Source organism: Aquarana catesbeiana, linkage group LG06 (assembly GCF_042186555.1).
Source record: "Aquarana catesbeiana isolate 2022-GZ linkage group LG06, ASM4218655v1, whole genome shotgun sequence".
NCBI classification, from domain to species: domain Eukaryota; kingdom Metazoa; phylum Chordata; class Amphibia; order Anura; family Ranidae; genus Aquarana; species Aquarana catesbeiana.
Window position 1 is genome coordinate 56,850,734 of NC_133329.1, and position 144,179 is coordinate 56,994,912.

General features: G+C 43.0%; 6 protein-coding genes and 3 long non-coding RNA genes across 12 annotated transcripts in view; 7 read left to right on the forward strand and 2 right to left on the reverse strand.

Moving 5' to 3' along the window:
- Nucleotides 1-258: 258 nt before the first annotated feature.
- On the reverse strand, nucleotides 259-4,030 carry LOC141147597 (zymogen granule membrane protein 16-like). Its single transcript, XM_073634826.1, has 3 exons — nucleotides 3,921-4,030; nucleotides 1,487-1,619; nucleotides 259-729 (listed from the first exon to the last, which is right to left on the reverse strand). Exons 1-3 carry the CDS (start codon nucleotides 3,973-3,975, stop codon nucleotides 402-404), a joined length of 516 nt encoding a protein of 171 aa, XP_073490927.1. The 5' UTR covers nucleotides 3,976-4,030; the 3' UTR covers nucleotides 259-401.
- Nucleotides 4,031-9,391: 5,361 nt separating this feature from the next.
- On the forward strand, nucleotides 9,392-16,461 carry LOC141147962 (zymogen granule membrane protein 16-like). The gene is made up of 3 exons (XM_073635121.1): nucleotides 9,392-9,446; nucleotides 14,102-14,234; nucleotides 16,131-16,461. The coding sequence occupies exons 1-3, from the start codon at nucleotides 9,392-9,394 to the stop codon at nucleotides 16,459-16,461; spliced, it is 519 nt and encodes a 172-aa protein (XP_073491222.1).
- Nucleotides 16,462-19,719: 3,258 nt separating this feature from the next.
- On the forward strand, nucleotides 19,720-27,962 carry LOC141148454 (uncharacterized). 2 transcript variants are annotated; one of them, XR_012245220.1, is made up of 4 exons: nucleotides 19,844-20,568; nucleotides 23,542-23,722; nucleotides 27,434-27,570; nucleotides 27,660-27,962. It is a non-coding gene; the product is annotated as an uncharacterized lncRNA (long non-coding RNA). The 2 variants fall into 2 exon arrangements; XR_012245219.1 differs by lacking the exons at nucleotides 27,434-27,570; nucleotides 27,660-27,962 and having other exon boundaries at nucleotides 19,720-20,568; nucleotides 23,542-26,889.
- Nucleotides 27,963-35,873: 7,911 nt separating this feature from the next.
- Nucleotides 35,874-44,409, forward strand: LOC141148455 (uncharacterized). The gene is made up of 2 exons (XR_012245221.1): nucleotides 35,874-37,642; nucleotides 42,073-44,409. It is a non-coding gene; the product is annotated as an uncharacterized lncRNA (long non-coding RNA).
- A 9,432-nt stretch (nucleotides 44,410-53,841) lies between these two features.
- On the forward strand, nucleotides 53,842-68,249 carry LOC141147598 (zymogen granule membrane protein 16-like). 2 transcript variants are annotated; one of them, XM_073634827.1, is made up of 4 exons: nucleotides 53,842-54,026; nucleotides 57,494-57,616; nucleotides 63,078-63,192; nucleotides 67,838-68,249. In XM_073634827.1, exons 2-4 carry the CDS (start codon nucleotides 57,544-57,546, stop codon nucleotides 68,139-68,141), a joined length of 492 nt encoding a protein of 163 aa, XP_073490928.1. In that variant the 5' UTR covers nucleotides 53,842-54,026; nucleotides 57,494-57,543; the 3' UTR covers nucleotides 68,142-68,249. The 2 variants fall into 2 exon arrangements, with proteins under 2 accessions (XP_073490928.1, XP_073490929.1); XM_073634828.1 differs by having other exon boundaries at nucleotides 57,497-57,616.
- A 17,279-nt stretch (nucleotides 68,250-85,528) lies between these two features.
- LOC141147599 (zymogen granule membrane protein 16-like) lies at nucleotides 85,529-89,300 on the reverse strand. Its single transcript, XM_073634829.1, has 3 exons — nucleotides 89,191-89,300; nucleotides 86,757-86,889; nucleotides 85,529-85,999 (listed from the first exon to the last, which is right to left on the reverse strand). Exons 1-3 carry the CDS (start codon nucleotides 89,243-89,245, stop codon nucleotides 85,672-85,674), a joined length of 516 nt encoding a protein of 171 aa, XP_073490930.1. The 5' UTR covers nucleotides 89,246-89,300; the 3' UTR covers nucleotides 85,529-85,671.
- A 5,355-nt stretch (nucleotides 89,301-94,655) lies between these two features.
- Nucleotides 94,656-101,861, forward strand: LOC141148456 (zymogen granule membrane protein 16-like). Its single transcript, XM_073635947.1, has 3 exons — nucleotides 94,656-94,710; nucleotides 99,398-99,530; nucleotides 101,428-101,861. Exons 1-3 carry the CDS (start codon nucleotides 94,656-94,658, stop codon nucleotides 101,756-101,758), a joined length of 519 nt encoding a protein of 172 aa, XP_073492048.1. The 3' UTR covers nucleotides 101,759-101,861.
- A 3,353-nt stretch (nucleotides 101,862-105,214) lies between these two features.
- On the forward strand, nucleotides 105,215-113,270 carry LOC141148457 (uncharacterized). Its single transcript, XR_012245222.1, has 4 exons — nucleotides 105,215-105,880; nucleotides 108,854-112,148; nucleotides 112,745-112,882; nucleotides 112,972-113,270. It is a non-coding gene; the product is annotated as an uncharacterized lncRNA (long non-coding RNA).
- Nucleotides 113,271-140,741: 27,471 nt separating this feature from the next.
- LOC141147600 (zymogen granule membrane protein 16-like) overlaps nucleotides 140,742-144,179 on the forward strand; it is a 15,745-nt gene continuing 12,307 nt past the window's right edge. The window contains exon 1 of one of the 2 annotated variants that reach the window (XM_073634831.1): nucleotides 140,742-140,919. The gene's annotated coding sequence lies outside the window, so the exon portion shown is untranslated. The remainder of the gene's footprint in view (nucleotides 140,920-144,179) is intronic. The other variant, XM_073634830.1, reaches the window with a different exon arrangement.

Sequence of the window (144,179 nt, forward strand, 5' to 3'; positions counted from 1 at the left end):
TCCCAATAACCACCAGAGCAATACGGTATTCTTTCTACTGACCACCAGTGTAAGGGGGATATCTCTCACTGACCACCAATCTGCTAACATTCCATGACAGGTGTTCCCAAGACCTGAACATTATTTTAGTGTAAGTGTGAGTGCAAATATATAAAAATATCATTTTAATATACTGTATCTATAACTGAGTTTTTGGACATTTCTCATTTGGTAATAGCTACTTAAAGAGCTTCTACAAACATAACAGAAAACAAAAAATGATTTCAAAGCTTTATTATTTCAGAGAATGCTGGAAAGGAAGAAAGTAAAAAAGTCAAAAGGCATTATGAAACGAAAAAAAAAAAGCCAAAAGGCCAATGAAGTAATCTGGCCTTCCGATTGGCTCTCCTCAGTTCTTGAGGTCACTTAGAAGCCTTACAGTTGTAGCAGCTGGGTTGGGTGCCCCAGTGGAAGCCAATGCTGGTCAGGAGGTTGGGGGTGTATCGCCCACTAATGTAGCGCAGTACAGTACCCTCAAACAAAGGAACGTCATTGAAGCTTGTTCCCGATGGTTGCCCGAATTTGAATATTCTTCCACGGCTTGTCACAAAGATCAGCTCATTCACATAAGAGCCGGTTTTCCCCGACACCTGAGTGATGTTTTCACCGCGGAACAGCAAGACCTCGAAAAGAGTACCGATGGAATATCCGTAAAAAGGCCCCCAGACATCACCATACTGGAGCTGGATCCTGGAGAGAACAATATGAAGATATTAGAAAAAAGAACCAGCAGTATTGTAATGCTTCCAAGAGCTGTGATGTAATGCGGAAATCAGAGCCTACCATTTCATGCTCAGTAATGTGTCTGTGTAACCCCTCCAGGTATTTATTACCTCTCACAGAGATCACAGAGGATCCTGCCTAAATTGGCCCTACTATGTGTATGTATGAATGTGAGTTAGGGACCTTAGATTGTAAGCTACTTGAGGGCAGGGACTGATGTGAATGTATATTGTGTAAGTAAAGTTCTGCGTAAATTGACAGCGCTATACAAGTACCTGAAATAAATATATAAAATCACAGTACTCCCCCTGACAATGCCTTCATCTGCTTTTTTCTCCAGACGGTTGGCACCATCTTTGTTCAGAGATTATCCAGGGCTACTATCTATTTTCTGGAGATGCTGGCTCAGAGATGACACAGTTATGTAAATCCTGGTGTCTATGCAGGTCTTAGAGGTGTTCACAAACGTCTGACACAGTTGAGCCCCTGCTGCAGCTTCTCACCTTATCACTTGCTGCAAAGTTACAATGTTGCAGTCTGATCACTAGGGGAGAGGAGACTGAGGAAATGCTTCCCCTAGCCTGCAGCAGATTGACGACCTCAGCTCAGCCTAGACAAAATCACCTGACAGGAACTTACATTACAGATTTGAATTATATGTGTATACCTGAAATGTGCTGAAGATGTTGGTGTGGTAGACGAGTGATATTCTGAAGGAACTTACCCAACTATATTGGCGGTAGTCTCCCTGATGCGAAAGCCTGTTATTTGCCCGTTCCGTTGATCCGAAGAGAAAGAGAAAGCTGTACCTCCACCAATGCCAAACTCGTTAGAGAAGGAAGAGCGCCGCGACTGAACTGAAAGGTGCAAGAGAGAAGAGCGGTCAGACGGGGAGGAGTCTCCTACAGGAAATGTGTATATTGTATGTGCATAGAGTTCAGCCACCTATGTAAGATTGCTGTGAAAGCAATTTAAATAGGCACAGCTTACCAAAACGAGATCCCTGCACTCAATGTCTTGGTCTGTACACCAGCTGTGCCCATTATGAGAGGTTCCTACCATCCCTGTGCTGAGTTCCCAGGTCTGTATACCTGATGTGCCCATTATGAGGGGTTCCCACCATCCCTGTGCCGAGTTCCCAGGTCTGTATACCTGATGTGCCCATTATGAGAGGTTCCCACCATCCCTGTGCCAAGTTCCTGGGTCTGTACCCCTGCAGTGCCCATTATGAGGGGTTCCCACTATCCTGCACTGAGTTTCCAGGTCTGTACACCTGCTGTGCCCATTAAGAGGGGCTCTTGATGACAAGAATTCCAAACACATATAATGGTTTTATGTATGTAGCAATAACTCTCGGTGGAGCTGCTGGTTTATTATTGGGCCTGTCCTCTATTCTTTTCACCCCTCGTAAGTTGTTCAATCCCCTTGACACAGCTGTAGTGCAGTGTTGTAATGATATGAGTACCAACTTTAACCCACAATATACACTTATATTTATATTTACCTCTACCTGGGTGCTTGTAGCTCCACCTGCAGGAGAAATAACAACACTGCACACAAACTTCTGTAATAACCAAAATAACTTCTTTTTTGGGTAAATGATATATTTTATATAAAGAGTTATTACAGTGACTACACTATCACACCAATGTAGTGTAACAGTATAGTAAATAGTTATGACAGTCTTGGTGACATACACAAATATATCTAAATATATATTTATACCAGGGAGCTCCCCCTGCTCTAAACCGTAAAGTCACTACCCTTTGTAACTAGATGCAGGGCCCTGCAATAAAAGAGATATGCCCCGTACACACGGTCGGACATTGATCGGACATTCTAGGATTTTTTCCGACGGATGTTGGCTCAAACTTGTCTTGCATACACACGGTCACACAAAGTTGTCGGAAAATCCGATCGTTCTGAACGCGCTGATGTAAAACACGTACATCGGGACTATAAACGGGGCAGTGGCCAATAGCTTTCATCTCTTATAAAATTTCATAGCCTGCTCTCAAACTTTGTGTGTTGGAAAATCCGATGGAAAATGTGTGATGGAGCCTACACACGGTCGGAATTTCCGACAACAAGGTCCTATCACACATTTTCCATCGGAAAATCTGTGTACGGGGCAATAGTCTTGACGTCTTCAATCTTCACTAGCTATGAAATGGTAATTGTAATCCACAGAGAGTTCTTCTGAGGTGTTGCGCAGTGTAAGGTAATACAAAAAAGGCAATTGTGTAAGGTAATACAAAAAAGGCAATTGTAATCAAGCAAACTGATTAAGTGTTCTTATACGAAGAAGACAGACATCTAGTGTCAGCTCTTGAATATTGCAGTCTAAGCAAATGTAATATTTTCCAACTCAACTTGTTCCGTGGGACTATCGGTCCCAGCAACAATCTGTAAAAGTTCTAAGTGTGTGTGTAGTATTAAACAAACTTCCAGGTGTTAACCCTCTCACTACACGGGATCCGGCAGATAGATGTCTCCGTTTCAGCAGTTCTCCGTCCGTATGGAGCCACCACCACGCCGTCACACTGTTCCGTTTACTAAAGACCAGGAGTCCTCGGTTACCTCCCCCACTGGTCTCCGGAACAATCACTTCTGCTGCTTCAGCACACTGTAATACGATGGCAGGAACCTTGCTGCTGCTCCGCTCCTTCACAAGGTAGGCCGCAACCCTGTGGGACACACACACCCACAGAGTCCTGCTGGCAGGCCACACGTCCTAGGAACAAGAGGCCTAAGATGGCCGCTCCCAAACCTTTTACACCCTCCCATAATGCAGTTCAGTTCTTCTCTTGTCCAGGAGCATTGTGGGTAGGTCGCAGTTAACGTTCAGAAGTAAACAATCAATCACTTCCATGTCACTTCTCTTAATCATGAAACATAAAAGTGTTGTACCTTTTTAATTGTCCACTAGATGGCACTAGATCAACTTATACCTTTATAACACACTTATGACTAAAAACAAAAGTTGTCAGCGCTACATGTACCTCATGAAGTAATGCATAAAATGTCAGCACTAGATAAATAGCGGGAAAAAAATCACTATCAGTCATCATCATTAAACATCCTCATTAACCAATCATCAATAATCACAATCCACTAGTACAATAGATGTATAGAGTGCTGTAATAACCCATACTCACCACTCAAAGCTGCTGTGGAGCCCAGCAAGAAGCACACACACAGGAGGGTCAGCATCCTGGTATTTTTAAGTTATCACCCTAGAAGATATGGATTATATTAATACAATTTACTGTAAACCAAAACCATAATTCATACAACAATTCAGACCTTTACTGGGAGTACCACTTGTTATCTTAGACCAGTCATTCTCAACCAGGGTCCCTTCAGAGGTTGCTAGGGATTCTTTAGTGTGGCTGACTGACCTCCCATCTAACAGAACCCCTAAAACATTGGGGCAAATGCCACTTGTCAAAGCCAGCAGCATGACTACAATTATTTTTTTTTAGCTGTGTGTAAGGGTGGCAATCTGGGCACAAACATAAGGGGTGTATTCTTCCCACTGACCACCAATGTAAGGAGCATTCTTCCCACTGACCACCAATGTAAGAAGCATTCTTCCCTTTGGTCACCAATATAAAGAGGATTCTACCCACTGATCACCAATATAAGGAGGATTCTTCCCACTGACCACCAGTGTAAGGAGCATTCTTCCCACTGACCATCAATGTAAGGAGCACTCTGCTTTATGATCACCAATGTAAGGAACATTCTGCTTTCTGACCACCAATGTAAGGAGCATTCTTTCCAAAGACCGCCAATGTAAGGAGCAATCTTCCCTTCCCATTCTTCACAAGTGACACTGGAGCAAAAAGTGGTCTATAGACTCCACTTTACCAACACACTCCGCTCTAGGACAATCCCAACCATCCACAGGGGGTTGCTTCAGGTTCCCTCTCACATAGAGCCTTCTATGGAAAGCGAACCAGGCTTTATCCCTAAATTTCAAAGGGATTCTTTCCAAATTGATTAGATGCAACGCCTCTATCATTACGGAGCCTGTGCAATCCATTAAGGCCAGTTACACACTGAAAGCAGAGCCTAAAATCCTCTTCTCCAGAAGCTTCCTTGGGAGGGGCTTGATATCCTCCATTGTCACCTGCCACTGCCGAAGTATTTTCAGATATGGATAAGTCGGGAGCTTGCCATGTCAGACACTCAGACTTTTCACTGGCCCGCCATCTTCACAATCATTACAGGAGACTTCCATGGATGCCTCCACTCCACATGGTGCACTGTGCTGATCCCCTCCCCCACCAGCATCAATTAGCTCTGGAACCCACAGAGGGTCAGGTGAAGCAGACTCTTTGGAGGTGACAGCCATCTTGCCTGTAGAGGAACTACTGGTGACACCTGTCAGCGGTTTTCTCTCCATGTCTGCACAGGGTTTCTCCACAGCAGAAAGTTCCACAGGCAACATCCATCACAGCCGGTGGGTCAGATATGTTTGAAGGCAGCATGGTGTACTGAGATTTCTCCACTTGCACTGGCTTAGCTGGTTTGTATCTCCTCTGCTCATCCTCTTTAGGAACTTCTGAGGGATCATCAGAAAAGACAAAACTGTCTGCCCTCAGGGGTGACTCCATCTGCTGGATGAACTTTAGGGTGCCGTGCTCACTCTCAACCCCATGGCTGCTTTCCGCTAGCGATTCCCAGCCCTGACATGGGGAGAAAGGTGCAGAGGCAGATGGAGCCGGGTTGTCTGTTACCTGAGGCTGCTGATCCACGGAAATTGCTGATGTCTGGCTGGACATCTCCTCTCATTATCAAACTTTTTGGTAAAAGAACCACTTCTGGATGTTAACTTTCCAGTAATAAAGATTGTTTCTTAATCTTTTCATCCATTTGTTGTAACTCTGGCTTCATGGCTAAACAATTCTTACTCCAGGCCTGGCAGTATTTGGCCTTGAATGATTTGTGTTCAGCTTTCAATCCTTTAAGTTTCCCCTTGGCTCTTCCAATCGCCCAAAAACTATCAATAATCTTCAGTCTAAAGACATCCACATTCTAACCAGGGCCTGGACCCACACAGTCAGGACCCCCACCTTCTTCTCAGCTCCTTCAGTGTGTCCTCCTCCTTCTCCCACTAACCACCAATGTAAGGAGCATTCTTCTCACTGACTACCAATGTAAGCGTCATTTTTCCCACTCACCCCTAATGACTTAGTTGAGGTAAGGGTTCCCCAAAGCCTGAAAACTATTTTTGGGGTTCCAGTGGGGGGTTAACAATGCCATATATGAAAAAAATTATATAGCTTGACCCTGAGTTATAATCATGGATAATGTGGGATGAAAGGATGATCAGCACTGACCGACTCACATAAACTTTGTTCATGCTCTCAGTGATGTGTGCGTCCACTGAGGCTTCTTCTACCATGAACAGCAATGAAAAGAGTCCTTCCTTATGGGTGGAACTCAGCGAGAGCCAACAGTCATGGCACCAGCAGTTGATGTAGCTCATAGGATATATATATATAGATACAGTGTATATATATATCTATCTATAGATATATAGATAGATATATATATATATATATAATTATACCATATACAGGGTTGCTTCTCTTATGCTGAGTAAACACGATCGGACATTACGACAACAAAACCATGGATTTTTTTCCGACGGATGTTGGCTCAAACTTGTCTTGTATACATGATCGCACAAATGTTGGAAATTCCAAATGTCAAGAACGCGGTGACGTACAAGACGTATGACGAGCCGAGAAATATGAAGTTCAATAGCCAGTGGGGCTCTTCTGCTTGATTCCGAGCATGCGTGGAATTTTGTGCCTCGGAATTGGATACATACGCTTGGAACTTCCAACAACAAATTCTGTTGTTGGAAAACTTGAGATCCAGCTCTCAAACATTTGTTGTCGGAAATTCTGACAGCAAATGTCCAATGTAGCCTACGCATGGTTCTATTATAAAGATACAGATCTTGAAGTTTCCACAATGGCCAATGGAGAACATATAGGAGGTTATAGTCTAAGGAGGGAACAAGAGCAAGGAGGGAGCAAGAGAGGGTGGCTATGTTCCTAAATACAGTGGGACCATGAAGAACCAACGTAGTCACCAATGTAGTCACCTTCTAACAGGAAGTCAGATCACAGCAGCAAAAGAGAAGGAAATTGAGGAGGCTGAGAGCAACATATGAGACTTTTCATAGTTAAGAATACATACATAGAGTGTATTGTCCCTTTAAATGAACAATCTTCTCTTATTAATACAATTTAAAAGCAATTAATAAAAACAAATCCACAATAATTATCAAAAGCAATGATCACCCTTTCAAAATAGACATCTTGTAAAGAACTTTGTTGCAGAAAGAGACGTGAGACTTCAAGCCAAACCGGAAACGAGTCATGGATTGTCCTGATAAAATCCTGATGCCAGGGCTGGGACAAGGGGTGGGCAGGAGGGGAAGCTGCCCTGGGCACTGTGGTATCATGTGAGGTACTGCAAGGAGACTGGGGAATGGGATTTGTGTTGCAAGGAGGAATTTGGGGGGAGGAGCAGGGGGTAAGAATTGTTCTAGGAGTGGTAATTTTGGGGGTTTGTGCCAGAAAACATGATATAGTAGAGGGGGGAGGGGATTTGTGCTAGAAGGGGAATTTTATTTTTTGGGGGGGGGATTTGTGCTATCAGGGATTATTTGTGCTAGGAGGGGAACTTTGGGAGGGAGGGACTTGTGCTAGGATAGATAGGGAAAGGAATTTGTGCTGGAGGGGATTTGGAATGGGAGGGGGGAGAGGATTTGTGCTCAGGGAGGACATTTGAGGGGTAGAGGATTTGTGCTAGGAGGGGGAAAAAATGTTCTTTTTGGGGAGGGATTTATGCTGGGGGCATATGGGGAGAGAGAGGATTTGAGCTGGGGGGGCAAAGATTTGTGCTGGGAAAGAGGGAATTTCAGTAGGGAGGTGGAATTGGGAGGGGGGGATATATGCTTAGGGGGTAAACATGCAGATTAATACTCGATTGTTTTGGAGTGAGGGACGTGTGCTGACACATATGTTTACATTTGCCAGTTACATTTACACTGTAATCAGTGCATTTTTATGGCACTGATCGCTGTATAACTGTCGATGGTCCCAAAAATGTGTCAAAAGTGTCCGATCTGTCCGCCGCAATGTCGCAGTCTTGCTAAAAATCGCAGATCACCACCATTACTAGTAAAAAATATATTGTAGGAATATGTGTGGGAAATGTTGCGCCAACTCTCATTGAGAGGGGGGAAGAAATGAAGCCGCCAACACAACAATCTGACTATTGTGAATATATAAGGAACAACAAAGTGTGGCGCTAGTAAGGTATTAGTGAAAAAGCAACAAAACACAGTATGTAGTGATAATATAAAAGAGGGGGTCGTTACCCTAATGTTGAACCCCTGATATTCTCAAAAAGTATAAATACAGAGGTATCTCCTCAGAAACAATGAAAAGTAAATAACTAGTGAAAAATAAATATAAGGAGTATTGAAGAATAAACTACATATAACTCATAATAATCAATCGTGATACAGTGAATCTATTGTGACTGAAGTGACCCAAATAATTAAATGACCTAAAAACTGGATCAAAATGAATATATTATGAATAACACACATAGATGTAGTATAGGTAAATTCAACAGTATGTGTCTATCAGACTCATTATGTAGTCCCAAATCCCTGAGTGTATCAGACAAATAAATATATGAAATATTAGTGTCCGTCACTGCAGAATGAGTTGGTCACGGTGTCTGTGTGGCACTGTAGGTGCTCCCGGTCCTCATATGTGTTAAACAGGGACTGTTAGGAACATCTCTGCATGTGGGGTAAGATCTTCTCTCAACATGACAATATAATCTCAGGCAGGTAAACATAAAATGTCCTTACCAGACAGGGTGGACTCACAGGCCGTTGGCGGTGAGTCAGAAAGGCTTGTACCGTGAAATGGTGTAGTAGATCAAACAGTAGAGTTGTTCGGATTTGGATCCTGCCGGTAGACTTGGCTAGAAGGAGCAGAAAATATCACCAGATATATCACCAGTCTCTGAGTGGGTTGGACCGGACCCAGGTGTCCTTTCGAACCAGCTTCAATCATCAGCCAGATACCACCTCATCAACGACCATCCACATGAAGGGGCAAGGAACAAAAGAAAAACTTCCACATGGTGTAAATCCGTTTGAAGCGTTAAGGAGTTTATTGGTATAAAGATTACAAAAAATTTTATCCAACAAATGATAAAAACTGGGCAGTAAAAATTAGGCTCAAAATGGGCTGGATAGCGCAGTAGGTAATGGTTAGGGTAAAACAAACAGATCCGACGCGTTTCGTCCTCTAAGACTTCTGCTGGGGTATGAATTATGAAATTTATCATTTGTTGGATAAAATTTTTTGTAATCTTTATACCAATAAACTCCTTCACCATGGACTCAGCCCTGGGGTGAAGGGCTAGCCCGCCCCTGGCTCTGGAGGTGCTATCCTGCCTTTGGGGTGTCAGAGGTGGTAGTCCCAATGAAGGTCTGTATTGTATGAATTATGGTTTTGGTTTACAGTAAATTGTATTACTATAACACATAACTTCTAGGTGATAACTGAAAAAAGACAAGATGCTGACCATCCTGTGTGTGTGCTTCTCGCTGGGCTCCACAGCAGCATCAAAAAGTGAGTATGAGTTATTACAGCACCCTATAAATCTATTGTACTAGTGGATGATGATTGATGTTCATGATTGATTAATGATGATTGACGATGATAATTTATTTCAACTATTTATCTAGTGCTGACATATTATTAGCCATCGCTTCACAAGGTACATAGAACCATTCACCCTGTTTGGAATCAGTGTGGTCAGGTGCCAATTATTCTACTAGGGGGTGTTTGGATTGTGGGAGGAAGCAGAAATATTTGTAAGGAGCTAATTACAAATAAACAATGTACAAACTCCATGCAGATGGTGTACCCAGAAGAACCACATCAAACAAGTTCCCCTTCCACCTCAAACAGAACCCAGGGATAGAGGAATATAATAATAATTCATAAATTATTTAATTTAAATCAATCGAAAATAAATTAAAGGGTCACCCCAAGCAACAAATTAAATCAGAAGACTGGTAATGTTAACCAGGAGATAGAGCCACCATCCACTTTATTTGTTTAAAAATGTAGCTGGACCCTTGGTAAGGTAGCCCTCTCCCCTTCTTAGTCTCATACTCACCTGTCCCTATTTGAATGAAATAGCCGCTCTCCACATTATAGAAATTAACCAAAAATCCAGCAGGGATGGTGAGAATCCCCATAATAAGCACAGCAGGTGTACAGACCCGGGACCTCATCACAGGGATGGTGGAACCCCTCATAATGGGCACAGCAGGTGTACAAAGCCAGGACCTCAACACAGGGATGGTGGGAACCCCTCATAATGGGCACGGCAGGTGTACAGACCTGGGAACTCAGCACAGGGATGGTGGGAACCCCTCATAATGGGCACAGCAGGTGTACAGACCTAGGAACTCAGCACAGGGATGGTGGGAACCCCTTATAATAGGCACAGCAGGTGTACAGACCCAGGGACTCAGCACAGGGATGGTGGGAACCCCTCATAATGGGCACAGCAGGTGTACAGACCCAGGAACTCAGCACAGGGATGGTGGGAACCCCTCATAATGGACACAGCAGGTGTACAGACCCAGGAACTCAGCACAGGGATGGTGGGAACCCCTCATAATGAACACAGCAGGTGTACAGACCCAGGAACTCAGCACAGGGTTGGTGGGAACCCCTCATAATGGACACAGCAGGTGTACAGACCCAGGAACTCAGCACAGGGATGGTGGGAACCCCTCATAATAGGCACAGCAGGTGTGCAGACCCGGGAACTCAGCACAGGGTTGGTGGAAACCCCTCATAATAGGCACAGCAGGTGTGCAGACCCGGGAACTCAGCACAGGGATGGTGGGAACCCCTCATAATGGGCACGGCAGGTGTGCAGACCCAGGGACTCAGCACATGGATGGTGGGAACCCCTCACAATGGGCACAGCAGGTGTACAGACCCAGGGACTCAGCACATGGATGGTAGGAACCCCTTATAATAGGCACAGCAGGTGTGTAAGCATGGGGACTTATTGCAGGGATGGTGGGAACCCCTCATAATGAGCATGGTAAGGGTACAGAGCCAGGAAGTCACCAGCTAAGTCCCCCGAGGAAACTATCAAGTGTTTTACTCTCCAGCAACCACCAAACACTAGAATTGGTGGACCGATTCTAGCAGGTCACCTTTCCTTATGCATCTTTTCATGATGTGCTTAGTTTTAATTGTTTACTAGGGATGAGCTTCGAGTTCGAGTCGAACTCATGTTCGACTCGAACATTGGCTGTTCGCAAGTTCGCCGAACAGCGAACAATTTGGGGTGTTCGCGGCAAATTCGAATGCCACGGAACACCCTTTAAAAGTCTATGGGAGAAATCAAAAGTGCTAATTTTAAAGGCTAATATGCAAGTTATTGTCATAAAAAGTGTTTGGGGACCCAGGTCCTGCCCCAGGGGACATGGATCAATGCAAAAAAAAGTTTTAAAAACGGCCGTTTTTTCAGGAGCAGTGATTTTAATAATGCTTAAAGTCAAACAATAAAAGTGTAACATCCCTTTAAATTTCGTACCTGGGGGGTGTCTATAGTATGCCTGTAAAGGGGCGCATGTTTCCTGTGTTTAGAACAGTCTGACAGCAAAATGACATTTTGAAGGAAAAAACTCATTTAAAACTACCCGCGGCTATTAATGCATTGCCGACAATACACATAGAAGTTCATTGATAAAAACGGCATGGGAATTCCCCAAAGGGGAACCCCGAACCAAAATTTAAAAAAAAAATGACGTGGGGGTCCCCCTAAATTCCATACCAGGCCCTTCAGGTCTGGTATGGATATTAAGGGGAACCCCGGCCAAAATTAAAAAAAAAAAAAGATGTGGGGTTCCCCCTAAATTCCATAGGTCTGGTATGGATTTTAAGGGGAACCCCGCACCAAAAAAACCCAAAAAAACGGCGTGGGGTCCCCCCAAAAATCCATACCAGACCCTTATCCGAGGCCCGTACCAGGCCACATGCCCTCAACATTGGGAGGGTGCTTTGGGGTAGCCCCCCAAAACACCTTGTCCCCATGTTGATGAGGACAAGGGCCTCATCCCCACAACCCTGGCCGGTGGTTGTGGGGGTCTGCGGGCGGGGGGCTTATCGGAATCTGGAAGCCCCCTTTAACAAGGGGACCCCCAGATCCCGGCCCCCCCCCTGTGTGAAATGGTAAGGGGGTACAAAAGTACCCCTACCATTTCACTAAAAAACTGTCAAAAATGTTAAAAATGACAAGAGACAGTTTTTGACAATTCCTTTATTTAAATACTTCTTCTTTCTTCTATCTTCCTTCATCTTCTGGTTCTTCTGGTTTTTCTGGCTCTTCTGGTTCTTCCTCCGGCGTTCTCGTCCAGCATCTCCTCCACGGCGTCTTCTATCTTCTTCTCCTCGGGCCGCTCCGCACCCATGGCATGGGGGGAGGCTCCCGCTCTTCTCTTCTTCATTTCTTCTCTTCTTCTCTTCTTCTCTTCTTCATTTTCTTCTCCGGGCCGCTCCGCAATCCATGCTGGCATGGAGGGAGGCTCCCGCTGTGTGACGGCGCTCCTCGTCTGACAGTTCTTAAATAACGGGGGGCGGGGCCACCCGGTGACCCCGCCCCCCTCTGACGCACGGTGACTTGACGGGACTTCCCTGTGACGTCACGGGGAATGCCACAGGGAAGTCCCGTCATGTCCCGTGCGTCAGAGGGGGGCGGGGTCACCGGGTGGCCCCGCCCCCCCGTTATTTAAGAACTGTCAGACGAGGAGCGCCGTCACACAGCGGGAGCCTCCCTCCATGCCAGCATGGATTGCGGAGCGGCCCGGAGAAGAAAATGAAGAAGAGAAGAAGAGAAGAAAAGAAGAAAAGAAGAAGAGAAGAAGATGAAGAAGATGAAGAGAAGAGCGGGAGCCTCCCCCCATGCCATGGGTGCGGAGCGGCCCGAGGAGAAGAAGATAGAAGACGCGGCGGAGGAGATGCTGGACGAGAACGCCGGAGGAAGAACCAGAAGAGCCGGAAGATAGAAGAAAGAAGAAGTATTTAAATAAAGGAATTGTCAAAAACTGTCTCTTGTCATTTTTAACATTTTTGACAGTTTTTTAGTGAAATGGTAGGGGTACAAGTACCCCCTTACCATTTCACACAGGGGGGGGTCGGAATCTGGGGGTCGCCCGCAGACCCCCACAACCACCGGCCAGGGTTGTGGGGATGAGGCCCTTGTCCTCATCAACACGGGGACAAGGTGTTTTGGGGGGCTACCCCAAAGCACCCTCCCAATGTTGAGGGCATGTGGCCTGGTACAGTTCAGGAGGGGGGGGGCCACACTCTCGTCCCCCCCTCTTTTCCTGCGGCCTGCCAGGTTGCGTGCTCGGATAAGGGTCTGGTATGGATTTTTGGGGGGACCCCACGCCGTTTTTTTTTTTTTTTTTGGCGCGGGGTTCCCCTTAAATCCATACCAGACCTGAAGGGCCTGGTATGGAATTTAGGGGGACTCCCACGTCATTTTTTTTTTTTTAATTTTGGTTCGGGGTTCCCCTTTGGGGAATTCCCATGCCGTTTTTATCAATGAACTTCTATGTGTATTGTCGGCAATGCAATAGCTGCGGGTAGTTTTAAATGAGTTTTTTCCTTCAAAATGTCATTTTGCTGTCAGACTGTTCTAAACACAGGAAACATGCGCCCCTTTACAGGCATACTATAGACACCCCCCAGGTACGAAATTTAAAGGGATATTACACTTTTATTGTTTGACTTTAAGCATTATTAAAATCACTGCTCCTGAAAAAACGGCCGTTTTTAAAACTTTTTTTTGCATTGATTCATGTCCCCTGGGGCAGGACCCGGGTCCTCAAACACTTTTTATGACAATAACTTGCATATTAGCCTTTAAAATTAGCACTTTTGATTATTCATGTTCGTGTCCCATAGACTTTAACGGTGTTCGCGTGTTCGAACAAACTTTTTTCCTGTTCGCATGTTCTGGTGCGAACCGAACAGGGGGGTGTTCGGCTCATCCCTATTGTTTACATATCCCCTAAATCTCCAACCTCAAATATCAACATATTTGATTAAAACCACACTCATTTTGTTAAGACGTGCCTATTTTAAGTTGCTTTCACAGCAATCTCTCTGTATACTCACATGCAATATACACATTTCCAGTAGGAGACACCTTCCTGTTTGATTGCTCTCCATTTTTTTCACCCTTGTAGTTCAGTCGCGGCTCTCTTCCTACACTGGGGAGTTTGGAGCTGGTGGAGGTACTATCTTCTCCTACTCTTCGGATCAACTGAACGGGCAAATAACAGGCATTCGCGTCAGGGAGAACCCCAGCCATGTACTTGGGTAAGGACTTCACACTATCTCTTTTCTATCACATCAACATCTTCAGCACATTTCATGTACAAATCTGTAACGTAAATTGCCTAGGCTCAGCTGAGGTCATTAGTGTATTGCAGGCAGGAGGTAGCATTTCCTCAGTCTCCTCTCTCCCAGTGATCATACTGCAACATTGTAACTTTGTAGCAAGCGACAAGGTGAGAAATTACAGCAGGGGGTGATGTGTATGAGACATTTGTGAACACAGCCAAGAACTGCACATTCACCAGGATTAACATGATTGTGTCCTCTCTGAGCCAGCATCAGTGGTGGCTGGTGCTCAATATTTTGGGTGGAGGCGGCAAACAAACCTGCCCCCCCCACACGCGGGAGACGGACGTCAGCGATCAGTGGCCTTACCTTAGGAGGCCGATGCTGCTCCGCGCTCCAGCTTACCGAGGGAAGAGCCTGGGCCATTGCAGAGCAGTAAGTGGGTCCTGAGACCCAATTGACTGGAAGTCCTAAGACTCACGGTCAATCGGGTCTCAGGACCTGCTTCCTGATTTGCCGGAAGGAGAAGCAGTAAAACGTTAGCGAATATTAATTTGCTAATGTCGCACAACTTTTTTGAAGCCAATTAGAGCCTCAAGCTCTAATCATGTGCTTAAAAAAAAACCCTTTGAAATCCATGTATCCAGTGCCCTGCATGTAGATTAGGGGCTGAGCGCATGGATTATGGGGCGGCGCCCCTGCGGCCCTAATGGAGCGGCCATCACTGGCCATCATCTCCAGGAAGTAGATAGTGACCCTGGATAATGCTTGTACAAAAATAGCGCCAACCTCCTGGAGAGAAAAGCAGATGAAGGCATTGTCAGGGGGAGTACTGTGATCTCTGTGAGTGACATACTTGTAAGATACATTACTGAGCATGCATGGACTTAAAGCGGAGGTCCACCCTAGAATAAAAAATTACATTAACATTCTCCAAAAAAATCTATAAAAAAAATTTGAAAAAAAAACAATTTTTTTACTTACCAGAAACGCCTGTTGCTAGGCAGTCTTCCTAATCTGCCTATTCCGCGGAGCTGTTCGGTTACTTCCTCTTCTTCGGCGAGCTGCCCCGTTGTCTTCTTGGACATGTGTGTGTCCCAGAAGACGACAGGGCCATTCACAAAGCGCCCCGCGACTCGCGCATGCGCATTAGGAAACGGGCAGTGAAGCCGCAAGGCTCCACTGCCTGTTTCCCTTATTTTGGATGGCGGCGCCGGCACCCGATCCGATGGACAGATTGGCCTCAGGGGGCTGACATCACGGGCTCGCTTGACAGGTAAGTGCCCTTAAAAGTCAGCAGCTATAATGTTTTTGTAGTTGCTGAAAAAAAAAAAAAGGCTGGAACACCGCTTTAACACAGAGGGCTCTGATTTCAGCCTTACATCACAACCCTTATGCGGCGTACACACGAGCGGACTTTACGGCAGACTTGATCCGGTGGACCAGACTCCGTTGGATACTTCGATCGTGTGTGGGCTCCAGCGGACTTTTTTTCCCCAAAAGTTCGATGGACCTAGAAATGAAACATGTTTCAAATCTTTCCGACGGACTCGAGTCCGGTCAAAAAGTCCGCTCGTCTGTATGCTAGTCCGACGGACAAAAACCCAACACTAGGGCAGCTATTGGCTACTGGCTGTGAACTTCCTTATTTTAGTCCGGCTGTACATCATCACGTACGAATCCGTCGGACTTTGGTTGATCGTGTGTAGGCAAGTCCGTTCATTCGAAAGTCCGTCGTAAAGTCCGTCGTAAAGTCCGTCAAAGTCCACCGGACCTAGTCCATCGAAAAGTCCGCCCGTGTGTACGCGGCATTGGAAAAATTATAATACTGCTTAGTCTTTCTTCTCATCTCTTTATATCGTTTTTCTCCAGGATCCAGCTCCAATATGGTGGCATCTGGGCACCTTATTATGGAAGCTCCTCTGGTACTCTTTTTGAGGTCCTGCTGTACCGTGGTGAAAACATCACTCAGGTATCAGGGAAAGTTGCATCCTATGTAAAAGAGCTGGTCTTCGTGACAAGCCGTGGAAGAATATTTAAATTTGGGCAACCATCAGGCACAAGCTTCAACGATTTTCCACTGTTCGAGGGGACTGTACTACGCTACATTAGCGGGCGATATACCACCTCAGTCCTGACCAGCATCGGCTTCCACTGGGGCAGCCAACCCGGCTGCTACTACTGTAAAGATGGCTCCAAGTGACCTCAAGAACTGAGGAGAGCCAACCAAACCAACCAGCCAGCCAGACTCTTGGCTTTTTTTTTACTTTCTACCTTTCCAGCATTCCCTTATAATGAAATATTAAAGCTTTTAAATATTCCGCTGTGTCTAAAGAAGCTTGTTAAGTAGCTATTACTAAATGGGAATGTGATGTAATGTTGGTGCTGCGCTGTTATGCCCCGTACACACGGTCGGATTTTCCGATGGACAATGTCCGATCGGAGCGTGTTGTCGGAAATTCGACCGTGTGTGGGCGCCATCAGACATTTTCCATCGGATTTTCCGACACACAAAGTTGGACAGCAGGAGATAAAATTTTCCGACAACAAAATCCGATCGCGTCAATTCCGACCGTGTGTGGCCTGTTCCGACGCACAAAGTGCAACGCATGCTCAGAAGAAATTCCGAGACGGGACAGCTCATTCTGGTAAACTTAGCGTTCGCAATGGATACAGCACTTTCGTCACGCTGCAATGTTCAAAATGGTTTAATACAGCGCACTCTCTTCTTCTTTATAATGTGACAAGAATTAAGTAGTTTTGCTGCTCATATTCACACACACTTCTCACAAACTTTTATTTGTGTTTTTTTAGTGGGATTCCCTGAATATATTGTTATTAGTTGTCACATCTGACATTTTTTTTTTTTTTTTTTGTATTTTCAGCCTTTTTTTTTCTTTAATGTTTGGATTTTTTTCAAGGCTGATCTTTGTTCAATGTTATTTTTATTTTTACTCCAGAATATTTTTGTGTGTGTTTTGTGTGTCAAGTTACCCCAACACCATTGATATCTTTTATTATTTAATCTCCAGGAGATTGTTTGGTGTTGGTGTCCCTTGTTCATTTCACATTGTATATTTGAAATGTACCTGAATCCTCACAAACCAACTGTCTTTTTTGAAGTAAAACACATAGGAGAGTAGAATTCAAAACAAAAATCATTTATTAAGGGCTCAGAACCAAACAAAGAGGAAGGCAACACTGGATCAACAGGAGAAATTAGTGAAGCCTGTGACCCCCACGGCAGACATCAATTCTTCAACATCAAAATTGGTGGCCTGAGGAGTCCATATCTAAGGGAGGGCAGTCTGGTCCGGGATTCGCAGAGATCTGGAAAGCAGCAGATGACATCTATTTTACCAGGCTGTGGTACCACAAGAGGCTGCATTTTTTGGCCGACCAGACTGAACCCAGGGCAATCACTGTCTGGTCTTCCTTCCACGCTTCCTTCCGGGCTGTGGCTGTGCAGTTGGAGATGTGGCAGGAGGAGGAGTAGGACCTGGAGGAGGTGGAGGACTGGGGGGACCTGGAGGAGGACTGGGGGGACCTGGAGGAGAGGGAGGAGGAGGAGGAGGACCTGCAGGAGGAGGAGGAGGACCATCCCAAAGGTGTGTCTGAGGTGTAATTTGGCCCCTCATACCTTTCTCCAGAGCCTCCGATATGAGGGCCTCACACATGGCTTTTTGGCCCTCCTCCATCCTCTGCATTTTATATGCAATGAAGGCAGCAATGTTCTCCTCCATGGTGTGGGGTGCTCCCAGGACCTCTGTAGCCCTCCAAAAGAATCCTATAGCAGCCTCCTCTAGGGCACTCCTCCTACTGCCACTTTCTCTTTTCAGGGGGGGTGGAGGGACCTGCAGATCAGCCAGCCGGCTCGGCCCGGCCACCTCCTGGCTGAGACTTCCCTGTGTATGAAAAAGGGACATGGTTTTAGTTTTTGCTTCATCAATCACAATCATAAATTACTACTCCCAACTAACATCTAGTTAACATCATTGATTGGACAAGCAGAAATATTTAGAGGAATGCTATACCTGGCTCAATCTGGGCTCCTCCACATGTGGCCTGGAGGGCCCAGGTTGGGCGTCAGAAGCCTCAGCCGGGGGGAAGGAAGCGTGGAAGGAAGACTTGAGAGGGATGGCCTGGGTTCAGTCTGGCCTACCAGAAAGTGCAGCCTGTCGTAGTACAACATCCTGGGGACATAGATGTCATCTGCTGCTCCGGATCTCTGTGAATCCTGGACCTTCTTGCGCTCCCTTAGATATGTGCTCCTCAGGCAACCAATTAATATCTTTAAATAGGTGATGTCTGCCGTGGGGATCACCTGCTTCACAATTTCACACAATTGCTCCAGTGCTGCCTTCCTCTTTGCTTGGTTCTTGAAATGGGGGTGTTTAATCTCCCACAGACAGGGCAGCTCCCTTAGCATATCTATGAATACTGACATGAAGTCATTGTCTTTCAGTAAGATATCCATGTTCACTGCAAGACACAACACAAGACAAAGCCTAATGTCAGACAAAACTCTCCTAATCTTGTTACAATATAGGCCTCAATCTAGAAGCAGTATAGGCACAAGTTTGTCTCTTACCTTCGTTCTTATGATCGGCGCGTCCAATGCTCCTTCCTCCGCTCACAGATCGTACGTAATACGCACGCGTGTTACGCTTTATACACACTGGGCATGCATGTAACTCCGCCCGCCCCTGACGTTCTTTCTAGTCTATTCCCCGCCCCTTTTTGTTCGGCGCAGTGGGTGAAGAGCATGATGGCGGATTTAGAGCAGGTGTGTGCTAATTATAGCAATGAGGAGGAGGAGGAGGAAAGCCCGGATCCGGACACGTCCCGATCCAGAAGGAGACGTTTTAAGGCCACAAATATGTCCTTTGGGGAGATGTTGGAGATGGTCGACATCATGAGGAAGTCCGACTATGACGGAAAATATGGGCCTTACCCCAACCCCAACATCCGAAAGGCCAAAATCATTGCTAAAGTGATCAAAAGCCTTCACAGGAATTTGGGGTACGAAGATCTAAAGATCAGCTCAGGAAGCGGTGGTCGGACCTGAAGTTGAGAGAGCCAGAGCAGTACCGAAAGATCTGGAGAGTGCTGCAAAAAAGTAAGTAGTTGTGCTGTGTTCCTATTCTTTCTGTCTTTATTCCGTTCGTTCTGCTCCATATGCTTTTATTAATTGTAACGTTTAAAAGGGCAACTTTAATGTTCATGGGCCCATTATTCGTTCGTATCTGTTATATTCTTAATATCTAAATTTTAATTGGCTTTATTAAAAAGAATATGCATTTTCCATATTTGTGTGAATGATAGGACTTTGAGCTAGTGATATCCAGATGACGACTCATTGACTGAAAATGCAGGTCAAGACCCTGTCAGAATTTGATGGATTTTGTAAATATTATATGTATGGGTTGAAAATCTTCCTATGTAACCAATACTCTGTTTGATTTATGCGTTTATGTTTTAAGTGGTCTTATAGGCTCTCTCACATATATCCTGTTTCATGTTTAGAGGGTTGATTAAAGTGAAACAGATGTTAAAGAGGCTTGTATATCTACTCTAGCCCCCACTCTTAGGAAGGAGGAGAAAGGGGAGTGTATGGGAGGGATTTGTGTTTGGGCGCGAATTTGAAAGACTGAGTTCATATAGACACAAGGAATTCAGTCTTCTGCCTCTGCACACACATCTTCTGCTTCCAAGCCACATATACCTATTCAAGACACAGCTCTCCTATGCACACAGAATTCCTTCCAGGACACAAGAAGTTAATCGGCCATCTTGAAGAGCTTATTCAAAGGGAAGCACATGGTCTAATGACTTTAAGAACTTTTTTCAGATCTTTGAAACAAATGAACTATATTTGAACATTTTTTGCCTATATGAAACAATACTAATTCTGAATATGAATGTACTATTTTTGTAAGTATTTTTCAAGTTTATGTGTGTACAATAAAACACACAGTTTGATTTAAGCTGACTCAAGCAGAAATAATTCCAAAATTCGTCTCACGAGAAATCATCATTATTGAAGGCTTTTTATACAATATTAAGCCATTTATTTCATTGGCGGACGCCAGCCAGTTTCAATCGTCAGAAGTTTTTGCCAATTATTCCGTTGAACAGAGGGGAAAAAAGTGAGGAACAGGAAAAAACTTTGCAATTATTGAAAGAACCTAGAAGAATCGTTTGATTGACGTTTTTGATGATTGTGTGAAGACCAGAGGATTTTGGATACAGAAGTCTTGACAGACGGTTTAATTAGGGTCCAGCGGAAAACGGAAAAATTTTATATTCGGTGAGTACCAAAATATGGAATTTATAAATGTGTTAGCTGAAGAAAGTAATTTAGAATTTGAAGGTTTAGCCAGTCATTTTTCTGATGCTAAGTTGTGGAAATCTATGTTTCAGCAATGCCTACAGGCAAATAATGAAATTGATAAAACTAGATTTTCATTAGCTAAATCTAAGAGAAAATTAAGCAATGTGATGAAATTAATTACAGTCTTCAATGCAATGGTTTTTGATATGCCAGGAAAACAAAGGCAAAGTGTAACAGAAATTGCACAAACACAGGAGAATTTACATATTGAAAAATTAATGATTGAAAAAGATGCATTAGAACATAAAATGAATGCATTATTGGAATCGGTTAAAGAAAAAGAAAGTTGTATTGCTTTTTTAACTCAGAAAGAAATTGAACAAGAGAATGTTATAAGTTTGCTTAAAACGCAATTATTGCAAGCTCAGTCTTCTGCACATGCTCAGTGTTTAGCTTATGAACACGTGACAAAGTCAGAGGCGAGGGATAATGATGCTGATTCTGGAGTTGACTCAGTGGAGTCATTTTAGGAGGTTAATATTTCCTCAGACAATGAAAGCGTGAAGTCTGTTGATTTGAATAATAGTAATATTCAACAGAAATGTAAATTTTCATCGCCATATTCTCAAAGAAAGGTATATGCAAAAAAAACAACTCTTAAATGTTTAGTTTGCAAAAGAGAGGGTCACATAGCTAGGTTTTGTGTGATGGCTAATAATAATGATATACAAAAGAGGTTGTATTATCCGAAAACGATGCCAAGACGCTATGAAGTGTATTCTGTGCGCTGGTGTAGTAATTTGAGGTATAGAGGCCATAATAATCAAACTAATTTCCCTTTTAAGACCCAAATGCAAAGATTGCAAACTACAAATAGTCCATTAAGACAGGAAAGGTATCACTATGTATCATATAACACTGTGAAAAACAATGTTAGCAGTCCTTAAATGATCTGCATGGATGGTAAGGATTTTCTGGTTATTGTTTCTTTGCTATGGATAATAAGGTTATGATTTGAGGTTCAGAGATTTGGTTTTTATTTGATCTATTTTTAATACTTTCAAGGATAATCCTTTGGATTATTAATTTTTTATTAATTTTTCCCAGTTATGATTATTATGATTTTAATTTTTTATTTTTTGTTCAGATGGAACATTGAGAGGTTTAGTTCACCTGATAAGGGGGTAATTAACAGCTTTGTACTTAATTAGCAAAGGATGCAGATTTGTTTGGAGAATTAGTGATTTTAACCTGAATATGGTCAAAATTATGTTGTGGAAAAAACAAATATAAGATTTTCCTTCGTTTTCAGAGAATTAAAAGGTGGATCTATCTTTTGAGTTCTCATCGGGTGATATAATATCTATATTTTGTTTATGATAACTGGATCTAATATCATGACTTAGATGGATTTTCTATATTTTAATGTACCACAACACCTACAGGTGGAATTCACTAAATTTAACTATGACAGTTTAGATCACATTGGTAAGCAAAAATTGCTTGAATTTCTTAAAGAGAAATTCTATTTGGACAAATTGGAAGAGACAGTAGATAGAGTAATTAAATCTTGTCTATTCTGTGTACAAAGATATTTTAATTATTGCTAGGATGTTGATTAATCATGTTTTTCTAGTTTGAGGTATACTAGCAAATCCCAGTAGTGGCAGAGGATTCCATTTTATAGGTAAAATCATGCAGGTAATGTGTAACATCTTGGGAATAGGACAGAGATTTCATGTATCATATCATTCACAGTTTGCAGGTACAGTTTTTTCAGTTACAAAGTATTCTTCATTTGAATTATTGACAGGAAGAATTTACTTTGTCACTTGTTTCACAATGAACTATTGTTGGCAGTATACAGCAAGGATAGTTAGTGTCCCTCTGAAGTGTATTATACTGCAATGCTTGTGATTTGAGAAGGGATATTAGGATGTTATTTAAAGGTATTGAATGTCATTCAGGAAAGATATTTCTTTTTGGTATTTTGTGCTCCTTTTGCATAAGAGTGTATTGGTTATAGATGATACAGGACAATTTGAACAGAACTGTGTTACATGCAGTTACTTGTATGAAAAAAATGGTCCTTCCACACATTTTTAAGTTTGAGTTAAAAGATCATAATTTCTTATTTTACAATATTCCTTGTTTAGGAGATTACTAAGAGACAATTTGTATATATACTGATATGTAGTATTTGTTTTAGAAGTTTAAAGAAACTTGTATTGTATAAGTTAAATGGTTACTCACAGAGCTCATAGCCCCACCCTTAGGAATTTGAGAGTGATGTGACACCCACTTTTTTAAAAAGGAGGGGGGAATACTCATTGAGAGTCTGCATCTGTGGGACTACAAGACAAAAAAGAACCTTTCTGAATAAGAAAAGGAGGGGGTTTGTTTTTTTGGGAGTAGAATGCCTGTAACAGAGTTTTTTGTCAGACATGCATTCCAGCAGATGTTGCAACAGACATTCACTCCAGTATACACAAGACATATACACAGTATGAGAATTGCTGTTATATCCACACACACATATCTTATTCTTGTAACATTTTGTTATTTTATTATTAAAACCAAAATTATCTTTTATTCAAGATAAACGGTTTATCAAGATTGATAATTAAGAATGGAAAGATTTATTTAAATCAAAAATTAGATGCTGTTAGCATAAGTTTATACAGAAAGAAAATGGTGATCAAAGAGTTGCCATGTGTAAGGTCACACCCAGAGATGGTGAGATACACGTCACAGGCAGAATTAAAGGTTCAGGAGAAGTGGACCATGGCAAAGTAATTGGGAAAGTCCATTTGACATCTTGGATGTTCAAGGGACAATGGTACTAGTTCAAGGATTTCTCAATTTAGTGAAAAAGCATGTATAAATAAAAATGTGGGTATAACAAATGTAATATTCTGAGATAAATGATGCTGCTTTTATTTTTCCTAGGAATGAATTATATTTCACTAACCTGGAGGAATCATGGATTCTAAAAAAGAAGAAAGATGACAGTTCAACAAAAGAAAGTGTTAAAGAGAGAAGATTTATCATCATCACAGGATTCATCTTTTTCCTAGTGACAATTTTATCTGTGGTAAAATATATCACAAACTGTTCCAGCTATGCAGAGGTTAACAGGATTGAAGAATTACACAACAAAATCATTACATTATTCAGAGACAAAAGAGATCTAGACACTGATATCAATATAGATGATAAAAGTGATAAAGACATTGATATTAATACAGAGGACAAGAGTTTGATCTTAATACAAATGACAGAATATAATTCTAGATATGTTGATATTAATACAGCTGAAGAATTTTATGGATATGTATTTGTAGGACAGGGATATGATTGCTGTATAGAATTATATTTCATTCATAGTAATAATGTTGAGGTAAACGTTAAAATAGAATCCAAAACAAATTTTGTTAAAATGCTGGGATCTTATAGGTTAAACAACAGAACCCGGAACTTTTAAATGTAATATTTTGGGAAGGAGTTTTTGGTCAGTATTTGTAAAAGGTAACAATCTTTGAACATTTTTGAAGATAATGATAGTTTGCATTTGATATGTAAAACAAAAATATATGTACCTCAAGATTCATTGGTAACTTGGAAAAGGAACGATGAATTTTTGGGAAGTTTTCTTCACAGTTCTACTATGATAATTCATAAAGGAATTTATGGTAGTGTGAATTGGATCAATAATACATTTGTTTATCAACAAATGAGAGTATCTTTGAATGATACTGGTATATATGAATGTTGCATATCAATAGTAAATTATCCAATGAAATGTGCGAAGGCAAGTGTTGTTGTAAGGTCTCCTAGGAAAACTCCATGTGTTGGTAAGAAAAGTGTCTCAGCAAATCCATTTCAGATTAACCATTTCCAATCCAGAACTCTTTTGAGAGAGGGAAAGTTTGTCATTATATTGTGGAACTTTAATGTTTCAGAATGGAAAATTTCTACAAGGTTTCCACAATGTCAAGGACATTTGGTTAATATGGAATTGGGTATTGAAAGATGGTTTGGAATTAATAATAGAAATCATAACAGAAATAAGCGTGGTATTGTTGAAGGTATTTTAGGAGGGATTGGCACAATTGGGAGTATTACTAATAGTATGGACATTAATACTTTAAAGTCTGATCTTGAGACAGCTGGTTTAGTGGGTAGTAACGGGATTAAAATACAGAGAAATTTAAATGAAATTTTAGAAAATATGGTTATTAAAACAGCTAATATAATGGGTCAATCTATTTTACATCTTCAAAATATTACTCTTGATTTAATGTTAAGTGAACAACATTCTCATATTGCCAGAGCATGTTTAGAGATCCAGACTGAATATTCCACTAATTTTAAAATAATTGCACAAGCATTTCAGAGTGGAATAACCCCTCTTGGCATTTTACAGAATTTACCCAGAGAATATGTATATGCTATAAATCATACAGATTTATGGGTAAATAAATGGATAGGATGTAAACAGGATGTTTGTTATAGTTCTTCTATGATTCCAATAGCAGGACAAGAACAAATTTTGGTTCCAATCACTGTCTTGGGATTACTCGTCAGCAATACACAATTATTGTATTATAAATTACAGTATACAGATTTTGCATTTAACAATGAAAATTCTGAATTAGAACAATTAGATTTGTCATCATGTTTACAATTTCAGTCTAAAGTTATATGTTTACCTAATCAAGATAAAAGTATTTTTCATTCTTGTTATCATAATCATACATTATGTTCAGCAAGAATAGAAAAAGTTGAAACAATTTCTGAATTAATTACTCGTGTAGATAAAAAGAAAGTTTGTTTCCAGATCATGTCAGATACAGAAAGGGTTAAAACTTTTTTCTCTTCTTGTACAAATACAGAAAACCTAAATCAAGGCTTGTATTGTATAGAAGGAGACATTGTAGCAATAAGTATTAATGGGTTTAGAACAAATTTAACAAATATGCTTATGAAAAATATAAGTGCTCTTCCCACACAATATAATATATCTCAGATAGATGAATTTCCTTGGGAAGAATGGGCAAATGTAATTCATAAGGATAAAGGTTTATTGATAGCTTTGGCTAAGGAACTTCAGAATGCAGAAATATTGTTTAAACATGAACAAGGTAATTTGCAAGAGATATCTCATCAATGGTCAGAATTTTCAGGAAGTAATTGGTGGAAAAAATTCATTAATAGTGTATCAATTTGGGGAAAAACTTCAATAACCTCAGCAGCAGGAAATATTTTATCACATCCTATAGTTATTCTTTTTATTATTATTATGTTATTCATTATATTCATTCATTATATTTCAGTTATGTTTGATGTTTAGAATGAAAAAATTATATTATCGAATTAGAAATGAAATCAAGAAAGGAGATGATTTATTGCAAAATAAACTTAAGAGAAAGATGGGTTTTGGTATTGCAGACTCGGTTGGTGATGGAAATACATTTGGAGTTATTGGATCAGTCAGTATGAATGGGACATGTATGTTATGAATGGATAAAATATGATTGTTATTCATATTTCAGAGGGGAATGTTATATTCTCAATATCTAAATTTTAATTGGCTTTATTAAAAAGAATATGCATTTTCCATATTTGTGTGAGTGATAGGACTTTGAGCTAGTGATATCCAGATGACGACTCACTGACTGAAAATGCAGGTCCCTGTCAGAATTTGATGGATTTTGTAAATAATATATGTATGGGTTGAAAATCTTCCTATGTAACCAATACTCTGTTTGATTTATGCGTTTATGTTTTAAGTGGTCTTATAGGCTCTCTCACATATATCCTGTTTCATGTTTAGAGGGTTGGTTAAAGTGAAACAGATGTTAAAGAGGCTTGTATATCCACTCTAGCCCCCACTCTTAGGAAGGAGGAGAAAAGGGAGTGTATGGGAGGGATTTGTGTTTGGGCGCGAATTTGAAAGACTGAGTTCATATAGACACAAGGAATCCAGTCTTCTGCCTCTGCACACACATCTTCTGCTTCCAAGCCACATATACCTATTCAAGACACAGCTCTCCTATGCACACAGAATTCCTTCCAGGACACAAGAAGTTAATCGGCCATCTTGAAGAGCTTATTCAAAGGGAAGCACATGGTCTAATGACTTTAAGAACTTTTTTCAGATCTTTGAAACAAATGAACTATATTTGAACATTTTTTGCCTATATGAAACAATACTAATTCTGAATATGAATGTACTATTTTTGTAAGTATTTTCCAAGTTTATGTGTGTACAATAAAACACACAGTTTGATTTAAGCTGACTCAAGCAGAAATAATTCCAAAATTCGTCTCACGAGAAATCATCATTATTGAAGGCTTTTTATACAATATTAAGCCATTTATTTCAGTATCAAACATTTTTCTTTCGGCCTCTAGAACACCATTGTTTAGGCTATATGCATTTTCACACATTTTTTTGGGCCTACTTGGATGCCAAATATTTGTTTTTGTAGATGGGTTTGTTACTAGAATGAAATGCCAACTAGATTGTGTGTAAGGAAGGGACACTGAGCAGCTGTTTTCACATCTGGACACTGGAGCACTAGTGTGGGAACCCAGAACACCATTTTTATTAGGGGGGCCACACAGGTGCTCCAGTGTATACTATAGGGGGGGCTACATCTGTGAAGCTTGTACCAAACAGGTAAAGTATTGCAGCTTGACAAAGGCCAATAAAAAATATACATCTTGGAACTTGGCTAAAATAGACAATTGTACCCCACTTCCAAGCAATGTTTCCTATTTCTAGTTCTGCCATCAAATATCTGTGTGCTAATTATACCATTTTTGTTTTACATAGGGGAGAAAAGACTCGGAGGACACCCCTCATCCCAGGAGAACACAGACCCCCCCCTATGGAAGAAGGTGAAATACCCCAAACCCAAGAAGAAGAGCAGGAGGAAGAAGAAGATGTGGTGGAGATTGGCACCACAACAGGTGAGTGTCTGCGACCACAGGCTCAGGTAAAAGAGATGGATGGTGGCAGATTTTTGAGACCTTTTTTTTTTTTCTTTATCTCTTTTTAGGTGATCGTGATGTGAGGGATAGAGAACGCTTTACTTCTGAAAGTGCCCAGATCCTGATCGGGGAGATCATGGGGTGTAATTCCGAACTGCAAAACATCCAGCAAAAAATCAATGATGTGATTAAAAAAATAATAACATCATTGATGTTTTGGGGCGAATTTAAACCCCACAAAATCACTTGTTTTATTGTGGTCCAATCTTTTAAAATGTTTTGCAATGTTTTGAAAAGCCAAATTTGGAGGATGCATACAGTGTGCCAACATGTGCTATCTGCCATCACGGGAGATCAATGGACGCGTTTTGGGGGTGCAACCCCTTCCTCAATTGTAAAGTAGCATTGAAGAAGGGCTTGCTCCCCCAAAGCACGTCCCTTGATCCCCCCTGATGGCAGATAGCACATGTTGACATTCGTAAATTGGTGTGCATCTTCCAAATTTGGCTTTTCCAGGGGTGATTTCCCTCCATCTGAACGCTATATCAAACCCAGTTCCTAAATACTGATGTCTGATATAGCCTTCAGGTTTTACCTAATGTGAACTTTGTAAGTTCAAGTTTTTTTGCTTTCTTGTTGGTTTTACACAGGCCTGTTTTATCCGAAATGGATATTTCGATTTTTGACTACTGCAAAAATTGTTATACAACAAACATGTTGGTTTGTTTTAAAAACCTTTGGTAAATGCACATGTGATTGTGCAGGTATAAAAAAAGTGGCTTACCCAAGAATGTGTGGATTATTGTCTCAACACTACAACACTTTTGGGGTGATGTAGTTGCTGTTTTATGCAAAAATGGGGGTTATTTCCTAAGGACAAATCCACTTTACACTACAAGTGCAGGTTCAGTGCAGTTGCAAGTGCACTTGGAGTGAAATGTGTTTTTGCATGTAGGAAATACCAGCCAACAGTGCTTTGTATAATAAGGTTACACAATCACGACATTTTCTGGACTCCACACATTTCTGTCAGGGTCAGCTAAAACAAACACAAGCAGTAAATGTCCACAAAGAATTTCTTTTTTTTTTTTTATTTGAAAAAGGCTTCACATATTGTCTGGCATATTGATAGCCCCTGCAAAGAACTCCAGGTAGCGTAACCGGACATCACGGGCACTCAGGGAGGGCAAGCCAGGACGGCCACTTTCAAGCGCCGTCGGTGTTGTTGGATGTAGGATTCCGGCCTCAGGCCCAACTGAGCCAGCATAGTTGGCAGAATGTTTTCTTAAAAAATTATGGAGAACACAGCACGCCAGTATTATATGGTTCAGTTTATACTCCGCCATATGGATGGGTGTCAGAAATAGTCGGAACCGGCTGGCCAGGATTCCAAATGTGTTCTCCACCACTCTTCGGGCTCTGGCCAGCCGGTAATTAAAAACCCTCTGTTCCGGGGTGAGGGTCCTCATCGGGAATGGAATCCCCCAGCGCAAACGCTTCATCAGCAACGAACACAAATGGGAGACCTTCCACATTGTCCTCTGGAGTTGGCAAGTCCAAGCTGCCATTCTGGAGACGCCTGTAGAACTCCGTCTGGGCGATCACTCCACCATCGGACATCCGGCCATTCTTCCCCACGTCCACATACAAGAAGTCGTAATTAGCCGACACCACCGCCAACATCACTATACTATTAAACCCCTTGTAATTATAATAGTACGACCCCGAGTTGGGTGGTGGGACGATGTGGACATGTTTCCCATCAATTGCCCCTCCGCAGTTAGGAAAGTCCCACCGCTGGGCAAAGTGGGAGGTCACAGTCTGCCATTCCTGTGGCGTGGAAGGAAACTGTTGAGGAAAAAACAATAAACATTACTATTTTTTCACAGAAACATGGCAAGCAGATTATACACAAACATTATGGGGCAACCTCCAGATAGCATTTATTAAGGGGAATTTAACAACGCCAAAGTATAAGGTACACCTATCATATTCCCCCTCCCCCCCTCTCATGGGCCATTTCTAACATTGTAGGGGGGGAACTCTTGGACAGGTAACCCTCTTCACTTCATTGAGAGATGAATGCCTAAATAATGGGTATTACTTGGAACAGCCCCTCCTTAGTTACACTATTGGCAGTCCACTGGACAGGTAAGAAGTGTCATAATACAAAGATATAAATACACACTGTACACATTTGAGGACATTTGGACATTCTGCTATTACAAAAACTTTAAACAGTACCATTGAAAAGTATACAGGCAGGCCCTTGCACTACATGCTTTGGGGAATTCATTCATAAATCTGAGCACTAAAGAGGTGGGTATAGTGTGTATGGGTTTGGCAAAGTCAGCAGATAGATGATTGAGGATAGATAGAGAATTGGAATCAGCTGACTTAGCAGTTGGGGGAGGGAGGGTTACTAAAAATTATTTGGGGACACCACAAAAAAAAGCCTCTGCCACTCTGCCTGAATTTAAATCAAAAATAACATTACCAAACATTTTAGGGGGTGTTTGGGGTAAAGCACTACTATGGAGCTGATAAAATACATTGTTAAGTGACTACATGAGGTGAATATAGGGCAGGAGACACCATGCTGGGGAGGTTAGTGAAGGGCAAATATGTATGAAGGACCGAAAATAATAATTACATAAAATTCCAGCATGCATGAGGACAAAGGGGACATTCACAGCATATTACAATCATGGTAATTAGGGAATGAGGAGAGAAATAAAATATATTATCAAACATTCAATACAATAAAATGTGATATAAAAGGATAAAAATCTTACCTTCATATATTCCTTCTGCAGGACCTGTATGATGGCAGAACAGGTCTCTGGGATAATGATCCCCAGAGCCTGGGGGGAGATGCCTGTCGAGAACTTTAAGTCCTGCAGACTTCTCCCTGTGGCCAAATACCGCAAGGTAGCGACCAACCTCTGCTCCGGAGTGATGGCTTGCCTCATGCAGGTATCCTGCCTGCTGATATAGGGGGTCAGCGAAGCCAACAAACGGTGAAACACGGGGTCCGTCATCCTGAGAAAGTTCCTGAAATCATCAGGATTATTCTCACGGATCTCACGGAGCAAAGGCATATGAGAGAACTGGTCACGCTGAAGCAACCAATTCTTGGTCCATGAACTCCTCCCCACCCTGTTCATGGACTGGACTTGTGTCAAGGTCAGGACCCCAACACCAAGCCCCCGCACAGCACGAACTCTACGAGGAGTACGCATACGAAACATGGCTAGAAAACAGTCGGCTACTCAGAACGAAGTAACAGAACGCACTGAAGAACAGCAAGGCCTGTGAAGAGCGACCTGAAAAACAGCAACAAGCAGGCAAGATCACACAGGAAACTCTGATACGAACTGACTGCACGCACTGAAGAGCAGATACAAACCCACAAGCACAAACTGAACGGCAGAAAACGATCTGAAAGCCACGAGTCTGAAAAAGTGCGAATCGTCTCTCACCAAACTTTTACTAACACGAGATTAGCAAAAGGAGCCCAAAGGGTGCCGCGCTTGGTTCTGAACCGGCCTTTTCTAGTCTCGTCGTACGTGGTGTACGTGACCGCGTGGTGTGCGACCGTGTGTAGGCAAAACAAGTTTGAGCCAACATCCGTCGGAAAAAATCCTAGGATTTTGTTGTCGGAATGTCCGAACAAAGTCCGACCGTGTGTACGCCCTATTAGAGTGATGGAAGTATACTTAATCAATAAATAAAGGATATTTCACAAATTATAAAAAACAAATGATGCATGTGCCAAAGTGAAATGTTATTCACTAAAATGAATCTCCCAGAGTGAAGTATATCCAAAACGTGCAAATGATCAAATAAATGTTTTAATACAAAGATATTTCATAGATATTTATTCACATTGCACATAGGTTGGACGTGTCTTTTTTCGACCTCACCTACTATGTAACAATGTAACATTATAATAGTGGCTAGTATGTGCATAAGTGCCTGTAACTAATCAAGATACAAAATTGTGCAACTTAAATTCATACGTTGATACAATTAGGAATTGAGGCTGGGTATAAGGTTGGTTGATTAAGGAAGTATGTGTGCCTTATTATTAATTACCTGAGTGCCTTTCCCAGCCTTACCTAGTTACACATTTACACATACTCACTTTATATATGCTACTTATCATTATATTTTTTTTTGTTGTCACTCATTGTTTGATTATTTCAGTTATGATTTGATACACTTATCACATGCCCACCTTGTTACCACACCCACTAGTGGGACACATATATATATATACAATTAGTAAGGTTGAATAAAGACACCAGTCCAACCTGAGTGAGTACACACTCACATCAGTCCCTACCCTCAAGGAGCCCACAATCCAAGGTCCCCAACTCATATTCATATACTAGGGCCAATTTTTGGACAGAAGCCAATTAACCTACCAGCATGTCTTTGGAGTGTGGGAGGAAACCGGAGGATACCCACGCAGGCACAGGGAGAACATGCAAACTCCAGGCAGGTAGTGTCGTGGTTGGGATTTGAACCAGCAATGCTTTTTACTGCTAGGTGAGACTGCTACCCACTACACCACTGTGCCGCCCAGTTGGTTCATAAGCTTAGCACCTGCATATTTTTCATAACCTTTTGGTATTTACTCAGTGGCTATAGGGTAGCGACAATCACCTAATTTTTTATACTTTGGATATCCATGCCTTTATGAGTCGGTGTCGCTGACATCCGGGTCCACCGGTTCCAGTAAAAGTGTTTCATCTCATATACTTAGCGGGGACTCACCATCCTGGATGTTTCGTATTTCAGCCATCTCATTCTACTTGTTTGAAGATTATCACTTCATAGTTGTGGACTCCCATCCCATTTTCCTTTTTAGGACTGGATTCATTTTATGAAACTTATTTTCACATCATTTATCCCACAATGATGGACTTCATCACTATATTAGATGTATACTAGAGTTTTTTTCACTTCACTGTGTTATCTTTTCTTAGCGCTACATTTCACTTACTTTACTACAGCACATTCTGACACTTGCCTGAGTCACTTGCTTGCAGATCCAGGCCGGGGTCCCAAGAGCACGATCACAGCCCAGCACAAGCTTTTTATTTCCTCTCCCAGCATTCCCCTCTCCTACTCCAGGCGGCTAGTATTTGTAGTCTATTACAGTCCAGCCTGAGTGTGAAACCTGAGTCCTGGGACTACAGCTCCCAAGATGCTTTACTTTTCTCCCTGGTGATCACTATGCTGGCAAGATGTGTTAACATAGAGTTTTAGCTGAGCACTAGTGGGAAGCAGTCTTACTGTAGCAATGCTGCAGAGTGTCTCCTGACAAGCAGGCAATATCAGCCAGCTCCTGGCTACACGTTTCTAACTGTAGCCCTGGGGCACACTCCAGTAGTGTAACTGATTCCTTTTTCCTCTGCAGACTCAGGGTCAATCACCCTTTCAGTCACTTTTGGTACTGGACACTCTTCAGTTAGGGCATCCCCTTGTCCCATTCCTGTTCAGACTCTCCTGAGGGATCCCAATCCTCCTCCTCTAGCAATTCAAATCCATCCCCAAACTTGGGTGACCCCAGGTCTGTCCCCTTCTCATTCTCTTTCTCCTGAGACTCACCTGGTCCCATCGCAGCATCTGGCTTCCCAGGTGCTCTATCTCTATATGGGCTTCTCCCATATAGTGCTAGACGTTGTGTCTCCTTCCCTAGAGCAAATCTATGCCCCTGACCAGAGGTATAGCTGGCTGTCTTCTGTCCTGGCCCTAAAGACAACTCGGCCTTACCCGCGCTAAGCGCTGATAGATTTGCTGACAGCCTCTTGCCCTGCTGCAGCTTGTCCAGACAGTTCTGCCATTTCAGTGCAGAAACTGCTGTCCCAATTAACTCTTAGTACATTTGGTGGTAGATCTAGCAGTGCTTCTCCACAGTGATCACAGCAATTCCATGCCTCTATTTTAGCGGTTACCTACCTGCACTGCCCGCAGGCTATTGCAATGTGCTCAGACCCCTTTGTGGTACATAGGGCCAAGCACTCTTTGTGTGCCAAGTGCACTCCTGTATCAGTGAGCCACTGCTCCTGCAGCACTGCCAGCCAGTCTGGATACCTCCGAGCAGTATCACTCTGGGTAGTTGTCACGATCTGGTAACCAAAAAATCAGATGTGTGCCGCCATCTTGGTGCTTTCACGTGTTGCCCACATGCTGAACGCTCCTTCTCCCGCGTCTGCACTCTACCTGTGCAGCTCTGAACTCCACCTCCAGTCTCTTTGACGCCAGAGCCTCTCTCGCTCCACCCACCCAAACTCTTTACAGTCCACTAGAAAATGCACCCGCCTGGCAGCGGTTCTATCTAACAGAATAACCTTGCCCCTATAACACACTATTGCATCAATCCTCTTCTGTATCCACATACACTAGACCGTCCACAGAACATGCCAAACTCCAATCCTCTCATTGGTTGCTGATAGCAACGGCTGCATACACTAAAGAGAAATCCCAGACGGGCCCACACATGTAGTGCTCACCTCCAAAAGGGCCTGCTGATTAGCCCCAGGTTCTTTTCCCAGGTTAGTGAAACAGCAGCCAGGTACACAGCAACAATCACTTTTTCTGGCTCACTGAACAGTCTAGGGGTTTGTCTTTTTGAGATTTGTTGTTGAAAAAAATTGAATGGGGCAAAGGGAGCTGTGGGATACTCCAGTAACACTGTTCAGCAATAAGAGGACACTCTCAACTTTGTCAAAGCTTCTTAGCCCAGTTCCCAGTTGCAGCTAAGGCAATGAGCAACTCTGAGATACTATAAGGATTGCCCTAGTTAAGCAAGAATTAGCACCGATGCACAAGGGATAGTAACAGCAAACAGTCACCAGGATCCTAGACTCGAGTCTGTACTCTCAATGTCCTTGGATACTTGGATGCCTCCTTCCAATATCAGCCAGACATACACCCACAAGCCCTCCAGACCAGACTCCAGGTCAAATCCCTTGATTAGTTCCAGAGATTCTTGATAAAATAGGTCCCCCAGCTCTGGCATAGCTGGGACCCCGATAAGGACAGGTAGAAAATCAGCTGTGATGCCTAGAAGGACAGCAGCCCTTCAGGCTGGGAACTTCTCCTCCTGGAAAAGAACAGGGCTGCTCCAGACCCCAGACTATTTATGTACTCCCCAACCATCTAGTAGGCACCCTCCCAGAGGAATTGGTTGAGATAACGTAAATATTCAGGCTGCCAATTTGCCTTTTCCTGCCCACTACATTCTAGAATCCACCAGAAGAAACGGGGAACTAATCAAAACTGCATCCAGTGAAGTCCAGAACAACCCAAAGCAATCACAAACTGCTCCACTGATTGCAGAGGAGCCAAAAACAAAATGTAAACACACAAATGTAACAACCTACCTATCTAAGAGGGTGTTACACTCATTAGGTTTGGGGGGGGCTGCAGAGGATGTATTACTTTTCTTACCCCTGCTTTGCTCAGCTCTGGGGCTCTTCTTCCTCTTGTACTCAGGGCTGGGGGAGGTCCCTCAGAGTCATCACGTACAATAAAGGGCTATTAACCTTGTATTGTACATGAAGGAGGCAGAAGTCCGACCATGGCCAAGAAAGCATTAGAGAGGAGGCTTAGCAGGATTAGTGGGACCTCAGGAGGGACCCTGATGAAGCAAGCAATGGGGTAAGCATTCCATCTTACTCATTCACCCCTACACTACAAGCGTAGATTTTGTCTAGATCCTGGAGTTGAACATTAAATGGGTACCACTTGAGAGCTGAATCAATCCCCTGCATATATCTCATCTATATAACACAACCTCTATTTTACCCCTGCCATTCTCTTGGCAAGTACAAATTACTGTTATTAATATTCCGAGTTTATATTATCTTTAAACGATATCATAGTTATTCAACCATCATCGTAATCTAATAAGAAATAGCCCAGTTTCTACTTTTGTTGTATTTTCCTTAACCAAGAAGCGCCCTGGTTATCATCAAAAATCATTTGGCTGGCCAAAGACCAGAGCACTTTTTGCGATTCGGCACTGCGTCGCTTTAACTGACAATTGCACGGTCGTCGTGCGACGTGGCTCCCAAACAAAATTGGCGTCCTTTCTTTCCCACAAATAGAGCTTTCTTGTGGTGGTATTTGATCACCTCTGCGTTTTTTATTTTTTGCGCGATAAACAAAAAAAGAGCGACAATTTTGAAAAAAAGCATTATTTTTTACTTTTTGCTAAAATAAATATCCCCAAAAAATCTATAAAAAATTTTTTTTTCCTCAGTTTAGGCCGATACGTATTCTTCTACATATTTTTGGTAAAAAAAAAAAAATCGCAATAAGCGTATATTGATTGGTTTGCGCAAAAGTTATAGAGTCTACAAAATAGGGGATAGTTTTATGGCATTTTTATTAATAATTTTTTTTTTTACTGGTAATGGCGGCGATCAGTGATTTTTATCGTGACTGCGACATTGTGGCGGACACGTCGGACAATTTTGACACATTTTTGGGACCATGGGCATTAATACAGCGATTAAAAATGCACTGATTACTGTAAATTGTCACTGGCAGTGAAGGGGTTGTTGTGAATTCATGAAGAAACATATTTTATATTTCCTGGCAGAAACATGAGAGATGCTTAGGCCTCAAACAGCAGATGAACTGTTGCCTTTTTGACCTTTAGGACAAAATGGACGTTCTCATGTTTGAACAAGCCCTTCTCTACTTCTTCAAATATTGAAGACTTTTACAAGCATGTATTCTAAAGGAAACTGTTGGAACAAAGGCTGCCCTCGTCACAAAACAAGGAGATATTTACATAGTATGGGGAATAAACAAAAGCTGCCACAGGACACAAGGTTATATAGACTTTTCTCGCAAGAGATAAGCTAACTTATTGTGTTCGAGTGAAGAACTGTTTAAATAGCTAACACCTTGGCTAACAAAACTCATTGTATGAACTTTTAGGATGGTTTAGACAAACAAGTCATTTCTAAACACCCAGTGAGAACGTTCACGGTCCATCTCAACACGTTAGAGAAAGTTGAATATTGTGCCAGTCAAAAATATTTTAAAGTATCGATAAGGTTATTATAAGTCATTTTAAACTATCTATGACATTGTAGGTCACAGAGACATTATAATGTTGGCGTCTGCGGACCCAACAACTTTGCTATGAAGAAAATGGATATAAAAATGTGATTTTATAAGTAGAAGTATTTTAAGTAATGAATTAGTATTAGGAAAAACATATAATCATGATTATAATCATATAAGATTGTAGCCTACACTTAAGATAAACAAATGTTCAGTGGAGGTACCAGAAGTTATACAGGTATCCATATAGATAATCATTTTTATGTGGTATTGATGAAATATATAACAATGTGTGTATTTCCTAGATAGACCAGTTTTTACAGATTTACATTTATAGAGATACAGTTATATAACCAAGTTATGTAATGATGATTAATCAAACTTATACTGAGTGTATTTTACATTAGACCGAGTACCAGAATATTTAAAGGTATATACTTATCCTTACCATTATACACCTTATGAAAATAGAATGTATTAATTTAAAAGGATGGACTCAAAACACGTGTGAGACACCTGGTGGTTGAAGGTGGTATTATTTGAACTCACTAAATTTCCAGAGGAAGTTAATCATTACGTCTCCTAACCCAATGGGAAGTGAGCCACCTCCTTTTGGGCAGAGCCATTATAATTTTTATGGTCTTATTATCTGAAATGGTAATTAGAGGCAAGGAAGATGGCAGGAAGGGAACAACGAAAGGAGGAAGGGAGCTCAGGGGGAGAGCTCAGGGATCCACCCTGAAGGGGGGACACTGGGAGACAATACACTCCCAGACTGACACTCATGCACCATGCATGAATACATATCTTTACATTCATGAAAATTCCTCAACACCTAATACTTAGAACTCGGAGGTCACAAGAAGTAAATCCTCTTTAGGAGTATCCATTTTGAAACTACGGCAGCCATCTTAACTCTGGTAACCAGCCAATAGGAACTGTAGCCATCTTGGAATGGGTAATTATGTCATGTTGATTTTACCTTGTATGTTCTCTCAAATATTGATATGTTCTCTCAAATATTGATGTATTGAATATTTTACAGTGGATAATCATTCTCCCGAATCAATAACCGCCTTGTAGATTTTTCTCTAAAGATTCAAATTTTTCATTATATTTTTCTTTTTGCATAGTTGCCACATTTATTGACAAAACAAACGTCTAATTTATTTCACAATTTTAACCACTTACTTACCTGCAGCAAAGTAAGGGTTGCACGTGTGAAATACAGACGTTCTGTTTTATTGTCAAGTTCATAAGGTTATTGATTCTACTGAGAAGTTATCATAGTGGTATTAGGTCATAGGGATGGTACACCCATTTTGCAAGTGTTTTTATTGATTTTCAAGACGTTCATGTAACCCAATCGGTATCGTAAATTCATGTGATTATTTGTGTTTGTTTACCAATAAATTTCTATTTCGTATGACCACACGTCTCGTGAATAAGTTTCACAAGCATAGACTGTGTCATATTGATTGATTTTGTATCTTAAAAATATCTTCGTTAAAAAATTACTCAAGGATAATTATTGTGCGGGAAACCTGTCCTTAAAAAGGCACAACTTATTCTGACTGAATATTCACGACATAATGGAGGCACTGCTGAGCTAACGTCGATGTTTTGTACAAGATCAATCATAGTTATAGTGGTGACATAAATAATATTTTGCATGAAATTATTAATTATTAATTAAAAAAATGTTTTTTATTTTATGTCAAAATGTCTGGTCAAAGTGAATTTTATGTTGATGGGGATTATCAAGAGTCAGCCCTTAGTGGTAGTATGAGCACTCAGGAAGAATTGATACAGGTACAGGAAATGTTGGAAATAATTTATAAAATGGAAACGGCGGATCAAGCCGGAAAAAGTTTGTCTAATGAGTCTGATCTAAAAGTATTTGTTAAAGGCCTTAGAAACCACGCCAATAATTTAAAAAAGGGCATGTGGACTGTAGGATGGCAAATCCGTGGACTCACAGACAGATTCCCTGAGGTAAAGGGAATAAAAAGGTGTGATCGCCTTCTTGTGGAATTATGCCTTATCCTGATGTATCTTCATAATGAGTTTAAATATCAAAGTACCCAACAGAGGAATGATATCTTAGATTTTCTAGATAAATTTGAACAATCAGAAAAAGACGCTAAAATAATTATGGACGGACTTCACCAAATAAGTAAAAAGTGGGAACAATTAATAGAGCAGAGGGAGAGTTTTCTGCAGGAAAACGAGTCTCCTGACGAAAATTGCCGAGTAATAGGCAGTGGAAATTTAGGAAGTTGCCGAGTAATAGGCAGTGGAAATTCAGGAAGTTGGCAGGAATCCCTAATTAAGCAATTAGAAAAATTAATAGAACAAATGAAGTTTATGCCCCAGGGTAATACTCAGATACGCATCCCTGAAAGGGACGAGTTTGACAGTACTTCAGAATCTGACTCTGAATCTGATTCTGACTCTGATTCTGAATCTGAAGGTTGGGAGTCAGACGATGAGGAGGAATCAGAAAAAGAATCAATATCCTACCCCAAGCCATCTGTAGAGCAAAGGGGGGTAAAAAGTGAAGCACCACACGAAAGGGGATCTAACCAGTTTTCTTTGGGATCAGAGAAAAAGACAGACACCCCTAACCAAGACACAGCAGAAATAATAAAATTTGTAAATGATGCTATCCCAGTCTTTAGTGACGAGTCTGACAGTACTTCAGAATCTGACTCTGAATCTGATTCTGAATATGAAAGTTGGGAGTCAGACACTGAGGAGGAATCAGAAAAAGAACCAATATCCTACCCCAAGCCATCTGTAGAACAAAGGGGGGTAAAAAGTGAACCACCACATGAAAGGGGATCTAACCAGTTTTCTTTGGGATCAGAGAAAAAGACAGACACCCCTAACTAAGACACCACAGAAATAATAACATTTGTAAATGATGCTATCCCAGTCTTTAGTGACGAGTCTGACAGTACTTCAGAATCTGACTCTGAATCTGATTCTGAATATGAAATTTGGGAGTCAGACAATTAGGAGGAATCAGAAAAAGAACCAATATCCTACCCCAAGCCATCTGTAGAGCAAAGGTGGGTAAAAAGTGAACCACCACATGAAAGAGGATCTAACCAGTTTTCTTTGGGATCAGAGAAAAAGACAGACACCCTAACCAAGACAAAGCAGAAATAATAAAATTTGTAAATGATGCTATCCCAGTCTTTAGTGACGAGTCTGACAGTACTTCAGAATCTGACTCTGAATCTGATTCTGAATATGAAAGTTGGGAGTCAGACACTGAGGAGGAATCAGAAAAAGAACCAATATCCTACCCCAAGCCATCTGTAGAGCAAAGAGGGGTAAAAAGTGAACCACCACATGAAAGGGGATCTAACCAGTTTTCTTTGGGATCAGAGAAAAAGACAGACACCCCTAACCAAGACACAGCAGAAATAATAAAATTTGTAAATGATGCTGTCCCAGTCTTTAAGGAAGAGGGATCCATGTGCGTTATTGACCACATCGAGACCTATGAAAATACCCTATCAGTTTTAGGCCTAGATGATGACCAGTCTAGGATTAATTTCTTGCCGTGGGTATTTGAAACCAAACACCGTAGATTCTGCGAATCTTTAAAAGGTCTGTATGGTGCTTCATAGCAAGAAATTAAACACTGCTGTCATCTAAAATTTGGCCCTTATGAAAATGTTACCGCGGCTACAGCGGCTATACCCAACCTCAGATGTAACAGTAATCAAAGCCCCAACGAAAATCTGGCTGTGCTCAAAAATGCTTCCCACGTAGCAGAAAAGGAGCCAGATCACAACCACCCTGAGTTTAATTCCACATTTTTCGAGGCCCTACCTAACTACATAAAAGTGAGTTTAGCAAAAGATTACAAAGGGGGGTGTTCACCGGAGTCGTTGGTAAAAGAGAGTAACAATTTGTATTCTATCCAACAGACTGGTGAAAACAAAAGGGGGCCTGAACCCTCGAATAAATTTGCGGATGAAATTCATGTATCTCCTAAATCATTACATGTTGAGCTTCAGGAGGAGACATACGCTGACATAGTCAGAGGAGACGTGCCAAAGAGTTTCCCCAGCAGGAGACCAGATACCCCACCAAATAGAAGGGGGGAGCAAAGACCACCTCGGGAGTATCACCCATGGGATCCTGCCCCAAAGTTTGAAAGAAACTATAGGGTGTATCTCCCACGGGTCAGATTTAAACCTAAGGGTAGACACCCTCACCAGTGTAATTGGCCCCCGGGGGCCTACACAGGTAAATAGGGAGCAATCACAGGGTAGGACACCCCAAAATCCCCGGAAAAATAGGGAGCAACTAAGGCCCAGACAACTATCCCAGAATGAAGACAGTGGTTCTGATGGGGATATGTCTGATCAAACTGAGCCAGTAGCCCCTAGAAAGTACAGAAACCGGGTTCCACGACCCAATTCTGATCAACCTGTAAGCAATGCAAAATCCAAAATCGTTCAAATTATGAATATGTTACACGGTTTTATTGCTGTACGGAACGTGAATAGCATTCTTCAAGGGGCAAATCCTGTGGCCAGCCACGGGCCACAGAGCCTTTGAAGCGCCCATGTTAAAATAAATCAGAGGAATGCACTGAATAAAAGATACAGGAGACAGAAGCTCTAACACCATGTTTTTCCCCAGGTCACAGTAATGAGGATCCAGAAATCCCTACCGGGGGATGGTGGTTGTTAGATATTAATTATTCTCCTATTTTTCAGTGGTCACTTCATTCCTCTGACATACACAGGTCGCTCCAAACAGCCTAATTTCAAGAAGTCGCCTAAGACGGTGATTCCAGAGGAAGACCGAATCCTAAAGACATTAATATCAGGAGGCCTAAATGGTTTGATATTTTGGTAAAAGATGAGGAGTCACCCGCATAAGGTAGTTTGATTGCCTCAAACGAATTGTATTGACACCCCAAAGGGGGGAGATTTTATTTGTTTTATTCCTCACAAGTAGAAGGTTGACTATAATGTCAAATATCTTAGTACTGACAATAAGTGTCACATGTCAAACTTAAATGTTTTAATTGTTATTATTCCAGAACCGCTACAAGTAAGCTAAAAAAAAAAAAATGGTTCTGAAGAATGTCAGTCAATCATGTCTGGTATCCACAGCTCTAAAGAAATGTCCTCATGTTAATAAGCCCTGGAGCTTGGTCTCCCATAGCAAATGTTTCATACATTGTCCTGCTATCCAGAGTGTTTAGTTAAAGGACTGATGACACAATGGAAAAAAAAAAAAGGGGCTCTGGGGAAGCCCAGGATACCAGCTTAACACTGAGATCTCAAACACAGATCATGTAAAAAAAAAAAGGAGACTATATATGTCTTTTCTAACGGAATCCATTTTCCCTTACAGGACTAAGATGTCCATGAGCCGGTCAACAGAACCGAGAGTCCAATGTGTGTGAAACATCCAGAGAAGGAACCGTATGGGGGATTCCGGAACACCACTGATGGCCAATCTACACGGACAAACCTACCAGGACGGCCAAGACCCAAAGGTGCCCGAAGTCAACGGATGACGGCCCTGAGATGCACACATCAATCACCAACCCATTTTGTGTTTTCCCTTCAAAGAATTACACCCACATGAAGGTGTCTACACCCTTTAAACATAGATCCACGATCTGGATCCATCTCCCCAACTAGAATTACAAAACTAGAAGGAAGCCATATTTCTTCAATATGTGGCCGGTGGTGAAGTCTTTCAAACGACTCCCGGCATTTGAACACTTCACAAGGGGGGATTTGTTGTGAATTCATGAAGACACATATTTTATATTTCCTGGCAGAAACATGAGAGATGCTTAGGCCTCAAAAAGCAGATGAACTGTTGCCTTTTTGACCTTTAGGACAAAATGGACGTTGTCATGTTTGAACAAGCCCTTCTCTACTTCAAATATTGAAGACTTTTACAAGCATGTATTGTAAAGGAAACTGTTGGAACAAAGGCTGCCCTCGTCACAAAACAAGGAGATATTTACATAGTATGGGGAATAAACAAAAGCTGCCACAGGACACAAGGTTATATAGACTTTTCTCACATAGAGATAACCTAACTTATTGTGTTCGAGTGAAGAACTGTTTAAATAGCTAACACCTTGGCTAACAAAGCTCATTGTATGAACTTTTAGGATGGTTTAGACAAACAAGTCATTTCTAAACACCCAGTGAGAATGTTCACGGTCCATCTCGACATGTTAGAGAAAGTTGAATATTGTGCCAGTCAAAAATATTTTAAAGTATCGATAAGGTTATTATAAGTCATTTTAAACTATCTATGACATTGTAGGTCACAGAGACATTATAATGTTGGCGTCTGCGGACCCAACAACTTTGCTATGAAGAAAATGGATATAAAAATGTGATTTTATAAGTAGAAGTATTTTAAGTAACGAATTAGTATTAGGAAAAACATATAATCATGATTATAATCATATAAGATTGTAGCCTACACTTAAGATAAACAAATGTTCAGTGGAGATACCAGAAGTTATACAGGTATCCATATAGATAATCATTTTTAAGTGGTATTGAGGAAATATATAACAATGTGTGTATTTCCTAGATAGACCAGTTTTTACAGATATACATTTATAGAGATACAGTTATATAACCAAGTTATGTAATGATGATTAATCAAACTTATACTGAGTGTATTTTACATTAGACCGAGTACCAGAATATTTAAAGGTATATACTTATCCTTACCATTATACACCTTATGAAAATAGAATGTATTAATTTAAAAGGATGGACTCAAAACACGTGTGAGACACCTGGTGGTTGAAGGTGGTATTATTTGAACTCACTAAATTTCCAGAGGAAGTTAATCATTACGTCTCCTAACCCAATGGGAAGTGAGCCACCTCCTTTTGGGCAGAGCCATTATAATTTTTATGGTCTTATTATCTGAAATGGTAATTAGAGGCAAGGAAGATGGCAGAAAGGGAACAACAAAAGGAGGAAGCGAGCTAAGGGGGAGAGCTCAGGGATCCACCCTGAAGGGGGGACACTGGGAGACACACACACTCCCAGACTGACACTCATGCACCATGCATGAATACATATCTTTACATTCATGAAAATTCCTCAACACCTAATACTTAGAACTCGGAGGTCACAAGAAGTAAATCCTCTTTAGGAGTACCCATTTTGAAACTACGGCAGCCATCTTAACTCTGGTAACCAGCCAATAGGAACTGTAGCCATCTTGGAATGGGTAGTTATGTCATGTTGATTTTACCTTGTATGTTCTCTCAAATATTGATATGTTCTCTCAAATATTGATGTATTGAATATTTTACAGTGGATAATCATTCTCCCGAATCAATAACCGCCTTGTAGATTTTTCTCTAAAGATTCAAATTTTTCATTATATTTTTCTTTTTGCATAGTTGCCACATTTATTGACAAAACAAACGTCTAATTTATTTCACAATTTTAACCACTTACTTACCTGCAGCAAAGTAAGGGTTGCACGTGTGAAATACAGACGTTCTGTTTTATTGTCAAGTTCATAAGGTTATTGATTCTACTGAGAAGTTATCATGGTGGTATTAGGTCATGGGGACGGTACGCCCATTTTGCAAGTGTTTTTATTGATTTTCAAGACGTTCATGTAACCCAATCGGTATCGTAAATTCATGTGATTATTTGTGTTTGTTTACCAATAAATTTCTATTTCGTATGACCACACGTCTCCGTGAACAAGTTTCACAAGCATAGACTGTGTCATATTGATTGATTTTGTATCTTAAAAATATCTTCGTTAAAAATTACTCAAGGATAATTATTGTGTGGGAAACCTGTCCTTAAAAAGGCACAACTTATTCTGACTGAATATTCATGACAGGGTTAACACTAGGGGGCAGTGAAGAGGTTAATGTGTGTCCTAGTACGAGTTCTAACTAAAGGGGGATGGGGACTGTGCAGGGAAACTAACAGATCGCTATTCATACTGTGTATGAGCAGACAATCTGTCAGTTCTCTGCTCAGAGAACCGGAAACTGTGTTTACACACACAGTTCCGGGTTCTCCGTGTGCCCCCCGCGATTGCGGGAGCCTGGTGGTGATCGAGACCGCCGGGCACTCGCATCGGCTCGGGAAGCGAGCGGGTGGCGTGTGTCGGCATGTGGTTAAGAGAGAGTTTTTATATTTTTCAATGGATAAAGGAATGTCATTTAATAAAAAAAAATTCTGGGTTTTCTTCTAGAGACATTTCTGTAATTATTTTGACTGTTTCAGAAACCATCGTCCAGAACTCTTTTAGCCCTGGACATTCCCAGAATATATGTAATATAGTGCCCTCAGACTTCTGGTATCGGCAACAAACATTTGATACCTGTGGGAATATCCGATACAGTGCTGCCGGTGTTCTGTACCATCTGGTAAGGATTTTATACCCTCCTTCTTGGTACCTACTTGCCTATACTCTGCACTCCTCTCCTGTATATACTACCCACCGCCATACACTCCGCACTCCTCTCCTGTATATACTACCAGCCGCCATATACTCTGCACTCCTCTCCTGTATATACTACCCACCGCCATACACTCCGCACTCCTCTCCTATATATACTACCAGCCGCCATATACTCTGCACTCCTCTCCTGTATATACTACCCACCGCCATACACTCCGCACTCCTCTCCTGTATATACTACCCACCGCCATACACTCCGCACTCCTCTCCTCTATATACTACCTGCCGCCATAGACTCTGCACTCCTCTCCTGTATATACTACCTGCCGCCATAGACTCTGCACTCCTCTCCTGTATATACTACCCACCGCCATACACTCAGCACTCCTCTCCTGCACATAATACCCACATCCATACAGTCCGCACTCTTTTCCTGCACATACTACATTCCGCCATATACGCCACACTCCTCTCCTGTACATACTACCCACCGCCATACACTCCGCACTCCTCTCCTGTACCATCTACCCATCGCCATACACTCCGCACTCCTCTCCTGTACCATCTACCCACCGCCATACACTCTGCACTCCTCTCCTGTACCATCTACCCATCGCCATACACTCCGCACTCCTCTCCTGTACCATCTACCCACCGCCATACACTCCGCACTCCTCTCCTGTATATACTACCAGCCGCCATATACTCTGCACTCCTCTCCTGTATATACTACCCACCGCCATACACTCCGCACTCCTCTCCTGTATATACTACCCACCGCCATATACTCTGCACTCCTCTCCTGTATATACTACCCACCGCCATACACTCCGCACTCCTCTCCTGTATATACTACCAGCCGCCATATACTCTGCACTCCTCTCCTGTATATACTACCCACTGCCATACACTCCGCACTCCTCTCCTGTATATACTACCAGCCGCCATATACTCTGCACTCCTCTCCTGTATATACTACCCACCGCCATACACTCCGCACTCCTCTCCTGTATATACTACCCACTGCCATACACTCCGCACTCCTCTCCTGTATATACTACCTGCCGCCATAGACTCTGCACTCCTCTCCTGTATATACTACCCACCGCCATACACTCAGCACTCCTCTCCTGCACATAATACCCACCTCCATACAGTCCACACTCTTTTCCTGCACATACTACATTCCGCCATATACGCCACACTCCTCTCCTGTACATACTACCCACCACCATACACTCCGCACTCCTCTCCTGTATATACTACCCGCCGCCATACACTCAGCACTCCTCTCCTGCACATAATACCCACCTCCATACAGTCCGTACTCTTTTCCTGCACATACTACACTCCGCCATACACGCCACACTCCTCTCCTGTACATACTACCCACTGCCATACACTAAGCACTCCTCTCCTGCACATAATTCCCCCGCAAAACACTCCGCATGCCTCTCCCTGCACATACTACCCACTGCACTCCTCTTCTGTATATACTACCCACCTCCATACAGTCCGCATTCCTCTCCCTGCACATACCACAAACCGCTATACACTCCACACTCCTCTCCTGTATATACTACCCACCTCCATATACTCTGCACTCCTTTCCCCACACATACTACCCACCGCCATACACTCTGCACTCCTCTCCTGTATATACTACCTACCGCCATACAGACCACACTCTTTTTCTGCACATACTACCCACTGCCATACACTCCACACTCCTCTCCTGCACATACTACCCACCGCCATACACTCCGCACTCCTCTCCTGTACCATCTACCCACCGCCATACACTCCGCACGCCTCTCCCTGCACATACTACCCACCGCCATACACTCCGCACTCCTCTCCTGTATATACTACCAGCCGCCATATACTCTGCACTCCTCTCCTGTATATACTACCTACCGCCATACACTCCACACTCCTCTCCTGTATATACTACCCACCGCCATACACTCTGTACTCCTCTCCTGCACATACTACCCACCGCTATACACTCTGCACTCCTCTCCTGTGTATACTACCCGCCGCCATATACTCTGCACTCCTCTCCTGCACATACTACTCACCGCCATACACTCCGCACTCCTCTCCTGTATATACTACCCGCCGCCATACACTCAGCACTCCTCTCCTGCACATAATACCCACCTCCATACAGTCCGTACTCTTTTCCTGCACATACTACACTCCGCCATACACGCCACACTCCTCTCCTGTACATACTACCCACTGCCATACACTCAGCACTCCTCTCCTGCACATAATCCCCCCGCAAAACACTCCGCATGCCTCTCCCTGCACATACTACCCACTGCACTCCTCTTCTGTATATACTACCCACCTCCATACAGTCCACATTCCTCTCCCTGCACATACCACGAACCGCTATACACTCCACACTCCTCTCCTGTATATACTACCCACCTCCATATACTCTGCACTCCTTTCCCCACACATACTACCCACCGCCATACACTCTGCACTCCTCTCCTGTATATACTACCTACCGCCATACAGACCACACTCTTTTTCTGCACATACTACCCACTGCCATAAACTCCACACTCCTCTCCTTCACATACTACCCAACGCCATACAGTCCGCACTCCTCTCCTGCACATATTACCCACCCTGGCCAACCTGTACATGGGTTGGTGGGTAGCGGTCCCTCATCTTTGGGGTGGAGAACCCTTTAGACCTCGTATTGCACTGTATTTGAGATACATTGATGACCTCCTGAAGGTGGTCACCAATGGCAGAGACTTGCTTGACCCTCTTTTGAGTTACCTTAATGACAATAATAAAAACCTGTCATTTACAGGGGTGGCGAACCCTAGGGAGATGTATTATCTAGATGTTTGCCTTACAGGCGAAGGATTGGAAGTGAGCACTACTTTAAATAGGAAACCTTTATCTGGGAATACGCTACTTTCAGCCCAGTCAGGACATCCCAAACATACTATCAAAGGTATCCCCGTAGGACAATTCTTGCGCTTAAAACGGATTTGTAGTAATGATTTACAATTTGATAAAGAGTCTAGTGCTCTGTATAAGCGCTTTTTAGACAGGGGTTACCCAAGTTGGATGCTTAATAGAGCCCTCAATATTCCTAAAAATAAGGGGGGGGGGTTATTAAATTTCAACGTGATCAAGAAAATGGATCCATATAAAAATAAATTAACTCTGGCCATTCCTCTTAGTAATGAATTTAGTGAGGTTTGTGCTATCAAATGTAAATATCTGCCAATTCTTTATATGGATAACACATGTGTCAACATATTGCAGAATCCAGAATGGTATTAATATAGTACCTAGAAGGGCACTCATTATCACCCAGTTTTTACGATAATAGAGACAAATCTCAATCAATTACATGGCTTATTTTAAGGGTAAATTTAGGTGTGGGTCATGGTCATCATGTTGCCCTTGCTGTAGTCATATTCTGGGGGGCAACATGTTTCAAGCGTTCTCTAACCAAAGAGAATATGAGATCAGGTCCTTTTATAACTGTAATACTAATTATGTTATATACTTGGTTACCTGTGACATGTTATGTCCAATATGTGGGCCGTACTACGAGACGGTTGAGAGACCGTTTTTATGAACATATTCACAGTGTGGCCAAAAAGGGGACCAATATAGCCAAACATCTCAGAGAGTGTCATAAATGTAATATCGTGGCCATGAAGGTCCAAGTCATAGAAAAGGTGTGTGTGCCCAAAAGGCGGGTGGGTTTGTCTTCCGGATGTTGTGCCGAAGGGAGTTTTTTTTGGATCCATCAGCCCCAGACCCATATCCCTTCTGGCCTCAACCTCAAGTGGGATGTTAGCCACTATCATGACTAGAATGAAAAATGGTCTCATTATAAATTAGTGGATTTAATGACATATATTTATTCTTTTATTAACATTGGTTCTAAGAACAGCTAGTTAGATATGGTTTCTATGGTGGTCCACATATGCATTATATATCTACTCAGTCAATGAATTATTTATTTATTTATTATAAAATAATATAATATAATATTATGAAAATAGAGTGTTTGACAAGGGGGCCACCAGATTCCGCTCCCCCATGTGAATGGGTATTGACACCAAAAAAGTGTCAAAAAGTAAAAACTACAAAATACGTTTTTGATAAGTCCCTCAAGGTATATCTATCATCAATCACACCGCCCGCCGGACCCGCAAAAAAGAAAAAAGGCAAAAAATGCTTCGCCTCCTAAGAGGCTACCAGCCGTATGCCCTATTATGCCTGCAATTCAGAGACATTGTGTAGTGTTATTAATGTGGAGTTGTCTACCTCTAGTGTTGTCTGGACTCTATGTGTCATTTCCTTTTTCTTTTGGCAAAACTTAGAGCAAAGCATTGTGGGATATGTAGTTCAGAATGCTGAAGCTTCAATGCCAGCAGGACTGAACTACAACTACCAGAATGCTGAGAGGACAGAACGGAGAGGATTTAAAAGGGCTGGTCGCGGCCTGCATCGCTCTCTTGGGATGCCGATTGACTCTGCCAGCAGGAGGTCTGTGTGACAGTGAGCTGCTGTGATTCATGGCCTACACAGTGGAGAGCCGTCCAGCTATACCCAGGGGGATCTCTGTGGATCGCTTCTCCCTTACAGTGAACCGGAGGTTGTTGACGCCTGCACTTCAGATCCGAGTAGGCCGTAGCGCGGCGCAGCGGATGCCATTTCCCAGAACCAGGATACAGAGATAGTTCCTGATAGAGTCTTCTTCATCACCTACATCGTTGCCAGCTGTATCTGAGTCCAGTGTGGTGAGCGGGCATAGTCCATTTAGTTGCTATAAGACATTCCTTACAGACATCATTTACTCAGCTCTGCTTGATGGTACTTGTAGTGCCACTGAAAAGTCAGTTCTTATACCATAACAAACACTGTAAGCAGACATCTATGCCTTGTTCACATTATTGCTTCTTTTACTGGATACAACACCACTAGGATCATACAAGAAGAGATTTAAGTAACATAAGGAAACCCCAAAGTTGAACCAAATTTTGCTATACCCTAAAATCAAGGATTACCTTAATAGTAATCACATTACAATAAAGCTAGCTGAAGACATCTGGATTTCAAGGAATAACCCTTCCACCCTTTTATTATCCTTTCTTCATCTGCTCTAGCCCATTTGGACTCTATTTAAGGGAGCCAGCCAATTTGAATATGATAGTTTGCATATTGTTCTTTTCATGCTGTGAAATTCTTAATGGCCTGTGGGTTGGAGGAGACAGAAGGGAGTGAGCCTGACATAGGAAATACAGTGTCAGTTCTCTACCCCTTTCTCACCTGTTCACATAGGTTTTTGTGATTGGGTTAATATCTAATTGAATCTGAATCATACTGCATACCTCCCAACTTTTTGAGATGGGAATGAGGGACACCTATCATCAAAAGTTTGCAGGCATAGGACACACCCCTTGCCACGCCCCCTTAAAAGAGAATTGTACAAAAAAAAACAAGATTAGTTAAACCCACAAGTGCTTTTTTTTACCACTACTATTCCTTTATATCGGCTTTTGGAATTTACAAATGCAGCAATTTAGAAATCAGATGAAAGGTTTAGCACTAGAAAACACTTTTTGATAGATAAAAAGTGCATTATATATATATATATATATATATATATATCAGACCAAAATGAGGGACAAATGAGGAGGAATGAGGGACAAATCAGGGACAGTCCCTCGAAATCAGGGACAGTTGGGAGGTATGCATACTGTGTTGATCTGTGTTCACTTACAGCCTGAAGAGGGCTTTAAACCATTATATTGCCTTTTTCATCAATAAAGCCATAGTGTTCGTATAAGTGTGCCTTTTTCATATTGCAGTGTTGAAATATACTTATTTCTGTGTTCTCACTAATACAGGAACAAACTTGAACTGTTTTGTTAATATTGTGTGAGTCTCTCGTTATTAGTACAGTTGGTAAGATGACTGAACCCAGAGTGTCAGAGGTGATGGAGGATTTACAGAGTCGAGGTAACAAGTGGGGTACAGGGTCTAATAGCAGCCCTCACGGGGGTACCGCTACATACAGGCAAGGGGCAGGGCCAGCCTTGTATGTCACTTCGTGACACTGCCCCCTTCTGACGTCACGTGGTTCTGATAAGCCCCCACCCGCAGACCCCGACAACCACAGCCCAGGACTTTGTCCCCATTAACACAGGGACAAGGTGCTTTGAGGGGGGGCGCATAGCCCCCCTGCCCCAAAGCACCCACCTGCCCATATTGAGGGCATGTGGCATGTATGATTCAGAAGGGGGGGGCGCTCGCTCGTCTCCCCCTTCCTGACCTGCCAGGCTGCATGCTTGGATAAGGGTCTGGTATGGATTTTGGGGGGGACCCCACGCTATTTTTTAAAAAAATGTTGGCGTGGCATTCCCCTTAAAATCCATACCAGACCCGAAGGACCTGGTATGGACTGGGGGGGGATTCAACGCCGTTTTTTCTTTTTAATTTTTCTATTGCCGGGCAATTGCCAGCATTCTTTACCTTTACATTTATCTGTCAGTGGGGAAGCCCACTGACAGATGATGGTTGTTAAGGACGCGGGTGGCCGGCTTTCCAGCCCGCTGCTTAACAACCTGCTATTTCTTCACACAGAATTCAAATCGGTCCATCGTTCGTCGACCGATCCGAATTCTAAACGTTCTGAAAAGTTCTAAGTCATTAGAAAATTAATAAATGAAGGGAATTTTAACCTAAGCTAAACCAAGCTAAGCGGATTCCGAAACCAAACTAAACAAATTTCATAACGAAACAAAATTAGTAACGTAACGAATCTATGCGTGAGTGGCTGAGACGGTAGTTGGAAACTTTCTTCTTGTGGTTTAGGCCTTAATTTACTGTATGGCCTCATTCAATTACCAGCCAGTCCGAAGGCCTCATCAGGAACAGCTAAAGAAAAAGGGTGAAACCATATAATCATAAACATTGTTTAAATATAGTAAAAATTTCCCCAAAAAAGCTGATAATGCAATAAACAAAAATAAATAACTACACTAAATAATCTATACATTTTTCATGATAACATATTATAAAATGTAACATACCTGATTGTCACAAGGTGATGTTCTTGGCCTCAAACTAATCCATAACCCTGAACCCAACCTCTAACCAACTCCCTAACCCATAACCCTCAATGCAACCCTTAACCCTCAAACTAATTCTCAACCATACCCCTAACTAGGGGTGTACCTAGGGGGGTCGCAACTGCGACCCGGCCCCATGCTCAGGGGGGCCCGGGCAGCCCCTGTACACCTGGATAGGAGGGGCTCCATATAGGGGAACTGATCTCCTTCCTCCTTCAGCTGCTGAATGGTCACTTCTCCTCCTTTCCCTCCTGCAGGCATTCAGCAGCTTCAGAAAGGAGAGGAGTGGTTCCTCTATATGCCACCACCTCTTCTGCCCCGCCTATCCAGCTTTTTAATGCTCCCCCGGGCCCCTGTCCTCTCTCCTGGTCCTCCTGTGGTCTCCTCTGGCCCCCCTTATCCCACTGTCAGGATGCTGTCAGGATGGAGAGCGAAGGAAGGGGCCGGTAAATGTGTCATCTACCGGCCCCTTCCTTGTCTGAATGAATAGTCTGTGTTTACTGTGTTTCAGTTTGTGAATGAATGGGAAGTTCTGTGCAGAGGTATTCCTGTCCATTCATTCTGTACAGCTGAGGCTGCAGAGAAGGTGATTGAGGACTGCTCCTTTCTCTGTCTCAAAGGTGAAACATCAGAGGTCTCTTTAGACCCCTGATATCTCACGAAAGCCCCCAAACTTTCCTAAAAAAATATGAAAAATAATATTGTAAAAAGCAAAGAATAATAAAATAAAATGGTAAAAAAAATAAAATGATAAAATAAAAAACTACTGACACAAGTGGCGGAACTACCAGGGTCACAAAGGTCGCATTTGCAACCAGGCCCTGGCGTTCCACCACTGGGGTCAGAGGGAAGGGCCCCAGCCAGGGGTCAGGAGGGCCTTGCACCCGGGGGCTCTGAAGGTTCTAGTTACCCCAGTGCCCCTAACCCTCAACCTAATCCATAACCCTCGACCCAACCCCTAACCATCATCCTAATCCATAACCATACCCCTAACCCTCAACTGAATACATTACGGAAAGGGTTATTAGGAGGGTGAAGGGCAGAATATGTTTAATAAGACAACTAAAAAGCATAAATTAAAGCTACATATTACCTAATATCAGAGGCGTTGCTAGGGGGTGGCTATTGAGGCTATAGCCCCGAATCTGGGGCCCATAGCCCCGAGTCTCTAGGGCAGGGGTCGGCACTGCACCCCGCAGACATTATCATAGGGCTGAATGGGGGCGGGAACTGCAGGAGTTAACTTTTTTTATTAAACAGCAGGTGATTGGTTGCAATCCTAGTAACCAATTACCAGCCTGTTAATGTGAAAAGTTAACTTCAGTAGTTCCCGCCCCCATCCAGGCCTATATATATATATATATATATATATATATATATATATATATATATACACACACACACACGTATATTCTCTACACGTGTATGCCCACCCAAGCATATGACTTTCTTTACTTCACTGCTATGGGCTCTAGCCCCGGATCTTTTGTAGACCTAGCAACGCCCCTGCCTAATATGTTAACTTTATCTACACCTTTCAGCTCCCCTTCACACATGACATGACTGACCAAGAACAGGCGAGTGGGGTATGGAAGGAGTTAATGTGGCGTCATTGAAGTTAAATATTATCTGACACTAGAGAGTTCTTGTGAATTTAGAAAAAATGTCGCAATCAATGTGTCTATATACACACTGAGCTATACTGTATATATACCGGTAGAAGGGAAGATAGATTCATCCAGTGACCAGGAACGAAAGGTGAGTTATGGCTACATAGTCTGTGGCAGAATCTTGTACAGGGTTTTTATGATTTATAGAGTGATATACACTATATTACAAAAGTATTGGGACACCTGCCTTTACATGCATATGAACTTTAATGGCATCCCAGTCTTAGTCCGTAGGGTTCAATATTGGGTTGGTCCACTCTTTGCAGCTATAACAGCTTCTACTCTTCTAAGAAGGCCGTCCACAAGGTTTAGGAGTGTGTCTATGGGAATGTTTGCATAATAAAGGTGCATTTATTATTTTTTTCCCAAAAGTGAACTTATCCTTTAATTCTGTCATATGATGACCAGAAGTTCAGTGAAGCAGCACTGAGAGAGCAGGAGCCAACAGCATTGATAGTTTGAAACTGCCAGTGCTGGTGGTAAGAATTGTATTGTAAGTTTACTTAAGAATGTTAACCGCTTCAGCCCCGGAAGATTTTACCCCCTTCCTGACCAGAGCACTTTTTGCGATTCGGCACTGCGTCGCTTTAACTGACAGTTGCGCGGTCGTGCAACGTTGCACCCAAACAAAACTGACATCCTTTTTTCCCCCACAAATGGAGCTTTCTTTTGGTGGTATTTGATCGCCTCTGCGGTTTTTATTTTTTGCGCTATAAATAATAAAAGAGCGACAATTTTGAAAAAAAAACGCAATATTTTTTACTTTTTGCTATAGTAAATATCCACAAAAAATATATATAAAAAACTATTTTTTCCTCAGTTTAGGCCAATATGTATTCTTCTACATATTTTTGTTAAAAAAAAATCGCAATGCGCATATATTGATTGGTTTGCACAAAATTTATAGCGGCTAGGGGATAGATTTATGGCATTTTTATTATTAATTTTTTTTTTATTATGGCGGCGATCTGCGATTTTTATTGGGACTGCGACATTATGGCGGAAACATTGGACACTTTTGACACTATTTTGGGACCATTGTCATTTATACAGCGATCAGTGCTATAAAAATGCATTGATTACTGTGTAAATGACACTGGCAGTGAAGGGGTTAACCACTAGGGGGGCAATGAAGGGGTTAAGTGTGTCCTAGGGAGTGATTCTAACTGTGGGGGGAGGGGCTTCAACACACATAACAGTGATCACCGCACCGATGACAGGGAGTAGTGATCTCTGTCATGTCACTGGGCAGAACGGGGAAATGCTCTGTTTACAAAAGCATCTCCCAATTCTACCTCTCCGTGACACGAACGCGGGCACCCGGCGGGCATCAAGTCCGTGGGACCCACGGTCATGGAGACCGCAGCGGGCACTGCTGCTTAAATGGCACGTACCTGTACGCCCTTTTGCCCACCAGTGCCATTCTGCCGATGTATATCAGCGTACGCTGGTCAGGAAGCGGTTAAAGCGGAGTTCCACCCAAAAATGGTAATTACGCTTATCCGGTCCCCCCCTTCCTCCGGTGTCACATTTGGCACCTTTCAGGGGGGAGAAGATACCTGTCTAATACAGGTATTTGCTCCCACTTCCAGCGACAGAACCTGCGGTGATCTACGCCATGTCCGGCTCCCCCTCCGCCATCTTCTGGGAAACACACAGGTCCCAGAAGACAGCAGGGACCAGGGAGGACTTGCAGCGTGAGTCGCGCATGCGCAGTAGGGAACCAGGCTGTGAAGCCGCAAAGCTTCACTTCCTGATTCCCTTACTGAAGATGCCGGCGCCTGCACCCAGGAGCCGAGGGACAGGTACCGTATATACTCGAGTATAAGCCGAGTTTTTCAGCACATTTTTTTGTGCTGAAAGTGCCCCCCTCGGCTTATACTGGAGTCAAGCACTTTTCTGCAGCATAAAATTTCATTTTCCGAACCGATTTTGGGGCCCCGTATTTCGGGGCCACTTTGTGCAAACTCAGTGGAACGAGAACCACAACATATCTAAAGCTGGGGTTCCTAGCACCAAGTTGTCCTGAGATATGGGGCCCCAAATCGGTTCAGGAAATGTCATTCTCTGCTGCAGAAAAGTGCTTGACATTTTCTGAACTGATATTTGGGGCCCTGTATCTCAGGGCCACTTGGTGCTAGGAACCCCAGCTTTGGATATATTGTGGTGTTGGTTCCACTGGGTTTGCACACCAAATTTGGGGTGCCTAGCGCTAAGTGGCCTCGAGATACGGGGCCCCAAAATCAGTCAATTGTGTCCATCTGCAGCAATCTCATTTCGGGACCCTTTGGGTCCAGAGACTCCAAATTTTGGCTGCAGCTAGGGGGCATCTAGGAACCCTTAACTACCGAGTTTGAAGCTCGGGGGACCTATGGCTGCAAATGGGCACAATGAGGCTGCAAATGGGCATTGTTGACCCTCTTTTCCACTTACAGTAGCTGCGCATTTCTCACCCTAGGCTTATACTCGAGTCAATAGGTTATCCCAGTTTTTTGTGGTAAAATTAGGTGCCTCGGCTTATTCGGGTTGACTTATACTCCAGTATATACGGTAAGTGTCCTTATTTTAAAAGTCAGCAGCTGCAGTATTTGTAGATGCTGACTTTAATTTTTTTTTTTTTTTTTTTCGGTGGAACTCCGCTTTAAGCTTTAAAATACTGAGGCTTTAATACAACTTTAAAGCAGCATTCTTTGCTAATGCACGACTTGTGCAAACCTATTCTCAATGTAGAATTAACAAAAGTGCGGATGGACAGACCCAACAGGGGAAAAAAGGGGGAGAGAGAATGAGAAAAATATTAAGCTTTAAATAGAATTAAAGGATAAGTTCACTTTAAAAATAAATAAATAAATGCACATTTTTGCAGGTAAAAAAAATGTGCATTTATTATTTTTTTTATATTAGGAGCCTGTAAAGTATTGCACCAGCCATCAGCAGACCGCTGGTGCCATGCAGATCTCCTGTAGATCTGTCGGTGTATCTGAGTGCCTGTACATCCCCAGGTACACTGACAGGAAGAATCAATGAACTACTAAGAGCTGTGTGAATGAATGACGCGGCTGTGTAGGTGGAGCCCCGCAGGGCCGAGCTGATTTCAAAAAGTGACAGCTAGTAAGGGGAACTTCTCCCTCTACTGCTGTCACAAGGACAGGGGGAGGGGGATGGAGCAGCGGCTGCAGCATTGGGGACATGTTACTCTAAAAACAGGTGGAACATGTAACATGTTCCCAAAGGTGAACTTATCCTTTAAAGGGAATATTTACAAAAACTGGAGCACTCAGAATCTGGTGCACCTGTGCACGGCAGCCAATCAGCTTCTAACTTCAGATTGTTCAGTTAAGCTTTGACAATAAAACCTGGATGCCGATTGGTTTTTATGCAGAGCTGCCCCAGAGTATGCACTCTCCGGGTTTTAGCAAATCAACCCCAAAATGCATTTAGTTTTGTGTCTATTTGAATTACAGTAACTCACAATTTCTAATGATATTTTGCATTCCCATTTTTTTTTGCATGAGTTTATTTATTTATTTTTATTTTTTTACTATTGCCGCACAGAAGGTTTTGGAAGAATTGACTGTTTCGGCTGAGAGGCGCGGCTCTAGGTGATGACTGCTAAGACCAGGATGCTGACTCTCCTGTGTGCGTGCTTTCTGCTGGGCTCCACAGCGGCATCTATTGGTGAGCATGAGTTATTACAACTTACTACGCATCCCCTGTTATAGTGAACAGTCCATTATAATAATGAATACGGGAGGGCAGAAGCAGCTAATCAGCACAATCAATTATAAAAACTACCGTCAGTTATTTGCATTGTAAAAAAGTAAAAAGTAAAAACCTGACTGAGGCTCGGCCCCTCTTAAAATAATAATAATGCTCTCAAGATCCATAGGTGGAGGGACTTAAAAGACAATTAGGCAGAATATCCATACATATGTAATTGTATTATATAAAAAAAAAACACAAACAATACCAAAAACCACAAGATAAAATAATAATTGGCCAATTATAAACTACCCCCCCAGCTGCACAAGGAAGCACCCCTAAAAAAAAATTTAGGGTATATCCTCAATGTTGTGTATGAGACACAGACTGGAGTGTCCAATAGGTGATGTGGAAAGCTTGCATAAACAAAAAAAATGTGTATAGTTCCTCTTAAAGGTCAGCATATGACGACATATTGCATCCACACATATGTTGTATGACCTATCAGTGGATCCTATTGCATAATTTGTAGACAATATGTGCAATCCTAGATATAATAAAAAAATCTCCAGGCCCCTGCTGTATGAATCCTTCTATCTCCAAGGTATCTCTATAGGAGAAGAAGGGGAAAGGAGTGCTGTGAATTTCCTGCTTGGGAAATCAGTGGATCAAAAATGTATGTCAGAAAACTCTACACTGGGCTTAGATGTTCCCAATGCACATGATACACCTCCACATACAAGGGTGTATCATGAAATGAGTGAGCCCGTGTGCAAGATCAAAAGCAGCCCTTAGGCAATGATAAGAGAAAAAAAAAAAAAAAGTGCCACGCTTAGAGCACCAACGGCGCACAGTGGCCGTGATTTAAATTGTGCTAGATATTGGGCGTGGCTTAAAGGGGTGTGGTTAGAGTCTGAGATGACTTACATAGTACAGAATGTTGTAATGTTAAAGCGGGATTCTGGCCAGCGAAAAAAATTTTTTAAAGTCAGCAGCTACAAACACTGTAACTGCTGACTTTAAATAAGTAGACTTACCTGTCCTGGGTGCCCGCGATGTCGGCTGCCCGAGGCCGACCCGTCCCTCGGCTCTCAGGACCCGGCACCGCCATCCTAACTAAGGGAAACAGGCAGTGGAGCCTTGCGGCTTCACTGCCAGTTTCCTACTGCGCACGCTCTAGCGGCGCTCTGTGAATGGCCCCGTGGTTTTCTGGGAACACACACAGTTTCCAGAAGGCAACGGAGCCGCTCACCGAGGAACAGGACACGCCGCGGAATACGAAGAGGCAGATTAGGAAGACTGCCTAGCAATAAGGGTTCAGGTAAGTTTAAATTTTTTTTTTTTTCAAATGTTTTTTTTTTTCAGGGTGGCCCTCCACTTTAACTATGGAATGTACAATGCAGAGTGTACGGTGGTGTGTAGAATGTGCAGGATGGTGTCAGTAGGGCAGTGGATAGTGTCAGTTGTTTTTTTGTTTTTATTGTTTTATTTTCTATAATTTTTTTTACCATTCTAACACTACACTAAAACTATACTCACACTACACTGACACTACATGAATGCTACACTAAAACTACACTGACACTACACTAACACTACACTCACACTACACTTACACTACACTAAAACTACACTGACACTATACTCACACTACAATAACATAACACGAATGCTACACTGACACTACACTGACACTACACTCACACTACACTAACACTACACTGACACTACACTCACACTACACTGACACTACATTCACACTACACTAACACTACACTGACACTACACTAACACTACACTGACACTATACTTACACTATACTCACACTACACTAACACTTCACGAATGCTATTCTGACACTACACTAACACTACACTCACACTACACTGACACTATACTCACACTACACTAACACTACACGAATGCTACACTGACAGTATACTCACACTATTACACTGACACTACACTCACACTACACTGACACTATACTCACACTACACTAACACTACACGAATGCTACACTGACAGTATACTCACACTATTACACTGACACTACACTCACACTACACTCACACTATACTCACACTACACTAAGACCCCTTTCACACTTGTGCGAACTCAAAGTCGCACGATTTTACGGCCGCAATTTTGCTGTGATTTGGGAGCAGTACTACTTTGTACGACTTTGCCACAACTTTGGCAAACACTACACTAACACTACACTCACACTACACTCACACTACACTAACACTACACTGACACTACAATAATACTACGCTCACACTACACTCACACTACACTAACTCTACACTACCTCTACACTCATCATGACTTTGTCCAATCAGGGCTCTGACAGTGCTCTGTGCCTAATCGAGCAAAGCCTTGCACCTGACCAGCGGTGCATTGCCTTTGCCAATCAGGGCCCTAGAAAGCACTGAGCAGCACACAGTGCATTGTGGGGCGCTCGGCAGGCAAACATCCCGCTGAGTGCAAGTTCAGGTGCTCAGCAAACACCCAAATGGGCACTGTTTGGGGCCAAACAGCTCACCCATCACTGTCAGTGAACACCACTACTACTTAGCACAGCATTATTTTGTGAACACTGTAGGGTTGGTAGTCGCATTTATAAAGTCGATCTCTCAGGTGAAGTTCCCCAGTACATAGTCCCCTCAGTACCCCCAGTGCCTACCAGTGTAGAAGAAGCCAGCCCTTGCAAGTTGCTCTTGGCTCACCCCAGTGTATTGGTACCAGTTGTACATGGTTCCCAGTCTCTGCCTCTTCTCCTGTAGCTTGGGGTACTCTACCCACCAGCTGTCATCCTCGTCCCCAGGCAGTCTCTGCAGCTAGCTCAGGATCTGTGTACCCATTGAGTTTGTAGCCCTCATGAGGGAAATGTTTCCCACATGTCTGCCTAGTACAATAGCACAGATGGGGAAGTACGTGTGATGCTTGGATCCTGAATGGTTCCCGGGCCCCCAGCTCTGTAGTAGGATGCCCCTGCAGCAGAAGCATAGCATCTGGGCCGCAGATATAAGGAGCCAGCCAGTGCCAGTTGCTGAGGGGAGTCCAGCCATCCTGCAAGCTCACCAGCTACCTGACCCCACTCCACATGTCTTTTTATAATGAAGTTCTGGGGGTGTCCAGGCTGGTGGGTTCCCCAGTAGCCCAACATCTCTCTATTCAGATCACAGTATGATCAGAGATGCCTCCCTTCCCTTGGGCTCCATGGCAGCAAATTTACAAACATTTCACAACAGGCCAGGTCTGAAGACTTTCAGGCTGGGTTCCCACCGATGCGAATTGGATGTGGATTTCCCTGCATCCAATTCGCATAGCAGATGATTGTGACCGGCTCTCTATGGAGCCGGTTCACACACTCCCCCAGTGGCTCTGGTGCGAATGGCAAAGGAGCCCTGTGCATCTTTTGGTCCATTTCAGGTCCGAATTCAGCCAAAAATTCTGTCTGAAATCGGACCTGAAATGGTGAATGGCGACACACCGGACTCCTGCGATCTCCAGTGTGAACCCAGCCTTAAAGATCCGGCAATGACCTGGCAACAGTGTTAACTTTAAAGTCAAATTTCTATTTAGTTTTAGTCATAGTCTTTTGACGAAAATGCCATTTTAGTTTTAGTCGTACTTTAGTCGACAGATGGCTTGCACCCGAGGGTACTTAGGGAACTTGGTCAAGTAATTGCCAGACCATTGTTCCTAATTTTTACAGACAGTCTACTGACTGGAATGGTACCAGCTGATTGGAGAAAAGCCAATGTAGCACCAATATTTAAAAAGGGCCCAAAAAACATGTCTGGGAATTACAGACCAGTTAGCCTAACATCAATAGTATGTAAACTCTTGGAGGGGATGATAAGGGACTATATACAAGATTTTAGTAATGAGAACGGTATGATTAGCAGTAATCAGCATGGATTCATGAAGAATCATTCTTGCCAAACCAATCTATTAATCTTCTATGAGGAGGTGAGTTGCCAGCTAGATAAAAGAAGGCCCGTAGATGTGGTGTATCTGGATTTTGCAAAAGCATTTGACACAGTTCCCCATAAACGTTTACTGTACAAAATAAGGTCTGTTGGCATGGACCATAGGGTGAGTACATGGATTGAAAACTGGCTACAAGGGCGTGTTCAGAGGGTGGTGATAAATGGGGAGTACTCAGAATGGTCAGGGGTGGGTAGTGGGGTTCCCCAGGGTTCTGTTCTGGGACCAATCCTATTTATTTTGTTCATAAACGACCTGGAGGATGGGATAAACAGTTCAATCTCTGTATTTGCAGACGGTACTAAGCTAAGCAGGGCAATAACTTCGCCGCAGGATGTGGAAACCTTGCAAGAAGATCTGAACAAATTAATGGGGTGGGCAACTACATGGCAAATGAGGTTCAATGTAGAAAAATGTAAAATAATGCATTTGGGTGGCAAAAATATGAATTCAATCTATAGACTGGGGGGAGAACCTCTGGGGGAATCTAGGATGGAAAAGGACCTGGGGGTCCTAGTAGATGGTAGGCATGCAATGCCAAGCTTAGCTACTGCTAACAAAGCAAACAGAATATTGGCATGCATTAAAAAGGGGATCAACTCCAGAGATAAAACGATAATTCTCCCACTCTACAAGACTCTGGTCCAGACGCACCTGGAGTATGCTGTCCAGTTCTGGGCACCAGTCCTCAGGAAGGATGTACTGGAAATGGAGCGAGTACAAAGAAGGGCAACAAAGCTAATAAAGGGTCTGGAGGATCTTAGTTATGAGGAAAGGTTGCGAGCACTGAACTTATTCTCTCTGGAGAAGAGACGCTTGAGAGGGGATATGATTTCAATATACAAATATTCATAAAGAAAAAAAATATTGCTTTTTGATAAACAGAAGTGCAACATTGAAATATAAAAAAAACAACAAAAAAGAACGAAAAAAACCTGTAAACTCTATTGGCTGTAATGCCATTTCACATATTACTTGAGTATAAAAAAGCCTTTTTCTTACTTTTTTATTTTTTTTTTATTTTTAGGAGCTTAGTAGATGCCCCCTTCTTATTCTTATGTGGTAAATTTTAACAGTATTAATTTTGACGTCACATTTCGATTTAGTCATAGTCTTTTGACTAAGATGCCATTTTAGTTTTAGTCGTATTTTAGTCATCTGAATTTTTTTAGTTATAGTCGTATTTTAGTCATCTAAAATGGTGTTAATTTAGTCAATGAAAATATTTTTATCGACGAAATTAACACTGCCTGGCAATGTTAACAAAATTGCAACATTGCCAGGTAATTTCCAGCAAATTCCCAAGTATGGCCATCACCCATCCCCAAGTCTCACCATAGCTGGTCTAGCTGAATGCATGCAGAATTGCAGATACATTATACACATTCATGTGTAGGTGACCCCTGCCTGACTGCTCTCCTATATCTCACTGTTGTAGAGAGTGGAGTCTCATATGGAGACAATGGAGACAACGCTTTTTCCTTCTCCGATGAGCAACAACATGGGCCAATTACAGCCATTCGCATCAGGGAGGGTCCCAGTTGTCTGAATGGGTAAGATTTGTCTGACTATAGCTTTTCTACTACACTTTATATACATACAACTTTTTCAGCACATTTCAGTAGAACGTATAATGTCAGTCTGCTGCAGGGAGAAGAAAGCATTTCCTCAGTCTCCTCTCCCCCCTCTCCCCCAGTGATCAAGCTGCAACAGTGTAACTTTGTAGCAGCATGTCCAGGCCCGGATTTACTCCCTTTGCCACCCGAAGGCCTGGTCCTTCAATGCCCCCCCCCCCCCACACACACACCACCATTCTCGTCCTTTATCGATGACTGCTACAATAGATCAATTAAAAACATATCTCCACACATGAGAACACTGAAAATAACTGGCTTTAATTGTACAGACTGAAAATACTCTGTAATGCAGAAAATGCCTTTTAAAGATTATAGCAGTAAGAAACTCCCTACAATTTTCACCTGCTGCGCTCGCCCCAGACGTCCTCTTCGCCACTCAGCCTGGCCATTGATTGGCTAGAGTGGATGGATTGAAAGCAGCGCAGGCATTGGCTCGCACTGCTGTCAATCACATCCAATGATGTGGCGCGCCGGGGGGCGGGGCCGAGTGATACAGTGAGCCGCCGGCTGTATCACGGGAGCGCGCCCACAAGAACTAACCCATATGCGAGAGAGCTTGCATGAAGGGGGTTAGTTCTTGCGGGAAGGAGCCGAGACAGGTGCTGAGGGACCCCAGAAGACCAGGTTCGGGGCCACTCTGTGCAAAACAAGCTGCACAGTGGAGGTAAGTATAACATGTTTGTTATTTTAAAAAAAGAAAAAAAATTGCCTTTACAACCCCTTTAATGAGACTGTTTCACAAATCACTTTATTGCACTTTATTTACCCACTGACATACATGACTGACCTGACTACTGACATACATGACTGACCTGACTACTGACATACATGACTGACCTACCTGACATACATGACTGACCTGACTGCTGACATACATGACTGACCTGACTACTGAGATACATGACTGACCTACCTACTGGCATACATGACTGACCTGACTACTGACATACATGACTGACCTGACTACTGACATACATGACTGACCTGACTACTGACATACATGACTGACCTGACTACTGACATACATGACTGACCTGACTACTGACATACATGACTGACCTACCTACTGACATACATGACTGACCTGACTACTGACATACATGACTGACCTACCTGACATACATGACTGACCTGACTACTGACATACATGACTGACCTGACTACTGATATACATGACTGACCTGACTACTGACATACATGACTGACCTACCTGACATACATGACTGACCTGACTACTGACATACATGACTGACCTGACTACTGATATACATGACTGACCTGACTACTGACATACATGACTGACCTGACTACTGATATACATGACTGACCTGACTACTGACATACATGACTGACCTGACTACTGACATACATGACTGACCTGACTACTGACATACATGACTGACCTGACTACTGATATACATGACTGACCTGACTACTGACATACATGACTGACCTGACTACTGACATACATGACTGACCTGACTACTGATATACATGACTGACCTGACTACTGACATACATGACTGACCTGACTACTGACATACATGACTGACCTGACTACTGGCATACATGACTGACCTACCTGACATACATGGCTGACCTACCTGACTGACCTGACTACTGACATACATGACTGACCTGACTACTGACATACATGGCTGACCTGACTACTGACATACATGACTGACCTACCTACTGATATACATGACTGACCTACCTGACATACATGACTGACCTGACTACTGACATACATGACTGACCTGACTCCTCACATAAAAGACTGACCTACCTACTGTCATACATGACTGACCTACCTGACATACATGACTGACCTACCTACTGACATACATGACTGACCTGACCACTGATATACATGACTGACCTACCTGACATACATGACTGACCTACCTGACATACATGGCTGACCTACCTGACTGACCTGACTACTGAAATACATGACTGACCTGACTACTGACATACATGACTGACCTACCTACTGGCATACATGACTGACCTACCTGACATACATGACTGACCTACCTGACATACATGGCTGACCTACCTGACTGACCTGACTACTGACATACATGACTGACCTGACTACTGACATACATGGCTGATCTGACTACTGACATACATGACTGACCTGACTACTGGCATGCATGACTGACCTACCTGGCATACATGACTGACCTACCTGACATACATGGCTGACCTACCTGACTGACCTGACTACTGACAAACATGACTGACCTGACTACTGACATACATGGCTGACCTGACTACTGACATACATGACTGACCTACCTGACATACATGGCTGACCTACCTGACTGACCTGACTACTGACATACATGACTGACCTGACTACTGACATACATGACTGACCTGACTACTGACATACATGACTGACCTGACTCCTCACATAAAAGACTGACCTACCTACTGTCATACATGACTGACCTACCTGACATACATGACTGACCTACCTACTGACATACATGACTGACCTGACCACTGATATACATGACTGACCTACCTGACATACATGACTGACCTACCTGACATACATGGCTGACCTACCTGACTGACCTGACTACTGAAATACATGACTGACCTGACTACTGACATACATGACTGACCTACCTGACATACATGACTGACCTACCTGACATACATGGCTGACCTACCTGACTGACCTGACTACTGACATACAGGACTGACCTGACTACTGACATACATGACTGACTTACCTACTGGCATACATGACTGACCTACCTGACATACATGGCTGACCTACCTGACTGACCTGACTACTGACATACAGGACTGACCTGACTACTGACATACATGACTGACCTGACTACTGACATACATGACTGACTTACCTACTGGCATACATGACTGACCTACCTGACATACATGACTGACCTACCTGACATACATGGCTGACCTACCTGACTGACCTGACTACTGACATACATGACTGACCTGACTACTGACATACATGGCTGACCTGACTACTGACATACATGACTGACCTGACTACTGGCATGCATGACTGACCTACCTGGCATACATGACTGACCTACCTGACATACATGGCTGACCTACCTGACTGACCTGACTACTGACATACATGACTGGCCTGACTACTGACAAACATGACTGACCTGACTACTGACAAACATGACTGACCTACCTGGCATACATGACTGACCTACCTGACATACATGGCTGACCTACCTGACTGACCTGACTACTGACAAACATGACTGACCTGACTACTGACATACATGACTGACCTACCTGACATACATGACTGGCCTGACTACTGACATACATGACTGACCTTACTACTCACATAAAAGACTGACCTACCTACTGACATACATGACTGACCTACCTGACATACATGACTGACCTGACTACTGACATACATGACTGACCTACCTGACATACATGACTGGCCTGACTACTGATATACATGACTGACCTACCTGACATACATGACTGACCTACCTGACATACATGACTGACCTACCTGACATACAGATTGTTGCTGCTCAGTCTTACCTGTCCTGTAGTGTGTGAGTACACTCATTCCGGGCTCCGTCCACGTCCACGTCCACGTCCACCACTCAGACAGCCCTGCAGACAGGCAGAGCCATGATAGAAGAGCCGCCCGTCCATTTACACAGAACGAGCGGCTCAGCGTGGATCTGCCAGTGCCCAGCGCGGCCGCACAGTGTCATTCCCACCTCCTCCTGGACCCGGCAGCGTAACATAACTGTATGTTAGTGCGGGGGGGGGGGGGCGGTCGCGAAAGCCGAGAAGTCGCAGCAGAAGCGGCGCCGCCCCTGCACCACTGCCGCCCTGAGGCCTGGCCTCGTTGGCCTTGTGGGAAATCCGTCCCTGAGCATGTCACAGGGTCAGAGGCTGTAGCAGGGGCTGATCTGTATGAGACATTTGTGAACTCAGCCCAGAGATGCACATGTGCTAAGAATTAAAGTTGTTGTACACCCTGTATAATCACTTTTACCTACAGGTAAACCTATATTAAGGCTTACCTGTAGGTGCTGGAAATACCTCCTAAACCTTCACGGTATAGGAGATATTTACAATAGAGCCGTTTCTCCGTAGACTATGTCTATGGCACAGGCGCACTTTAGAAACGGTGATCGTGCCGTTTCTAAAGGGGTCATGCCGTGACTGGTGGCTCCCACGCGCATGCCCGGAAGTGACGTCACGCGGCTCCGGCCAGTTACAGAGCCGGAGTTCGCAGCCCCAGAAGGAAGAGGGGTGAAGATGGACGCTCGCTGCTAGGGGGGGGCAACAGTGACATCGCAGGCTGCTATTTCAGGTAAGTGACACATAGTTGGCGACTATGCGATGTATAGTAGCCCATTATGCTTTACCTGTGCAGGGAAATAATGAGGAAGTAAAACCCATCAGGGTTTACTTCCTCTTTAAACGATTGTGTCATCTCTGAGCCAACATCCCAGTCCAGGAAGTAGATGCATGAACAAAGATGTTCACTTCTTCATATGTTTTCCTCCAGGATTCACTTCAAATTTGGTACCTACTGGGCGCCTTTTTCGGGAGACCATGGTGGTGTCTTCCATGAGTTCTTGCTGCACAGCAATGAAAATATCATTCAGGTGTCGGGAAAGTTCTCCAAATGTGTGAATGAGCTGCTCTTCGTGACAAACTTCGGGAGGATATTCAAAGTCGGGCAACCATCAGGCACAAGCTTCAATGATTTTCCGAAGACTAAGGGCAATGTACTGCTCTACATTAGTGGGCAATACTCCAACGTCCTGAACAGCATCAGCTTTCACTGGGGTGTCCATCCAAACAAATAACACCTCAACGATGGTTCTAATTGACCTCCAGAACTGAGATCTGGAGCCCACCAGAGCCAACCAGAAGACTGGGCTCCCTCAATGCCCACTTGCTACCCATCCAGCTTATTCTACTTTCCTTGTATTTGAGAAAAAAATAAAGATTTTAAATCATATTTTGTGTTCCAATTTGTTAGTGCTCTCTACTGTAGCTATTACTTGAAGGAGATGTTTAATATGTTTGCTTTTTGTCTATAGCGCTTACTCCTGGAAGGGCCGATGAGGATATGTCCAGGGGTCCCAAAGTAGTACAGAGGCCGCCTGCCACAGACACAGCCCCAATCACACCAACAACGCAGGCTCCGTTTAGGGGATGTCTTTTTAGAAATGATTGCTGAATACCTTGAAACAGGAGAGGGTCACAGGATCTCCAAACAATAATAGTGTAGCAAGGCTAGGCCTCCTTCGATCTACTGAGAACCTCCAGGGCCAGGAACAGCTGACATCCTTCTGTATGTAGTGGGTTGTGAGGCATGGTGGGTGTAAGGTGGATAAAGTAATTGGGCGCCAGACACTTCCTGGATGCAAAAGAAAGTTTATTTTTTGGGGGGAAGAGAGGGTTAGGGCCAGGACACTCGAGACTTCAATAGGAGGACAGCCATGCAGGGAAAGGCATCCAGCAAGACGCCACATCTGCATGTGTAGGATCGCTGTCTCCTATGGCAACAGTCTTTAACAGTTCCAAACAAAAAGCTTAACAGTTCCTTCACTTCCACTACAATCACTCCTTGTAGTTCTGCAGTCCACTGAGCTCCCAGTCTCTCTCACTAGACTAGATGATTCACTGCCACTGAATCCCTTGAGCTCCTCCAATCTTCATGGCAGTATCTTCCTCAAGCGTCACCCCCGCCTCTCTGCTGGGTCCCTTGCTTGGCACTTCAGATACTTCTCAAGCTTCACCCCACTGGCCTGCTCGGTCCCTGGCTTGACACACAAGGCTGCTCTACAAGCGTCACCTCTGCTGGCTGGGTCCCTGGCTTTATACCTGCTGAAGTTTCATGATTCTTTACGGAATACTGCTCCAGTACTTACTTCAGTTACTCACTGTGGTCCCTGGTAATTAGGCAGATAGTCCCAATGGCATCCCTAGGGGGGGACAGAGGGGGCCCTGACCCCCCCAACATTATGCTGTGCCCCACCATGTGCCCCCCCAACTAAAAAAAATATATTTTTTTTTTTTTTTACAAAAAGGCAATGTCTTTTTGTCTGCATTCGTAGCGCATGCGCCACATCTTACTTGCAGGAAGGACTCCACCAGGACTCTCAGTTACTGAAAAAACAGACTGATTTCTCCCGTCCTTAGGACAGGAGAACCAGCCTGTAAATTCCAAGAGATGCCAGACCAGCGCTGTCAATAGCAGGGGCAGGACAGCAAGAGGAGGCTGGGGAACACCACAGTGGCAGGAAAACCAGGGCCCATTGGCAAGACAATCTTTGCAACCCTGATAGTTCTCCCACTGCTTTGGACCCTTATATTTTCTTGGTATGCTGGTGACATATATCTCTTGCTTTCTGCCACCTTGGGGGGCCCCAATACAGTATGAAGGGAGCTCACTGCAGAACATGTGAAAGAGCCCATTGTGGGATTGTAGTAAAGGCCCCAGGATATATATATATATATATATATATAATATAAAATTGCATTTTATAGTTGCCCCCCTACTTTTGTCCCTGTCCCCCCATGTGCCCCCCCTAAATTTGAAAGCTGGAGATGCCACTGGATAGTCCCTTACTGGTGACAGCTTCCCCTCTACCTCCGACCACGACAGGTTCTCTGGCTGGCAGAACCGTCACTTCTGGTTGGACTGCAAGCCGCAATCCCAACCCTGCACTGCTCTCTTGCTTCTGGATAAGCCCTCAGACAGCCTAGCAGCCAGATGTGCCTGGGATAGGCCCAATCTCCGGCCTAGCAGCCCATTCAATATGACACACGTCCACCCAGACAGCCGTTCAGGTAGCACAGAACATTGATTACCTGACTCCACCTGAATATATAGGCTCTCCCAGCAGGCCAAGGAATTCAAGAAAACCCCTGCCCATTGTCTGAGATACCCCATATACCCATAACCTGACCCTGGGTTGCCCTTCTCATATCAAGCACCACCAAGTACCTGGCCACCTTGTGATAGAAGAGAAAAGTGCAACAAGGCCAAACTTAGGGAGAAATCAATGGATTCCTAACTATCAACCAAGACAACTATCTTGGCAAGTAAATTTGTGAGGAGCAACCCTGCCTAAACTCCAGGGTGCTACAATAGCAATCAATAGAATACTACTCACTAATCTTCTCTATATCAACATTTCCTGGAGGTAACAAGGAATGGCCAGTATATCTAAGACCAGGGATTTTTTTCTCAGAAAAAAAGGTGCAGGAACTCACCCCCCCCCCAGGTCACGCCCCTGCCGGCCCAATAGAACCGCCCACTAACAGGTCACACCCCCCCTAAAACTGCCCCTTTAGGGAACAGGGAACCAAGTATAATTTGGGGGCCTATACAAGTGAGTTGTTAATAAAAAGTAATGCAGTAAAATGTGCAAAAAATTTGAAATGTCCAGCACTTACCAAAGTAAGCTCTGAGACACTTCCAGACTATTTCAGCATTCTTGTCATATAGTTTAGACATGTATCTGAACATACATGAGCTCATCCCTACTGAACAGCTCTAAGCGCCCATTTGCATGAGCCCTGTGAGTTTGTTACTGCAGTAAAAGCAATAATCATAGGTGTGCTCAGCCTATTGCTTTAGGGTGTGCACCCCAAAGCTTAATCACATATGCCTGTGTGTGTATGTGCATGTCAGTAGGGCAATGGATGGTGTTAGTAGGGTAGAGGCTGGTGTCAGTAGGGCATTGGATGGTGTCAGTAGGGTAGAGGCTGGTGTCAGTAGGGCATTGGATGGTGTCAGTCAGTAGAGCAGTGGATAGTATCAGTAGGGCAGAGGTCGGTGTCAGTAGAGCTGTGAACAGTGTCAGTGGAGCAGAGATTGGTGTCAGTAGGGCAGTGGATGTTGTCAGTAGTTTTGTATTTTTATTATTTTATTATTTTTTACAATATTATTTTTTTTCCTGGAGATTGGCCAGACAGGTTCGCAGTCTACCCATCACCTGCCCATAATTAATGGGTAGATCATAGTCGACGTTTTGTCGATCCCTGGATTAGGGTGCGCCCAGGCACATCTGGCACACCCTGTGTGCAGGCCTATGGAAGTGCTAGACCCACTACAGCAAGAATAGATCTCTCCATCATCAATAAACAGCCCCCCATATATTGAGCAAAGTAGGGTTGCCACCTCATCCCTTTAAAACCGAACACATATGAATTACACAGGTTCTGAGGCTAATTTAATGCAGATAAGGCACTAAATGAGTTTAATTACCACCTTAATCAGCCACAGAACATGTGTAATTATTGTGTGCTCGGGTTTAAAGGGATGAGGTGGCGAACCTAGAGCAAAGAGACATTCCCAAATATCCAGCAAAGAGACAGCCATGGCCCAGTCCTGCAAAGAGACAGCCACAGCCCAGTCCAGCAAGACACAGCCCAGTCTAGCAAGAGACAGCCCAGTCTAGCAAGAGACAGCCCAGTCTAGCAAGAGACAGCCTAGTCCAATCCAGCAAGAGACAGTCTCTCAGCAGCCCCATTCAGCAGCATTGGCACCACCAGAATCTAAAAACTTTAGTTTTTACCACAGTCTCCAGCACACAACAGTTAAAAGGAGACTAGTGAGGAGGAGGATAGGCTGCCTACCCACACCAACCATCCACCGATAGTACCACGCGGCCGCCCGAACATCGCCCCGCTCTCATACACAAATGAGCTTCCGGTCGATCCGTATTGAGAGGCGGAGTGGAGTGCAGGTCACTCCGCCTTCCGCTCTCATAGGCTGCAGCCGTTTGATCCACCAGCGGCCGCCGGTGCTCTGGTGAAGGTGCCTCAGTGGCAGGGAAGAGACCCCAGAGGCGGGGGAGTGCTATGGCAGAGGAGACCCCAGCGGTGGGGGAGTGCTCTGGCGGAGGAGACCCCAGTGGCGGGGGAGTGCTCTGGCAGAGGTGCCTCCGCATTTGATCTCTCCATGGCCGTCATTGATTTATTACAGGCAGCAGCGCAGCAGGCTTCACAGATTTAGATACGGGAGTGCACTGGCGGAGGTGCCGGTACGGCGTGCCGGCACGTTCCTGCAGAAAAAAAGCACTGTCTAAGACTCTTTAAGAGCAGTCCCAGTCCATATCCTCTGGCACTTAACTCCCTTCTAGCACTTGAACGCCCCAAAAATCCAAAGCAAGATCTTTACTCACATAGTCCTATAAGCTGTCTACCACCCAGCCTCCACAGGTAGATCCTCAGTGAGTGAGACTCAAAGATCCTTCTCCAGACCAGGACTTCAGAACAGTGCCCTCCAGCACAAATCCTTTCACAGTCTTCCCCAGGTCCTCAGCCCAGCTCCTGCTGAGGCCCAGACTGCATCCTTGACTCAGTAAAGCTACCTCCAGGGGCAGCAGCCCCAAGAGAACTGGAACCCTCCCTGAAGAGGAAAGAACACTCTGGCAAGGCCTGCCAAACCTTAATCACCTCCCCAGCCACCTTCTCGACGCCTCCTTCCAGAGATTGGCTGGGACATGATAAATATTTGTACTGGACATTTGATTCTCCCAGCCCTATATTCTGGAAGCTTCATCCAGAAGTAGGTGTGAGAAATCAAACACCAAGCCTAGGAAAAACTGATCAGACAAAACAAATAAATCAGTGCGCCACTCACTATATTGAAGCCAAAAACTGATTTTAGCCTAGCAGCCTGAGTAAAGGAGGATGCTACATGTCTACCATGTATTGTTGCCAACTTATCCCTTTAAACCCGAACACATATGAATTACACAGGTTCTGAGGGGAATTTATTGCAAGTAAGGCACCAAGTGAGTATAATTACCACCTTATTCAGCCACAGAACTAATATTTAACTATTATGTCTTTGGTTTTAAAGGGATTAGGTGGCAATTCTACTACCATGACCTGTAGTTATTTAGGAGTTGGTGATGGTCTATTTAGCCCAAATGCATAGCTCCCAACTGTCCCTGATTTGGAGGGACTGTCCCTGATTTGGAACAATGTCCCTCTGTCCCTCATTCCTCATTTGTCCCTCATTTTGGTCTAATCTATATAGTTGTATCAAAAAATGCACTTTTTATCTTTCAAAAAGCGTTTCCCAGTGCTAAACCTTTCATTCAAATTCTAAATTGCTGCATTTGTAAATTTTAAAAGCCAATATAAAGGAATGGTAGTGCTAAAAAAAAAAGCCCTTGTGAATTTAATTAACCTTTTTTTTGGGTTAATTCTCCTTTAAGGGGGTGTGGCAGGGAGCGTGTCCTATGCCTACATACGTTTGCTAGTAGGTGTCCCTCATTCCCATCTCAAAATGTTGGGAGGTATGCAAATGATCAGTGTGGCTGAGGAGACCAATGTACATAAACAATATTGCACACTTATTACAAGATGCTCCGGGACTACTACAGCACCTTGACTTCTTCAGTAAGGGTTGAAGACTGGGCGTCTTGGTTCAGCAAGGTGGGCCGGACCAGAAACAGGAAGTGATGATGAAAGACACTTGATTAGAGATTATTAGTCTATTTAAACAGCGGTGAGACGTCCAGTCTTCAACCCTTACTGAAGAAGTCACAGTGGTGTAGTAGCCCATTTGACGTAACGCGTATAGGAGGAAGAAGTCGCAGTGGCAATGTCACCCCGCGAGCATCTTGTCGTTTATATGCATCCTGAGCCTGCACTGCTCAAGTGCTGCGTTTGTGAGTAACGTTTTAATGTTTTTATGAGGAAATAAACAGTTTTGATATACAGAGAGCACTAGATTTTGCCTTTTCTGTTCCTATGTGCACCGGAACCCATTGAGGGAATTTGTGCTGGCTAGTATCCATCTAATCAGCTGGAGGCAGCGCAGACTCAATAGGAGCTCCATGACCAGCTGATTCGTTTATATCCCTGAGAGGGAACTGCTTTTTCTGACCTTCTGGTGAAACAGGGGTCAGAACGTGAGGTGAGCGGCTAGGACAGGGGTCTTCAAACTACAGCCCTCCAGTTGTTCAGGAACCAATTCCTGTCATGCCTAGTCATGTCTGTGAATGTCAGAGTTTTACAATGCCTCATGGGACGTGTAGTTCCGCAACAGCTGGAGGGCCGTAGTTTGAAGATCCCTGGGCTAGGATATTGAGGTGGAGGAGAGCACTTGCATTTTCAACGTTTATGCACTGGTGGTGTGTTGTGCGTTTTTGTGCAGAAAACTCTGAGGATTATTTTTATGCATTTGAACTCTTATTTTTATTCAATTTTTTTTTTGAGTGTGTGGACTTTATCTTTATTGTTTATTTTTCATTATTCCCATATAGGGAACACATATATTTCATTATTGTGTATTGATCACTATTCCCAGTCAGGGAACACGAATATTTGATTGTGCACTCAGTATCTTGCCTTACTGCAAGTTAATCAGGATTGAGGATTTATTGGTAGTTATTTAGGAAGTGCAACACTGTTTTGTTATGTATATTCTATATGTGAAGTGAATGCATTTTCTGTGTGTGCAGCAGCCAGGTGGGGGGGTATTTTTAAATTTTTGGTTTGTGGCGGGATTTTGTCACATCACCTACTACTCATATCACTACATAGTGATTAAACACTTCCTTCCCGGCCTATAGCAGATGACGGCTGGGCGGTGGTTCAGTTATCCTGACTGGGCGTCATAGGGCATCCAGCAGGATAACATGCCACCGCGAGCCTCCGGCGGAGGCTCTTTACCACGTGATCAGCCGTGTCCAATCACGGCTGATCACGATGTCAATAGGAAGAGCCGTTGATCGGCTTTTCCTCACTCGCGTCTGACAGACGTGAGCAGAGGAGAGCCGTTTGGGGGCTCTCCTGGCAAGGGGGTCTGCGCTGATTATGTTTCAGCGCAGCCCCCCCCTCAGATGACCACACTGGACCACCAGGGATCGCCACTAGGACCACCAGGGAAGGGGCAACATGTGGATGGCCAGGTATGTACCCCATGGCCATCCACATGTGCCCAATGTGCCCAGTCTGTGCCAATCAGTGCCCATTAGTGTCATCAGTGCCACCAATCAGTGTCATCAGTGCCACCCATCAGTGACCATCGGTGCCACCTGTCAGTGCCCATCAGTGCTCACCTATCAGTGCCCATCAGTGCCCATCCGTGCCACCTATCAGTGCCACCCATATGTACCCATCAGTGCCACCCATAAGTACCCATCAATGCCACCTACGAGTGCCCATCACTGCCGCCTATGAGTGTCCATCGGTGCCACCTATGAGTGCCCATCAGTGCCGCATACCAGTGCCACCTATCAGTGCCCATCAGTGCCACCTATCAGTGCCCATCATCAGTGCCCATCAGTGCCACCTCATCAGTGCAGCCATATCAGTGCCCATCATTGAAGAAGAAAACTTACTTATTTACAAAAATGTTTAACAGAAACAAAGAAAAACTTGTTTTTTTTCAAAATTTTCGGTCTTTTTTTATTTGTTGCGCAAAAAATAAAAACCGCAGAGGTGATCAAATACCACCAAAAGAAAGCTCTATTTGTGGGAACAAAATGATAAAAAAATTGTTTGGGTACAGTGTAGCATGACCGCGCAATTGTCATTCAAACTGCGACAGCGCTGAAAGCTGAAAATTGGCCTGGGCGGGAAGGTGTATAAGTGCCCGGTATTGAAGTGATTAAGGTTATTATCATTTGCACATTTTCTGTGTGTGCAGCAGCCAGGTAGGAGGGCATTTTTCAGTTTTTTGTTTTTTTTGTGGGATTTTGTTATATCACCTATTATTCATATCACTACATAGTGATTAAGGTTATTAATATTTGCGCTGATAGAAGTTTGTGTTAATGTAGCAGAATGCACATTGGCCTAAATTGACGAAGAAATTTGATTTTTTACATTTTTTTTATGGGATATGTTTTATAGCAGAAAGTAAAAAATGTATTATTTTCAAAACTGTCGGTCTTTTTTTGTTTATTTATTTGGGTACAGCGTCGCACGACCATGCAATTGTCAGCTAAAGTAATGCAGTGCCATATGGCCTGGTCATGAAGTGGGGTAAATCTTCCAGCGCTGAAGTGGTTGCAACTGTACATGGTTATTGAACAGTATGGAGTATTTGACTATGGAATTAACCTTTTCCTTTTACAATTAATTTTGCTTCCATACAGCAGCAGCACCACAAACTTACTTCATTCCAGTAAAAAAAACACCCTTTTCAGGTAGTTTTACCGTATTTACAGTATATTAAGTGGTAATAGCATACCTCCCAACATTTTGAGATGGGAATGAGGGACACCTACTAGCAAATGTATGTAGGCATAGGACACGCCCCCTGTCACACCCCCTTAAAGGAGAATTAACCCAAAAAAAGGTTAGTTAAATCCACAAGTGTTTTTTTTTACCACTACTATTCCTTTATATTGGCTTTTAAAATGTGCAAATGCAGCAATTTAGAAATCAGATGAAAGGTTTAGCACTGGGAAACACTTTTTGAAAGATAAAAAGTGCATTTTATATACAACTATATGGATCAGACCAAAATGAGGGACAAATGAGGAGGAATGAGGGACAGAGGGACATTGCTCCAAATCAGGGACAGTCCCTCGAAATCAGGGACAGTTGGGAGGTATGGGTAATAGACCTGCCTTGACCACTGAATATAAATTGACCAATGGTTCCTTGAGGCTGTCAGAGGGAAAAAGAAAAGAGGGGCACACCAGTCTTGTGTATTATCCTTGGATGTATTTTTATTTAAAAGTATATTATAAAACTACTCGCAAACAATTGGGAGAAAACTCGCGATGCAAACAGTCTCCAGATGACAGCGATTGGTCTAAGACCGATAAACTCCAGATGGTAACAGAGGAGGTGTCAGGGGCCACTGCCGACTGACGCGTTTCGAAGGATTACCTTCTTCTTCAGAGCCCAGCAGTTCCTTGAGGCTGTCCCTGTTCTCACTGATGCAAAGTTGTTCTGCTGCTGGCCAGTTTATATCAAATTCTCATTCAGAATGAAAAAACTTCAGATGATAAAGCAGTTTGTAAGCAGATGCATGTGGGGTGCCATTGATATTATTCCCACTGTTGTATTAATTGCACTATGTAGCTATGCAGATACACTATATTGTCAAAAGTATTGGGACGCCTGCCTTTACACGCACATGAACTTTAATGGCATCCCAGTCTTAGTCCGTATGGTTCAATATTGAGTTGGCCCACCCTTTGCAGCTATAACAGCTTCAACTCTTCTGGGAAGGGTGTCCAAGACGTCAGCATGTCAAGACATTTTGGACAATTTCATGCTCCCAACTTTGTGGGAACAGTTTGGGGATGGTTCTTTATGGACCTTGCTTTGTGCACTGGTGCGCAGTCATGTTATAACAGGAAGGGGCCATCTCCAAACTGTTCCCACAAAGTTGGGAGCATGAAATTGTCCAAAATGTCTTGACATACTGACGCTTTAGGAGTGCCTTTGACTGAAACTAAGGGACCAAGCCCGACCCCTGAAAAACAACCTCACACCAAAACGCCCCTCTCCACCAAATGATTTGCACCAGTGCACAAAGCAAGGTCCATAAAGACATGAATAAGCGAGTTTGACTGTCCTGATCTCAACCCGATAGAACACCTTTGGGATGAATTAGAGTGGAGACTGAGAGCCAGGCCTTCTCGTCCAACATCAGTGCCTGAACTAACATATGCCCATCTGGAAGAATTTTCAAAAATTCCCATAGACCCACTCCTAAACCTTGTGGACAGCCTTCCACTCCCAGAAGAGTTGAAGCTGTTATAGCTGCAAAGGGTGGGCCAACTCAATATTAAACCCTACGGACTAAGACTAGGATACCATTAAAGTTCATGTGCATGTAAAGGCAGGTGTCCCAATACTTTTGACAATATAGTGTAGTTCAGGCTGCCTGATATAGGAAGAGGTTAAGTGTGTCTAGACTCTTTTTCCGGGCTTTATGAGTCCTCCTGCCCCCCTGCTGTAAGCCACATAAATACCAGGGGAGTGCTCACAGCTCTCTCTCTTCCACATGGGATTTACAGAGGAAGACCTGTTGCAACATGTAGTCCCACTGGAGCACATGGCCTCCCCTTGTGGGGTTCTCCCTGGACTAGGAACCTACCACTACTGGACTTTTGCTGAATGGACTTTGCTTCTCTGGAAGGTATGAGCCTGGGCAGCTCGCATTAGTTAGTTAGGCCTGGTTCCCACTATTGCGGGTGCGGGAATCGCTGCAATTCCGCAAACCCGTAATGATGTGCGCCAGGCCTTAGGGCTGGACTCTGGTTCATGTGTGCTGTGCTGTTGAACTGTGCTGCTGAATCTTCAGTAAAGCTGTTAACTGTTTAAAGTCTGGTCTAAAAGCCATTCTAAAGGGGTGCATGATAGTTCCTAATGTGAACAAAGAACTAGGGTCAGTAAAGCACTAACGGGGTATAAAGTAAAGTCACTACTACAAGGCAACGCCAGCAGGAGGAGTAATGCAATTGGTTAACCAAGAACTAGTGCAAGGTACATTGCAGCCGGCAGGGGCAGATTGACCATTTGGCCACTCGGGCACTGCCCGAGGGCCCCGGGCCACTAGGGGGCCCCATCAGGGTTGCCAGCCTCAGTAAAACCAGGGACAGTATGTAAAAATCTGTGTTTTTTTTTACATCTGTCTCTGAAATGTCCCTTACCGACATCCTTTTGGTCTAAAAATCCTGAGATTATAGCTGCCCCACCTCTCCAGTACCTTCTTAGCCAATAGAAACATCTCTGTGTATACTGTGTGTACATGTATGTGTATACTGTGTGATTGTATACTCTGTGTGTGTGTTTGTGTATACTGTGTGGCCCCATAATCTCTGATTGCCTGGGGGCCCCATAATCTCCTATTGCCCGGGGGCCCCATGAGTTGTCAGTCCGCCCCTGGCAGCCGGTCATAAAGTGTGGTACCTGGCATAGCGAAGGGTTCTCCATTAGCGAGGGGGGGTTGTGTTCTGGCTCCCTCTCCAGCGATCGGTTTCCCATAGCAACCGGTACTGTGTTACGGAGTTCCATAGCCTGGCCGCACACGAGGTCCGCGCTGGGTGCGGGGCCCCGTTCTGTCACTGGGAGTACGGTGGCAATGGTACGCTGGACTGTTGGAGGGGGCACAGGGGCTCAGCAGCACCCCTCCTAAATGCAACATACATTAAAGTGTTATTAAACCCACAACAGTAAAATCAGTCTGTATATACAGTAAAGCATGCTTCTTATTCTCACTGTGGAATCTAGGGGGGAATCCTCTGCATTGTGTAAAAAGGCTATTTGCTCCGGTCTTCTCTCATCCTCCTCTTCTTCCACTGTCCCCAATCTATCTCTGGATAGAACGGAGTCTAGGGGACAAGCTGCACCTGTTCAGTCTGGTGTGTATTGCTAGAGAGTTTTTTTTTCTCTTGTGAGGGTGAATGCGAACAGCACAGGGTCAATCAGCACTGTCCAGACAGAGGGTCAGGGGTCCTGCATCCTGATAGGACAATCAGGGGAAAATGAAAACTCCTCCTTCAAGCTTTAACCAGACACTGATAGAAGTCACATGACTGCTATATACTGCTGATGAGAAAAGATATTTAGCAGTTTATATTTACTGGGTTTAGTAATACTTTATTCGTGTGTAGTGACACGGGACAGAATGTTTCAGAGGAACTCTGTGCTTTTATTACTGCACACAGTGACACGGCTCACCTTGAGGTTGGGGAACTGCCTTAATGTTTGATTCTCACATGACTGCAGTCCCCGCCTGACCCTGGGTATTGATGAGCATGTGCACTGCCAAAGGTACCCCCACATGCAGAGCGAGTGGCCCCGGCCACAAGTGTAAAAATTGGCCGATGGCAGCACAGTTCTGATGAGCAAGTGTCTTTGCATTCTGACAAGGAGAAGGCGTCCCCTGGAGGTCCCTGCAGAACTGGCTGAATTTTGATCCATGTATGGCCAGCTTAAGACTAGGAAATAATGTAGTAGAGATGGAGGGCACAAGCAGGTGTGTTCTTAAAGGATAATGCAGTGCACAGTTGTCCAGCAGCAGAACAATTTTAAAAAGCAAGACTAGTTTGAAAATAGAGATACACCGTATGTACTAGAGATACATAGTACAGATACAAGGGATTGGATAAAGATATGGAAACACTACATGGTCTGCAGGTGTGAAAGTGATGACATGTGAACAAAAAGTGTAGCGCTAAAGTGAAAATAATAAAGGGAAGGTTTTGAAGTAAGGAGAGGTGGAACCACAAAGTCAGGTGGCCCGTAAACCTCAACTAAGTCAAGACCAAATGTATGTGTACACTAACAACGTGATGTTATCACAAAAATACAAACAAATTAATTAAAGTGCTCCTTCTTTTGAAAAAAGTGTGCATATAAATGAAAAACAATATAAAAATAAAAAATAAAGTGAAAATACATCAATAAGTGATATTCTTAAAAGTCCACGTTTGAATTGGTGATGTAATACAAAAAAACTGTCCAAAATGGTAATATGAAAGCATTAAGCTCATAAAAGTGATGAAGACTTGGTAATATAGTCCATATATTGCATGGTATGGTTGAAACACCGGGACTCAAGGCAGATATCCTTACGGTACATAGACTCAAGACCCAAGGCAGATATCCTTACAGAGACTCCGATTCAGGGGGGGGGGGACCCAGGGCAGATAACTTGGCAACACAAAGGCCCAGAAAAAAGTAAGGTAGAATACTCTTACCGACTTTGGTGGACTCACAAGCCGTGGGCGGTGAGTCAAACGAGCTTGTACTGTCTTGTGACCAGTGACAGTATGGGGATGGGTTGTACACCAAAAAACATCCTCATTGAATGGGGGAGCCTGGAACCTGTTCTTGAAGGTCTGCGCGATCACCGTTTTTTACAGCATACATGGGCCATAGAGAATACAACGACAAGAAACCTCCACATAGTGTAAATCCGAAAAAGAGTTTTTCTTCAATTGGCATTTATTAGATCATCATCAAAACAATCCATAAAAATCGTGGTTAAAAATGGAATCGATTCAAAGCGCAATAAAATAAGCGTGGTGTGGGTGGCTGGATACAGCAAGGAGACCCGACGCGTTTCGTCTAATGAGACTTCTGCTGGGGTATGTGCCAACCTGCCACCACCACGCTTTTATACATATCTTACAATAATCTATCATGTGCAGCTGTTACCGCAACGTGCACGCTGACTTCCTGGATTGGTGGCGTGCGTTCCATTCAGGATCACGTGCTTAATGAGATTCACCAATGGGGTGCCGAGTGGAAAATCAGCCTCAGCAAAACCAAGCCTCAATATGGTTATCGTCTCAGAGTGTACACTCATAGGGTGAAGGAACGCCCTCATCTCCTAATCACCCAATGCGAATCGTCACCGTAGATGACGCGAACGTGACTCACGTCACGTGATAGCGTCTAACGTGACCTCATGCGTACATCATTGCGTACACTTCGGAAACGGAAGCAGACGACATGAAGCTATTGGAGCGCATCATGCGTTCCAAACAAATCATCCAGGAAACGAAAGCGCCATGAATGAAAGCAGGTGCGGCTATCTTAAAAGTCCGCCAAAACAAAAATACAAATATATATGAATTTAATAAAATTAGATTAAATTAAACATCCCAATAATACAAACACGAGATCCAATCAGGAAGTCAGTGTGCATCATGGCTATGCTGAAAAAACAAAAACTAACAAATAACAAATATATATGTCATTGTTCCTAATATTAAATAAAATAGACAAGAGGTGATGTCCCTCTCGATCTATGTCAGATCTCAATAAATGTAGGGCCACTGTCACAAACAGAGGACAAGCGGTCAAATTATCCTGTATAAGTGCCAGAATTTCAATTATTGGACAACAGATCTTATTGAGAATCTAACAGCAATAAACATGTCAGATACAAGTATAAACTACAAAAATAAAATCAAATACACTAAAAGGCGTCCCCTGGAGTTCCCTGCAGAACTGGCTGAATTTTGATCCATGTATGGCCAGCTTAAGACTAGGAAATAATGTAGTAGAGATGGAGGGCACAAGCAGGTGTGTTCTTAAAGGATAATGCAGTGCACAGTTGTCCAGCAGCAGAACAATTTTAAAAAGCAAGACTAGTTTGAAAATAGAGATACACCGTATGTACTAGAGATACATAGTACAGATACAAGGGATTGGATAAAGATATGGAAACACTACATGGTCTGCAGGTGTGAAAGTGATGACATGTTTCACATTGAATGTGGAAGTGATGTAACCAGTGACGGACCCATCCATACAGGGTGCAGAGGCGCCGCCCCCCTAATCCATGCTCCAGCCCCTAATTAACATGCAGGGCGCTGGACGCATGGATTCCAATGGGTTGTTTTTTTTATTGTGAAGCACATGTTTAGAGCCTGAGGCTCCAATTGGCTTCAAAAAAGGGTGGGCTCGGGGCGCAGAGCACTGCGCCTCGAGCCCTCCCAGTTGTGTGACAATAGCAAATTAATATTCCCTATTGTCTTCCTGATTCTCCTCCCAGCCAATTGGCCAGGAAATCTTATGACTCCCGGCCAATTGGGTCTCAGGACCCACTTCCTGTTCGGCCGGGAGGAGAAGCAAAGGCCCCCGAGCGAGGAGCAGCAGCCCTACCCCGCATCCTTGTAATCTTCCTCATAAGGTTCTCCTCCCAGCCAAGCAGCTAGCAGCTCCTGAGAGCCGATTGTCAATGGAGTCTTAGGACTCCCAATCGTTTCTCAGGACACACTGACCAATCGTTTCTCAGGACACACTTCCTGTTCAATCTGTGTTACCACAGTGTATGTGTCATTCTTCCCAATAACCACCAGTGTAATGGTCATTCTTCCCAATAACCACCAGTGTAATGGCCATTTTTCCCAATAACCACCAGTGTAATGGTCATTCTTCCCAATAACCACCAGTGTAATGGCCATTCTTCCCAATAACCACCAGTGTAATGGCCATTCTTTCCAATAAAGACCAGTGTAATGGCTATTCTTCCCAATAACCACCAGTGTAATGGTCATTCTTCCCAATATCCACCAGTGTAATGGTCATTCTTCCCAATAACCACCAGTGTAATGGTCATTCTTCCCAATAACCACCATTGTAATGGCTATTCTTTCCAATAACCACCAGTGTAATGGCTATTCTTTCCAATAACCACCAGTGTAATGGCCATTCTTCCCAATAACCACCAGTGTAATGGTCATTCTTCCCAATAACCACCAGTGTAATGGCCATTCTTCTGGGTTCAGAAGAACCAAACCCAAGCTCATCACTACTGGCCAGCTATGCGTGACAGACCTAGCCGGGAGAGAGACTTTTGGAGGGGACTGTATGCTAGCCTCTTGCCGATTGATCGTGAGCCCTGGCATTTGGGGGAACGGTGTTCTTTGTGAGCTGTATGCGCGGAGACCCTTGAGGTGGTATTACTGTGGATTCGGGTCCTGGTCCCCCAGGACACACAGACTCTGGGGACCCTGGATTTGCCATATTGGAATAGTGAATGATTCATACGGTTGGAACTCCTTCTGTTAAATGCTAATGTCATCAATTCCAGCTACCTGTCTGTTGTCTGCTAAAATGTGTATTGTAAATAAGTCTCTAGTATGGGATCTAAGAGTCATTAGATCCCCATTGTTGTTTGTGTTTAATTAACTCTGCTATTGTGATAATGTTGATTGGATTTTCTGAACTACAAGATGGCCAGTCTGGCCTAAAGGTCATGTCTGAGTCATCTAGGCTGTCTAAAGGGATTAGTTAATTAGCTCATGTTAATTAGGTTAATTAGGTTACAGCTGTATTGTTAGAGTAATATGAGCAGGAGGTCTGCACCTCCTCTTTTAGTGTATAAAAGCCTGTATTTTGCAATAAAAGAGATTCCTGTTTGAACTTACATACTTGTTCTGAGCTATCACAACTGGGTTAGAACGGCACATAGCTGTAGTTCTAATCCTGCAGCATTGGATGACCAAACCATCAGACGTTACAATCTGATTCAATAGCTGCAGAGGAGTGTCGGGAGAGTGGTACACAAGGAGCTCGTTACACTATGTAATGGCCATTCTTCCCAATAACCACCAGTGTAATGGTCATTCTTCCCAATAACCACCAGTGTAATGGCCATTCTTCCCAAAAACCATCAGTGTAACAGGGTGTTCTTTCCACCACCAGTGCAAGAGGGACATCTCTCATTGACCACCAATGTAGTATGACTCACCACTAACTCCCAGTGTGACAGCCCAGCAATAACATCTAACTTCCAGGTTTGGACGAACTTGGGTGCGGACTGAACCCAAGCCCAAATCCAAGCTCATCACTACTAATCACCAGTGTAATGGCCATTCTTCCGAATAACCACCAGTGTAATGGCCATTCTTCCCAATAATCACCAGCATAACAGGGTGTTCTTTCCACCACCAGTGCAAGAGGGACATCCCTCATTGACCACCAATATAGTATGACTCACAAATAACCTCCAGTGTGACAACCCAGCAATGACAGCTAACTTCCAGGTTAGGACGAACTTGGGTACAGACTAAACCCAAACCCCAATTCTGAGCTCATCACTACTGACCACCAGTGTAATGGCTATTCTTCCCAATAACCACCAATGTAACAGGATGTTCTTTCCACCACCAGTGCAAGTGGTACATCTCTTATTGACCACCAATATACTGTGACAAACTAATAGCCTCCAGTGTGACAGCCCAACAATGACAGCTAACTCCCAGGTTCAGACAAACTTGGCTGCGGACTGAACCCAAACCCAAGCCCATCACCACTGACCACCAATTAAATGAGCCTTCTCCCCAATAACCACCAGTATAACCACCATTCTTTCCACTGACCACTGGTGTAAGGGGAATGTCCCTCACTGATCACTAATGATCATGTTAGTTGCCTGTAAAGGGGGGTCATTCTTTCCACTACATGGCCACTGCATGTTGGTCGGGCCAAACCAAAGGTCATCACTACTAACCACCAGTGTAATGAGCATTTTTCCCAATAACCACCAGAGCAATACGGTATTCTTTCTACTGACCACCAGTGTAAGGGGGATATCTCTCACTGACCACCAATCTGCTAACATTCCATGACAGGTGTTCCCAAGACCTGAACATTATTTTAGTGTAAGTGTGAGTGCAAATATATAAAAATATCATTTTAATATACTGTATCTATAACTGAGTTTTTGGACATTTCTCATTTGGTAATAGCTACTTAAAGAGCTTCTACAAACATAACAGAAAACAAAAAATGATTTCAAAGCTTTATTATTTCAGAGAATGCTGGAAAGGAAGAAAGTAAAAAAGTCAAAAGGCATTATGAAACGAAAAAAAAAAAGCCAAAAGGCCAATGAAGTAATCTGGCCTTCCGATTGGCTCTCCTCAGTTCTTGAGGTCACTTAGAAGCCTTACAGTTGTAGCAGCTGGGTTGGGTGCCCCAGTGGAAGCCAATGCTGGTCAGGAGGTTGGGGGTGTATCGCCCACTAATGTAGCGCAGTACAGTACCCTCAAACAAAGGAACGTCATTGAAGCTTGTTCCCGATGGTTGCCCGAATTTGAATATTCTTCCACGGCTTGTCACAAAGATCAGCTCATTCACATAAGAGCCGGTTTTCCCCGACACCTGAGTGATGTTTTCACCGCGGAACAGCAAGACCTCGAAAAGAGTACCGATGGAATATCCGTAAAAAGGCCCCCAGACATCACCATACTGGAGCTGGATCCTGGAGAGAACAATATGAAGATATTAGAAAAAAGAACCAGCAGTATTGTAATGCTTCCAAGAGCTGTGATGTAATGCGGAAATCAGAGCCTACCATTTCATGCTCAGTAATGTGTCTGTGTAACCCCTCCAGGTATTTATTACCTCTCACAGAGATCACAGAGGATCCTGCCTAAATTGGCCCTACTATGTGTATGTATGAATGTGAGTTAGGGACCTTAGATTGTAAGCTACTTGAGGGCAGGGACTGATGTGAATGTATATTGTGTAAGTAAAGTTCTGCGTAAATTGACAGCGCTATACAAGTACCTGAAATAAATATATAAAATCACAGTACTCCCCCTGACAATGCCTTCATCTGCTTTTTTCTCCAGACGGTTGGCACCATCTTTGTTCAGAGATTATCCAGGGCTACTATCTATTTTCTGGAGATGCTGGCTCAGAGATGACACAGTTATGTAAATCCTGGTGTCTATGCAGGTCTTAGAGGTGTTCACAAACGTCTGACACAGTTGAGCCCCTGCTGCAGCTTCTCACCTTATCACTTGCTGCAAAGTTACAATGTTGCAGTCTGATCACTAGGGGAGAGGAGACTGAGGAAATGCTTCCCCTAGCCTGCAGCAGATTGACGACCTCAGCTCAGCCTAGACAAAATCACCTGACAGGAACTTACATTACAGATTTGAATTATATGTGTATACCTGAAATGTGCTGAAGATGTTGGTGTGGTAGACGAGTGATATTCTGAAGGAACTTACCCAACTATATTGGCGGTAGTCTCCCTGATGCGAAAGCCTGTTATTTGCCCGTTCCGTTGATCCGAAGAGAAAGAGAAAGCTGTACCTCCACCAATGCCAAACTCGTTAGAGAAGGAAGAGCGCCGCGACTGAACTGAAAGGTGCAAGAGAGAAGAGCGGTCAGACAGGGAGGAGTCTCCTACAGGAAATGTGTATATTGTATGTGCATAGAGTTCAGCCACCTATGTAAGATTGCTGTGAAAGCAATTTAAATAGGCACAGCTTACCAAAACGAGATCCCTGCACTCAATGTCTTGGTCTGTACACCAGCTGTGCCCATTATGAGAGGTTCCTACCATCCCTGTGCTGAGTTCCCAGGTCTGTATACCTGATGTGCCCATTATGAGGGGTTCCCACCATCCCTGTGCCGAGTTCCCAGGTCTGTATACCTGATGTGCCCATTATGAGAGGTTCCCACCATCCCTGTGCCAAGTTCCTGGGTCTGTACCCCTGCAGTGCCCATTATGAGGGGTTCCCACTATCCTGCACTGAGTTTCCAGGTCTGTACACCTGCTGTGCCCATTAAGAGGGGCTCTTGATGACAAGAATTCCAAACACATATAATGGTTTTATGTATGTAGCAATAACTCTCAGTGGAGCTGCTGGTTTATTATTGGGCCTGTCCTCTATTCTTTTCACCCCTCGTAAGTTGTTCAATCCCCTTGACACAGCTGTAGTGCAGTGTTGTAATGATATGAGTACCAACTTTAACCCACAATATACACTTATATTTATATTTACCTCTACCTGGGTGCTTGTAGCTCCACCTGCAGGAGAAATAACAACACTGCACACAAACTTCTGTAATAACCAAAATAACTTCTTTTTTGGGTAAATGATATATTTTATATAAAGAGTTATTACAGTGACTACACTATCACACCAATGTAGTGTAACAGTATAGTAAATAGTTATGACAGTCTTGGTGACATACACAAATATATCTAAATATATATTTATACCAGGGAGCTCCCCCTGCTCTAAACCGTAAAGTCACTACCCTTTGTAACTAGATGCAGGGCCCTGCAATAAAAGAGATATGCCCCGTACACACGGTCGGACATTGATCGGACATTCTAGGATTTTTTCCGACGGATGTTGGCTCAAACTTGTCTTGCATACACACGGTCACACAAAGTTGTCGGAAAATCCGATCGTTCTGAACGCGCTGACGTAAAACACGTACATCGGGACTATAAACGGGGCAGTGGCCAATAGCTTTCATCTCTTATAAAATTTCATAGCCTGCTCTCAAACTTTGTGTGTTGGAAAATCCGATGGAAAATGTGTGATGGAGCCTACACACGGTCGGAATTTCCGACAACAAGGTCCTATCACACATTTTCCATCGGAAAATCTGTGTACGGGGCAATAGTCTTGACGTCTTCAATCTTCACTAGCTATGAAATGGTAATTGTAATCCACAGAGAGTTCTTCTGAGGTGTTGCGCAGTGTAAGGTAATACAAAAAAGGCAATTGTGTAAGGTAATACAAAAAAGGCAATTGTAATCAAGCAAACTGATTAAGTGTTCTTATACGAAGAAGACAGACATCTAGTGTCAGCTCTTGAATATTGCAGTCTAAGCAAATGTAATATTTTCCAACTCAACTTGTTCCGTGGGACTATCGGTCCCAGCAACAATCTGTAAAAGTTCTAAGTGTGTGTGTAGTATTAAACAAACTTCCAGGTGTTAACCCTCTCACTACACGGGATCCGGCAGATAGATGTCTCAGTTTCAGCAGTTCTCCGTCCGTATGGAGCCACCACCACGCCGTCACACTGTTCCGTTTACTAAAGACCAGGAGTCCTCGGTTACCTCCCCCACTGGTCTCCGGAACAATCACTTCTGCTGCTTCAGCACACTGTAATACGATGGCAGGAACCTTGCTGCTGCTCCGCTCCTTCACAAGGTAGGCCGCAACCCTGTGGGACACACACACCCACAGAGTCCTGCTGGCAGGCCACACGTCCTAGGAACAAGAGGCCTAAGATGGCCGCTCCCAAACCTTTTACATCCTCCCATAATGCAGTTCAGTTCTTCTCTTGTCCAGGAGCATTGTGGGTAGGTCGCAGTTAACGTTCAGAAGTAAACAATCAATCACTTCCATGTCACTTCTCTTAATCATGAAACATAAAAGTGTTGTACCTTTTTAATTGTCCACTAGATGGCACTAGATCAACTTATACCTTTATAACACACTTATGACTAAAAACAAAAGTTGTCAGCGCTACATGTACCTCATGAAGTAATGCATAAAGTGTCAGCACTAGATAAATAGCGGGAAAAAAATCACTATCAGTCATCATCATTAAACATCCTCATTAACCAATCATCAACAATCACAATCCACTAGTACAATAGATGTATAGAGTGCTGTAATAACCCATACTCACCACTCAAAGCTGCTGTGGAGCCCAGCAAGAAGCACACACACAGGAGGGTCAGCATCCTGGTATTTTTAAGTTATCACCCTAGAAGATATGGATTATATTAATACAATTTACTGTAAACCAAAACCATAATTCATACAACAATTCAGACCTTTACTGGGAGTACCACTTGTTATCTTAGACCAGTCATTCTCAACCAGGGTCCCTTCAGAGGTTGCTAGGGATTCTTTAGTGTGGCTGACTGACCTCCCATCTAACAGAACCCCTAAAACATTGGGGCAAATGCCACTTGTCAAAGCCAGCAGCATGACTACAATTATTTTTTTTTAGCTGTGTGTAAGGGTGGCAGTCTGGGCACAAACATAAGGGGTGTATTCTTCCCACTGACCACCAATGTAAGGAGCATTCTTCCCACTGACCACCAATGTAAGAAGCATTCTTCCCTTTGGTCACCAATATAAAGAGGATTCTACCCACTGATCACCAATATAAGGAGGATTCTTCCCACTGATCACCAATGTAAGGAGCATTCTTCCCACTGACCATCAATGTAAGGAGCACTCTGCTTTATGATCACCAATGTAAGGAACATTCTGCTTTCTGACCACCAATGTAAGGAGCATTCTTTCCAAAGACCGCCAATGTAAGGAGCAATCTTCCCTTCCCATTCTTCACAAGTGACACTGGAGCAAAAAGTGGTCTATAGACTCCACTTTACCAACACACTCCGCTCTAGGACAATCCCAACCATCCACAGGGGGTTGCTTCAGGTTCCCTCTCACATAGAGCCTTCTATGGAAAGCGAACCAGGCTTTATCCCTAAATTTCAAAGGGATTCTTTCCAAATTGATTAGATGCAACGCCTCTATCATTACGGAGCCTGTGCAATCCATTAAGGCCAGTTACACACTGAAAGCAGAGCCTAAAATCCTCTTCTCCAGAAGCTTCCTTGGGAGGGGCTTGATATCCTCCATTGTCACCTGCCACTGCCGAAGTATTTTCAGATATGGATAAGTCGGGAGCTTGCCATGTCAGACACTCAGACTTTTCACTGGCCCGCCATCTTCACAATCATTACAGGAGACTTCCATGGATGCCTCCACTCCACATGGTGCACTGTGCTGATCCCTTCCCCCACCAGCATCAATTAGCTCTGGAACCCACAGAGGGTCAGGTGAAGCAGACTCTTTGGAGGTGACAGCCATCTTGCCTGTAGAGGAACTACTGGTGACACCTGTCAGCGGTTTTCTCTCCATGTCTGCACAGGGTTTCTCCACAGCAGAAAGTTCCACAGGCAACATCCATCACAGCCGGTGGGTCAGATATGTTTGAAGGCAGCATGGTGTACTGAGATTTCTCCACTTGCACTGGCTTAGCTGGTTTGTATCTCCTCTGCTCATCCTCTTTAGGAACTTCTGAGGGATCATCAGAAAAGACAAAACTGTCTGCCCTCAGGGGTGACTCCATCTGCTGGATGAACTTTAGGGTGCCGTGCTCACTCTCAACCCCATGGCTGCTTTCCGCTAGCGATTCCCAGCCCTGACATGGGGAGAAAGGTGCAGAGGCAGATGGAGCCGGGTTGTCTGTTACCTGAGGCTGCTGATCCACGGAAATTGCTGATGTCTGGCTGGACATCTCCTCTCATTATCAAACTTTTTGGTAAAAGAACCACTTCTGGATGTTAACTTTCCAGTAATAAAGATTGTTTCTTAATCTTTTCATCCATTTGTTGTAACTCTGGCTTCATGGCTAAACAATTCTTACTCCAGGCCTGGCAGTATTTGGCCTTGAATGATTTGTGTTCAGCTTTCAATCCTTTAAGTTTCCCCTTGGCTCTTCCAATCGCCCAAAAACTATCAATAATCTTCAGTCTAAAGACATCCACATTCTAACCAGGGCCTGGACCCACACAGTCAGGACCCCCACCTTCTTCTCAGCTCCTTCAGTGTGTCCTCCTCCTTCTCCCACTGACCACCAATGTAAGGAGCATTCTTCTCACTGACTACCAATGTAAGCGTCATTTTTCCCACTCACCCCTAATGACTTAGTTGAGGTAAGGGTTCCCCAAAGCCTGAAAACTATTTTTGGGGTTCCAGTGGGGGGTTAACAATGCCATATATGAAAAAAATTATATAGCTTGACCCTGAGTTATAATCATGGATAATGTGGGATGAAAGGATGATCAGCACTGACCGACTCACATAAACTTTGTTCATGCTCTCAGTGATGTGTGCGTCCACTGAGGCTTCTTCTACCATGAACAGCAATGAAAAGAGTCCTTCCTTATGGGTGGAACTCAGCGAGAGCCAACAGTCATGGCACCAGCAGTTGATGTAGCTCATAGGATATATATATATAGATACAGTGTATATATATATCTATCTATAGATATATAGATAGATATATATATATATATAATTATACCATATACAGGGTTGCTTCTCTTATGCTGAGTAAACACGATCGGACATTACGACAACAAAACCATGGATTTTTTTCCGACGGATGTTGGCTCAAACTTGTCTTGTATACATGATCGCACAAATGTTGGAAATTCCAAATGTCAAGAACGCGGTGACGTACAAGACGTATGACGAGCCGAGAAATATGAAGTTCAATAGCCAGTGGGGCTCTTCTGCTTGATTCCGAGCATGCGTGGAATTTTGTGCCTCGGAATTGGATACATACGCTTGGAACTTCCAACAACAAATTCTGTTGTTGGAAAACTTGAGATCCAGCTCTCAAACATTTGTTGTCGGAAATTCTGACAGCAAATGTCCAATGTAGCCTACGCATGGTTCTATTATAAAGATACAGATCTTGAAGTTTCCACAATGGCCAATGGAGAACATATAGGAGGTTATAGTCTAAGGAGGGAACAAGAGCAAGGAGGGAGCAAGAGAGGGTGGCTATGTTCCTAAATACAGTGGGACCATGAAGAACCAACGTAGTCACCAATGTAGTCACCTTCTAACAGGAAGTCAGATCACAGCAGCAAAAGAGAAGGAAATTGAGGAGGCTGAGAGCAACATATGAGACTTTTCATAGTTAAGAATACATACATAGAGTGTATTGTCCCTTTAAATGAACAATCTTCTCTTATTAATACAATTTAAAAGCAATTAATAAAAACAAATCCACAATAATTATCAAAAGCAATGATCACCCTTTCAAAATAGACATCTTGTAAAGAACTTTGTTGCAGAAAGAGACGTGAGACTTCAAGCCAAACCGGAAACGAGTCATGGATTGTCCTGATAAAATCCTGATGCCAGGGCTGGGACAAGGGGTGGGCAGGAGGGGAAGCTGCCCTGGGCACTGTGGTATCATGTGAGGTACTGCAAGGAGACTGGGGAATGGGATTTGTGTTGCAAGGAGGAATTTGGGGGGAGGAGCAGGGGGTAAGAATTGTTCTAGGAGTGGTAATTTTGGGGGTTTGTGCCAGAAAACATGATATAGTAGAGGGGGGAGGGGATTTGTGCTAGAAGGGGAATTTTATTTTTTGGGGGGGGGATTTGTGCTATCAGGGATTATTTGTGCTAGGAGGGGAACTTTGGGAGGGAGGGACTTGTGCTAGGATAGATAGGGAAAGGAATTTGTGCTGGAGGGGATTTGGAATGGGAGGGGGGAGAGGATTTGTGCTCAGGGAGGACATTTGAGGGGTAGAGGATTTGTGCTAGGAGGGGGAAAAAATGTTCTTTTTGGGGAGGGATTTATGCTGGGGGCATATGGGGAGAGAGAGGATTTGAGCTGGGGGGGCAAAGATTTGTGCTGGGAAAGAGGGAATTTCAGTAGGGAGGTGGAATTGGGAGGGGGGGATATATGCTTAGGGGGTAAACATGCAGATTAATACTCGATTGTTTTGGAGTGAGGGACGTGTGCTGACACATATGTTTACATTTGCCAGTTACATTTACACTGTAATCAGTGCATTTTTATGGCACTGATCGCTGTATAACTGTCAATGGTCCCAAAAATGTGTCAAAAGTGTCCGATCTGTCCGCCGCAATGTCGCAGTCTTGCTAAAAATCGCAGATCACCACCATTACTAGTAAAAAATATATTGTAGGAATATGTGTGGGAAATGTTGCGCCAACTCTCATTGAGAGGGGGGAAGAAATGAAGCCGCCAACACAACAATCTGACTATTGTGAATATATAAGGAACAACAAAGTGTGGCGCTAGTAAGGTATTAGTGAAAAAGCAACAAAATACAGTATGTAGTGATAATATAAAAGAGGGGGTCGTTACCCTAATGTTGAACCCCTGATATTCTCAAAAAGTATAAATACAGAGGTATCTCCTCAGAAACAATGAAAAGTAAATAACTAGTGAAAAATAAATATAAGGAGTATTGAAGAATAAACTACATATAACTCATAATAATCAATCGTGATACAGTGAATCTATTGTGACTGAAGTGACCCAAATAATTAAATGACCTAAAAACTGGATCAAAATGAATATATTATGAATAACACACATAGATGTAGTATAGGTAAATTCAACAGTATGTGTCTATCAGACTCATTATGTAGTCCCAAATCCCTGAGTGTATCAGACAAATAAATATATGAAATATTAGTGTCCGTCACTGCAGAATGAGTTGGTCACGGTGTCTGTGTGGCACTGTAGGTGCTCCCGGTCCTCATATGTGTTAAACAGGGACTGTTAGGAACATCTCTGCATGTGGGGTAAGATCTTCTCTCAACATGACAATATAATCTCAGGCAGGTAAACATAAAATGTCCTTACCAGACAGGGTGGACTCACAGGCCGTTGGCGGTGAGTCAGAAAGGCTTGTACCGTGAAATGGTGTAGTAGATCAAACAGTAGAGTTGTTCGGATTTGGATCCTGCCGGTAGACTTGGCTAGAAGGAGCAGAAAATATCACCAGATGGTGTGTCTCTGAGTGGGTTGGACCGGACCCAGGTGTCCTTTCGAACCAGCTTCAATCATCAGCCAGATACCACCTCATCAACGACCATCCACATGAAGGGGCAAGGAACAAAAGAAAAACTTCCACATGGTGTAAATCCGTTTGAAGCGTTAAGGAGTTTATTGGTATAAAGATTACAAAAAATTTTATCCAACAAATGATAAAAACTGGGCAGTAAAAATTAGGCTCAAAATGGGCTGGATAGCGCAGTAGGTAATGGTTAGGGTAAAACAAACAGATCCGACGCGTTTCGTCCTCTAAGACTTCTGCTGGGGTATGAATTATGAAATTTATCATTTGTTGGATAAAATTTTTTGTAATCTTTATACCAATAAACTCCTTCACCATGGACTCAGCCCTGGGGTGAAGGGCTAGCCCGCCCCTGGCTCTGGAGGTGCTATCCTGCCTTTGGGGTGTCAGAGGTGGTAGTCCCAATGAAGGTCTGTATTGTATGAATTATGGTTTTGGTTTACAGTAAATTGTATTACTATAACACATAACTTCTAGGTGATAACTGAAAAAAGACAAGATGCTGACCATCCTGTGTGTGTGCTTCTCGCTGGGCTCCACAGCAGCATCAAAAAGTGAGTATGAGTTATTACAGCACCCTATAAATCTATTGTACTAGTGGATGATGATTGATGTTCATGATTGATTAATGATGATTGACGATGATAATTTATTTCAACTATTTATCTAGTGCTGACATATTATTAGCCATCGCTTCACAAGGTACATAGAACCATTCACCCTGTTTGGAATCAGTGTGGTCAGGTGCCAATTATTCTACTAGGGGGTGTTTGGATTGTGGGAGGAAGCAGAAATATTTGTAAGGAGCTAATTACAAATAAACAATGTACAAACTCCATGCAGATGGTGTACCCAGAAGAACCACATCAAACAAGTTCCCCTTCCACCTCAAACAGAACCCAGGGATAGAGGAATATAATAATAATTCATAAATTATTTAATTTAAATCAATCGAAAATAAATTAAAGGGTCACCCCAAGCAACAAATTAAATCAGAAGACTGGTAATGTTAACCAGGAGATAGAGCCACCATCCACTTTATTTGTTTAAAAATGTAGCTGGACCCTTGGTAAGGTAGCCCTCTCCCCTTCTTAGTCTCATACTCACCTGTCCCTATTTGAATGAAATAGCCGCTCTCCACATTATAGAAATTAACCAAAAATCCAGCAGGGATGGTGAGAATCCCCATAATAAGCACAGCAGGTGTACAGACCCGGGACCTCATCACAGGGATGGTGGAACCCCTCATAATGGGCACAGCAGGTGTACAAAGCCAGGACCTCAACACAGGGATGGTGGGAACCCCTCATAATGGGCACGGCAGGTGTACAGACCTGGGAACTCAGCACAGGGATGGTGGGAACCCCTCATAATGGGCACAGCAGGTGTACAGACCTAGGAACTCAGCACAGGGATGGTGGGAACCCCTTATAATAGGCACAGCAGGTGTACAGACCCAGGGACTCAGCACAGGGATGGTGGGAACCCCTCATAATGGGCACAGCAGGTGTACAGACCCAGGAACTCAGCACAGGGATGGTGGGAACCCCTCATAATGGACACAGCAGGTGTACAGACCCAGGAACTCAGCACAGGGATGGTGGGAACCCCTCATAATGAACACAGCAGGTGTACAGACCCAGGAACTCAGCACAGGGTTGGTGGGAACCCCTCATAATGGACACAGCAGGTGTACAGACCCAGGAACTCAGCACAGGGATGGTGGGAACCCCTCATAATGGGCACGGCAGGTGTGCAGACCCAGGGACTCAGCACATGGATGGTGGGAACCCCTCACAATGGGCACAGCAGGTGTACAGACCCAGGGACTCAGCACATGGATGGTAGGAACCCCTTATAATAGGCACAGCAGGTGTGTAAGCATGGGGACTTATTGCAGGGATGGTGGGAACCCCTCATAATGAGCATGGTAAGGGTACAGAGCCAGGAAGTCACCAGCTAAGTCCCCCGAGGAAACTATCAAGTGTTTTACTCTCCAGCAACCACCAAACACTAGAATTGGTGGACCGATTCTAGCAGGTCACCTTTCCTTATGCATCTTTTCATGATGTGCTTAGTTTTAATTGTTTACTAGGGATGAGCTTCGAGTTCGAGTCGAACTCATGTTCGACTCGAACATTGGCTGTTCGCAAGTTCGCCGAACAGCGAACAATTTGGGGTGTTCGCGGCAAATTCGAATGCCACGGAACACCCTTTAAAAGTCTATGGGAGAAATCAAAAGTGCTAATTTTAAAGGCTAATATGCAAGTTATTGTCATAAAAAGTGTTTGGGGACCCAGGTCCTGCCCCAGGGGACATGGATCAATGCAAAAAAAAGTTTTAAAAACGGCCGTTTTTTCAGGAGCAGTGATTTTAATAATGCTTAAAGTCAAACAATAAAAGTGTAACATCCCTTTAAATTTCGTACCTGGGGGGTGTCTATAGTATGCCTGTAAAGGGGCGCATGTTTCCTGTGTTTAGAACAGTCTGACAGCAAAATGACATTTTGAAGGAAAAAACTCATTTAAAACTACCCGCGGCTATTAATGCATTGCCGACAATACACATAGAAGTTCATTGATAAAAACGGCATGGGAATTCCCCAAAGGGGAACCCCGAACCAAAATTTAAAAAAAAAATGACGTGGGAGTCCCCCTAAATTCCATACCAGGCCCTTCAGGTCTGGTATGGATATTAAGGGGAACCCCGGCCAAAATTAAAAAAAAAAAAAGATGTGGGGTTCCCCCTAAATTCCATAGGTCTGGTATGGATTTTAAGGGGAACCCCGCACCAAAAAAACCCAAAAAAAGGCGTGGGGTCCCCCCAAAAATCCATACCAGACCCTTATCCGAGCACGCAACCTGGCAGGCCGCAGGAAAAGAGGGGGGGACGAGAGTGCGGGCCCCCCCCTCCTGAACCGTACCAGGCCACATGCCCTCAACATTGGGAGGGTGCTTTGGGGTAGCCCCCCAAAACACCTTGTCCCCATGTTGATGAGGACAAGGGCCTCATCCCCACAACCCTGGCCGGTGGTTGTGGGGGTCTGCGGGCGGGGGGCTTATCGGAATCTGGAAGCCCCCTTTAACAAGGGGACCCCCAGATCCCGGCCCCCCCCCCTGTGTGAAATGGTAAGGGGGTACAAAAGTACCCCTACCATTTCACTAAAAAACTGTCAAAAATGTTAAAAATGACAAGAGACAGTTTTTGACAATTCCTTTATTTAAATACTTCTTCTTTCTTCTATCTTCCTTCATCTTCTGGTTCTTCTGGTTTTTCTGGCTCTTCTGGTTCTTCCTCCGGCGTTCTCGTCCAGCATCTCCTCCACGGCGTCTTCTATCTTCTTCTCCTCGGGCCGCTCCGCACCCATGGCATGGGGGGAGGCTCCCGCTCTTCTCTTCTTCATTTCTTCTCTTCTTCTCTTCTTCATTTTCTTCTCCGGGCCGCTCCGCAATCCATGCTGGCATGGAGGGAGGCTCCCGCTGTGTGACGGCGCTCCTCGTCTGACAGTTCTTAAATAACGGGGGGCGGGGCCACCCGGTGACCCCGCCCCCTCTGACGCACGGTGACTTGACGGGACTTCCCTGTGACGTCACGGGGAATGCCACAGGGAAGTCCCGTCATGTCCCGTGCGTCAGAGGGGGGCGGGGTCACCGGGTGGCCCCGCCCCCCCGTTATTTAAGAACTGTCAGACGAGGAGCGCCGTCACACAGCGGGAGCCTCCCTCCATGCCAGCATGGATTGCGGAGCGGCCCGGAGAAGAAAATGAAGAAGAGAAGAAGAGAAGAAAAGAAGAAAAGAAGAAGAGAAGAAGATGAAGAAGATGAAGAGAAGAGCGGGAGCCTCCCCCCATGCCATGGGTGCGGAGCGGCCCGAGGAGAAGAAGATAGAAGACACGGCGGAGGAGATGCTGGACGAGAACGCCGGAGGAAGAACCAGAAGAGCCGGAAGATAGAAGAAAGAAGAAGTATTTAAATAAAGGAATTGTCAAAAACTGTCTCTTGTCATTTTTAACATTTTTGACAGTTTTTTAGTGAAATGGTAGGGGTACTTTGTACCCCCTTACCATTTCACACAGGGGGGGGTCGGAATCTGGGGGCCGCCCGCAGACCCCCACAACCACCGGCCAGGGTTGTGGGGATGAGGCCCTTGTCCTCATCAACATGGGGACAAGGTGTTTTGGGGGGCTACCCCAAAGCACCCTCCCAATGTTGAGGGCATGTGGCCTGGTACAGTTCAGGAGGGGGGGGGCCGCACTCTCGTCCCCCCCTCTTTTCCTGCGGCCTGCCAGGTTGTGTGCTCGGATAAGGGTCTGGTATGGATTTTTGGGGGGACCCCACGCCGTTTTTTTTTTTTTTTTGGCGCGGGGTTCCCCTTAAATCCATACCAGACCTGAAGGGTCTGGTATGGAATTTAGGGGGAACCCCACGTCATTTTTTTTTTTTATTTTGGCCGGGGTTCCCCTTAATATCCATACCAGACCTGAAGGGCCTGGTATGGAATTTAGGGGGACTCCCACGTCATTTTTTTTTTTTTAATTTTGGTTCGGGGTTCCCCTTTGGGGAATTCCCATGCCGTTTTTATCAATGAACTTCTATGTGTATTGTCGGCAATGCAATAGCTGCGGGTAGTTTTAAATGAGTTTTTTCCTTCAAAATGTCATTTTGCTGTCAGACTGTTCTAAACACAGGAAACATGCGCCCCTTTACAGGCATACTATAGACACCCCCCAGGTACGAAATTTAAAGGGATATTACACTTTTATTGTTTGACTTTAAGCATTATTAAAATCACTGCTCCTGAAAAAACGGCCGTTTTTAAAACTTTTTTTTGCATTGATTCATGTCCCCTGGGGCAGGACCCGGGTCCCCAAACACTTTTTATGACAATAACTTGCATATTAGCCTTTAAAATTAGCACTTTTGATTATTCATGTTCGTGTCCCATAGACTTTAACGGTGTTCGCGTGTTCGAACAAACTTTTTTCCTGTTCGCATGTTCTGGTGCGAACCGAACAGGGGGGTGTTCGGCTCATCCCTATTGTTTACATATCCCCTAAATCTCCAACCTCAAATATCAACATATTTGATTAAAACCACACTCATTTTGTTAAGACGTGCCTATTTTAAGTTGCTTTCACAGCAATCTCTCTGTACACTATATGTATACTCACATGCAATATACACATTTCCAGTAGGAGACACCTTCCTGTTTGATTGCTCTCCATTTTTTTCACCCTTGTAGTTCAGTCGCGGCTCTCTTCCTACACTGGGGAGTTTGGAGCTGGTGGAGGTACTATCTTCTCCTACTCTTCGGATCAACTGAACGGGCAAATAACAGGCATTCGCGTCAGGGAGAACCCCAGCCATGTACTTGGGTAAGGACTTCACACTATCTCTTTTCTATCACATCAACATCTTCAGCACATTTCATGTACAAATCTGTAACGTAAATTGCCTAGGCTCAGCTGAGGTCATTAGTGTATTGCAGGCAGGAGGTAGCATTTCCTCAGTCTCCTCTCTCCCAGTGATCATACTGCAACATTGTAACTTTGTAGCAAGCGACAAGGTGAGAAATTACAGCAGGGGGTGATGTGTATGAGACATTTGTGAACACAGCCAAGAACTGCACATTCACCAGGATTAACATGATTGTGTCCTCTCTGAGCCAGCATCAGTGGTGGCTGGTGCTCAATATTTTGGGTGGAGGCGGCAAACAAACCTGCCCCCCCCACACGCGGGAGACGGACGTCAGCGATCAGTGGCCTTACCTTAGGAGGCCGATGCTGCTCCGCGCTCCAGCTTACCGAGGGAAGAGCCTGGGCCATTGCAGAGCAGTAAGTGGGTCCTGAGACCCAATTGGCTGGAAGTCCTAAGACTCACGGTCAATCGGGTCTCAGGACCTGCTTCCTGATTTGCCGGGAGGAGAAGCAGTAAAACGTTAGCGAATATTAATTTGCTAATGTCGCACAACTTTTTTGAAGCCAATTAGAGCCTCAAGCTCTAATCATGTGCTTAAAAAAAAACCCTTTGAAATCCATGTATCCAGTGCCCTGCATGTAGATTAGGGGCTGAGCGCATGGATTATGGGGCGGCGCCCCTGCGGCCCTAATGGAGCGGCCATCACTGGCCATCATCTCCAGGAAGTAGATAGTGACCCTGGATAATGCTTGTACAAAAATAGCGCCAACCTCCTGGAGAGAAAAGCAGATGAAGGCATTGTCAGGGGGAGTACTGTGATCTCTGTGAGTGACATACTTGTAAGATACATTACTGAGCATGCATGGACTTAAAGCGGAGGTCCACCCTAGAATAAAAAATTACATTAACATTCTCCAAAAAAATCTATAAAAAAAATTTGAAAAAAAAACAATTTTTTTACTTACCAGAAACGCCTGTTGCTAGGCAGTCTTCCTAATCTGCCTATTCCGCGGAGCTGTTCGGTTACTTCCTCTTCTTCGGCGAGCTGCCCCGTTGTCTTCTTGGACATGTGTGTGTCCCAGAAGACGACAGGGCCATTCACAAAGCGCCCCGCGACTCGCGCATGCGCATTAGGAAACGGGCAGTGAAGCCGCAAGGCTCCACTGCCTGTTTCCCTTATTTTGGATGGCGGCGCCGGCACCCGATCCGATGGACAGATTGGCCTCAGGGGGCTGACATCACGGGCTCGCTTGACAGGTAAGTGCCCTTAAAAGTCAGCAGCTATAATGTTTTTGTAGTTGCTGAAAAAAAAAAAAAAGGCTGGAACACCGCTTTAACACAGAGGGCTCTGATTTCAGCCTTACATCACAACCCTTATGCGGCGTACACACGAGCGGACTTTACGGCAGACTTGATCCGGTGGACCAGACTCCGTTGGATACTTCGATCGTGTGTGGGCTCCAGCGGACTTTTTTTCCCCAAAAGTTCGATGGACCTAGAAATGAAACATGTTTCAAATCTTTCCGACGGACTCGAGTCCTGTCAAAAAGTCCGCTCGTCTGTATGCTAGTCCGACGGACAAAAACCCAACACTAGGGCAGCTATTGGCTACTGGCTGTGAACTTCCTTATTTTAGTCCGGCTGTACATCATCACGTACAAATCCGTCGGACTTTGGTTGATCGTGTGTAGGCAAGTCCGTTCATTCGAACGTCCGTCGTAAAGTCCGTCGTAAAGTCCGTCAAAGTCCACCGGACCTAGTCCATCGAAAAGTCCGCCCGTGTGTACGCGGCATTGGAAAAATTATAATACTGCTTAGTCTTTCTTCTCATCTCTTTATATCGTTTTTCTCCAGGATCCAGCTCCAATATGGTGGCATCTGGGCACCTTATTATGGAAGCTCCTCCGGTACTCTTTTTGAGGTCCTGCTGTACCGTGGTGAAAACATCACTCAGGTATCAGGGAAAGTTGCATCCTATGTAAAAGAGCTGGTCTTCGTGACAAGCCGTGGAAGAATATTTAAATTTGGGCAACCATCAGGCACAAGCTTCAACGATTTTCCACTGTTCGAGGGGACTGTACTACGCTACATTAGCGGGCGATATACCACCTCAGTCCTGACCAGCATCGGCTTCCACTGGGGCAGCCAACCCGGCTGCTACTACTGTAAAGATGGCTCCAAGTGACCTCAAGAACTGAGGAGAGCCAACCAAACCAACCAGCCAGCCAGACTCTTGGCTTTTTTTTTACTTTCTACCTTTCCAGCATTCCCTTATAATGAAATATTAAAGCTTTTAAATATTCCGCTGTGTCTAAAGAAGCTTGTTAAGTAGCTATTACTAAATGGGAATGTGATGTAATGTTGGTGCTGCGCTGTTATGCCCCGTACACACGGTCGGATTTTCCGATGGACAATGTCCGATCGGAGCGTGTTGTCGGAAATTCGACCGTGTGTGGGCGCCATCAGACATTTTCCATCGGATTTTCCGACACACAAAGTTGGACAGCAGGAGATAAAATTTTCCGACAACAAAATCCGATCGCGTCAATTCCGACCGTGTGTGGCCTGTTCCGACGCACAAAGTGCAACGCATGCTCAGAAGAAATTCCGAGACGGGACAGCTCATTCTGGTAAACTTAGCGTTCGCAATGGATACAGCACTTTCGTCACGCTGCAATGTTCAAAATGGTTTAATACAGCGCACTCTCTTCTTCTTTATAATGTGACAAGAATTAAGTAGTTTTGCTGCTCATATTCACACACACTTCTCACAAACTTTTATTTGTGTTTTTTTAGTGGGATTCCCTGAATATATTGTTATTAGTTGTCACATCTGACATTTTTTTTTTTTTTTTTTGTATTTTCAGCCTTTTTTTTTCTTTAATGTTTGGATTTTTTTCAAGGCTGATCTTTGTTCAATGTTATTTTTATTTTTACTCCAGAATATTTTTGTGTGTGTTTTGTGTGTCAAGTTACCCCAACACCATTGATATCTTTTATTATTTAATCTCCAGGAGATTGTTTGGTGTTGGTGTCCCTTGTTCATTTCACATTGTATATTTGAAATGTACCTGAATCCTCACAAACCAACTGTCTTTTTTGAAGTAAAACACATAGGAGAGTAGAATTCAAAACAAAAATCATTTATTAAGGGCTCAGAACCAAACAAAGAGGAAGGCAACACTGGATCAACAGGAGAAATTAGTGAAGCCTGTGACCCCCACGGCAGACATCAATTCTTCAACATCAAAATTGGTGGCCTGAGGAGTCCATATCTAAGGGAGGGCAGTCTGGTCCGGGATTCGCAGAGATCTGGAAAGCAGCAGATGACATCTATTTTACCAGGCTGTGGTACCACAAGAGGCTGCATTTTTTGGCCGACCAGACTGAACCCAGGGCAATCACTGTCTGGTCTTCCTTCCACGCTTCCTTCCGGGCTGTGGCTGTGCAGTTGGAGATGTGGCAGGAGGAGGAGTAGGACCTGGAGGAGGTGGAGGACTGGGGGGACCTGGAGGAGGACTGGGGGGACCTGGAGGAGAGGGAGGAGGAGGAGGAGGACCTGCAGGAGGAGGAGGAGGACCATCCCAAAGGTGTGTCTGAGGTGTAATTTGGCCCCTCATACCTTTCTCCAGAGCCTCCGATATGAGGGCCTCACACATGGCTTTTTGGCCCTCCTCCATCCTCTGCATTTTATATGCAATGAAGGCAGCAATGTTCTCCTCCATGGTGTGGGGTGCTCCCAGGACCTCTGTAGCCCTCCAAAAGAATCCTATAGCAGCCTCCTCTAGGGCACTCCTCCTACTGCCACTTTCTCTTTTCAGGGGGGGTGGAGGGACCTGCAGATCAGCCAGCCGGCTCGGCCCGGCCACCTCCTGGCTGAGACTTCCCTGTGTATGAAAAAGGGACATGGTTTTAGTTTTTGCTTCATCAATCACAATCATAAATTACTACTCCCAACTAACATCTAGTTAACATCATTGATTGGACAAGCAGAAATATTTAGAGGAATGCTATACCTGGCTCAATCTGGGCTCCTCCACATGTGGCCTGGAGGGCCCAGGTTGGGCGTCAGAAGCCTCAGCCGGGGGGAAGGAAGCGTGGAAGGAAGACTTGAGAGGGATGGCCTGGGTTCAGTCTGGCCTACCAGAAAGTGCAGCCTGTCGTAGTACAACATCCTGGGGACATAGATGTCATCTGCTGCTCCGGATCTCTGTGAATCCTGGACCTTCTTGCGCTCCCTTAGATATGTGCTCCTCAGGCAACCAATTAATATCTTTAAATAGGTGATGTCTGCCGTGGGGATCACCTGCTTCACAATTTCACACAATTGCTCCAGTGCTGCCTTCCTCTTTGCTTGGTTCTTGAAATGGGGGTGTTTAATCTCCCACAGACAGGGCAGCTCCCTTAGCATATCTATGAATACTGACATGAAGTCATTGTCTTTCAGTAAGATATCCATGTTCACTGCAAGACACAACACAAGACAAAGCCTAATGTCAGACAAAACTCTCCTAATCTTGTTACAATATAGGCCTCAATCTAGAAGCAGTATAGGCACAAGTTTGTCTCTTACCTTCGTTCTTATGATCGGCGCGTCCAATGCTCCTTCCTCCGCTCACAGATCGTACGTAATACGCACGCGTGTTACGCTTTATACACACTGGGCATGCATGTAACTCCGCCCGCCCCTGACGTTCTTTCTAGTCTATTCCCCGCCCCTTTTTGTTTGGCGCAGTGGGTGAAGAGCATGATGGCGGATTTAGAGCAGGTGTGTGCTAATTATAGCAATGAGGAGGAGGAGGAGGAAAGCCCGGATCCGGACACGTCCCGATCCAGAAGGAGACGTTTTAAGGCCACAAATATGTCCTTTGGGGAGATGTTGGAGATGGTCGACATCATGAGGAAGTCCGACTATGACGGAAAATATGGGCCTTACCCCAACCCCAACATCCGAAAGGCCAAAATCATTGCTAAAGTGATCAAAAGCCTTCACAGGAATTTGGGGTACGAAGATCTAAAGATCAGCTCAGGAAGCGGTGGTCGGACCTGAAGTTGAGAGAGCCAGAGCAGTACCGAAAGATCTGGAGAGTGCTGCAAAAAAGTAAGTAGTTGTGCTGTGTTCCTATTCTTTCTGTCTTTATTCCGTTCGTTCTGCTCCATATGCTTTTATTAATTGTAACGTTTAAAAGGGCAACTTTAATGTTCATGGGCCCATTATTCGTTCGTATCTGTTATATTCTTAATATCTAAATTTTAATTGGCTTTATTAAAAAGAATATGCATTTTCCATATTTGTGTGAATGATAGGACTTTGAGCTAGTGATATCCAGATGACGACTCATTGACTGAAAATGCAGGTCAAGACCCTGTCAGAATTTGATGGATTTTGTAAATAATATATGTATGGGTTGAAAATCTTCCTATGTAACCAATACTCTGTTTGATTTATGCGTTTATGTTTTAAGTGGTCTTATAGGCTCTCTCACATATATCCTGTTTCATGTTTAGAGGGTTGATTAAAGTGAAACAGATGTTAAAGAGGCTTGTATATCTACTCTAGCCCCCACTCTTAGGAAGGAGGAGAAAGGGGAGTGTATGGGAGGGTTTGTGGTTTGGAGGGTTTGTGTTTGGGCGCGAATTTGAAAGACTGAGTTCATATAGACACAAGGAATCCAGTCTTCTGCCTCTGCACACACATCTTCTGCTTCCAAGCCACATATACCTATTCAAGACACAGCTCTCCTATGCACACAGAATTCCTTCCAGGACACAAGAAGTTAATCGGCCATCTTGAAGAGCTTATTCAAAGGGAAGCACATGGTCTAATGACTTTAAGAACTTTTTTCAGATCTTTGAAACAAATGAACTATATTTGAACATTTTTTGCCTATATGAAACAATACTAATTCTGAATATGAATGTACTATTTTTGTAAGTATTTTTCAAGTTTATGTGTGTACAATAAAACACACAGTTTGATTTAAGCTGACTCAAGCAGAAATAATTCCAAAATTCGTCTCACGAGAAATCATCATTATTGAAGGCTTTTTATACAATATTAAGCCATTTATTTCATTGGCGGACGCCAGCCAGTTTCAATCGTCAGAAGTTTTTGCCACTTATTCCGTTGAACAGAGGGGAAAAAAGTGAGGAACAGGAAAAAACTTTGCAATTATTGAAAGAACCTAGAAGAATCGTTTGATTGACGTTTTTGATGATTGTGTGAAGACCAGAGGATTTTGGATACAGAAGTCTTGACAGACGGTTTAATTAGGGTCCAGCGGAAAACGGAAAAATTTTATATTCGGTGAGTACCAAAATATGGAATTTATAAATGTGTTAGCTGAAGAAAGTAATTTAGAATTTGAAGGTTTAGCCAGTCATTTTTCTGATGCTAAGTTGTGGAAATCTATGTTTCAGCAATGCCTACAGGCAAATAATGAAATTGATAAAACTAGATTTTCATTAGCTAAATCTAAGAGAAAATTAAGCAATGTGATGAAATTAATTACAGTCTTCAATGCAATGGTTTTTGATATGCCAGGAAAACAAAGGCAAAGTGTAACAGAAATTGCACAAACACAGGAGAATTTACATATTGAAAAATTAATGATTGAAAAAGATGCATTAGAACATAAAATGAATGCATTATTGGAATCGGTTAAAGAAAAAGAAAGTTGTATTGCTTTTTTAACTCAGAAAGAAATTGAACAAGAGAATGTTATAAGTTTGCTTAAAACGCAATTATTGCAAGCTCAGTCTTCTGCACATGCTCAGTGTTTAGCTTATGAACACGTGACAAAGTCAGAGGCGAGGGATAATGATGCTGATTCTGGAGTTGACTCAGTGGAGTCATTTTAGGAGGTTAATATTTCCTCAGACAATGAAAGCGTGAAGTCTGTTGATTTGAATAATAGTAATATTCAACAGAAATGTAAATTTTCATCGCCATATTCTCAAAGAAAGGTATATGCAAAAAAAACAACTCTTAAATGTTTAGTTTGCAAAAGAGAGGGTCACATAGCTAGGTTTTGTGTGATGGCTAATAATAATGATATACAAAAGAGGTTGTATTATCCGAAAACGATGCCAAGACGCTATGAAGTGTATTCTGTGCGCTGGTGTAGTAATTTGAGGTATAGAGGCCATAATAATCAAACTAATTTCCCTTTTAAGACCCAAATGCAAAGATTGCAAACTACAAATAGTCCATTAAGACAGGAAAGGTATCACTATGTATCATATAACACTGTGAAAAACAATGTTAGCAGTCCTTAAATGAACTGCATGGATGGTAAGGATTTTCTGGTTATTGTTTCTTTGCTATGGATAATAAGGTTATGATTTGAGGTTCAGAGATTTGGTTTTTATTTGATCTATTTTTAATACTTTCAAGGATAATCCTTTGGATTATTAATTTTTTATTAATTTTTACCAGTTATGATTATTATGATTTTAATTTTTTATTTTTTGTTCAGATGGAACATTGAGAGGTTTAGTTCACCTGATAAGGGGGTAATTAACAGCTTTGTACTTAATTAGCAAAGGATGCAGATTTGTTTGGAGAATTAGTGATTTTAACCTGAATATGGTCAAAATTATGTTGTGGAAAAAACAAATATAAGATTTTCCTTCGTTTTCAGAGAATTAAAAGGTGGATCTATCTTTTGAGTTCTCATCGGGTGATATAATATCTATATTTTGTTTATGATAACTGGATCTAATATCATGACTTAGATGGATTTTCTATATTTTAATGTACCACAACACCTACAGGTGGAATTCACTAAATTTAACTATGACAGTTTAGATCACATTGGTAAGCAAAAATTGCTTGAATTTCTTAAAGAGAAATTCTATTTGGACAAATTGAAAGAGACAGTAGATAGAGTAATTAAATCTTGTCTAATCTGTGTACAAAGATATTTTAATTATTGCTAGGATGTTGATTAATCATGTTTTTCTAGTTTGAGGTATACTAGCAAATCCCAGTAGTGGCAGAGGATTCCATTTTATAGGTAAAATCATGCAGGTAATGTGTAACATCTTGGGAATAGGACAGAGATTTCATGTATCATATCATTCACAGTTTGCAGGTACAGTTTTTTCAGTTACAAAGTATTCTTCATTTGAATTATTGACAGGAAGAATTTACTTTGTCACTTGTTTCACAATGAACTATTGTTGGCAGTATACAGCAAGGATAGTTAGTGTCCCTCTGAAGTGTATTATACTGCAATGCTTGTGATTTGAGAAGGGATATTAGGATGTTATTTAAAGGTATTGAATGTCATTCAGGAAAGATATTTCTTTTTGGTATTTTGTGCTCCTTTTGCATAAGAGTGTATTGGTTATAGATGATACAGGACAATTTGAACAGAATTGTGTTACATGCAGTTACTTGTATGAAAAAAATGGTCCTTCCACACATTTTTAAGTTTGAGTTAAAAGATCATAATTTCTTATTTTACAATATTCCTTGTTTAGGAGATTACTAAGAGACAATTTGTATATATACTGATATGTAGTATTTGTTTTAGAAGTTTAAAGAAACTTGTATTGTATAAGTTAAATGGTTACTCACAGAGCTCATAGCCCCACCCTTAGGAATTTGAGAGTGATGTGACACCCACTTTTTTAAAAAGGAGGGGGGAATACTCATTGAGAGTCTGCATCTGTGGGACTACAAGACAAAAAAGAACCTTTCTGAATAAGAAAAGGAGGGGGTTTGTTTTTTTGGGAGTAGAATGCCTGTAACAGAGTTTTTTGGCAGACATGCATTCCAGCAGATGTTGCAACAGACATTCACTCCAGTATACACAAGACATATACACAGTATGAGAATTGCTGTTATATCCACACACACATATCTTATTCTTGTAACATTTTGTTATTTTATTATTAAAACCAAAATTATCTTTTATTCAAGATAAACGGTTTATCAAGATTGATAATTAAGAATGGAAAGATTTATTTAAATCAAAAATTAGATGCTGTTAGCATAAGTTTATACAGAAAGAAAATGGTGATCAAAGAGTTGCCATGTGTAAGGTCACACCCAGAGATGGTGAGATACACGTCACAGGCAGAATTAAAGGTTCAGGAGAAGTGGACCATGGCAAAGTAATTGGGAAGGTCCATTTGACATCTTGGATGTTCAAGGGACAATGGTACTAGTTCAAGGATTTCTCAATTTAGTGAAAAAGCATGTATAAATAAAAATGTGGGTATAACAAATGTAATATTCTGAGATAAATGATGCTGCTTTTATTTTTCCTAGGAATGAATTATATTTCACTAACCTGGAGGAATCATGGATTCTAAAAAAGAAGAAAGATGACAGTTCAACAAAAGAAAGTGTTAAAGAGAGAAGATTTATCATCATCACAGGATTCATCTTTTTCCTAGTGACAATTTTATCTGTGGTAAAATATATCACAAACTGTTCCAGCTATGCAGAGGTTAACAGGATTGAAGAATTACACAACAAAATCATTACATTATTCAGAGACAAAAGAGATCTAGACACTGATATCAATATAGATGATAAAAGTGATAAAGACATTGATATTAATACAGAGGACAAGAGTTTGATCTTAATACAAATGACAGAATATAATTCTAGATATGTTGATATTAATACAGCTGAAGAATTTTATGGATATGTATTTGTAGGACAGGGATATGATTGCTGTATAGAATTATATTTCATTCATAGTAATAATGTTGAGGTAAACGTTAAAATAGAATCCAAAACAAATTTTGTTAAAATGCTGGGATCTTATAGGTTAAACAACAGAACCCGGAACTTTTAAATGTAATATTTTGGGAAGGAGTTTTTGGTCAGTATTTGTAAAAGGTAACAATCTTTGAACATTTTTGAAGATAATGATAGTTTGCATTTGATATGTAAAACAAAAATATATGTACCTCAAGATTCATTGGTAACTTGGAAAAGGAACGATGAATTTTTGGGAAGTTTTCTTCACAGTTCTACTATGATAATTCATAAAGGAATTTATGGTAGTGTGAATTGGATCAATAATACATTTGTTTATCAACAAATGAGAGTATCTTTGAATGATACTGGTATATATGAATGTTGCATATCAATAGTAAATTATCCAATGAAATGTGCGAAGGCAAGTGTTGTTGTAAGGTCTCCTAGGAAAACTCCATGTGTTGGTAAGAAAAGTGTCTCAGCAAATCCATTTCAGATTAACCATTTCCAATCCAGAACTCTTTTGAGAGAGGGAAAGTTTGTCATTATATTGTGGAACTTTAATGTTTCAGAATGGAAAATTTCTACAAGGTTTCCACAATGTCAAGGACATTTGGTTAATATGGAATTGGGTATTGAAAGATGGTTTGGAATTAATAATAGAAATCATAACAGAAATAAGCGTGGTATTGTTGAAGGTATTTTAGGAGGGATTGGCACAATTGGGAGTATTACTAATAGTATGGACATTAATACTTTAAAGTCTGATCTTGAGACAGCTGGTTTAGTGGGTAGTAACGGGATTAAAATACAGAGAAATTTAAATGAAATTTTAGAAAATATGGTTATTAAAACAGCTAATATAATGGGTCAATCTATTTTACATCTTCAAAATATTACTCTTGATTTAATGTTAAGTGAACAACATTCTCATATTGCCAGAGCATGTTTAGAGATCCAGACTGAATATTCCACTAATTTTAAAATAATTGCACAAGCATTTCAGAGTGGAATAACCCCTCTTGGCATTTTACAGAATTTACCCAGAGAATATGTATATGCTATAAATCATACAGATTTATGGGTAAATAAATGGATAGGATGTAAACAGGATGTTTGTTATAGTTCTTCTATGATTCCAATAGCAGGACAAGAACAAATTTTGGTTCCAATCACTGTCTTGGGATTACTCGTCAGCAATACACAATTATTGTATTATAAATTACAGTATACAGATTTTGCATTTAACAATGAAAATTCTGAATTAGAACAATTAGATTTGTCATCATGTTTACAATTTCAGTCTAAAGTTATATGTTTACCTAATCAAGATAAAAGTATTTTTCATTCTTGTTATCATAATCATACATTATGTTCAGCAAGAATAGAAAAAGTTGAAACAATTTCTGAATTAATTACTCGTGTAGATAAAAAGAAAGTTTGTTTCCAGATCATGTCAGATACAGAAAGGGTTAAAACTTTTTTCTCTTCTTGTACAAATACAGAAAACCTAAATCAAGGCTTGTATTGTATAGAAGGAGACATTGTAGCAATAAGTATTAATGGGTTTAGAACAAATTTAACAAATATGCTTATGAAAAATATAAGTGCTCTTCCCACACAATATAATATATCTCAGATAGATGAATTTCCTTGGGAAGAATGGGCAAATGTAATTCATAAGGATAAAGGTTTATTGATAGCTTTGGCTAAGGAACTTCAGAATGCAGAAATATTGTTTAAACATGAACAAGGTAATTTGCAAGAGATATCTCATCAATGGTCAGAATTTTCAGGAAGTAATTGGTGGAAAAAATTCAGTAATAGTGTATCAATTTGGGGAAAAACTTCAATAACCTCAGCAGCAGGAAATATTTTATCACATCCTATAGTTATTCTTTTTATTATTATTATGTTATTCATTATATTCATTCATTATATTTCAGTTATGTTTGATGTTTAGAATGAAAAAATTATATTATCGAATTAGAAATGAAATCAAGAAAGGAGATGATTTATTGCAAAATAAACTTAAGAGAAAGATGGGTTTTGGTATTGCAGACTCGGTTGGTGATGGAAATACATTTGGAGTTATTGGATCAGTCAGTATGAATGGGACATGTATGTTATGAATGGATAAAATATGATTGTTATTCATATTTCAGAGGGGAATGTTATATTCTCAATATCTAAATTTTAATTGGCTTTATTAAAAAGAATATGCATTTTCCATATTTGTGTGAGTGATAGGACTTTGAGCTAGTGATATCCAGATGACGACTCACTGACTGAAAATGCAGGTCCCTGTCAGAATTTGATGGATTTTGTAAATAATATATGTATGGGTTGAAAATCTTCCTATGTAACCAATACTCTGTTTGATTTATGCGTTTATGTTTTAAGTGGTCTTATAGGCTCTCTCACATATATCCTGTTTCATGTTTAGAGGGTTGGTTAAAGTGAAACAGATGTTAAAGAGGCTTGTATATCCACTCTAGCCCCCACTCTTAGGAAGGAGGAGAAAAGGGAGTGTATGGGAGGGATTTGTGTTTGGGCGCGAATTTGAAAGACTGAGTTCATATAGACACAAGGAATTCAGTCTTCTGCCTCTGCACACACATCTTCTGCTTCCAAGCCACATATACCTATTCAAGACACAGCTCTCCTATGCACACAGAATTCCTTCCAGGACACAAGAAGTTAATCGGCCATCTTGAAGAGCTTATTCAAAGGGAAGCACATGGTCTAATGACTTTAAGAACTTTTTTCAGATCTTTGAAACAAATGAACTATATTTGAACATTTTTTGCCTATATGAAACAATACTAATTCTGAATATGAATGTACTATTTTTGTAAGTATTTTCCAAGTTTATGTGTGTACAATAAAACACACAGTTTGATTTAAGCTGACTCAAGCAGAAATAATTCCAAAATTCGTCTCACGAGAAATCATCATTATTGAAGGCTTTTTATACAATATTAAGCCATTTATTTCAGTATCAAACATTTTTCTTTCGGCCTCTAGAACACCATTGTTTAGGCTATATGCATTTTCACACATTTTTTTGGGCCTACTTGGATGCCAAATATTTGTTTTTGTAGATGGGTTTGTTACTAGAATGAAATGCCAACTAGATTGTGTGTAAGGAAGGGACACTGAGCAGCTGTTTTCACATCTGGACACTGGAGCACTAGTGTGGGAACCCAGAACACCATTTTTATTAGGGGGGCCACACAGGTGCTCCAGTGTATACTATAGGGGGGCTACATCTGTGAAGCTTGTACCAAACAGGTAAAGTATTGCAGCTTGACAAAGGCCAATAAAAAATATACATCTTGGAACTTGGCTAAAATAGACAATTGTACCCCACTTCCAAGCAATGTTTCCTATTTCTAGTTCTGCCATCAAATATCTGTGTGCTAATTATACCATTTTTGTTTTACATAGAGGAGAAAAGACTCGGAGGACACCCCTCATCCCAGGAGAACACAGACCCCCCACCTATGGAAGAAGGTGAAATACCCCAAACCCAAGAAGAAGAGCAGGAGGAAGAAGAAGATGTGGTGGAGATTGGCACCACAACAGGTGAGTGTCTGCGACCACAGGCTCAGGTAAAAGAGATGGATGGTGGCAGATTTTTGAGACCTTTTTTTTTTTTCTTTATCTCTTTTTAGGTGATCGTGATGTGAGGGATAGAGAACGCTTTACTTCTGAAAGTGCCCAGATCCTGATCGGGGAGATCATGGGGTGTAATTCCGAACTGCAAAACATCCAGCAAAAAATCAATGATGTGATTAAAAAAATAATAACATCATTGATGTTTTGGGGCGAATTTAAACCCCACAAAATCACTTGTTTTATTGTGGTCCAATCTTTTAAAATGTTTTGCAATGTTTTGAAAAGCCAAATTTGGAGGATGCATACAGTGTGCCAACATGTGCTATCTGCCATCACGGGAGATCAATGGACGCGTTTTGGGGGTGCAACCCCTTCCTCAATTGTAAAGTAGCATTGAGGAAGGGCTTGCTCCCCCAAAGCACGTCCCTTGATCCCCCCTGATGGCAGATAGCACATGTTGACATTCGTAAATTGGTGTGCATCTTCCAAATTTGGCTTTTCCAGGGGTGATTTCCCCCCATCTGAACGCTATATCAAACCCAGTTCCTAAATACTGATGTCTGATATAGCCTTCAGGTTTTACCTAATGTGAACTTTGTAAGTTCAAGTTTTTTGGCTTTCTTGTTGGTTTTACACAGGCCTGTTTTATCCGAAATGGATATTTCGATTTTTGACTACTGCAAAAATTGTTATACAACAAACATGTTGGTTTGTTTTAAAAACCTTTGGTAAATGCACATGTGATTGTGCAGGTATAAAAAAAGTGGCTTACCCAAGAATGTGTGGATTATTGTCTCAACACTACAACACTTTTGGGGTGATGTAGTTGCTGTTTTATGCAAAAATGGGGGTTATTTCCTAAGGACAAATCCACTTTACACTACAAGTGCAGGTTCAGTGCAGTTGCAAGTGCACTTGGAGTGAAATGTGTTTTTGCATGTAGGAAATACCAGCCAACAGTGCTTTGTATAATAAGGTTACACAATCACGACATTTTCTGGACTCCACACATTTCTGTCAGGGTCAGCTAAAACAAACACAAGCAGTAAATGTCCACAAAGAATTTCTTTTTTTTTTTTTTTATTTGAAAAAGGCTTCACATATTGTCTGGCATATTGATAGCCCCTGCAAAGAACTCCAGGTAGCGTAACCGGACATCACGGGCACTCAGGGAGGGCAAGCCAGGACGGCCACTTTCAAGCGCCGTCGGTGTTGTTGGATGTAGGATTCCGGCCTCAGGCCCAACTGAGCCAGCATAGTTGGCAGAATGTTTTCTTAAAAAATTATGGAGAACACAGCACGCCAGTATTATATGGTTCAGTTTATACTCCGCCATATGGATGGGTGTCAGAAATAGTCGGAACCGGCTGGCCAGGATTCCAAATGTGTTCTCCACCACTCTTCGGGCTCTGGCCAGCCGGTAATTAAAAACCCTCTGTTCCGGGGTGAGGGTCCTCATCGGGAATGGAATCCCCCAGCGCAAACGCTTCATCAGCAACGAACACAAATGGGAGACCTTCCACATTGTCCTCTGGAGTTGGCAAGTCCAAGCTGCCATTCTGGAGACGCCTGTAGAACTCCGTCTGGGCGATCACTCCACCATCGGACATCCGGCCATTCTTCCCCACGTCCACATACAAGAAGTCGTAATTAGCCGACACCACCGCCAACATCACTATACTATTAAACCCCTTGTAATTATAATAGTACGACCCCGAGTTGGGTGGTGGGACGATGTGGACATGTTTCCCATCAATTGCCCCTCCGCAGTTAGGAAAGTCCCACCGCTGGGCAAAGTGGGAGGTCACAGTCTGCCATTCCTGTGGCGTGGAAGGAAACTGTTGAGGAAAAAACAATAAACATTACTATTTTTTCACAGAAACATGGCAAGCAGATTATACACAAACATTATGGGGCAACCTCCAGATAGCATTTATTAAGGGGAATTTAACAACGCCAAAGTATAAGGTACACCTATCATATTCCCCCTCCCCCCCTCTCATGGGCCATTTCTAACATTGTAGGGGGGGAACTCTTGGACAGGTAACCCTCTTCACTTCATTGAGAGATGAATGCCTAAATAATGGGTATTACTTGGAACAGCCCCTCCTTAGTTACACTATTGGCAGCCCACTGGACAGGTAAGAAGTGTCATAATACAAAGATATAAATACACACTGTACACATTTGAGGACATTTGGACATTCTGCTATTACAAAAACTTTAAACAGTACCATTGAAAAGTATACAGGCAGGCCCTTGCACTACATGCTTTGGGGAATTCATTCATAAATCTGAGCACTAAAGAGGTGGGTATAGTGTGTATGGGTTTGGCAAAGTCAGCAGATAGATGATTGAGGATAGATAGAGAATTGGAATCAGCTGACTCAGCAGTTGGGGGAGGGAGGGTTACTAAAAATTATTTGGGGACACCACAAAAAAAAGCCTCTGCCACTCTGCCTGAATTTAAATAAAAAATAACATTACCAAACATTTTAGGGGGTGTTTGGGGTAAAGCACTACTATGGAGCTGATAAAATACATTGTTAAGTGACTACATGAGGTGAATATAGGGCAGGAGACACCATGCTGGGGAGGTTAGTGAAGGGCAAATATGTATGAAGGACCGAAAATAATAATTACATAAAATTCCAGCATGCATGAGGACAAAGGGGACATTCACAGCATATTACAATCATGGTAATTAGGGAATGAGGAGAGAAATAAAATATATTATCAAACATTCAATACAATAAAATGTGATATAAAAGGATAAAAATCTTACCTTCATATATTCCTTCTGCAGGACCTGTATGATGGCAGAACAGGTCTCTGGGATAATGATCCCCAGAGCCTGGGGGGAGATGCCTGTCGAGAACTTTAAGTCCTGCAGACTTCTCCCTGTGGCCAAATACCGCAAGGTAGCGACCAACCTCTGCTCCGGAGTGATGGCTTGCCTCATGCAGGTATCCTGCCTGCTGATATAGGGGGTCAGCGAAGCCAACAAACGGTGAAACACGGGGTCCGTCATCCTGAGAAAGTTCCTGAAATCATCAGGATTATTCTCACGGATCTCACGGAGCAAAGGCATATGAGAGAACTGGTCACGCTGAAGCAACCAATTCTTGGTCCATGAACTCCTCCCCACCCTGTTCATGGACTGGACTTGTGTCAAGGTCAGGACCCCAACACCAAGCCCCCGCACAGCACGAACTCTACGAGGAGTACGCATACGAAACATGGCTAGAAAACAGTCGGCTACTCAGAATGAAGTAACAGAACGCACTGAAGAACAGCAAGGCCTGTGAAGAGCGACCTGAAAAACAGCAACAAGCAGGCAAGATCACACAGGAAACTCTGATACGAACTGACTGCACGCACTGAAGAGCAGATACAAACCCACAAGCACAAACTGAACGGCAGAAAACGATCTGAAAGCCACGAGTCTGAAAAAGCGCGAATCGTCTCTCACCAAACTTTTACTAACACGAGATTAGCAAAAGGAGCCCAAAGGGTGCCGCGCTTGGTTCTGAACCGGCCTTTTCTAGTCTCGTCGTACGTGGTGTACGTGACCGCGTGGTGTGCGACCGTGTGTAGGCAAAACAAGTTTGAGCCAACATCCGTCGGAAAAAATCCTAGGATTTTGTTGTCGGAATGTCCGAACAAAGTCCGACCGTGTGTACGCCCTATTAGAGTGATGGAAGTATACTTAATCAATAAATAAAGGATATTTCACAAATTATAAAAAACAAATGATGCATGTGCCAAAGTGAAATGTTATTCACTAAAATGAATCTCCCAGAGTGAAGTATATCCAAAACGTGCAAATGATCAAATAAATGTTTTAATACAAAGATATTTCATAGATATTTATTCACATTGCACATAGGTTGGACGTGTCTTTTTTCGACCTCACCTACTATGTAACAATGTAACATTATAATAGTGGCTAGTATGTGCATAAGTGCCTGTAACTAATCAAGATACAAAATTGTGCAACTTAAATTCATACGTTGATACAATTAGGAATTGAGGCTGGGTATAAGGTTGGTTGATTAAGGAAGTATGTGTGCCTTATTATTAATTACCTGAGTGCCTTTCCCAGCCTTACCTAGTTACACATTTACACATACTCACTTTATATATGCTACTTATCATTATATTTTTTTTTGTTGTCACTCATTGTTTGATTATTTCAGTTATGATTTGATACACTTATCACATGCCCACCTTGTTACCACACCCACTAGTGGGACACATATATATATATACAATTAGTAAGGTTGAATAAAGACACCAGTCCAACCTGAGTGAGTACACACTCACATCAGTCCCTACCCTCAAGGAGCCCACAATCCAAGGTCCCCAACTCATATTCATATACTAGGGCCAATTTTTGGACAGAAGCCAATTAACCTACCAGCATGTCTTTGGAGTGTGGGAGGAAACCGGAGGATACCCACGCAGGCACAGGGAGAACATGCAAACTCCAGGCAGGTAGTGTCGTGGTTGGGATTTGAACCAGCAATGCTTTTTACTGCTAGGTGAGACTGCTACCCACTACACCACTGTGCCGCCCAGTTGGTTCATAAGCTTAGCACCTGCATATTTTTCATAACCTTTTGGTATTTACTCAGTGGCTATAGGGTAGCGACAATCACCTAATTTTTTATACTTTGGATATCCATGCCTTTATGAGTCGGTGTCGCTGACATCCGGGTCCACCGGTTCCAGTAAAAGTGTTTCATCTCATATACTTAGCGGGGACTCACCATCCTGGATGTTTCGTATTTCAGCCATCTCATTCTACTTGTTTGAAGATTATCACTTCATAGTTGTGGACTCCCATCCCATTTTCCTTTTTAGGACTGGATTCATTTTATGAAACTTATTTTCACATCATTTATCCCACAATGATGGACTTCATCACTATATTAGATGTATACTAGAGTTTTTTTCACTTCACTGTGTTATCTTTTCTTAGCGCTACATTTCACTTACTTTACTACAGCACATTCTGACACTTGCCTGAGTCACTTGCTTGCAGATCCAGGCCGGGGTCCCAAGAGCACGATCACAGCCCAGCACAAGCTTTTTATTTCCTCTCCCAGCATTCCCCTCTCCTACTCCAGGCGGCTAGTATTTGTAGTCTATTACAGTCCAGCCTGAGTGTGAAACCTGAGTCCTGGGACTACAGCTCCCAAGATGCTTTACTTTTCTCCCTGGTGTTGATCACTATGCTGGCAAGATGTGTTAACATAGAGTTTTAGCTGAGCACTAGTGGGAAGCAGTCTTACTGTAGCAATGCTGCAGAGTGTCTCCTGACAAGCAGGCAATATCAGCCAGCTCCTGGCTACACGTTTCTAACTGTAGCCCTGGGGCACACTCCAGTAGTGTAACTGATTCCTTTTTCCTCTGCAGACTCAGGGTCAATCACCCTTTCAGTCACTTTTGGTACTGGACACTCTTCAGTTAGGGCATCCCCTTGTCCCATTCCTGTTCAGACTCTCCTGAGGGATCCCAATCCTCCTCCTCTAGCAATTCAAATCCATCCCCAAACTTGGGTGACCCCAGGTCTGTCCCCTTCTCATTCTCTTTCTCCTGAGACTCACCTGGTGCCATCGCAGCATCTGGCTTCCCAGGTGCTCTATCTCTATATGGGCTTCTCCCATATAGTGCTAGACGTTGTGTCTCCTTCCCTAGAGCAAATCTATGCCCCTGACCAGAGGTATAGCTGGCTGTCTTCTGTCCTGGCCCTAAAGACAACTCGGCCTTACCCGCGCTAAGCGCTGATAGATTTGCTGACAGCCTCTTGCCCTGCTGCAGCTTGTCCAGACAGTTCTGCCATTTCAGTGCAGAAACTGCTGTCCCAATTAACTCTTAGTACATTTGGTGGTAGATCTAGCAGTGCTTCTCCACAGTGATCACAGCAATTCCATGCCTCTATTTTAGCGGTTACCTACCTGCACTGCCCGCAGGCTATTGCAATGTGCTCAGACCCCTTTGTGGTACATAGGGCCAAGCACTCTTTGTGTGCCAAGTGCACTCCTGTATCAGTGAGCCACTCCTCCTGCAGCACTGCCAGCCAGTCTGGATACCTCCGAGCAGTATCACTCTGGGTAGTTGTCACGATCTGGTAACCAAAAAATCAGATGTGTGCCGCCATCTTGGTGCTTTCACGTGTTGCCCACATGCTGAACGCTCCTTCTCCCGCGTCTGCACTCTACCTGTGCAGCTCTGAACTCCACCTCCAGTCTCTTTGACGCCAGAGCCTCTCTCGCTCCACCCACCCAAACTCTTTACAGTCCACTAGAAAATGCACCCGCCTGGCAGCGGTTCTATCTAACAGAATAACCTTGCCCCTATAACACACTATTGCATCAATCCTCTTCTGTATCCACATACACTAGACCGTCCACAGAACATGCCAAACTCCAATCCTCTCATTGGTTGCTGATAGCAACGGCTGCATACACTAAAGAGAAATCCCAGACGGGCCCACACATGTAGTGCTCACCTCCAAAAGGGCCTGCTGATTAGCCCCAGGTTCTTTTCCCAGGTTAGTGAAACAGCAGCCAGGTACACAGCAACAATCACTTTTTCTGGCTCACTGAACAGTCTAGGGGTTTGTCTTTTTGAGATTTGTTGTTGAAAAAAATTGAATGGGGCAAAGGGAGCTGTGGGATACTCCAGTAACACTGTTCAGCAATAAGAGGACACTCTCAACTTTGTCAAAGCTTCTTAGCCCAGTTCCCAGTTGCAGCTAAGGCAATGAGCAACTCTGAGATACTATAAGGATTGCCCTAGTTAAGCAAGAATTAGCACCGATGCACAAGGGATAGTAACAGCAAACAGTCACCAGGATCCTAGACTCGAGTCTGTACTCTCAATGTCCTTGGATACTTGGATGCCTCCTTCCAATATCAGCCAGACATACACCCACAAGCCCTCCAGACCAGACTCCAGGTCAAATCCCTTGATTAGTTCCAGAGATTCTTGATAAAATAGGTCCCCCAGCTCTGGCATAGCTGGGACCCCGATAAGGACAGGTAAAAAAACAGCTGTGATGCCTAGAAGGACAGCAGCCCTTCAGGCTGGGAACTTCTCCTCCTGGAAAAGAACAGGGCTGCTCCAGACCCCAGACTATTTATGTACTCCCCAACCATCTAGTAGGCACCCTCCCAGAGGAATTGGTTGAGATAACGTAAATATTCAGGCTGCCAATTTGCCTTTTCCTGCCCACTACATTCTAGAATCCACCAGAAGAAACGGGGAACTAATCAAAACTGCATCCAGTGAAGTCCAGAACAACCCAAAGCAATCACAAACTGCTCCACTGATTGCAGAGGAGCCAAAAACAAAATGTAAACACACAAATGTAACAACCTACCTATCTAAGAGGGTGTTACACTCATTAGGTTTGGGGGGGGCTGCAGAGGATGTATTACTTTTCTTACCCCTGCTTTGCTCAGCTCTGGGGCTCTTCTTCCTCTTGTACTCAGGGCTGGGGGAGGTCCCTCAGAGTCATCACGTACAATAAAGGGCTATTAACCTTGTATTGTACATGAAGGAGGCAGAAGTCCGACCATGGCCAAGAAAGCATTAGAGAGGAGGCTTAGCAGGATTAGTGGGACCTCAGGAGGGACCCTGATGAAGCAAGCAATGGGGTAAGCATTCCATCTTACTCATTCACCCCTACACTACAAGCGTAGATTTTGTCTAGATCCTGGAGTTGAACATTAAATGGGTACCACTTGAGAGCTGAATCAATCCCCTGCATATATCTCATCTATATAACACAACCTCTATTTTACCCCTGCCATTCTCTTGGCAAGTACAAATTACTGTTATTAATATTCCGAGTTTATATTATCTTTAAACGATATCATAGTTATTCAACCATCATCGTAATCTAATAAGAAATAGCCCAGTTTCTACTTTTGTTGTATTTTCCTTAACCAAGAAGCGCCCTGGTTATCATCAAAAATCATTTGGCTGGCCAAAGACCAGAGCACTTTTTGCGATTCGGCACTGCGTCGCTTTAACTGACAATTGCACGGTCGTCGTGCGACGTGGCTCCCAAACAAAATTGGCGTCCTTTCTTTCCCACAAATAGAGCTTTCTTGTGGTGGTATTTGATCACCTCTGCGTTTTTTATTTTTTGCGCGATAAACAAAAAAAGAGCGACAATTTTGAAAAAAACGCATTATTTTTTACTTTTTGCTAAAATAAATATCCCCAAAAAATCTATAAAATTTTTTTTTTTTCCTCAGTTTAGGCCGATACGTATTCTTCTACATATTTTTGGTAAAAAAAAAAAAATCGCAATAAGCGTATATTGATTGGTTTGCGCAAAAGTTATAGAGTCTACAAAATAGGGGATAGTTTTATGGCATTTTTATTAATAATTTTTTTTTTTACTGGTAATGGCGGCGATCAGTGATTTTTATCGTGACTGCGACATTGTGGCGGACACGTCGGACAATTTTAACACATTTTTGGGACCATGGGCATTAATACAGCGATTAAAAATGCACTGATTACTGTAAATTGTCACTGGCAGTGAAGGGGTTGTTGTGAATTCATGAAGAAACATATTTTATATTTCCTGGCAGAAACATGAGAGATGCTTAGGCCTCAAACAGCAGATGAACTGTTGCCTTTTTGACCTTTAGGACAAAATGGACGTTCTCATGTTTGAACAAGCCCTTCTCTACTTCTTCAAATATTGAAGACTTTTACAAGCATGTATTCTAAAGGAAACTGTTGGAACAAAGGCTGCCCTCGTCACAAAACAAGGAGATATTTACATAGTATGGGGAATAAACAAAAGCTGCCACAGGACACAAGGTTATATAGACTTTTCTCGCAAGAGATAAGCTAACTTATTGTGTTCGAGTGAAGAACTGTTTAAATAGCTAACACCTTGGCTAACAAAACTCATTGTATGAACTTTTAGGATGGTTTAGACAAACAAGTCATTTCTAAACACCCAGTGAGAACGTTCACGGTCCATCTCAACACGTTAGAGAAAGTTGAATATTGTGCCAGTCAAAAATATTTTAAAGTATCGATAAGGTTATTATAAGTCATTTTAAACTATCTATGACATTGTAGGTCACAGAGACATTATAATGTTGGCGTCTGCGGACCCAACAACTTTGCTATGAAGAAAATGGATATAAAAATGTGATTTTATAAGTAGAAGTATTTTAAGTAATGAATTAGTATTAGGAAAAACATATAATCATGATTATAATCATATAAGATTGTAGCCTACACTTAAGATAAACAAATGTTCAGTGGAGGTACCAGAAGTTATACAGGTATCCATATAGATAATCATTTTTATGTGGTATTGATGAAATATATAACAATGTGTGTATTTCCTAGATAGACCAGTTTTTACAGATTTACATTTATAGAGATACAGTTATATAACCAAGTTATGTAATGATGATTAATCAAACTTATACTGAGTGTATTTTACATTAGACCGAGTACCAGAATATTTAAAGGTATATACTTATCCTTACCATTATACACCTTATGAAAATAGAATGTATTAATTTAAAAGGATGGACTCAAAACACGTGTGAGACACCTGGTGGTTGAAGGTGGTATTATTTGAACTCACTAAATTTCCAGAGGAAGTTAATCATTACGTCTCCTAACCCAATGGGAAGTGAGCCACCTCCTTTTGGGCAGAGCCATTATAATTTTTATGGTCTTATTATCTGAAATGGTAATTAGAGGCAAGGAAGATGGCAGGAAGGGAACAACGAAAGGAGGAAGGGAGCTCAGGGGGAGAGCTCAGGGATCCACCCTGAAGGGGGGACACTGGGAGACAATACACTCCCAGACTGACACTCATGCACCATGCATGAATACATATCTTTACATTCATGAAAATTCCTCAACACCTAATACTTAGAACTCGGAGGTCACAAGAAGTAAATCCTCTTTAGGAGTATCCATTTTGAAACTACGGCAGCCATCTTAACTCTGGTAACCAGCCAATAGGAACTGTAGCCATCTTGGAATGTCTAATTATGTCATGTTGATTTTACCTTGTATGTTCTCTCAAATATTGATATGTTCTCTCAAATATTGATGTATTGAATATTTTACAGTGGATAATCATTCTCCCGAATCAATAACCGCCTTGTAGATTTTTCTCTAAAGATTCAAATTTTTCATTATATTTTTCTTTTTGCATAGTTGCCACATTTATTGACAAAACAAACGTCTAATTTATTTCACAATTTTAACCACTTACTTACCTGCAGCAAAGTAACGGTTGCACGTGTGAAATACAGACGTTCTGTTTTATTGTCAAGTTCATAAGGTTATTGATTCTACTGAGAAGTTATCATAGTGGTATTAGGTCATAGGGATGGTACGCCCATTTTGCAAGTGTTTTTATTGATTTTTAAGACGTTCATGTAACCCAATCGGTATCGTAAATTCATGTGATTATTTGTGTTTGTTTACCAATAAATTTCTATTTCGTATGACCACACGTCTCGTGAATAAGTTTCACAAGCATAGACTGTGTCATATTGATTGATTTTGTATCTTAAAAATATCTTCGTTAAAAAATTACTCAAGGATAATTATTGTGCGGGAAACCTGTCCTTAAAAAGGCACAACTTATTCTGACTGAATATTCACGACATAATGGAGGCACTGCTGAGCTAACGTCGATGTTTTGTACAAGATCAATCATAGTTATAGTGGTGACATACATAATATTTTGCATGAAATTATTAATTATTAATTAAAAAAATGTTTTTTATTTTATGTCAAAATGTCTGGTCAAAGTGAATTTTATGTTGATGGGGATTATCAAGAGTCAGCCCTTAGTGGTAGTATGAGCACTCAGGAAGAATTGATACAGGTACAGGAAATGTTGGAAATAATTTATAAAATGGAAACGGCGGATCAAGCCGGAAAAAGTTTGTCTAATGAGTCTGATCTAAAAGTATTTGTTAAAGGCCTTAGAAACCACGCCAATAATTTAAAAAAGGGCATGTGGACTGTAGGATGGCAAATCCGTGGACTCACAGACAGATTCCCTGAGGTAAAGGGAATAAAAAGGTGTGATCGCCTTCTTGTGGAATTATGCCTTATCCTGATGTATCTTCATAATGAGTTTAAATATCAAAGTACCCAACAGAGGAATGATATCTTAGATTTTCTAGATAAATTTGAACAATCAGAAAAAGACGCTAAAATAATTATGGACGGACTTCACCAAATAAGTAAAAAGTGGGAACAATTAATAGAGCAGAGGGAGAGTTTTCTGCAGGAAAACGAGTCTCCTGACGAAAATTGCAGAGTAATAGGCAGTGGAAATTTAGGAAGTTGCCGAGTAATAGGCAGTGGAAATTCAGGAAGTTGGCAGGAATCCCTAATTAAGCAATTAGAAAAATTAATAGAACAAATGAAGTTTATGCCCCAGGGTAATACTCAGATACGCATCCCTGAAAGGGACGAGTTTGACAGTACTTCAGAATCTGACTCTGAATCTGATTCTGACTCTGATTCTGAATCTGAAGGTTGGGAGTCAGACGATGAGGAGGAATCAGAAAAAGAATCAATATCCTACCCCAAGCCATCTGTAGAGCAAAGGGGGGTAAAAAGTGAAGCACCACACGAAAGGGGATCTAACCAGTTTTCTTTGGGATCAGAGAAAAAGACAGACACCCCTAACCAAGACACAGCAGAAATAATAAAATTTGTAAATGATGCTATCCCAGTCTTTAGTGACGAGTCTGACAGTACTTCAGAATCTGACTCTGAATCTGATTCTGAATATGAAAGTTGGGAGTCAGACACTGAGGAGGAATCAGAAAAAGAACCAATATCCCACCCCAAGCCATCTGTAGAACAAAGGGGGGTAAAAAGTGAACCACCACATGAAAGGGGATCTAACCAGTTTTCTTTGGGATCAGAGAAAAAGACAGACACCCCTAACTAAGACACCACAGAAATAATAACATTTGTAAATGATGCTATCCCAGTCTTTAGTGACGAGTCTGACAGTACTTCAGAATCTGACTCTGAATCTGATTCTGAATATGAAATTTGGGAGTCAGACAATTAGGAGGAATCAGAAAAAGAACCAATATCCTACCCCAAGCCATCTGTAGAGCAAAGGTGGGTAAAAAGTGAACCACCACATGAAAGAGGATCTAACCAGTTTTCTTTGGGATCAGAGAAAAAGACAGACACCCCTAACCAAGACAAAGCAGAAATAATAAAATTTGTAAATGATGCTATCCCAGTCTTTAGTGACGAGTCTGACAGTACTTCAGAATCTGACTCTGAATCTGATTCTGAATATGAAAGTTGGGAGTCAGACACTGAGGAGGAATCAGAAAAAGAACCAATATCCTACCCCAAGCCATCTGTAGAGCAAAGAGGGGTAAAAAGTGAACCACCACATGAAAGGGGATCTAACCAGTTTTCTTTGGGATCAGAGAAAAAGACAGACACCCCTAACCAAGACACAGCAGAAATAATAAAATTTGTAAATGATGCTGTCCCAGTCTTTAAGGAAGAGGGATCCATGTGCGTTATTGACCACATCGAGACCTATGAAAATACCCTATCAGTTTTAGGCCTAGATGATGACCAGTCTAGGATTAATTTCTTGCCGTGGGTATTTGAAACCAAACACCGTAGATTCTGCGAATCTTTAAAAGGTCTGTATGGTGCTTCATAGCAAGAAATTAAACACTGCTGTCATCTAAAATTTGGCCCTTATGAAAATGTTACCGCGGCTACAGCGGCTATACCCAACCTCAGATGTAACAGTAATCAAAGCCCCAACGAAAATCTGGCTGTGCTCAAAAATGCTTCCCACGTAGCAGAAAAGGAGCCAGATCACAACCACCCTGAGTTTAATTCCACATTTTTCGAGGCCCTACCTAACTACATAAAAGTGAGTTTAGCAAAAGATTACAAAGGGGGGTGTTCACCGGAGTCGTTGGTAAAAGAGAGTAACAATTTGTATTCTATCCAACAGACTGGTGAAAACAAAAGGGGGCCTGAACCCTCGAATAAATTTGCGGATGAAATTCATGTATCTCCTAAATCATTACATGTTGAGCTTCAGGAGGAGACATACGCTGACATAGTCAGAGGAGACGTGCCAAAGAGTTTCCCCAGCAGGAGACCAGATACCCCACCAAATAGAAGGGGGGAGCAAAGACCACCTCGGGAGTATCACCCATGGGATCCTGCCCCAAAGTTTGAAAGAAACTATAGGGTGTATCTCCCACGGGTCAGATTTAAACCTAAGGGTAGACACCCTCACCAGTGTAATTGGCCCCCGGGGGCCTACACAGGTAAATAGGGAGCAATCACAGAGTAGGACACCCCAAAATCCCCGGAAAAATAGGGAGCAACTAAGGCCCAGACAACTATCCCAGAATGAAGACAGTGGTTCTGATGGGGATATGTCTGATCAAACTGAGCCAGTAGCCCCTAGAAAGTACAGAAACCGGGTTCCACGACCCAATTCTGATCAACCTGTAAGCAATGCAAAATCCAAAATCGTTCAAATTATGAATATGTTACACGGTTTTATTGCTGTACGGAACGTGAATAGCATTCTTCAAGGGGCAAATCCTGTGGCCAGCCAAGGGCCACAGAGCCTTTGAAGCGCCCATGTTAAAATAAATCAGAGGAATGCACTGAATAAAAGGTACAGGAGACAGAAGCTCTAACACCATGTTTTTCCCCAGGTCACAGTAATGAGGATCCAGAAATCCCTACCGGGGGATGGTGGTTGTTAGATATTAATTATTCTCCTATTTTTCAGTGGTCACTTCATTCCTCTGACATACACAGGTCGCTCCAAACAGCCTAATTTCAAGAAGTCGCCTAAGACGGTGATTCCAGAGGAAGACCGAATCCTAAAGACATTAATATCAGGAGGCCTAAATGGTTTGATATTTTGGTAAAAGATGAGGAGTCACCCGCATAAGGTAGTTTGATTGCCTCAAACGAATTGTATTGACACCCCAAAGGGGGGAGATTTTATTTGTTTTATTCCTCACAAGTAGAAGGTTGACTATAATGTCAAATATCTTAGTACTGACAATAAGTGTCACATGTCAAACTTAAATGTTTTAATTGTTATTATTCCAGAACCGCTACAAGTAAGCTAAAAAAAAAAAATGGTTCTGAAGAATGTCAGTCAATCATGTCTGGTATCCACAGCTCTAAAGAAATGTCCTCATGTTAATAAGCCCTGGAGCTTGGTCTCCCATAGCAAATGTTTCATACATTGTCCTGCTATCCAGAGTGTTTAGTTAAAGGACTGATGACACAATGGAAAAAAAAAAAGGGGCTCTGGGGAAGCCCAGGATACCAGCTTAACACTGAGATCTCAAACACAGATCATGTAAAAAAAAAAAGGAGACTATATATGTCTTTTCTAACGGAATCCATTTTCCCTTACAGGACTAAGATGTCCATGAGCCGGTCAACAGAACCGAGAGTCCAATGTGTGTGAAACATCCAGAGAAGGAACCGTATGGGGGATTCCGGAACACCACTGATGGCCAATCTACACGGACAAACCTACCAGGACGGCCAAGACCCAAAGGTGCCCGAAGTCAACGGATGACGGCCCTGAGATGCACACATCAATCACCAACCCATTTTGTGTTTTCCCTTCAAAGAATTACACCCACATGAAGGTGTCTACACCCTTTAAACATAGATCCACGATCTGGATCCATCTCCCCAACTAGAATTACAAAACTAGAAGGAAGCCATATTTCTTCAATATGTGGCCGGTGGTGAAGTCTTTCAAACGACTCCCGGCATTTGAACACTTCACAAGGGGGGATTTGTTGTGAATTCATGAAGACACATATTTTATATTTCCTGGCAGAAACATGAGAGATGCTTAGGCCTCAAAAAGCAGATGAACTGTTGCCTTTTTGACCTTTAGGACAAAATGGACGTTGTCATGTTTGAACAAGCCCTTCTCTACTTCAAATATTGAAGACTTTTACAAGCATGTATTGTAAAGGAAACTGTTGGAACAAAGGCTGCCCTCGTCACAAAACAAGGAGATATTTACATAGTATGGGGAATAAACAAAAGCTGCCACAGGACACAAGGTTATATAGACTTTTCTCACATAGAGATAACCTAACTTATTGTGTTCGAGTGAAGAACTGTTTAAATAGCTAACACCTTGGCTAACAAAGCTCATTGTATGAACTTTTAGGATGGTTTAGACAAACAAGTCATTTCTAAACACCCAGTGAGAATGTTCACGGTCCATCTCGACATGTTAGAGAAAGTTGAATGTTGTGCCAGTCAAAAATATTTTAAAGTATCGATAAGGTTATTATAAGTCATTTTAAACTATCTATGACATTGTAGGTCACAGAGACATTATAATGTTGGCGTCTGCGGACCCAACAACTTTGCTATGAAGAAAATGGATATAAAAATGTGATTTTATAAGTAGAAGTATTTTAAGTAACGAATTAGTATTAGGAAAAACATATAATCATGATTATAATCATATAAGATTGTAGCCTACACTTAAGATAAACAAATGTTCAGTGGAGATACCAGAAGTTATACAGGTATCCATATAGATAATCATTTTTAAGTGGTATTGAGGAAATATATAACAATGTGTGTATTTCCTAGATAGACCAGTTTTTACAGATATACATTTATAGAGATACAGTTATATAACCAAGTTATGTAATGATGATTAATCAAACTTATACTGAGTGTATTTTACATTAGACCGAGTACCAGAATATTTAAAGGTATATACTTATCCTTACCATTATACACCTTATGAAAATAGAATGTATTAATTTAAAAGGATGGACTCAAAACACGTGTGAGACACCTGGTGGTTGAAGGTGGTATTATTTGAACTCACTAAATTTCCAGAGGAAGTTAATCATTACGTCTCCTAACCCAATGGGAAGTGAGCCACCTCCTTTTGGGCAGAGCCATTATAATTTTTATGGTCTTATTATCTGAAATGGTAATTAGAGGCAAGGAAGATGGCAGAAAGGGAACAACAAAAGGAGGAAGCGAGCTAAGGGGGAGAGCTCAGGGATCCACCCTGAAGGGGGGACACTGGGAGACACACACACTCCCAGACTGACACTCATGCACCATGCATGAATACATATCTTTACATTCATGAAAATTCCTCAACACCTAATACTTAGAACTCGGAGGTCACAAGAAGTAAATCCTCTTTAGGAGTACCCATTTTGAAACTACGGTAGCCATCTTAACTCTGGTAACCAGCCAATAGGAACTGTAGCCATCTTGGAATGGGTAGTTATGTCATGTTGATTTTACCTTGTATGTTCTCTCAAATATTGATATGTTCTCTCAAATATTGATGTATTGAATATTTTACAGTGGATAATCATTCTCCCGAATCAATAACCGCCTTGTAGATTTTTCTCTAAAGATTCAAATTTTTCATTATATTTTTCTTTTTGCATAGTTGCCACATTTATTGACAAAACAAACGTCTAATTTATTTCACAATTTTAACCACTTACTTACCTGCAGCAAAGTAACGGTTGCACGTGTGAAATACAGACGTTCTGTTTTATTGTCAAGTTCATAAGGTTATTGATTCTACTGAGAAGTTATCATGGTGGTATTAGGTCATAGGGACGGTACGCCCATTTTGCAAGTGTTTTTATTGATTTTCAAGACGTTCATGTAACCCAATCGGTATCGTAAATTCATGTGATTATTTGTGTTTGTTTACCAATAAATTTCTATTTCGTATGACCACACGTCTCCGTGAATAAGTTTCACAAGCATAGACTGTGTCATATTGATTGATTTTGTATCTTAAAAATATCTTCGTTAAAAATTACTCAAGGATAATTATTGTGTGGGAAACCTGTCCTTAAAAAGGCACAACTTATTCTGACTGAATATTCATGACAGGGTTAACACTAGGGGGCAGTGAAGGGGTTAATGTGTGTCCTAGTACGAGTTCTAACTAAAGGGGGATGGGGACTGTGTATGAGCAGACAATCTGTCAGTTCTCTGCTCAGAGAACCGGAAACTGTGTTTACACACACAGTTCCGGGTTCTCCGTGTGCCCCCCGCGATTGCGGGAGCCTGGTGGTGATCGAGACCGCCGGGCACTCGCATCGGCTCGGGAAGCGAGCGGGTGGCGTGTGTCGGCATGTGGTTAAGAGAGAGTTTTTATATTTTTCAATGGATAAAGGAATGTCATTTAATAAAAAAAAATTCTGGGTTTTCTTCTAGAGACATTTCTGTAATTATTTTGACTGTTTCAGAAACCATCGTCCAGAACTCTTTTAGCCCTGGACATTCCCAGAATATATGTAATATAGTGCCCTCAGACTTCTGGTATCGGCAACAAACATTTGATACCTGTGGGAATATCCAATACAGTGCTGCCGGTGTTCTGTACCATCTGGTAAGGATTTTATACCCTCCTTCTTGGTACCTACTTGCCTATACTCTGCACTCCTCTCCTGTATATACTACCCACCGCCATACACTCCGCACTCCTCTCCTGTATATACTACCAGCCGCCATATACTCTGCACTCCTCTCCTGTATATACTACCCACCGCCATACACTCCGCACTCCTCTCCTATATATACTACCAGCCGCCATATACTCTGCACTCCTCTCCTGTATATACTACCCACCGCCATACACTCCGCACTCCTCTCCTGTATATACTACCCACCGCCATACACTCCGCACTCCTCTCCTGTATATACTACCTGCCGCCATAGACTCTGCACTCCTCTCCTGTATATACTACCCACCGCCATACACTCAGCACTCCTCTCCTGCACATAATACCCACATCCATACAGTCCGCACTCTTTTCCTGCACATACTACATTCCGCCATATACGCCACACTCCTCTCCTGTACATACTACCCACCGCCATACACTCCGCACTCCTCTCCTGTACCATCTACCCATCGCCATACACTCCGCACTCCTCTCCTGTACCATCTACCCACCGCCATACACTCTGCACTCCTCTCCTGTACCATCTACCCATCGCCATACACTCCGCACTCCTCTCCTGTACCATCTACCCACCGCCATACACTCCGCACTCCTCTCCTGTATATACTACCAGCCGCCATATACTCTGCACTCCTCTCCTGTATATACTACCAGCCGCCATATACTCTGCACTCCTCTCCTGTATATACTACCCACCGCCATACACTCCGCACTCCTCTCCTATATATACTACCAGCCGCCATATACTCTGCACTCCTCTCCTGTATATACTACCCACCGCCATACACTCCGCACTCCTCTCCTGTATATACTACCCACCGCCATACACTCCGCACTCCTCTCCTGTATATACTACCTGCCGCCATAGACTCTGCACTCCTCTCCTGTATATACTACCCACCGCCATACACTCAGCACTCCTCTCCTGCACATAATACCCACATCCATACAGTCCGCACTCTTTTCCTGCACATACTACATTCCGCCATATACGCCACACTCCTCTCCTGTACATACTACCCACCGCCATACACTCCGCACTCCTCTCCTGTACCATCTACCCATCGCCATACACTCCGCACTCCTCTCCTGTACCATCTACCCACCGCCATACACTCTGCACTCCTCTCCTGTACCATCTACCCATCGCCATACACTCCGCACTCCTCTCCTGTACCATCTACCCACCGCCATACACTCCGCACTCCTCTCCTGTATATACTACCAGCCGCCATATACTCTGCACTCCTCTCCTGTATATACTACCCACCGCCATACACTCCGCACTCCTCTCCTGTATATACTACCCACCGCCATATACTCTGCACTCCTCTCCTGTATATACTACCCACCGCCATACACTCCGCACTCCTCTCCTGTATATACTACCAGCCGCCATATACTCTGCACTCCTCTCCTGTATATACTACCCACTGCCATACACTCCGCACTCCTCTCCTGTATATACTACCAGCCGCCATATACTCTGCACTCCTCTCCTGTATATACTACCCACCGCCATACACTCCGCACTCCTCTCCTGTATATACTACCCACTGCCATACACTCCGCACTCCTCTCCTGTATATACTACCTGCCGCCATAGACTCTGCACTCCTCTCCTGTATATACTACCCACCGCCATACACTCAGCACTCCTCTCCTGCACATAATACCCACCTCCATACAGTCCACACTCTTTTCCTGCACATACTACATTCCGCCATATACGCCACACTCCTCTCCTGTACATACTACCCACCACCATACACTCCGCACTCCTCTCCTGTATATACTACCCGCCGCCATACACTCAGCACTCCTCTCCTGCACATAATACCCACCTCCATACAGTCCGTACTCTTTTCCTGCACATACTACACTCCGCCATACACGCCACACTCCTCTCCTGTACATACTACCCACTGCCATACACTAAGCACTCCTCTCCTGCACATAATTCCCCCGCAAAACACTCCGCATGCCTCTCCCTGCACATACTACCCACCGCACTCCTCTTCTGTATATACTACCCACCTCCATACAGTCCGCATTCCTCTCCCTGCACATACCACAAACCGCTATACACTCCACACTCCTCTCCTGTATATACTACCCACCTCCATATACTCTGCACTCCTTTCCCCACACATACTACCCACCGCCATACACTCTGCACTCCTCTCCTGTATATACTACCTACCGCCATACAGACCACACTCTTTTTCTGCACATACTACCCACTGCCATACACTCCACACTCCTCTCCTGCACATACTACCCACCGCCATACACTCCGCACTCCTCTCCTGTACCATCTACCCACCGCCATACACTCCGCACGCCTCTCCCTGCACATACTACCCACCGCCATACACTCCGCACTCCTCTCCTGTATATACTACCAGCCGCCATATACTCTGCACTCCTCTCCTGTATATACTACCTACCGCCATACACTCCACACTCCTCTCCTGTATATACTACCCACCGCCATACACTCTGTACTCCTCTCCTGCACATACTACCCACCGCTATACACTCTGCACTCCTCTCCTGTGTATACTACCCGCCGCCATATACTCTGCACTCCTCTCCTGCACATACTACTCACCGCCATACACTCCGCACTCCTCTCCTGTATATACTACCCGCCGCCATACACTCAGCACTCCTCTCCTGCACATAATACCCACCTCCATACAGTCCGTACTCTTTTCCTGCACATACTACACTCCGCAATACACGCCACACTCCTCTCCTGTACATACTACCCACTGCCATACACTCAGCACTCCTCTCCTGCACATAATCCCCCCGCAAAACACTCCGCATGCCTCTCCCTGCACATACTACCCACTGCACTCCTCTTCTGTATATACTACCCACCTCCATACAGTCCACATTCCTCTCCCTGCACATACCACGAACCGCTATACACTCCACACTCCTCTCCTGTATATACTACCCACCTCCATATACTCTGCACTCCTTTCCCCATACATATTACCCACCGCCATACACTCTGCACTCCTCTCCTGTATATACTACCTACCGCCATACAGACCACACTCTTTTTCTGCACATACTACCCACTGCCATACACTCCACACTCCTCTCCTGCACATACTACCCAACGCCATACAGTCCGCACTCCTCTCCTGCACATATTACCCACCCTGGCCAACCTGTACATGGGTTGGTGGGTAGTGGTCCCTCATCTTTGGGGTGGAGAACCCTTTAGACCTCGTATTGCACTGTATTTGAGATACATTGATGACCTCCTGAAGGTGGTCACCAATGGCAGAGACTTGCTTGACCCTCTTTTGAGTTACCTTAATGACAATAATAAAAACCTGTCATTTACAGGGGTGGCGAACCCTAGGGAGATGTGTTATCTAGATGTTTGCCTTACAGGCGAAGGATTGGAAGTGAGCACTACTTTAAATAGGAAACCTTTATCTGGGAATACGCTACTTTCAGCCCAGTCAGGACATCCCAAACATACTATCAAAGGTATCCCCGTAGGACAATTCTTGCGCTTAAAACGGATTTGTAGTAATGATTTACAATTTGATAAAGAGTCTAGTGCTCTGTATAAGCTCTTTTTAGACAGGGGTTACCCAAGTTGGATGCTTAATAGAGCCCTCAATATTCCTAAAAATAAGGTGGGGGGTTATTAAATTTCAACGTGATCAAGAAAATGGATCCATATAAAAATAAATTAACTCTGGCCATTCCTCTTAGTAATGAATTAAGTGAGGTTTGTGCTATCAATAGTAAATATCTGCCAATTCTTTATATGGATAACACATGTGCCAACATATTGCAGAATCCAGAATGGTATTAATATAGTACCTAGAAGGGCACTCATTATCAACCAGTTTTTACGATAATAGAGACAAATCTCAATCAATTACATGGCTTATTTTAAGGGTAACTTTAGGTGTGGGTCATGGTTATCATGTTGCCCTTGCTGTAGTCATATTCTGGGGGGGCAACATGTTTCAAGCGTTCTCTAACCAAAGAGAATATGAGATCAGGTCCTTTTATAACTGTAATACTAATTATGTTATATACTTGGTTACCTGTGACATGTTATGGCCAATATGTGGGCCGTACTACGAGACGGATGAGAGACCGTTTTTATGAACATATTCACAGTGTGGCCAAAAAGGGAAACAATATAGCCAAACATCTCAGAGAGTGTCATGAAGGTAATATCACGGCCATGAAGGTCCAAGTTATAGAAAAGGTGTGTGTGCCCAAAAGGGGGAAGGGGGGGTTTGTCTTCCGAATGTTGTGCCGAAGGGAGGTTTTTTTGGATCCATCAGCCCCAGACCCATATCCCTTCTGGCCTCAACCTCAAGTGGGATGTTAGCCACTATCATGACTAGAATGATATATGGTCTCATTATAAATTAGTGGATTTAATGACATATATTTATTCTTTTATTAACATTGGTTCTAAGAACAGCTAATTAGATATGGTTTCTATGGTGGTCCACATATGCATTATATATCTACTCAGTCAATGAATTATTTATTTATTTATTATAAAATAATATAATATAATATTATGAAAATAGAGTGTTTGACAAGGGGGCCACCAGATCCCGCTCCCCCATGTGAATGAGTATTGACACCAAAAAAGTGTCAAAAAGTAAAAACTACAAAATACGTTTTTGATAAGTCCCTCAAGGTATATCTATCATCAATCGCACCGCCCGCCGGACCCGCAAAAAAGAAAAAAGGCAAAAAACGCTTCGCCTCCTAAGAGGCTACCAGTCGTATGCCCTATTATGCCTGCAATTCAGAGACATTGCGTAGTGTTATTAATGTGGAGTTGTCTACCTCTAGTGTTGTCTGGACTCTATGTGTCATTTCCTTTTTCTTTTGGCAAAACTTAGAGCAAAGCATTGTGGGATATGTAGTTCAGAATGCTGAAGCTTCAATGCCAGCAGGACTGAACTACAACTACCAGAATGCTGAGAGGACAGAATGGAGAGGATTTTAAAAGGGCTGGTCGCAGCCTGCATCGCTCTCTTGGGATGCCGATTGACTCTGCCAGCAGGAGGTCTGTGTGACAGTGAGCTGCTGTGATTCACGGCCTAAACAGTGGAGAGCCGTCCAGCTATACCCAGGGGGATCTCTGTGGACAGCATCGCTTCTCCCTTACAGCGAACCGGAGGTTGTTCCCGGTTATCCAGAGATGCCTGCACTTCAGATCCGAGTAGGCCATAGCACAGCACGGCGGATGCCATTTCCCAGAACCAGGATACAGAGATAGTTCCTGATAGAGTCTTCTTCATCACCTACATCGTTGCCAGCTGTATCTGAGTCCTGTGTGGTGAGCGGGCATAGTCCATTTAGTTGCTATAAGACATTCCTTACAGACATCATTTACTCAGCTCTGCTTGATGGTACTTGTAGTGCCACTGAAAAGTCAGTTCTTATACCATAACAAACACTGTAAGCAGACATCTATGCCTTGTTCACATTATTGCTTCTGTTACTGGATACAACACCACTATGATCATACAAGAAGAGATTTAAGTAACATAAGGAAACCCTAAAGTTGAGCCAAATTTTGCTATACCCTAAAATCAAGGATTACCTTAATAGTAATCACATTACAATAAAGCTCGCTGAAGACATCTGGATTTCAAGGAATAACCCTTCCACCCTTTTATTATCCTTTCTTCATCTGCTCTAGCCCATTTGGACTCTATTTAAGGGAGCCAGCCAATTTGAATATGATAGTTTGCATATTGTTCTTTTCATGCTGTGAAATTCTTAATGGCCTGTGGGTTGGAGGAGACAGAAGGGAGTGAGCCTGACATAGGAAATACAGTGTCAGTTTTCTACCCCTCTTCTGACCTGTTCACATAGGTTTTTGTGATTGGGTTAATATCTAATTGAATCTGAATCATACTGCATACCTCCCAACTTTTTGAGATGGGAATGAGGGACACCTATCAGCAAAAGTATGCAGGCATAGGACACACCCCTTGCCACGCCCCCTTAAAAGAGAATTGTACAAAACAAAACAAGATTGGTTAAACCCACAAGTGCTTTTTTTTACCACTACTATTCCTTTATATCGGCTTTTGGAATTTACAAATGCAGCAATTTAGAAATCAGATGAAAGGTTTAGCACTGGAAAACACTTTTTGATAGATAAAAAGTGCATTTTATATATATATATATATATATATATATATATATATATATATATCAGACCAAAATGAGGGACAAATGAGGAGGAATGAGGGACAGAGGGACAAATCAGGGACAGTCCCTCGAAATCAGGGACAGTTGGGAGGTATGCATACTGTGTTGATCTGTGTTCACTTACAGCCTGAAGAGGGCTTTAAACCATTATATTGCCTTTTTCATCAATAAAGCCATAGTGTTCATATAAGTGTGCCTTTTTCATATTGCAGTGTTGAAATATACTTATTTCTGTGTTCTCACTAATACAGGAACAAACTTGAACTGTTTTGTTAATATTGTGTGAGTCTCTCATTATTAGTACAGTTGGTAAGATGACTGAACCCAGAGTGTCAGAGGTGATGGAGGATTTACAGAGTCGAGGTAATCAGTGGGGTACAGGGTCTAATAGCAGCCCTCACGGGGGTACCGCTACATACAGGCAAGGGGCAGGGCCAGCCTTGTATGTCACTCCCTGACACTGCCCCCTTCTGACGTCACGTGGTTCTGATAAGCCCCCCACCCGCAGACCCCGACAACCACAGCCCAGGCCTTTGTCCCCATTAACACAGGGACAAGGTGCTTTGAGGGGGGGCGCATAGCCCCCCTGCCCCAAAGCACCCACCTGCCCATATTGAGGGCATGTGGCATGTATGATTCAGGAGGGGGGGGCACTCGTTCGTCTTCCCCTTCCTGACCTGCCAGGTCACATGCTTGGATAAGGGTCTGGTATGGATTTTGGGGGGACCCCACGCTGTTTTTTTAAAAAATGTTGGTGTGGCGTTCCCCTTAAAATCCATACCAGATCCGAAGGACCTGGTATGGACTGGGGGGGGACTCAACGCCGTTTTTCTTTTTAATTTTTCTATTGCCGGGCAATTGCCAGCATTCTTTACCTTTACATTTATCTGTCAGTGGGGAAGCCCACTGACAGATGATGGTTGTTAAGGACGCGGGTGGCCGGCTTTCCGGCCCGCTGCTTAACAACCTGCTATTTCTTCACACAGAATTCAAATCGGTCCATCATTTTTCGACCGATCCAAATTCTAAACATTCTGAAAAGTTCTAATTCATTAGAAAATTAATAAATGAAGGGAATTTTAACCTAAACTAAACCAAACTAAACAAATTTCATAACGAAACAAAATTAGTAACATAACGGTAGTTGGAAACTTTCTTCTTGTGGTTTAGGCCTTAATTACTGTATGGCCTCATTCAGTTACCAGCCAGTCCGAAGGCCTCATCAGGAACAGCTAAAGAAAAAGGGTGAAACCATATAATTATAAACATTGTTTAAATATAGTAAAATTTTCCCCAAAAAAACTGATAATGCAATAAACAAAAATAAATAACTAAACTAAATAATCTATACATTTTTCATGATAACATATTATAAAATGTAACATACCTGATTGTCACAAGGCGATGTTCTTGGTCCGGGCCTCTCCAAAAGGTCATCAAATGCAGGAACAGACATGCGTGTGAAGGATGAAAAATGTATCGGGATAATTGCGAAGTTGTGCATACATATTTGCAAAATACCCCGCATAGAAATGCTGGGATTTTATAGGATGTGTCCAGAACCGATGACAGCTGCTTCTCTCCTCCTCCAGCTGTCTCCATCTCCTCAGCCTCCGTAACACATGACATATGTAGGACTTAAGCCCAGTCTCCTGATACCTTTTTGTCCCCAACAACTTCCCCTCCCCTCCAAACCCCTTTACAAATGACTTGACAAGGTTTTGGAGTAAATGGCCTTGACGGCCTATTTATTAACCAATTATAATATTATAATATAAATAACCATTAAAATTTCAATATATACTTTTTAGTGTCATAGCGGGAAGCAACATAGATTGGTCACTGCGAACAACCTCCTTTAACTTTAGGCCTCCAGTCGGAAACCCCTGACTCTGAGGCAATACCCAACCTTCGCAGTGACCTACCCTTTTTAACCCTTCCAGGTTAACCCCCTTGTAACCTGAAAGTACCATAAACAACCCCCATCCTTTTCATGGATGGGTACCAACAACAACCCCCATCCTTTCATGGATGGGTACCAGACACAACCCCCATCCTTTTGTGGATGGGTACCAAAAACAACCCCCATTCTTTCATGGATGGGTACCAGAAACAAGCCCCCATCCTTTCATGGATGGGTACCAGAAACAACCCCCATCCTTTTATGGATGGGTACCAGAAACAACCCCCATCCTTTTATGGATGGGTACCAGAAACAACTCCCATCCTTTTATGGATGGGTACCAGAAACAACCCCCCATCCTTTCATGGATGGGTACCAGAAACCACCCCCATCCCATGGATGGGTACAACATGTTCCATACATATAACCTCTAACTTCTCCTTCTCCATCGACCCAACACAGCCGGTCATCCTGACTTGTCCTCTACCCCCTTTTCAACCAACTCCAGGGCGGGTGGGTGGGAATCGCTTCCTCCTCCGCTCTTACGATTGACGTCACTTCCCCTTCTCCTTTCCTTTCTCGAGCTCTGAGCGACGCACTCACACAGCCCCCTCCCCTTTTCTAAAAGGGGAAAACCTGATCTTAAAGCGGCCACTGTGCCGTCCAGCCATGTCATGCTGTCCCTACGCCTATTTCTCTCCTTTCTTTGGCTCCGGGACTCTCTAGCAGCAGGATGGCCTCATCGCTTTCCAAAATGACGGGCTCCATTATGCTCTCAGATGTAATCAGATGCTCTCTCTCCAACCAAAATGGCGCCCAAAAAAGAAGATTATAATATTTATTTATGCATTGTGGGAAATTAGGATTGGAATATAGAACAGGAGAGTGGTTTCTAACCCTCAAACTAATCCATAACCCTGAACCCAACCTCTAACCAACACCCTAACCCATAACCCTCAATGCAACCCTTAACCCTCAACCTAATCCTCAACCATACCCCTAACCAGGGGTGTACCTAGGGGGGACGCAACTGCGACCCGGCCCCATGCTCAGGGGGGCCCCGGGCAGCCCCTGTACACCTGGATAGGAGGGGCTCAATATAGAGGAACTGATCCCCTTCCTCCTTCAGCTGCTGAATGGTCACTTCTCCTCCTTTCCCTCCTGCAGGCATTCAGCAGCTGCAGAAAGGAGAGGATTGGTTCCTCTATATGCCACCACCCCTTCTGCCCCGCCTATCCAGCTTTTTAGTGCTCCCCCGGGCCCCTGTCCTCTCTCCTGGTCCTCCTGTGGTCTCCTCTGGCCCCCCTTATCCCGGGATGCTGTCAGGATGCTGTCAGGATGGGGAGTAAAGGGAAGGGGCCGGTAAATGTGTCATCTACCGGCCCCTTCCTTGTCTGAATAAATAGTCTGTGTTTACTGTGTTTCAGTTTGTGAATGAATGGGAAGTTCTGTGCAGAGGTATTCCTGTCCATTAATTCTGTAAAGCTGAGGCTGCAGAGAAGGTGATTGAGGACTGCTCCTTTCTCTGTCTCAAAGGTGAAACATCAGAGGTCTCTTTAGACCCCTGATATCTCATGAAAGCCCCCAAACGGGGCTCCTAAAAAATTGTGAAAAATAATATTGTAAAAGCAAAGAATAATAAAATAAAATGGTAAAAAAAAAAATAATAATAAAATAAAATAAAAAACTACTGACACAAGTGGCGGAACTACCAGGGTCACAAAGGTCGCATTTGCGACCAGGCCCTGGCGTTCCACCACTGGGCTTAGTGGAAAGGGCCCCAGCCAGGGGTCAGGAGTCCCCCTCATTGTTTCTTGCACACAGGGGCTCTGAAGGTTCTAGTTACCCCACTGCCCCTAACCCTCAACCTAATCCATAACCCTCGACCCAACCCCTAACCATCATCCTAATCCATAACCATACCCCTAACCCTTAACCTAAAGCATAACCCTCAATGCAACCCCTAACCCTCAACTGAATACATTACGGAAAGGTTTATTAGGAGGGTGAAGGGCAGAATATGTTTAATAAGACAACTAAAAAGCATAAATTAAAGCTACATATTACCTAATATGTTAACTTTATCTACACCTTTCAGCTCCCCTTCACACATGACATGACTGACCAAGAACAGGCGAGTGGGGTATGGAAGGAGTTAATGTGGCGTCATTGAAGTGAAATATTATCTGACACCAGAGAGTTCTTGTGAATTTAGAAAAAATGTTGCAATCAATGTGTCTATATACACACTGAGCTATACTGTATATATACCGGTAGAAGGGAAGATAGATTCATCCAGTGACCAGGAACGAAAGGTGAGTTATGGCTACATAGTCTGTGGCAGAATCTTGTACAGGGTTTTTATGATTTATAGAGTGATATACACTATATTACAAAAGTATTGGGACACCTGCCTTTACATGCATATGAACTTTAATGGCATCCCAGTCTTAGTCCGTAGGGTTCAATATTGGGTTGGTCCACAGTTTGCAGCTATAACAGATTCTACTCTTCTAAGAAGGCCGTCCACAAGGTTTAGGAGTGTGTCTATGGGAATGTTTGCATAATAAAGGTGCATTTATTATTTTTTTCCCAAAAAGTGAACTTATCCTTTAATTCTGTCATATGATGACCAGAAGTTCAGTGAAGCAGCACTGAGAGAGCAGGAGCCAACAGCATTGATAGTTTGAAACTGCCAGTGCTGGTGGTAAGAATTGTATTGTAAGTTTACTTAAGAATGTTAACCGCTTCAGCCCCGGAAGATTTTACCCCCTTCCTGACCATAGCACTTTTTGCGATTCGGCACTGCGTCGCTTTAACTGACAGTTGCGCGGTCGTGCGACGTTGCACCCAAACAAAATTGACATCCTCTTTTCCCCCACAAATGGAGCTTTCTTTTGGTGGTATTTGATCGCCTCTGCGGTTTTTATTTTTTGCGCTATAAACAATAAAAGAGCGACAATTTTGAAAAAAAAACCCAATATTTTTTACTTTTTGCTATAGTAAATATCCCCAAAAAATATATATAAAAAACTATTTTTTCCTCAGTTTAGGCCAATATGTATTCTTCTACATATTTTTGTTAAAAAAAAAATCGCAATGCGCATATATTGATTGGTTTGCACAAAATTTATAGCGACTAGGGGATAGATTTATGGCATTTTTATTATTAATTTTTTTTTTATTATGGCGGCGATCTGCGATTTTTATTGGGACTGCGACATTATGGCGGAAACATTGGACACTTTTGACACTATTTTGGGACCATTGTCATTTATACAGCGATCAGTGCTATAAAAATGCATTGATTACTGTGTAAATGACACTGGTAGTGAAGGGGTTAACCACTAGGGGGGCGATGAAGGGGTTAAGTGTGTCCTAGGGAGTGATTCTAACTGTGGGGGGAAGGGGCTTCAACACACATAACAGTGATCACCGCACCGATGACAGGGAGTAGTGATCTCTGTCATGTCACTGGGCAGAACGGGGAAATGCTCTGTTTACAAAAGCATCTCCCAATTCTACCTCTCCGTGACACGAACGCGGGCACCCGGCGGGCATCAAGTCCGTGGGACCCACGGTCATGGAGACCGCAGCGGGCACTGCTGCTTAAATGGCACGTACCTGTACGCCCTTTTGCCCACCAGTGCCATTCTGCCGATGTATATCAGCGTACGCTGGTCAGGAAGCGGTTAAAGCGGAGTTCCACCCAAAAATGGAAATTCCGCTTATCCGGTCCCCCCCTCCCTCCGGTGTCACATTTGGCACCTTTCAGGGGGGAGAAGATACCTGTCTAATACAGGTATTTGCTCCCACTTCCAGCGATAGAACCTGCGGCGATCTCCGCCATGTCCGGCCCCCCCTCCTCCATCTTCTGAGAAACACACAGGTCCCAGAAGACAGCAGGGACCAGGGAGGACTTGCAGCGTGACTCGCGCATGCGCAGTAGGGAACCAGGCTGTGAAGCCGCAAAGCTTCACTTCCTGATTCCCTTACTGAAGATGCCGGCGTCTCCACCCAGGAGCCGAGGGACAGGTACCGTATATACTCAAGTATAAGCCGAGTTTTTCAGCACATTTTTTTGTGCTGAAAGTGCCCCCCTCGGCTTATACTGGAGTCAAGCACTTTTCTGCAGCATAAAATTTCATTTACCGAACCGATTTTGGGGCACCGTATTTCGGGCCACTTTGTGCAAACTCAGTGGAACGAGAACCACAACATATCTAAAGCTGGGGTTCCTAGCACCAAGTTGTCCTGAGATATGGGGCCCCAAATCGGTTCAGGAAATGTCATTCTCTGCTGCAGAAAAGTGCTTGACATTTTCTGAACTGATTTTTGGGGCCCTGTATCTCAGGGCCACTTGGTGCTATGAACCCCAGCTTTGGATATATTGTGGTGTTGGTTCCACTGGGTTTGCACCCCAAATTTGGGGTGCCTAGCGCTAAGTGGCCTTGAGATACGGGGCCCCAAAATCAGTCAACTGTGTCCATCTGCAGCAATCTCATTTCGGGACCCTTTGGGTCCAGAGACTCCAAATTTTGGCTGCAGCTAGGGGGCATCTAGGAACCCTTAACTACCGAGTTTGAAGCTCGGGGGACCTATGGCTGCAAATGGGCACAGTGAGGCTGCAAATGAGCTCAGTGAGGCTGCAAATGGGCATTGTTGACCCTCTTTTCCACTTACAGTAGCTGCGCATTTCTCACCCTAGGCTTATACTCGAGTCAATAGGTTATCCCAGTTTTTTGTGGTAAAATTAGGTGCCTCGGCTTATTCGGGTTGACTTATACTCCAGTATATACGGTAAGTGTCCTTATTTTAAAAGTCAGCAGCTGCAGTATTTGTAGATGCTGACTTTAATTTTTTTTTTTTTTTTTTCTGCGGAACTCCGCTTTAAGGTTTAAAATACTGAGGCTTTAATACAACTTTAAAGCAGCATTCTTTGCTAATGCACGACTTGTGCAAACCTATTCTCAATGTAGAATTAACAAAAGTGCGGATGGACAGACCCAACAGGGGAAAAAAGGGGGAGAGAGAATGAGAAAAATATTAAGCTTTAAATAGAATTAAAGGATAAGTTCACTTTAAAAATAAATAAATAAATGCACATTTTTGCAGGTAAAAAAAATGTGCATTTATTATTTTTTTTATATTAGGAGCCTGTAAAGTATTGCACCAGCCATCAGCAGACCGCTGGTGCCATGCAGATCTCCTGCAGATCTGAGTGCCTGTACATCCCCAGGTACACTGACAGGAAGAATCAATGAACTACTAAGAGCTGTGTGAATGAATGACGCGGCTGTGTAGGTGGAGCCCCGCAGGGCCGAGCTGATTTCAAAAAGTGACAGCTAGTAAGGGGAACTTCTCCCTCTACTGCTGTCACAAGGACAGGGGGAGGGGGATGGAGCAGGGGCTGCAGCATTGGGGACATGTTACTCTAAAAACAGGTGGAACATGTAACATGTTCCCAAAGGTGAACTTATCCTTTAAAGGGAATATTTACAAAAACTGGAGCACTCAGAATCTGGTGCAGCTGTGCACGGCAGCCAATCAGCTTCTAACTTCAGATTGTTCAGTT

Excerpts from the sequence above, each read along its gene's own strand:
- LOC141148456 (XM_073635947.1), top strand. The coding sequence starts at position 94,656 with ATGCTGACCATCCTGTGTGTGTGCTTCTCGCTGGGCTCCACAGCAGCA. Across the intron at positions 94,711-99,397 it reads CTCCACAGCAGCATCAAAAA|TTCAGTCGCGGCTCTCTTCC; the intron begins GTGAGTATGAGT and ends TCACCCTTGTAG. Across the intron at positions 99,531-101,427 it reads AACCCCAGCCATGTACTTGG|GATCCAGCTCCAATATGGTG; the intron begins GTAAGGACTTCA and ends GTTTTTCTCCAG.
- LOC141147962 (XM_073635121.1), top strand. The coding sequence starts at position 9,392 with ATGCTGACCATCCTGTGTGTGTGCTTCTCGCTGGGCTCCACAGCAGCA. Across the intron at positions 9,447-14,101 it reads CTCCACAGCAGCATCAAAAA|TTCAGTCGCGGCTCTCTTCC; the intron begins GTGAGTATGAGT and ends TCACCCTTGTAG. Across the intron at positions 14,235-16,130 it reads AACCCCAGCCATGTACTTGG|GATCCAGCTCCAATATGGTG; the intron begins GTAAGGACTTCA and ends GTTTTTCTCCAG.
- LOC141147599 (XM_073634829.1), bottom strand. The coding sequence starts at position 89,245 with ATGCTGACCCTCCTGTGTGTGTGCTTCTTGCTGGGCTCCACAGCAGCT. Across the intron at positions 86,890-89,190 it reads CTCCACAGCAGCTTTGAGTG|TTCAGTCGCGGCGCTCTTCC; the intron begins GTGAGTATGGGT and ends TGCACCTTTCAG. Across the intron at positions 86,000-86,756 it reads ACTACCGCCAATATAGTTGG|GATCCAGCTCCAGTATGGTG; the intron begins GTAAGTTCCTTC and ends TGTTCTCTCCAG.
- LOC141147598 (XM_073634827.1), top strand. The coding sequence starts at position 57,544 with ATGACTGCTAAGACCAGGATGCTGACTCTCCTGTGTGCGTGCTTTCTG. Across the intron at positions 57,617-63,077 it reads CTCCACAGCGGCATCTATTG|AGAGTGGAGTCTCATATGGA; the intron begins GTGAGCATGAGT and ends TCACTGTTGTAG. Across the intron at positions 63,193-67,837 it reads GGTCCCAGTTGTCTGAATGG|GATTCACTTCAAATTTGGTA; the intron begins GTAAGATTTGTC and ends GTTTTCCTCCAG.
- LOC141147597 (XM_073634826.1), bottom strand. The coding sequence starts at position 3,975 with ATGCTGACCCTCCTGTGTGTGTGCTTCTTGCTGGGCTCCACAGCAGCT. Across the intron at positions 1,620-3,920 it reads CTCCACAGCAGCTTTGAGTG|TTCAGTCGCGGCGCTCTTCC; the intron begins GTGAGTATGGGT and ends TGCACCTTTCAG. Across the intron at positions 730-1,486 it reads ACTACCGCCAATATAGTTGG|GATCCAGCTCCAGTATGGTG; the intron begins GTAAGTTCCTTC and ends TGTTCTCTCCAG.